The sequence below is a fragment of the Diplotaxodon limnothrissa genome, linkage group LG15, assembly GCF_057381915.1.
Source record: "Diplotaxodon limnothrissa isolate DT_005_m linkage group LG15, D_limnothrissa_male_GT1.1, whole genome shotgun sequence".
Taxonomy (NCBI): Eukaryota; Metazoa; Chordata; class Actinopteri; order Cichliformes; family Cichlidae; genus Diplotaxodon; species Diplotaxodon limnothrissa.
The window spans coordinates 26,905,117-27,029,645 of NC_140610.1; the positions used below are offsets into that span (position 1 = coordinate 26,905,117).

The 124,529-nt window shown below is 43.6% G+C and overlaps 5 protein-coding genes and 1 pseudogene across 5 annotated transcripts in view; 5 read left to right on the forward strand and 1 right to left on the reverse strand.

Moving 5' to 3' along the window:
• The window catches only part of tiam2b (TIAM Rac1 associated GEF 2b), a 17,423-nt gene extending 17,108 nt beyond the window's left edge, over nucleotides 1-315 (forward strand). Inside the window, exon 22 of the mRNA XM_085372651.1 lies at nucleotides 1-315. This exon is cut by the window's left edge and continues 824 nt beyond it. The gene's annotated coding sequence lies outside the window, so the exon portion shown is untranslated.
• Nucleotides 316-9,054: 8,739 nt separating this feature from the next.
• LOC146617652 (claudin-20-like) lies at nucleotides 9,055-9,873 on the forward strand. Its single transcript, XM_085372683.1, has one exon. The coding sequence runs from the start codon at nucleotides 9,055-9,057 to the stop codon at nucleotides 9,871-9,873; it is 819 nt and encodes a 272-aa protein (XP_085228809.1).
• Nucleotides 9,874-43,262: 33,389 nt separating this feature from the next.
• LOC146617653 (interferon-induced protein 44-like) lies at nucleotides 43,263-47,796 on the forward strand (annotated as a pseudogene).
• A 6,801-nt stretch (nucleotides 47,797-54,597) lies between these two features.
• arid1b (AT-rich interactive domain 1B) lies at nucleotides 54,598-95,259 on the forward strand. The gene is made up of 23 exons (XM_085372650.1): nucleotides 54,598-55,611; nucleotides 60,311-60,502; nucleotides 67,139-67,288; nucleotides 69,203-69,316; nucleotides 75,799-76,039; nucleotides 76,123-76,206; nucleotides 76,396-76,551; nucleotides 76,627-76,966; nucleotides 77,288-77,470; nucleotides 77,900-78,054; nucleotides 78,136-78,242; nucleotides 80,655-80,792; nucleotides 81,498-81,707; nucleotides 81,876-82,095; nucleotides 89,034-89,169; nucleotides 89,537-89,712; nucleotides 90,018-90,165; nucleotides 90,612-90,728; nucleotides 90,917-90,998; nucleotides 91,101-91,854; nucleotides 91,972-92,102; nucleotides 92,185-92,827; nucleotides 93,324-95,259. The coding sequence occupies exons 1-23, from the start codon at nucleotides 54,598-54,600 to the stop codon at nucleotides 94,352-94,354; spliced, it is 6,522 nt and encodes a 2,173-aa protein (XP_085228776.1). The 3' UTR covers nucleotides 94,355-95,259.
• A 132-nt stretch (nucleotides 95,260-95,391) lies between these two features.
• On the reverse strand, nucleotides 95,392-102,811 carry tmem242 (transmembrane protein 242). The gene is made up of 4 exons (XM_085372684.1): nucleotides 102,730-102,811; nucleotides 99,244-99,344; nucleotides 96,949-97,086; nucleotides 95,392-96,431 (listed from the first exon to the last, which is right to left on the reverse strand). The coding sequence occupies exons 1-4, from the start codon at nucleotides 102,803-102,805 to the stop codon at nucleotides 96,324-96,326; spliced, it is 423 nt and encodes a 140-aa protein (XP_085228810.1). The 5' UTR covers nucleotides 102,806-102,811; the 3' UTR covers nucleotides 95,392-96,323.
• A 2,591-nt stretch (nucleotides 102,812-105,402) lies between these two features.
• On the forward strand, nucleotides 105,403-120,217 carry zdhhc14 (zDHHC palmitoyltransferase 14). The gene is made up of 9 exons (XM_085372672.1): nucleotides 105,403-105,674; nucleotides 110,374-110,534; nucleotides 112,874-113,017; nucleotides 113,141-113,278; nucleotides 114,998-115,046; nucleotides 115,977-116,079; nucleotides 116,155-116,264; nucleotides 119,147-119,255; nucleotides 119,774-120,217. Exons 1-9 carry the CDS (start codon nucleotides 105,403-105,405, stop codon nucleotides 120,215-120,217), a joined length of 1,530 nt encoding a protein of 509 aa, XP_085228798.1.
• The last annotated feature ends 4,312 nt before the right edge of the window (nucleotides 120,218-124,529 follow it).

A 124,529-nucleotide genomic window follows, 5' to 3' on the forward strand; every position in this document is an offset into this window, starting at 1 on the left:
TCCAACACTTGAACTGTTCTCAGTGAGACAATGAGATAGCAGGACATCTGTCCAGCCCTCTGATTGGCTGCGAGATTCATGACACTGAAACCTTCAACAAATAAAAAAGGTCTGGAGGTGGATTGATAACAAATTTTTGTACAAGAGGAAGTCATATCAGCCAATCTGGGATTTTTTTTACTGATCTCTCTGATTCAGCATTAAAAGCTCACCAGTGATTTAATGGTAACAAAAATAAACAGCAGTCGAACGTCACCGGAAAGTGAGAGAAAAGAGTCTGACAATAAAGTCCAAGAAAAATGTAAATTTAAAGAAAACGTGTAACACTTTGAAACATCAGTTCATGCAAGTTCTTAAATTCCTAAAATTCATTTTTAATTTATGAATTTTTTTTGTTTGTTTGTTTTTAGTCTCAAAAAGAAATTTGATTTGTTTATATTTAAAAATAAGATTTTATTCTCATAAAATTACAGGTTGATCTCTCAGAAATGTGACCTCTTTCCACAAAAGTGCACCTTTATTTTTTTAAATATCAATATCATTACCTGTTAACCTTTAAAATTACCGTTATTTATGCAAAAAAAAAAACCAAAAAACATTTGGCAAGCAGTTTTTAGTTTTTTCATTTAAAATTTTTTTTGAGTGTTTTTTTTTTCTTTCTGAATTTTTTTTAATTTTACATTTTCTTTAAATAAATTACTTCAGCTTTGAAATAATACGTTTATGTTGCCCTCACAGTAAAACTTTATTCTATCAACATCTTTAAATATAGCTTTCTCTAAAAAACAATTTTATCTTCAAACTACTGAAATTCCTGCATGAAATTCAGCCTGAAAAGTGTCTTTTTCTTTACACGAGTTTATAATAATCTGTCTTTTAAAATGTAAATTTATACCAAATTTTTCAACTTTATTCTCAGTCTTTTTTCTCTAACAGAGGCTCTGAAACTGTAGACCCATCTCAGGCATCTCGCTAACACAGCTCACAAACCTCAAAGAACAAACAGAATCATTTGTCTCAGAGACAAACTGCAGACCTCACAAAACTTTCCAGAAACTGGAGAGTTCTTTCTAAAAATTCCTCGAGAGAACATGGTGCTCAGTTCTTTTCACTTAACCAAGCGTCTCTCTGAAGGGTCCAACCAGCTCAGTTTCATCTTGTTCGCTAATGATGGACCAAACCGAATGTTGGACTTGCTGCCTGAACTCGGCGACAGCTGTCAAACTCTTGTGTTGTAAATATTCTTGTGTGCAGCACTCATTTTGAACTTTTCTGTCTAACAGAGAAACTTTCTTGACAAAAGCAGTTTCTGGAAAAATCTGGAGCTGCTGGATCAAAGCCTTCAGTCGAGTTTTTATATTTATATATTTGTAATGTTTTGTTGACCAAGCACTAGAGAGACACCAGTGTTTTTATTTTATATTTGTGTTTTATATTTTCTAAAATGTTAAAGTATTTGGTAATTTATTTTCTTAAATATTTGTTCAAGGCAAATAAATGAAAAAAATATTTAATTAAAGATTTTTGACCTGAAATGCTCCTCCTATTGCTGTTTATTCAGTCTCTGAACAGAAAACTTCAAGGCCTTGTGACCAGCTGAAACCCCCCTGGCAACCACTGGTTGCTAGTGGGTGGTTAGCTGCGGCTAGCCGTGGTTTGCATAGAAGACGCTGACTTTTCTCAAAACTCGCCCCAGCTGCTCACTGAGTAGTTGTAAAGCTGTCAGGGAAAAAACAGAAAAGATTCACTGAAGTGGATTTGTGATGCTGCAGAGCTCTGTCTGTGCACTGCTGAGTAAAGCTGAGGTCCCTGTGCTCTCTGCAGGTCTCATTATTAATGTAAAGAGATAATAAAATCTTATTCTTTCAGAATTTGTATGTGTCTTGGGCAGCTATCCTCCCCTTGCCTCCAGTTCTCCACTTTGCGCTCTACCCTCCAACATTAAAACACCGACACCTTGTGCAGCGGTCCACGAGCTACAGACACTCTACAGGCATACCTAACCCAGCAGACTCTCGTTGTTCTTGTCATGAAGTCGTGTTTGTTTCATGAACATTATCATTTCCTGTGATGATACTCAGATTTCCTCCTTTCACTCATTTCAGTCTGACTTCACCTTCAGGGGAACAGGACGCTCAGCTCACTTTTGGATCTATAAATTAAAATTTAAAAAGCAGTGAAGGTAAAAACTGAGTGTGTGTGTATGGTGTGTGTTGTCTCTTCAGCTCTTGTTGCCAGAGTAACCGCTGTAGAAAGGAGGAAGAAAATTGGCACATTTATCATAAATTTACAGCTTTTTAAAACCTTTTAAAAACTCTGCATCTATTTGGAGACTGAACAGCTTGCCTCACCAAATGACATAATTTCAGACCTTTGAAGGCTTTAAACACTCATCGCTCAGTTCACCTAATGGTCACTGAGGAGCTGAAAGCTGGTCATGTGAGGATATTTCAGGCTCCGGTTGCCTAGGTGAACTTCTAACGTGTTTATTCACAGGTCGTATGTCAATCAACAGTGTTTTTCACTCTTATTGGACGTCTCTTGAGTCGCTCCCCGTAAAGTTCATCACTAGCTGGGTTTTGACTATCTAAGAGGGAGATAACTTGTGGTGGTGGCATTCTGTTTCAGCCCTACACTTGAAATCAGAGAGCTCTTTAAAACAACCTGTTTATTCAGAAATATAGTGTGATAAATATATATATGCACAACTTTGTAGTATCTAGAATAAAAGCATTTCTACCAGTAAAAGAGGAGAGACTGTGCAGCTGAACACACGCAGCGCTCCCTGTCCTTTGTTTTTTTTAATTTATTTATCATATAATCATATAATCCTATCATTATTTTTATTATTTTTTTTATCAGTAATATAAAAAAATCCTCCTGCACAGTTACTGTCACGTCAGGCAAAGAGCATCGGCAGGAACATTTAGACCTGATGTTTCCATCTGCAGCACAGAGACAGAGTCAGGCTTCTGTTAATTACATTTAAGACTTTTAATCCCGACTGAGGAACCTCTGAAGACCTGCAGAGACCCTGAAAGAGCTGGGGGCCTGATGAAGCCCCGGAGTTTTTAACTTCACTCTCGGCTTTCATAGTCAGTGTGAGCGGCAGGACATTTAAACACACATACAGGACAGGAACTCACAGGGTTTTAGCTTAAACTCTCACCATCCATTCGGAAAGCTTGAATACTTTGATGTCAGAAGCTGTAAGAAACTGCTGGTGGTGGGAGGGCTCTGTATTTGTTCCCTTGAATTTGAGACATTTTTACATACAAAAACCTCTGAGCTTTTTATATTTCTACTCCTTGGATCTTGTTTGATTCCCTTTTCGTGTCCAGCCTGTCCCAGTTTCATCTCCGTGCTTTGTTACCCTTTTCGTCTCCCCAGTTTTGTCCCCGTGTCATTCTGCTCTCTGTGTTTTTGTGGTTTTCCTGTCTTGGCTATGTCTTTCGTCCTGGTATTCATCTCTTTCCTGCGATCGTCAATCTGTGTTTCATCCTTTTATGCCCTTCTAGTTACATCGTGTTCAACTGTGCTCCCAGGGGTGTCTACTCTGTCCTAATGTTCTCGTGTCTATATATTATCTGCATCTATATACATCTCCTGCATCTGGTCTTTGTTGTGTCCTCTCTCAGTGTATTTTCTCAGTGACTGTTTTTGCTTTTGTTTTCTTTACCTTTCTGCATAAAAATAAATCAGTGATTATTCTATCTGTGAATCCTGCATCAGTTTCATTTGCCCCGTATCTTCGCATTCAGGGGTTAAAATAGCCTTCACAATAACTACAGTTATGTGCAGAGTAATCTCTAGTGGGATGAGGTTGAGACGTTTTATTGATTGAATCAATAAGAGGAGGTAGGAGGAGGTCGGGGTGGATGAAGGGTTCACAGCCATCGTGCACCATGTTTGCTCAACTGAAAAAGAGATGCCAGAAAAAGAAAAGAACCAGAAAACATTTTCATAATGGTTCAGACAGTTTAACCATCAAGATATTAATTATTGACCCAGCACGGTGGCACAGAGGTTAGCACTGTTGCCGCACAGCAAGAAGGTCCTGAGTTCAATTCCACATCAGGCTGGGGTCTTTCTGAGTGTGAATGGTTGTCTGTCCCTGTGTGTTAGCCCTGCAACAGACTGGTGACCTGTCCAGGGTGTACCCCGCTTTTTGCCCTATGACAGCTGGGATAGGCTCTAGTGCCCCCCGCGACCCTGAAAAGGATGGATGGATGAAAAATCTTCAAATCTTGTGAGCCAAAAAATCTACATCAGCCTTATAATTTCTACTTATTTAAGCTATCTGTCTTTGACTTAAATGTTTAACTTCCTGTAATACCATTAATTTTGCTTTGGGATAAATATTTACTGATATTTCACCAACAACACAGAACTACTGTGACATGGAAGAAAAAACATCTATTAGCATGTTTAGGCTGACTTTAAAGCAGAGCATTTCTAATTAAACTGAAATGAAGCTACTTTAATAATTTTTATGATGAAGGTCAGTGTAACACACACACACACACACACACACATACACAGAGAGAGAGAGAGAGAGCGAGAGTCGTGTTTTAATATCCTTGTCAGGACATCTAATTGAAATAATAATAATAATAATAACTTTATTTATAAAGTGCTTTCAAATAAAGTGCTGAACAGCAATCTGACGATAAATAAGACAAATTTTTAAAAAAATACAGTTAAAACCCAAACAACAGTTCGCCCTATGACAGCTGGGATAGGCTCCAGCGCCCCCCGCGACCCTGAAAAGGATAAGCGGAAGCGAATGGATGGATGGATGGACAGTTAAAACCTGATAAAACAAAAGAGAATAGCAATTAAAACTTTAGCCATAGAATTAAGTCACGAAATAATGCTTTCCCCAGCCGCTAACCATCAAAAATGAATGCTTAACCCTAACCCTCAGCCTAAACCTGACCATAACCTGACTGTAACCTTGACATTAAACCACATTTTGAGTGTCAAATATGCCTTCAGGATTTTGGTCCCCATAAGGTCTGTTGGTTCCCACAAGTACAGTAAACTTCTAATTTTTAGTCCCCACAAAGATATTAATACACATCCACACTCACACACGCTCACACACACTCTCAGGCTGTGTGTGTTGAGCATAGATAAAGCACTTCATTTATATCCCCCGCTGGTTGCTGACTGATGGCTGATGGAGCCTGGGGTGGGGGTGGGGGGGTTGTTTCTGCCAGATGGTTTGATTCAGCTCCAAACTATTATCACTGTGACTGAGGGGTCAAAGGTCAAACTGTCTACTTTAATGTGAAGCTAATTTCAGCTGTGTTGGGTGAAAGAATGAGGAATTGCACGGCTCTGTGGATACTGAGGAGGAGTCAGAGGAAATCCTTCCACTCTTCTTCATTCTTCCTCCTCATCGAGTCGGCTCACATCAGCAGAGTGTGAAGCAAAGATATCCACCCACACTGCTGAGCTCACACAGATTTATCACGTTTCTCCATCAGAGAAACAAACCACTGAGAAATCAGAAAGATGTTCCTGAATGAAAACGGCAGAATGAAAACGCTCATTTATTTATTTAGATTCATTCCCAAGTGATTACTGGCAACATTTTTATTTAGGCTGCTTTATGCCATAAATACACACTGATTCAGTGTGTGTTTTCATACAGAAACCAGTACATTAATTTTAAAAATATAACACAAGTAATTTACAAAATGTAAATTACAGGTGCATGAAAAGAAAAATCAATTAAATTTTATATAAAGTCGGTAACCATCCAGGTCGTCACAGTCTTGTCTCATCACAGAGGCCTCTTTGGTTAGCGTGGATTCCCGGGTGTTTCACCCCCGCTGGGTGGGGGACATCCCCACGGAGGTGGTCCTGAAGATCGTTGACCAACGAATCATCACAAGGTGTGAAAATTTTAACAATAATCTTGATTATGATAAATGCAAACAGATTTTTTTAAGTTAAACAAGCAACTGTAAAACCAAATTTAAACTCTCCCCATCCAAACAAGTCATAGAGACAAAATGATCTTTAAATAAAATAAAATAAAATAAAAATAATTTAAAATAGCGAAAATGCTTCTTTTTAATTAAAACAAAAGAATTTACAAAAAGCTGCACAAAGAAAACAATATATAAATAAAATGAAAAAATGTGAGAATTATTAAATGTAAAATACAAAAGATAAAAATAAAATTAATTTCTTTATTTTTGTCTTTAGACAAGTAGAAAAGACAGAAAACAAAGCTGCTCGCCAGTAATCAGACTTCCTGAACAACAGCAGAAAAACACAGCATTAAAAGAAAAACCTTAAAGGACAGAAAAGCAGCTTCTCAGTTTGTCCTCTGCAGCGTTCAGACATTCAGGCCCGCGGGCGGCCACTCAACCCTCCAGAGACCCGCCTCTAATAGCCCGCTGCCTGGTTTCACATCGCTGAGCAACACGGCAAGCGGCTGGATGTTAAAACAGGCTGTTCAGCATGTGCACGAACACAGAACAAGAGACCCAAACACTGCAGGAGGCTCGAAACACTTGATGTAAAGGAGCAGAACACTCTGAGGATCAAACAGCTCAAATAAATGATCACGAAAACACCAAACAGCTTCTATAATATGAGGATGTACAAGTAACGGGACAAAATGAAAGACACAAACATGGCCTCTCACAATTATCTGAACATTTATAGATCAGTCAGAGATCTGGGACGACACGCACAGACGTTCATTAATAAATTGGACTGTTGGGAAATCTGGCGGTGCATTCAAGGACACTCCCACATCTAAGATTTAATGTCATAAAATGCAGGAAATAACCAAATCGTTACCGACAACAGCCCATAGAAAAGCATGACAGTGTTTCTGATTCAGTCAAACATGAATCACAGAATAAAAAGCGTTTCCCACTCAGGACAATAAACACCGCCACAGAGAAAAGACAGCTCAGCGCTGCAGTGCTACATTTATTATTATTGTTGTTATTATTAGTAGTAGTAGTATTAGTAGTAGTATTATGTCACATGAAAGGAGTCGGCCTTCATCTGTTACTTTTGTAATATGACCTTAACCTGCATCAGTTTTACTGACATCATTTGTTTATTAGCATCTCGCCTCTGTCTGTTTTATATTTTGAATATTTTAATATTTTATTTTAAAGTTTCACACTCTCCTTTATAAAACACATGATTTATGTATGATATAAAATTATTAAGTTATTTTTTTTAACAGGGCAAATTAAGTATATAATAAATATAAATAAATCTGAAATTATGGAAATACAATAAATATTATTGTATTTATTCACTCTGCAACTCTGTGCAGAGTGAATAAATATTTTTACACGAGTTCCTTAAACAGACGTTTACAAAAAGAGATTAAATTGTTCTTTTATCACTTTATTAAAATGATTCAGTAGATTTAGTTCTTTTCCAACCACAATTAGATCCCCAAAAAACCTGCATAGAAAAATGAACATATTGTGTTAATGTCACCAAATATTAAATATTCAACACGGAAAGCCTGAGTAGGCGAGGTCACCTGTGTCACCTGCCGTCGTCGGTGATGATGTCACAGCGGCTCGTGTTCCGAAGGCCGGATTTGGGCCAGGGAGCAGAAATGTGCCCACATCAATGCCGCAGCACCTCGCCGTGTGACCATGGTGATGACATCACCTCTGCGGTTCTCTGGTGGGAAACGCAATCGACTCTATTGTGTTTTTATCCATTTCTACTGTTTCTGTATCAACAGAACAACATTAATTACGCGGTGATGATGGCGGCAGTGACGCTAGTGTGTCTTTAAACTTGTGTTTTCCCACCGGCTGCAGAAACCCGACATATGTTTACAGGAAGCCGGTCGTGTCTGTGCAGGTCTGAGCTGATAAAGCCAGACTGAGGATTATGGTAATAACAGGCTGCCACCGACTGACTGACTATAGAACGGGTGGGCGGGCTGCAGACTCTTATCAGCGTGTTGCAGTGGGCGATTCTTCACGTGGTCACGTGACGGGCGACACCTCGGCTCACAATGCAGCCCCATAAAGAGAAACTGCTCCACGGTTTTATCTCCAAACCAGAGAAAATGACTCAACGCCGCAGCGTGATTGTTTTAAAAATGTGGCATGTTCAAAAGCGAGGACTCAGACATCACATGTGATCGCTGATAATCAGTAATTACATTTTCCTCCGTGGTTATTGTCAGCTTCAGAGGGGGTGCTGTGTTTTTTCAAAAGCCTGCGAAAGTCCCAAAAAAAACAAACTGAGACAAAAATGTAAAGAAAAGAAAGTGAAGCAAACATTTTGAGGTAAAAATCAGATTTCGTGCAGTCAGAGGAGAATATTTCAGCGGCGTTGTGGAGCTGACGCACCCCGCCATCAACTCATCAGATAAGAACGCCGCTCTGCAGCTCCTTCGGCCGAGCCAGTGACCTTCAGGTGATGGAGGCGGAAACACATTTCCTGGAGCAGACTTTTTTCAGAAGGACAGTTTCTTCTGTTCACAGTGAGATTGCGGAGAGGACGCCTTGTGTTTCCTTTCAGGACGCAGAATGGGATGAAACTGTATGTACAGTTGCCAAGGAGACAGCAGGCAGAGGGGTAGTTAGAGGCTGTTCACCAACACGCCCTCTGTTTTCATTCACGCCGCTTCCCTGCTTCATCTCCAGCAGTCACTTGAGGAGACGCTGGCAGAGCCCGGCACAGGTGAACTTTTCAGAGGAGTACTCCTGTTCGTGGTCCGGTGCTTACTCCATCCAGGAGACAACTTCACTCCAGCAGAGTTCCGAGTTTCTGCTCTGTGTCTTTGCAGAGGGAGCGCTGCTGCAGCTTTAAAGGGACATAATTGAGTGTCAGTGATCACCACATCAGCTAATGCAGGCAATCATCGAGCTCGACCCCCAAACAGAGACACAGATTCCCATCAGCAGCCTCAGCTGTGTGCCCGTCACGCTCCCACGCTCACTTCAATTCTCATTTCTCTTCTGGTTGCAGCTCGCTGGAGCCTGAGCTGAGGAATTATCTGCTGTCAGGACCTGCCCGGGACAGAAGTAGGGGGGGTGAGCCATGCTGTCCGCCGCTATTCAGATCCTGGCGTTCGCCCTGGCACTCCTGGGCGTCCTCGGTGCTGTCGTGGCCACCCTGATGCCCAACTGGAAGGTGAGCATCAACGTGTGGACCAGCATCATGACCCCGATATCGCAGATGCAGGGTCTGTGGATGGATTGCGTGTGGTACAGCTCCGGCATCTTCAGCTGTACCGTAAAGAACTCGGTGCTGTCGCTGCCGCCGCACCTGCAGGCCGCGCGGACTGGCATGGTCCTGTCCTGCGTAGTGGCGCTGTTCGGACTCTGTCTCGCCACTTTGGGGCTCAAATGTACTCGCTGGGGGGGCAGCCACAGAGCAAAGGGGCACACAGCCATCGCTGCGGGGGGCTGCTTCATCCTGGCCAGCCTCCTCTGCCTCGTACCCGCGTCCTGGTTCACCAACGAAGTCATCACTGCCTTCCTGACCACAGACCTACCGGACAGCAGTAAATATCAGCCCGGCGGAGCTCTGTGCGTCACGTTCATCTCTGCTGGATTCCTCCTGGCCGGGGGGGTCATTTTTTGTTTGTCGTGTCCCGGAAAGAGAACGAGGCGACCGGATTGCGCTTCCCCCGCCGACCCCGACAGATTCACGCTGCACCCAGATGAGCGGAGGAGGCGGGGGCTGCAAGTAGAACGCAATCAGCCGAAAAACAGAAAGAAGACGGTCCAGCTGCAGGTAGACAGCGTGAAGCTGGAGAAACCCACGCCGCGCAAGAGACAGGAGCATCACTCGTCTCCATCCAAACTCCCTCAAACAGACATCAAGGACAGCTACAGCCTGCAGGAGTACGTCTGAAGCTCACGGCTGTACTGAAACGTGGAGCTGAAGCTGAGGCGCTCTGGCTCGTTTGGAGGGGGAGGTGTGTGTACATGGGAAAATTACCAAATGTTGGAAATTACAGATTGTGGGTTGAGTCGAAAGTCTCAGCAGCAGAGAGAAAAAATCTGCAGACTGTAAATCCTTTAAAAACTGCCTGCCACAGCTTTCTGATACCAAAGGCCTAAAGGCAAAAATACTGAACCTGCTGACTATGAGAAAAGAAAAAAAAAACAGACATTCAAGCTGTGACTGAAATGGAAAAGCCATCATTTGACTTTATTTTCCAGCTGCAGCTGCAGTCTGCCTTCATACACTCAGCCATGCACTAACAGGGCCGGCCCAAAGCTTTCTGGGGCCGTGACAGGACTTTAAAAGCCAAACCCCCCACCACACACACACCAAACGCTGCATTACACTTCAGAAAGAAATGTTGGCCATACATTTTAATAATACTGTGTAGATGATGTTTATGTGATGTTCAGATACATCATCGGATTGTGAATCTAAAATTTTAAAATAATGTCAAAAAGTTGAAAAAAAACCCTGTTTGTTTGAATCAGCACATCCAGCTGAGGCTGTTAGTTTGGCAGATTTAAACTAAAGCCTGACCTCAGAGTGAGGCTCAAAGTCACCCGTCACTTCATACTGTGAAGTCTAAGTCGTTCATTTTGCTGTACATATCACACAAAGTGATAATTATTGGTGATCAAACTTAAGAACCATCAACATCAAAATGACATATTTTTCCCCCTGTGGTGCTGCATGTTCCTAAAAAACAGAAATAAATCAAAAGATCACACTAACAGTTCAGGATCATCTTATTTTAAAACATGCAGCCGATCAAAAAAAGCTTTAAGCAGTTTCATCACCACAGCAACAGCTCCGCCTGCTTGTCACTGTTTGTTCAGTGTGAATGAAACACGCCGAGTGCTTTCAGATCCATGACATCCACATTTAAAAAACAAGAGTAAGAACAGGATTGGATCATCTGCAGCTAGTTTTCAGTAATATCCAGTAAACAGGCTGATTCCAAATCAGCTGTTTGTTATCACAGAAAAAACACTTTGACAAGTCCAAGTGATTCTATCAGTGTTTTTATAATTACTGAGAAAGTAATCACTAGGTTTCTCAAAGGGCTGAACTTTTAGTCACAGAATATTAAAACTGTGGAACATATGAAGGGAATTTTAAAACACCTTAAAACGTCTAAAAACAGCCGAACAAACTTGATGAATTTTGCTACTTTGTATATTTTTGAGGTCCTCGAAGTTCAAACCCAGAAAATCTGTAATTTAATTTAATGTAACTCATTTTATCCACTTCACTCATTTTTACTTGGTTACACAGACACTTCCTCCATGTATATCATGGCATGAAATGCAGCAACAATATTCATTTTAATATTTTGTCAGTAGCATTCTTGCTCATCACTGTGTGTGATAATTGCTTCATACCAGCTGCTAAGCTAATTATGCTAATAAAGCTGACTGTAGCTGTTTTGCTAGATAACAGCACAGCCGTGAACCACAATGAAATCTGCCACAGAACGTTAGCAGCATTAGCAATATTAGCAACAGTCGACTCGCCTAACAAGAAATTAGCAAATAACAGCATGTTAGCTAATGTCACCCATAAAACTTTATTAGAATTCAATGATAAAGTGAATAAAGTGACTAAAAGTCATTGAATGGCATCTTCCATGAGTCTGGTTCTGATTTTGATGGACAATGATTTTTGTTTTGTTTAGTTCCTTCTCTTTTTTCTTCTTTAACACAAGGAGATGGTGAGTTTAAAAAAAATGTATGTCATAGCTCACCCTGCTCATGGTCCATCATAGTTCACAGATTATTGTCTGTAACATCACAAACATCACCTTTGGCACAATTTCTGAAAAGACCCATTAACTGATAACTGTGTGCAAGTTTCATTAAAATCATATCAAAACTGTAGAAGACGTAGGAATCGCTGTGAGTTCTCACTGGTCCTTCGGCCAGATGAGCTAAAGAACAATTTTAAAAACTATGTGGTGAGAATAAAATTATTAAACAAAAGTTTATTTTAAAAAACTGTTGCCTAAGTAATATTTTATTTTAGTTTATTTGTATTTTCCATCTAATTATTTGAGACTTTTGAGTTGATTTAATCTGTAATGCACAAAAAAAGCTGCCTTACTTCATGAGAAATATCCTGTGATTCACAGCAAATCTTTCTGGGAGGATTAGCGACACCAGTAAAATAAAGTGTTAAGCACTGCTATAATATCAGTGTCCAAAAAGAAGAAAATCAGGTGCATAGTTCCATCTGGTCATGTGCCCCCTGCTGGTCAGAGGCTGTGGTTTCAGATTGAGTTCATGCTGTCAGTGATTCAGTTGCTGTTTAAAGTTAGTGAACGGTGCTGTTGAACAGATTGTGCCTGAAGCAATAAAAACAATGACGAGCTTCTTGATTTCAGTGTGTTTGTAGATTTAAAGTCCAAATCCAAAGCATCTACCCAAAAACATCCACTCCACATTTTCCTGATGTTTTGGGGGGAGGTGAGAGGTGCACAGCAGCATGGAGAGAGGTAATGATGCTCTTTGCTTTCCCATTATCCTCTCACCACGGATGGATGCACACAGCACACAGACCCCCTCCACAGCATCCCGTGTCAGCTGAATGAGAAAGACATGAAGTCATTTTCTGGATGTAAATTAAACCCTGATGGAGACTGGAAGCTCCGCAGTCTCATGTGCATTTGGTGGGCGAAGTGTCCTTTAACCTGAGTGAGGTGTCAGTCACATGATCACCCATCAAGGAAAAGAGCACTGAGCTGAACGCCCATGGTGTCGATTTGTCTGCAGAAGCATTTCAGTGTCAAACCCTTGAGGAACAAGTTCATAAAGAAAACATTACACATTCATGAAAAGATCAGAACCCAGCAAACAAAGGCTGAAACAGCAGCGCTTCTCCCTCAGTGCAATCACATTACAACCATATCTGAAAAATGTGGTTGGCTTAGTTAGTGAGGATGATTTGACCTTTAGATAAAGGACAAATATGTGTAAATCCTTAATGTACAGTTCCTGCACTACTAGAACTTGGATAAAACACAACACAAGTCACACCAGGATACTTACTGCTGTATAACTGTAGAGAAAGAGTATACATTTTATTCATTATTTTGAACATGTCAAAGATTTTCAGTTCTCAGTACACCATACAGAACAATAACCAACCTGGGAGTGAGGTGTGTTTCTACCACACTGTTAGCATTTCTCTGCACAAAGTACACCAATCTGGGTTATTTTCCGCTTCAGTATCTTCGATATACTATTGCTATGTGATGTATTACTATTACTGAAGGCTGCATTACAGCCTACTAGCTGCAATTAATGATGTACAGTTCTGAAAGCAGAAAAAAAACATACTACTGATGCAGAAATCGTTTTCTATACGAGATCACTGCAAAAAGTGCAGCCTTACTAATGGCCACCGTACTGTTACTCATTTTATATTAAGATTTAAAAAACTGCAGAACTGCACATGATTATTTGCAGGTTGTTAATCCTATCCATCAAGTCTAATAGTCCGCAGTCTATGAACTAACCTCAACTAACGTCAGCTAATAAAGTTAGCTCGGTGGCGAGTAGCCTTCAGCAATACTAATAAATCACGCAGCAATAATACATTTATGTAGCTGTAAAAAGCGTGACTATATAAGTAATCCAAAGTATTCAGAGTACGTTACTCACATTGAGTAACATAACGGAATACGTTACAAACTAAATTTTGGGTCATGTATTCTGTAATCTGTAGTGGAATACATTTTAAAAGCAACCTTCCCAACAGTGTCAATGACCTGAAGAGAGCTGGGGCCACAGTAAGGTTATTGGTTTTTAAATCTTTAAATGGTCTGGCTCCTGTGTACTTATCTGACTTGCTGAAGCCACATGTTCCTCCTCGCTCGCTCCGTTCAGCTGAGCAGCTGCTGCTGTCGGTCCCTAAGTCGCGGCTGAAATGCAGAGGAGAACGTGCCTTTTCAATTGCGGCTCCGATGCTCTGGAATAACCTTTCCCTCTAAATTAGACAAGCGTCATCAGTGCAGGTCTTTAAATCCAGATTGAAAACCTATTTTTATTCCCTGGCTTTTAACTCTGTAGGAAACTGACACCTTCTTATTTATTTTATTGTATGTAATGATTTTATGGTATTTTTAATTTGGTTGTTGTTTTGATCTGTGTTGTTCAGCACTTTGGTCTGCCTGGTGTGTTCTTAAAGTGCTATACAAATAAACGATGATGATGATGATGATGATGATATTAGTAACACACTACGTTATCATGGATTAAAATCCGGCAGCGCTTGAAAGGTCCCCCTTCTTAAGCCAACACATGTCCAGTCCTGTCTAAAGTTTGCCAGAGACCATCTGCATGATCCAGTACAGGATTGGGAGAATGTCATGTGGTCAGATGAGACCAAAATAGAAGTCTTTGGTATAAACATTGAAGATGAAACATGGCTGGATCTTCCAGTATGACAATGATCCACACCGCCTATAGGGAACGAAAGAGTGGCTACATAAAAAGCATTTCAAGGTTCTGGAGAGGCCTAGCCAGTCTCTAGACCTCAATCCAATAGAGAATCTGTGGAGGGAGTTGAAAGTCTGTGTTGCCCAGTGACAGCTCAAAACATCACAGCTCTTGACCAGATCTGCATGAAAGAATGGGTCAAAATACTAGCTATGGTGTGTGTAAACCTGGTGAAGCAATTTTACATTACATATTGAGGTGAACTGTTATTGACCAAATACTTATTTTCTGCACCATTATACAAATAAATTCTTTAAAAATCATACAATGTGATATCCTTGTCATGGTCCTGGGTCTACGACGCTGTGTTTTGAGTTTTATGCTGTTATTGATCTTTGATTTCATCATAAGTTTTCACTGCTAGTCTCTTGGTTTTGGTTTTTAGTATTTCTAACTCCCTAGTTCTTTAGTATATCGTGATTTCTAGTTTTCAGGTTTTGTTTATGTGCCTTCCCTGTGTTCTGTGTTATGTCTACTCTGTGCCTTCCTGTCCCACGTTTCAGATCTCTGTGTTCTCTGTGTCTTCTTTGTCATCCTTGCCTCAGTGTTTGTGTGTTTCTTGTTTTAATTTGAAAGTCCAGGTCCTATGTCAGTGTATTCTGTTTTGCATCCTCCCTGTCTCGTCACGTCTAATTAGATCCGAGCTGTTTTTCCCTCCTGTGTCCCATTCCCTGGTTACTCCCTTGTGTATTTGAGCCCTGTGTTTTCCTTGCTCTTTTTCGTTTTGTACCCTCTCCGTTCTGTTTTTACCTCTGTGTTTTTGGTAGCTTTCTAAATCTCTGTTCACAGTTTTGTTTTCTAGTTTCCCCAGTTTTATAGTTAGTGCTTTGTGTTTTAAGTTTCTAGTTTTAGTTTCATGTTCGAGTTTTTGCCAGCAAATAAAGCTGCCACTTTGAGTATAATTTTTGCCATCTGAGAGTCCTGCATTTGGGTTCTTGCTCCTGCCCGCGGGAAACTACATGACAATCCTGGATTTCTTTTTTACTTTCTGTCTCTCACAGTTGAAGTGAACCTACGCTGAAAATTACAGACCTCTGGGACAACTTGTACAATCGGTGGCTGCCAAATGCTTTTTTTGCCCCACTGTATAGAAATCTATTTAAAAACTTGTTTCGAGTTAAATATATTGTTAGTTATTTGGCAAATATTAGACTGAATTGATGTTTTTACACCCAAATTTGTGTCAGCACATTGGACTTACTGAATATTCAGAAAATAATTAAGCCTTTTAATATGCAACATCAAATATTTATTTCAATAGCTGTTATTCACATATGCACTACGCACTGCTCAGTTTGTCACTTATAGTCTGTATCGTTTCTTAATACTTTCGTTAATACTTTCTGTAACTTGTGTTTTCTTACTTTTTATTTATTGGAGCTGAGGATCACAAGTTCGATTCCCGCTTGGGGTGTCTGTATCCAGTAAGGGTCCTAAGGCTAGACCCCCCCCCATGCTAAGTGAGCCTACCACTGGCTACCAAGTGTTCTCTTCAAACAGGACACCTGAAAAACAAAAAATGTCATATTTAACGATATGTTCACACTTAATAATATCCAGAGTACCTTTTAGTTAGAATCACTGCCTTGTGGTAGTTTTGCCTCAGCCAAATGGTTAAGGTGTGGTTTACATCCATGTCTGTCCACTTATGGTACAGTATACAGTAGTCAGTTATAGCCAAACACCTTTGATTACTGAATTACATTCACTTCATTAATGAAGTGAATGTAATTCACATTTGTGTGAACATTTGTCCGAGATTAACTCTTTGGGCTCTTTACCTTACAATATAACATACTTGAGTCAAAATTTGTTGACTGTTTAAGTGGTGCTACATGAATAAAACTAAACAGATCTAAAGAAGATGTTCCTGAACTTTGGGTTTATTCGAACAGGACGGATGGATAACCACAGGACTTTTCCCCATATGATAACTAAAACACAAAATAAATTAAGACAGATCACTGTTCCAAACTTAAAGACAAAAGAGCATTTACTGGACTTGTTTTGTCAGTGAGGAGCAAAGTACAATTAAAAGTGCTTGTTCTGATGAAAAGTTAAACTGTAAACAGCAGCGTAGTGAATAAGGATCTGTGTCCTCGAATCCTCAGCAGTGACACTTAAACATCATAGTTCAAAATCCTTAATGCACACCTTTTCTCTCCACTGTGTTCAAATGCTCTTACCGGTTTAAGTAGAGGAAAAAGTCTGACATATTTCATGACCATTAAATGTTAGACAAGGCTCTGAAGACGAGGTTACAAACAAAAACCTCTGCTTGTGCGCACACACCCTAAATCACAACAAATAAGACAATAGTAAGACAAATTACTACAAAGTGACACGAGAGGCTGGAGAAGAGCAAGCATAAAGTGACACGTTGTGAGTGCACAATTTCTCTTGTTACCACTCTTCATATACCAGTGTGACAAAGTCCTGAATGCAGCCTGCATGTTATAGTGTAAATAAAATACACTCAGCTTTTCCTTGGATTTTCAGAGTTGCTCAGTTCATACAGGAACTGCAGCAGTCGGGGTTAACGTGTCGCTGTGTTGCTCCTCCATCTCAGCCATTGAGACTAGTCGCAATTTATTCTGAGGAAAAAAAGAGAAACAACAAGACATTTTTACCTTGAACATAAACAACATAAACAAAAGAAGGATTAGGGCTGTGCGATATGATGATATATATCAGATGACGATATAAAAATGTCTATCATTTCATATTATATGCTATTGTTTTTATTTTATGGTGTTGCAAAATATAACGATATTTTTTTCATGGTTTTGATGGTCACTGTAGTTGCTATATTATTTCTTAAAGTTCTCTCCTTCTCTTACGCGTACTTTCATTACCAACAATGGCGGTAAAACCATTGTGTGGCTCCGCTGTCCGCTTGTTTATTTTCCACATAAACCTTTCACAATAAAGCTCAAGTTTCTGTTGACACTTTTTAAAATAAACTGAAATGATATACATTATTCTCAAACATAAAATTTCAGAATATGCATCAAACAAATGACCTCAAATAAAAACATCAAGTAACTATAAATGGCGCTTGCAGTCACCACGCTGATGAAGGCACAGAGAATACCAGCATGGCCAGCAAGGATGAGGCAGAACCAGCTAGCTCCAAACAAGAAGGACCAGTCAAAACAAATCGAGGACCTTATTGCTAAACGAGGGGCTATCTCTGTAGCATGGACATGGTTTGTGTCATGGTCCCTGTGCCTCACCAGCTGATTCTGTATTAGGCAACATGTTTTCTCTCTCTCTCTCTCTCTCTCTCTCTCTCTCTCTCTCTCTCTCTCTCTCTCTCTCTCGATGCTCATTATGGGCTCCCGCCCCTGGCCCACGCACCTGCTGCCGATCGGGATAATCACAAGGCCGATTTAAGACAGCAGCACTGTGTCACTCGTCGCTGGATCGTTGAGTTATCAGCGTCAGTCGCTCAGTAGATTGTAAATAAGGATCTGTGAGTTCGTTCCGTCTGTTCGCCTCTAACTATAATCTCTGTGTACAGATCTATCCCGGACCTTTCCCTGCCTGCCTGTCATCCCGTGGATGAGTGAGTGGATGGTGTTTCCCCAGTGTGGGGAGTGAAGAGAGAGAGCCTTTGGAGGACGTCAGATTCCCGTCTTTTCCCTCACATACCCCGGAACCCTGGACCCCCCTCCCCTCCCTCCAGCACTTTGTAAATAGCATCACCTGGTGTCGTTGTGTAAATAAAATCTGTAAATCCTGTAAGGAGTCCCGGTCTGCGCCTGAGTCCGTTAACTGAAACCTGACAGAACGATCCAGCCATCATGGACTCAGCAGGTCGGGACCCAGCCGCTCAGGACCCTGTTGCTCAGGCACTCATCGCTCAGGGAGCTGCTCTGGCTCGACATGAGCAAATGCTCGAGCGGCTCCACCACGAAATGGCGGCGCTTACGCAGGCGGTCGCTCGCTTAACACCTCTGGAGAGTGATCCCCGGCCGGCGGCTCCCGCCCCCCAGGAGCCTGCGCCTGCCGCTGCGAGCACACCTCCGGCACCTCTGCCACCCTCGGACGGACCCCTGCCCACGCCGGAACCTTTTACGGGTGAGTCGGACAAGTGTGCTGGTTTTCTGGCTCAATGTACTCTTGTGTTCCGTGAGCAGCGGCGCTTCCATAACAACGACGGTGCCAAAATAACCTTTTTTGTCCAGTTGCTGCGGGACCGGGCTTTAAAGTGGGCTCAGGTCGTGCTTATGCTGATTTCCTGTCTAAATTCCAGACCGTGTTCAATAAAGGCTCAGGCGCTGAAGTCGCCGCGCTTCGTCTGCTGAACTACAAACAAGGGAAGCGGAGCATGTCTGACTATTCTATTGATTTTTGGATTTTGGCTGAAGAGACAGGCTGGGGCCCGGAGGCCTTACGGAGTGCACTGCTCAATAATGTTCGTGAAGAGGTGAAAGATGAACTCATTATGCGAGATCTCCCCCACTCTCTCACCGAGTTAATGGCTTTATGTATTAAGGTGGCTGACCGGCTGCGAGCTCGTCGTCTGCCGCGGCACTACAATTCCCAGGAGGCCACGGGGCAGTGGAGGGCTGGCTCCACCTCGGAGCCCAGCTCTTCCCGGCAGGCAGAGAGCACAGACGGCGGAGAGCAACCCATGCAGATTGGAGGCTCGCATCTCTCCGCCGCGGAACGCCAGCGCCGTATCTCTGCCGGTGAGTGCCTCTATTGTGGCCACAAGGGACATGTGGTCGCCTCTTGCCCATCTCGAGCAAAAGGTCGCGCCCACCAGTGACGGTAGGAGTGCTGGTGGGCGGTCTCAGCCAAGACAAATCTCCTCCACGGTTAATGCTGTCTGCCCAGCTCACCAAAGGTCATGCTCTCTCCGTTTTGATAGATTCAGGGGCGGAACAGAATTTTATTGACTCTGAGTTAGCAGACCGCCTTCAGCTAGGGCAGGAACCTCTTCCCCACACTTTGCATGTCACTGCTTTGTCCAGCCAGCGCCTACCTGACATTACTCACGTCACTGAGCCCGTTATTCTTACTCTGTCTGGCAACCATACTGAGGAAATATGTTTTTTTGTGTTTAAGGCCACTCGGACGCCCCTCGTTCTCGGGCACCCCTGGCTTCGTCAACACAACCCGTGCATTAATTGGCTTACGGGACGCATTACGGGGTGGGGAGAGGAATGCCATATGACCTGCCTTAAATCCGCCTCACACACCAGCCTCCCTCGCCAAGTCGACCGCGCCCTCCGATTTGTCCGGAGTGCCCCCTGTTTATCATGATCTCGCCGAAGTGTTTCGCAAGGACCGGGCCCAGTCGTTGCCTCCTCACCGACTGTACGATTGCGCTATCGACTTACTCCCTGGCGCGCCATTGCCTACTAGCCGTCTCTACAGCATCTCTCTACCGGAGCGAGAGGCTATGGAGTCATACATCTCAGAGTCCCTCGCCGCCGGCTTGATCCGCGCATCCTCATCGCCCGTAGCAGCAGGGTTTTTCTTCGTCGAGAAAAAAGACAAGTCTCTCCGCCCGTGCATCGACTACCGTGGATTAAATAACATAACCATCAAAAACAAATATCCACTCCCACTTCTGACCTCTGCTTTTGAGCTGCTCCAGGGGGCGACAGTTTTCAGCAAATTGGACTTGAGGAGCGCATATCACTTAGTTCGGATCCGAGAGGGCGACGAGTGGAAGACCGCCTTCAATACTCACCTTGGACACTTTGAATACTTGGTTATGCCGTTCGGCCTCTCTAATGCTCCTGCAGTTTTTCAAGCACTCGTTAATGATGTTTTGAGGGATTTCATCAACAGGTTCGTCTTCGTCTACCTCGACGACATCCTGATCTTCTCCAAATCACTGTCAGAGCATGAGACCCACGTCAGACAGGTCCTGCAACGCCTGCTGGAAAATCGGTTGTTCGTAAAAGGTGAGAAATGTGTCTTCCACGTGTCCACAGTTGCCTTCTTAGGCTACGTCATCGAGCAGGGAGACCTACGTCCTGACCCAGCTAAGGTGAAAGCCGTGGTGGAGTGGCCTGAACCCCCCAACCGACGGCAGCTGCAGCGGTTCCTCGGCTTCGCTAACTTCTATAGGAGGTTCATCCGGGACTATAGCAAGGTAGCTCTGCCTTTAACACAATTGACCTCTCCCAAGGTTCCTTTTCAGTGGAACGATGCTGCCCAATCAGCCTTCCTGGAGCTGAAAGAGCGATTCGCCTCAGCACCCATTCTGGTCCAGCCCGACCTAACCCTGCAGTTTGTGGTGGAGGTGGACGCATCTGACACGGGAGTAGGAGCGGTCCTCTCGCAACAGAGGGATGGTAAGCTCCACCCGTGTGCCTTTTTCTCCCGTCGTCTCACCCCCGCAGAACGCAACTACGACATTGGCGATCGGGAACTTCTTGCCATCAAGCTCGCCTTGGAGGAGTGGAGGCACTGGCTGGAGGGCACTGCCCAACCGTTCATCGTTTGGACAGACCATAGGAATCTGGCATATCTGCAAACCGCAAAGAGGCTTAACGCCAGACAAGCAAGGTGGGCTCTGTTTTTTACACGGTTCCACTTTTCAATCACTTACAGGCCAGGATCCCGCAACGTCAAGCCGGACGCCCTGTCTCGACAGTTCTCCACCTCCGAAGACCCGGCGGACCCTGCTCCCATCCTCCCGGCCACCTGTGTGGTGGGGGCTGTCTCCTGGGAGATCGAGTCGGCCATTCGCGAGGCTCAGAGAGCCGAACCGGATCCAGGAGGCGGCCCTGCGGGGCGCCTGTTCGTTCCCCAACCTGTCAGGTCTCAGGTATTACAATGGGCACACACAGCCCGTTTCTCCTGTCACCCAGGAATACACCGCACAATTACTTTCCTGCAGCGCTACTTTTGGTGGCCCACCCTGAGCCGGGACGCCAAAGAATACGTCTCCGCGTGTACAACCTGCGCTCGAAACAAGACCCCAAACCAGCCACCCTCGGGTCCGCTTCATCCCTTACCCACGCCTACCAGACCATGGTCCCATGTTTCTCTGGATTTTGTGACCGGCCTCCCGCCATCTGCAGGTAATACGGTCATACTCACGATCATTGACCGCTTTTCTAAGGCGGCTCACTTTGTTGCTCTGCCCAAGCTGCCTACAGCATTGGAGACTGCTCGCCTGCTCACCACCCATGTCTTTCGCCTGCACGGCATTCCAGATGACATCGTGTCTGACCGGGGTCCTCAATTCACGTCCCGTGTGTGGAGGGAGTTCTGCACCTCATTGGGATCTAAGGTCAGTCTCTCCTCTGGTTATCATCCGCAGAGCAATGGCCAGTCCGAACGGGCGAACCAGGAGTTGGAGGCGGCCCTGCGCTGCGTCGTCTCTTCCAACCAGGCCGTCTGGAGCGAGGAACTGCCCTGGATCGAGTACGCCCACAACAGCATGACCTCCTCCGCCACGGGCCGGTCCCCTTTCGAAGCTTCTCTGGGGTTCCAGCCACCTCTTTTTCCCTCCATCGAAGGCGAACACTCTGTGCCATCCGTCCGGGCGCATCTGCGTAGGTGTCGTCGGGTGTGGAAGGCCACCCGGGCTGCGTTGTTACGCACCAAGGACCGCAACAAACGCTTCGCTGACCGCCGCCGGTCCTCCGCTCCCGCCTATACTGTTGGGCAGAAGGTATGGCTTTCCACACGCTTCGTTCCCATCCGGGCGGAATCCAGGAAGCTCTCTCCTGCCTATATCGGCCCGTTCGAGATCTCGGCTTTGGTTAACCCTGTGTCTGTTAAGCTCAAGCTGCCTCGCAACATGAAGATACACGATGTCTTCCATGTGTCTCAGGTTAAACCTCTCCGGTCCAGTCCTCTGTGCCCGCCTTCCCGGCCCCCTCCTCCTCCCCGGCTCGTGGACGGTCTGCCGGCTTACTCGATCACCCGTATCATGGATTCTCGGCGGCGGGGGCGTGGCTTCCAGTACCTGGTGGATTGGGAGGGCTATGGCTTGGAGGAGCGGTCCTGGGTCCCTCGGGCGGCCATCCTGGACCGGCGCCTGCTGCAGGCGTTCCATCGTCTGCATCCGGATAAGCCTGGTGGGTCGCCGGGGGGCTCCCGTTGAGGGGGGGGGTACTGTCATGGTCCCTGTGCCTCACCAGCTGATTCTGTATTAGGCAACATGTTTTCTCTCTCTCTCTCTCTCTCTCTCTCTCTCTCTCTCTCTCTCTCGATGCTCATTATGGGCTCCCGCCCCTGGCCCACGCACCTGCTGCCGATCGGGATAATCACAAGGCCGATTTAAGACAGCAGCACTGTGTCACTCGTCGCTGGATCGTTGAGTTATCAGCGTCAGTCGCTCAGTAGATTGTAAATAAGGATCTGTGAGTTCGTTCCGTCTGTTCGCCTCTAACTATAATCTCTGTGTACAGATCTATCCCGGACCTTTCCCTGCCTGCCTGTCATCCCGTGGACGAGTGAGTGGATGGTGTTTCCCCAGTGTGGGGAGTGAAGAGAGAGAGCCTTTGGAGGACGTCAGATTCCCGTCTTTTCCCTCACATACCCCGGAACCCTGGACCCCCCTCCCCTCCCTCCAGCACTTTGTAAATAGCATCACCTGGTGTCGTTGTGTAAATAAAATCTGTAAATCCTGTAAGGAGTCCCGGTCTGCGCCTGAGTCCGTTAACTGAAACCTGACAGTTTGGTTATGAAAAGTCTGACACAGCCCAGAAAACTGTACTATGCAAATTATGCCACAAACTAGGGCTGGGCTATATCATACCATTCACGGTAATACCGGTGTAATTTTGGGCAACGATAGGAAAATGAAATATCGCGATAGAATATGGGTAAAACGCGCATGCGCAGTGCCTATGTTTACATACGCACATGGCGGCGACGCAGAATGAGAAGAGCGAAAGCAGATCGTTAAATGAAACGGATGAACCAGAATTGCTTTGTAAAAATGCTGCAACTTCAGTGGTGTGGAACTGGTTTAGCTTTCGTCCGTCAGATACACAACAAAGCACTATTTTTGGTAGAGCATGCTAGCGGGCCGTCGTTATTACCGTGTTTTTTGGAAATACGGCACACTTAAAATCAATCCTTTGATTTTTCTGAAAATCAACAGTGCCCCTTTTAATCCAATGGGCCTTATGTATGAATTCTGGTTGTGTTTACTGACCTTGAAATGATTTTATGTCATACACGGCACTCGAAAGGCTGTCAAATGTTTTAGTACGACTTTGCCAAGCTACGAACCCGCACTGCTTGATGGATTGTCGGAGCATTACGGCTATCGTAGGCAGGAGCCTTGTGGAGTGATACGTACTGTGCTTCAACATAATATTACCATATTGTGTGTGTATAACGTCTTTTTAAGTTTTGTGAATATTATACATGGTTATGCTGAGGATATGTCGGCCAATTTCCACTGGAAATTCCTTTTGGTTAAACTGTCAGCAAGGAATTTGCATTTGCACTGTTACATTTTTATATAACTTTAATGCACATAAAAAACAGCTGCTTGTTTAAGTGAAAATACATTGATGGGGTTTTTGCACTAATAAAGTTGTGGAGTTGTAAAGTATTTTGTCTAGTGTCGTTATCGCAAATTTTCAAATGTATATCGTGATAAATATTTTTGGTCATATCGCCCTGCTCTACCACAAACTGGTCCCCACCACCACTCAAACATGACAAACCTCTTTAACCACCTACAGAAGAATCACATGAAAAAGTTTCAAGAGAGTTTATGAATGAAAAGCAAAAAAGAGCTGTCAGGTGCTCAAAATAATACTTAGACTCAAATGTTAGAACAGGCTTTTCCTCGCAGCACGCTGTGTAATAAATACTCAGAAAGAAAATGGCGGCTGTTTAAACTCATGTCTAAAAATCTATAGTTTCACGCATCGGTCAAAACACTCGACCCCAAGTACACATCGCCCAACTGAAAACACTTCACATAAGTCGAGTTACCCGAGAATCACAGAATTTACAGAAAATGCACTATTTTGTGACATATATCGTTATCAGGAGAGATATGTCTTATATTGGGATATGAGATTTTGGTCATATCACACAGCCCTACAAAGGATTATAATTCACGTAGAGTTGCATACACATAGCAGCATTCTGTTGCAACAAAAGCAGTTTATAATCAAAGTGACATACATACCTTGAAAAACTAAATCAACCACAACATTAAACTCACCTTGTTTCTGTGGAGAAGGTGATCAGGGTTTTTCTTCATTTCCTGAGACCAGCTGCTCTGGATCATCACCAACTTTTATCTTCATCTTTTTTTTCCACTCGGGGAAGTCTTTCCTTTTCTTGGCCATTGCTCTGCACTGGAAAACCAAAGTGTGTGATCAAAGGTGAAATAAGGGATATTTTTCCACTGCAGGATTTAGAGTGCTTCAAGTAGTGATAGCTGTTGATCCATTTCTCAAATAATCTCTAAGGATCTGAATTTTTAAGAAAGATTCAAATATCTCTGCTTATATTTGGCTAAAAGCTTGATACAGACATAACAGTTTATAATATGTCAGCATCCCCCACAAGACATATAAAGCCCCTGCACACCAGCACTGCGCTTACAGTATGCTTCAATCAAGATATAGTGATAGTGATTATTGATTTATTTTTGAATTCTTTAGTAATAATTATTAGTATTTAATCACATTAGCACAGTGGGGTGACAAAAATATTCCACATACAGGGAGTGCAGAATTATTAGGCAAATGAGAATTTTGTCCACATCATCCTCTTCATGCATATTGTCTTACTCCAAGCTGTATAGGCTCGAAAGCCTACTACCAATTGAGCATATTAGGTGATGTGCATCTCTGTAATGAGAAGGGGTGTGGTCTAATGACATCAACACCCTATATCAGGTGTGCATAATTATTAGGCAACGTCCTTTCCTTTGGCAAAATGGGTCAAAAGAAGGACTTGACAGGCTCAGAAAAGTCAAAAATAGTGAGATCTCTTGCAGAGGGATGCAGCAGTCTCAAAATTGCAAAGCTTCTGAAGCGTGATTATCGAACAATCAAGCGTTTCATTCAAAATAGTCAACAGGGTCGCAAGAAGCGTGTGGAAAAACCAAGGCGCAAAATAACTGCCCATGAACTGAGAAAAGTCAAGCGTGCAGCTGCCAAGATGCCACTTGCCACCAGTTTGGCCATATTTCAGAGCTGCAACATCACTGGAGTGCCCAAAAGCACAAGGTGTGCAATACTCAGAGACATGGCCAAGGTAAGAAAGGCTGAAAGACGACCACCACTGAACAAGACACACAAGCTGAAACGTCAAGACTGGGCCAAGAAATATCTCAAGACTGGTTTTTCTAAGGTTTTATGGACTGATGAAATGAGAGTGAGTCTTGATGGGCCAGATGGATGGGCCCGTGGCTGGATCGGTAAAGGGCAGAGAGCTCCAGTCCGACTCAGACGCCAGCAAGGTGGAGGTGGAGTACTGGTTTGGGCTGGTATCATCAAAGATGAGCTTGTGGGGCCTTTTCGGGTTGAGGTTGGAGTCAAGCTCAACTCCAAGTCCTACTGCCAGTTTCTGGAAGACACCTTCTTCAAGCAGTGGTACAGGAAGAAGTCTGCATCCTTCAAGAAAAACATGATTTTCATGCAGGACAATGCTCCATCACACGCGTCCAAGTACTCCACAGCGTGGCTGGCAAGAAAGGGTATAAAAGAAGAAAAACTAATGACATGGCCACCTTGTTCACCTGATCTGAACCCCATTGAGAACCTGTGGTCCATCATCAAATGTGAGATTTACAAGGAGGGAAAACAGTACACCTCTCTGAACAGTGTCTGGGAGGCTGTGGTTGCTGCTGCACTCAATGTTGATGGTGACCAGATCAAAACACTGACAGAATCCATGGATGGCAGGCTTTTGAGTGTCCTTGCAAAGAAAGGTGGCTATATTGGTCGCTGATTTGTTTTTGTTTTGTTTTTGAATGTCAGAAATGTATATTTGTGAATGTGGAGATGTTATATTGGTGTCACTGGTAAAAAATAAATAATTGAAATGGGTATATATTTGTTTTTGTTAAGTTGCCTAATAATTATGCACAGTAATAGTCACCTGCACACACAGATATCCCCCTAAAATAGCTAAAACTAAAAACTACTTCCAAAAACATTCAGCTTTGATATTAATGAGTTTTTTGGGTTCATTGAGAACATGGTTGTTGTTCAATAATAAAATTATTCCTCAAAAATACAACTTGCCTAATAATTCTGCACTCCCTGTACTAGAAATGCTGCTGAGTAAAAACACAGTTAGGCCTACAGGGAAAATGTGTCTGTCTGCAAATATTAACTAAACATCTATGTGCTACAAAACAGACATAATTGTAAATGTGCTGAGGTGAAACTATACTTTCAATAATATTACCACTACAGTCTGTTAACCACCAAAATAATCTATGCTGGTCAGCTAGCTAAAAGTCTTTACTTTAGCAGCCCAAATCAGGCTAACATTAGCATTTGCTAGCGTCAGCCAGGAAGGTCTGAGGCTAAAACTAGGGTTAGTGTAACTTTGCCTGAAACCCTTTAAAGTGTACAGTAGAGCCAACTGTAAAACACAGGTATTGATATAGTACTTATTAGAGTCCTAGAATAATTTCTTCCTCTCTATACAGATTAGAAGAACCATGAAGTTCTCACTTTTCCCAGTTATCTACATCGCTGACTTTTGCTAATTAGCTAGTTAGCAGTCACAGCTGTGTAATACCCAGAGAGACACAGACAGCTAACTATAATATTTATGAAAACTGGTTCAGCCACTGAAGGGCAAAACTGGTGGTATCACAGTAAAAATTATTTTAACATTAACTAAAATGGAAAGCTTAAGTCATGTTAAACCTAAATAACGATTATTTAAAAAATGAGTCAGCAAAATATTCCTGACCAGTTAACAAATAAATTAACAATTCTTTCTAAATAAAAATGCGGAGTCTTTTGAAAAACATTATTTTAATAAAAGAAACATGAGTTTTAATACTTTCCACAGAAATTTGAAGGCAGTTTCTCCAACTCCAGAGTCCAAAATCCAGATGAAGCCTGAAAGAAGTCTAATGGCTGCTGTTACTTTTCCCTCCTTTTCGGGTTCTTTTCTGAAGCCAGACCCAACTTAACAGAAAAGCTCCTGTTAGAGAGATATGATTTTATCCATGAAAGTGCCAAGCTGGAAATTCCTACACAATGCTGAAGTCGAGAGTTCAGCAGGTCATGATCCACTGTGTCAAATGCAGCAGTCATATCCAATAAAACAAGCACTACATGTTTACCACAGTCAGCTGCTAACAAAATGTCGTTCATAACTTACTGAGAGCTGTCTCTGTGCTGTGAAATGACTTAAAGCTGGACTGAAAAGTTTCAGAAATTTGAAAATCATTTAGATAGTCCATCAGCCGAGTGTGAACAATATTTTCCAGGATCTTACTCAGAAAAGGAAGCTTAGAGATGGGTCTGAAGTTTGTCATAATTGAAAGGATGGAAAACTGCATGCTTTAACACACTTGGTATTTGACCTGACAAGAGGCTGTTCAGAATACCAGAGAACCACACGGCTTAGTGTTTGACACAAGCTTCTCAACTTCAGTGAGAGCAATTGGTTGGAAAGAAATAAGCAAACTTGAACAAGGAACATGCACAGCCAGATCAACAGAAAATAATGTATAAGGTGTCATGGTCTGGGTGAGTGCTGGGCCTTCCCACAGGGCCGGCATTTCCACCCCTGGCTGCACCTGAGTGTAATTGGAATTGCCAGCCTCTTAAGACCAGCGCTCAGACTCACACCTTGCCAGATCGTCTACAAACCTTTGTCAGTCAGGGCTTCCACAGTTTCATCTGTTCATAATTGTTTCATGTGTTTCCTGACGTTTGTGCTTTCTCCACTCTCAGAGGGCCTCCGGACATTGCCAAGCCGCTGCCGTAATTTGTTTGGATTTCAGCACTGGCCTGCTCACAGTTTCTCCGTGCCCACCTGCCTGCCTCCCTGCCCAGCGCTCAGGATTACCATCTCCCCTCACCCGGACCACCTCCCCCCTAAGCTTTGCCTCCGCCTGCGCATGAGTAAGACTGTTTACTTTCACTGCGAGTGTTTTTAGACCAGCTTGTCATGTCCTGCATCTAACACCTGTTCTCCCCACTTTCAGTGACTCGCTTTTCTTTGAAAGCTCCTTTGACAAAGAGTTTAGATAGTTTTTCAGCTCTCAGTGATGCCACAGTGATGCCACAGTGATCGTGTGATTTATGGACCTGCAGCGGAGTTTGAGCCCAGACACGGCTAGTGATGTCAGACTTAAAGACTGGATAATGAGTGATATGAACATATTTATTACTTACCGACATGAAAATGTCTGGAGCACACCAACAGATATTTGGAGATGGAAGAGAACTGGATATCGTCTCACAGCTGCTATCCAGCTGAAGCTGCCTCATGTTGCTTCCAGGTGGAGAAAGAATGAAAAGATAAACCATTTTCAATCTTATTCCCTTGCCGGTCGTGCGATCTAACTTTACAACCGACCGCACAGCAAGTACGAACCATAGCTGGTGTTATCCGTGTACTTTCGCTCCTCTTTCGGTAGTAGTGATGGGTCGGTTGCGAACGAAATGGCTCTTAGAGCCGGATCTATGGGCAGAAATCTGTGCCATCAGAAACTGAATTTGAATAAGTTAAATTCGTATTTGAATTGCTCGGATTGAATCTGAATTGTAACTTCAATAAATGCTTTTACAAACTGAATATGAATTAATTAAATTTATTGGTTTGAAAATGATCATCACTAAATTGAAATTGAATTTTATATTTTGAAAATGAATTCATTTGCTTTGAAACTGTATTTTGACCTTTAAAATTTTAGCTCTCGAATAATTTCAGATTCACTTTTCACCATTCAGTTTCAGTTCTGCAATTCAATTTCAGTTCCAAAGTTCAGTTTTTTGGGACTTGCATCCGGTTCCGGTTCTAGAGTAGTCGAGCGCTGATTAATAGAACTACGTTTTACTAGCGGACCGAAAGTGTTACTGACGGGAATCTACAGCATCTTGAGCTGAATTAAGACTTCAGAAGTCATTCGTCATGTCGAATGACCAGCGGATAAACTCTCAGGTTGGTAATAAATGTATTACATGTATAAGAACAAGCGTCATGTTAACAAATGATAGCCATACAGTAACTTTTATGCTTATTGTAGCTGTTAGCTATAAACGCTAATTTAGCGGAGCTTGCCCTGGATTCAGCTTTGACAAACAAATACAATCGACTGTTTCTAGTAGAATTCCAAAGTTGTCATCTTGTACCCTCTCAGAGCCCTGTATGCTTGCAGAGACCCCTACAGTAGGGAAACATGCAAAACAGTGTCCAAACCTTTGTATTTTAGCTTTATTTATGTCTTACACAGCATCCCAACTCTTTAGCTAACTTAATAACTTTAGCTAAAGTGAATAGTTAGTCTAATTCATTAGTGCAGCATTACTGTATCACCTCTGTTTGAAGTGATATGATATGATATACAACTATCACTGAAACAGCAAACTTTGTAAAACAAACAAACAAAACAAACAACACTTCTCATTCTCTAAACGTTTGGCCACAGCTGTAGATTACACTATCAGTGCTTGTTCACTCTTGACAATAATTATATTAAATAATTATTAAATAATTACATTTCTAAATTCTCTTTGTGCATTTACAGGTAAACGATATCTAATATTTTATCTAAATGACTGCTTTGTCTTTGAAAAGGTGAAGAGCCTGAGGCCGGTGACAGTCCAGTTCTACTCTAAGTACATCCTCACAGGACAAGGCCACATTCCTGTCCTGCCAGAAGAGAAGAGAAACTTCAGAGTCTTCATGCAGTTCAACCACACCTGTCATATTCCATATGACAGGGTCTCAAACTCCAGTCCTCGAGGGCCGGTGTCATGCAACTTTTCCATGTGTCCCTGGTGCAACACACCTGAATACAATTAGTAGGTCATTAGCAAGAGTATAGAACTTGACTGCATGCTGAGGTGGCAAACCCTAACCCTACTCAAGTAAATTTAAGTAAATGTATGTATTTGGAAACATATCCTTCTAAAAAAAACTTTTATTGCACCATGTTCATTCACTCATGAGCTGCTGTAACATGAATCAAATGGCTGAATTGCTAACTCAGCATGCAGTCAAGTTGTATAGTCTTGCTAATGACCTACTAGGTGTGTTGCAACAGGGACACGTGGAAAAGTTGCAGGACAGCAGCCCTCGAGGATTGGAGTTTGAGACCCCTGCTGTATGGTGTTCATGCAGTTTTCTACCCCACAGTTACAGCATGTCTGACTGCCTGTTCAGCATATGCAAAAATATATGATGAGTTTAAGCATGTGATGACAAAGGCCCACTGTCAGGGGAGGTGATGTAGGTATAGAGCATGTGAGAGTGGTTAAGTTAATGTCTCTTGTCTAGATGAAGGCATAAGAGGGATCAATGGCAAGGCGTAGAGATTCACTATCTTCAGTCTTCAGTGGACGCTCCATTTCTGGCACAAAACACCTGTAAAAAATGTTCGATTTAGGAGGTGACCCGACAACTTCAGCCTGTCAAACATAGCAATGGAGTAGTACGTAAAAAAAAAAACCCCAATTAAGCATGCACTCAGTACCCTAAGAATTATTATGGTAGTTAAACACAGTGATAGTCACATATCACTTCAAACAGAGGTGATCCAGTAATGCTGCACTAGTGAATTACACTAACTATTCACTTTAGCTAAAGTTATTAAGTTAGCTAAAGAGTTAGGATGCTGTGTACATGTACAAACTCCAAAACACGTACAAAAGACAACAGAAGTGCTCCAGGATGCTAGGGTTGAGCTTTTGTTACCTAGTGGCTACACAAGCCAGCAAGTACCAAGGACCGGATTTGGTGTGTGGTAATAACAGGTAAATGAACTTTTTTTTTTTTTAATTATTTGACTATATATGAATGCTTGTGTATAAATACACAAACAATTCACATATGCTTTCATGCTTTCAATTGTGTAATTTAAGTGATCTAGGTAGCTCTGTTTTGGGAGTTCAGCTCATGCTAGAAATGTGTTTTGGAGTTTGTACGTGCTTTTTGGAGTTTGTACGTGTTTTGTCTCTAGGGGCCACTGCATATATTTATATATAAACATATATAAATAAAAACCCTTTTTTTTTTACATTAGTAATTCCTTTTGTGCATAATTTTATATTATTGTTAATAATAAATTAATTAAAGCAACAAAACAACCTGAAGATCCGGTTCGGAGCCGAAAGAGCCGGCTCTTTTTAGTGAGCCGAACCGAAAGAGCCGGTTCTCTAAAAAGAGCTGGAAATCCCATCGCTATTCAATAGCGCTTTGTTCGGCCCAGAAACATGGCGCCTCAACCAAAAATCCTGGCCATGCCCCCTCTTGTGACATTACTCTCCAAAAGCCCTATTAGGTTAATCGTTTTGTCACTTCCGGTATTTGAGACAATCCCTTTCCGTCAAGGATTTTTAATTTGTTGCGCTTTTTTAATTTGTTGTGGATTTTTAATTTGTTGCGGTTCTTTAATTTGTTGTGGATTTTTAATTTGTTGCAGATTTTTAATTTGTTGTGGATTTTTAATTTGTTGTGGTTTTTTAATTTGTTGCAGATTTTTAATTTGTTGTGGATTTTTAATTTGTTGTGGTTTTTTAATTTGTTGCAGTTTTTTAATTTGTTGCAGTTTTTTAATTTTTGCGGTTTTTTAATTTGTTGTGGATTTTTAATTTGTTGTGGTTTTTTAATTTGTTGCAGATTTTTAATTTGTTGTGGATTTTTAATTTGTTGTGGTTTTTTAATTTGTTGCAGTTTTTTAATTTGTTGCAGTTTTTTAATTTTTGCGGTTTTTTAATTTGTTGTGGATTTTTAATTTGTTGCGGATTTTTAATTTGTTGTGTTTTTTTAATTTGTTGCGGATTTTTAATTTGTTGCAGATTTTTAATTTGTTGCGCTTTGCACTTCCAAGCCACCGTAACTTACACCAGACCCTTGTGGTTTCTAAATGTGTATAGCACAGTGGAAGGAGCAGGGGTGTCATGGTCCTGAGTCTGAGGACTCAGTGTTTTGTGTTTCCTTATGCTTTTGTTCATTCCGAGTGTGTATTCTGTTGTGATTTTGCCATTTGTTAGGTTTCTGTTCTTTGCCTGCCTGCTCCCACTTCTCTGTGTTCCCTCTGTCTGTCCATGGTGTTATTGTGTCTGCTCATGAGTCTGCCTGTCAAGTTCAGTGTCCTGTCTGGTTCTCTGTGTCTGTTAGTTTCCTGTTTTATTCTGAAAGTTCATGTCTCATGTCAGTGTGTTCAGTTTTACCTCTCCCCTGTCTCGTTAGCCTAATTGCTCCCAGCTGTGTCTCCCTCCTGTGGCCCATTCCCTGATTACTCCCCGTGTATTTAAGCCCTGTGTTTTCCTGTGCTCTCTGTTGCGTTGTCTGTTTAGTTCCATGTCAGTGTGCATTATTCTGTTACCCGGTATTCATTCTGCGTCTCTCTGCCATCTCTCTTTGTGCATTTTGCGCCTCCTCCCGTGAGTGTCTGGTTTAAGTTTTGTTCTTTAGTTTTCCCAGTTTAGGTTTGTTTACTCCCCGCTCTGCTCTTCCTGTTTTGTCACCTTCTCACCGCTGTAAATAAACACTCACTCGCACCCCAGCCAGTACCTGCATTTTGGATCCTTTTTTCAATACACCACACAACTGCCCCCAGCCGTGACAAGGGGAGGACATGGAGGAAGGCTGTTTTAGTGTGGGAAATGAAATTTGGGTTTAGGAAACTGGGAAGAAAAAACGACTGCCTTACGTGGAGAATTGAAAAGTGTCTGGACCACTGCGAAGAGGAGAGGTACACAAAAATTACACAAACAGAAAAATGCATTAATCCTACTAACACAAACACACATGCAATGAAGCTCATGAAGATCAAACAGTATTTTTAAGCATGCATTTCTGTTACCATCATCTTGTCCGGTTCACTTAGTAGGTTAAGAAGCAGGGACGTGCAGAGAGGTTTAAAGGGGCGGGTGCTCAAAGTTAAAAAGGGGCACATTGAACCATGCTGAATAACAACAACACACATTCATCAAGAATCTAATATGGGAAGGGCAGGGCTGTGTTGATCTGAGACTGTAGACATTAAAAAGTCCACAGGAGAGATGGTAGCTGATTAAACAAGTGTCATGAGATAATAACAAAATGCAAAGATTGGTGACAGCGCTTGGAACCATAAGGCAACGAAAAACTGTGAGAAATAATTCAGGCTCTGCCTGTGAATCACTCTTTGCTTCTCTTCTTCCTTCCTTCCCATCATTTCATATATCACTCTCCACTTGCTGTCTACCTGAGAACAAGGCACAACTTGCTATTGCAATAAACTATAATCTAATTATCCACACCTAACAACTCTTGCACTTAATCTATAATCAAATGATGACAGAAAAATGTTATAGCACTGCCTTTAGTAGCCTCACACAGCTCCTACTGTTTCCTCCTCATGTCCTTACAAGCCATGTCTGCACAATGTTATATCATGAGTACTATTTTTTTAAATCCAGCTAAATAAAACACACACATGCACACACAGTGACATTTTAGACCTTCTTCAGAATACTGTATATACTATGGGCATCCTTACATTATTATTTATTACTAGAGCTACAATAATAAAGCAATGAGGAGGGGGAAGTAATAAATATGAAATAATGTATTTATGATGATTCCATTTGTTTCACTATCCACTCTGTGCAGGGCAAAGCTTATTACATTTTTAAACTGTAGAGATACAATAATTTTACTGCTGTAAAATCCAACTTTTGTCTTATTTAAAATATAAATCTAATATAATCTGCTTCTTAATGTATGTTCTTTAAAATACAGCGTGTGTTTTTTAATATATTATAATTATAATTATTATTATGTGGACATGCATATTAGATCGTTTTTTAGTGAAATATAATCCCTCCAGAAAGGCAGGAAATGCCCAGAAACTTACTTTAAAACTAAATATGTTCCCTAAAACGGTGACAGAGCTACAGACCCATGACAGCCTTACACAGGTAGCCAGCAGCTATGACCAGCACTACTTGTGCAGTTAATAAAAGGACAGGTAATGTTTGTCGCGCTGTTGCACACACAGCACGCTCGTTTGTTTCAGTTCGTCAGTTGCAACAAGACAACTTACCAACGTGTACGTAATAAGCTAATACTCCTGAGTGCTACACACTACAGTGTACGCTGTACACCTACTTACTGGTTTTGTCGCATCAGTCTGTGTCTCTGAGTTAACTTGTGTTTCTCCTACAGCTCCGGACCGCAAAAAATGCGCGTGCTCTTTGTGAGCTCGTTCCCGGCTCGTAACCAGCGCGTTCTGCCGTCGAGGGCGATCATTGGTTAAATGTGATCATGTGACTGATGCAAGCCAGATCCTTTTATTTAGCAAAACTGTGATTAATAGTTAAATATTATTGTTGAGGGGCACAGACAGGACTCCGCACGCACACACACATAAAATAAATAAATAAATAAATAAAAAAATTTTAAAAGTTGCCTCAACAAAAGGGCACTTTGGGCACTCATCAGGAAAGGGGCGGGTGCTCAAGCCCCTCTAGCCCCCCCCCTCTGCACGTCCCTGTTAAGAAGTGATACATAGACTAGTGAACTAGTATTGTTTTTGGGGAAGGATGATTGAATCATAGCAGGGGTGAACAGAATGTTGCAGGGGGGTCAGAAGAGTGGAGACTAATAGATTATTGAGTTTCTTGTTTCTGATGTGTGAGGGAGGTCTCATCATGGCACACATCTGGGTACATGGGAAGAAACTCATCATCTAGTAGAATATTGCTGTTGTGTGAGGTGTGTGACTGGTGGATGAACGTTTTGGGGATTTACTTGGCTGATGCATTTTCTTTTGGTACCACTTTGAACCTGCCAATTAGTTTTGTTTTGATCTATCATTCTAAGAGAGTATGCTTAGACAACTTCTAAAAAGAGGCCTTCATATTTTTTGATTTTAACAGTGCACTGAGATCTTTTTTGTTTGGCAATTTTCTCTTTTTCAAGCAGGCCTGCAAGATCGGAATCAAAAGCGCTACACAACATGTTGAACAATCGCAAGTGAGCTTCTCCAAAATTAAAATGGGCTTGGGAGAAAGCCACTTATTTGGGACAATCAGGAAACAAGTCCCTGTCAAAAAGGATTCAGCGAGGTAATCCAGTCTAAATTCTTTTTGTTTTCTTTTTTGAAATGGCGTCATTGCTGGCAGTAGAAACTTATTGCGTCACAAGAGGTTCTACTGTCAGCAAATAAAAAATGGGGACTGACTGGACTGACAAATGCTTGACTGACTTGACACCAGTATGCAAGATTGCACCTCCACCTAGACAGTGACAAAAGGGTGGATGTATGTATGTTTCTTTTTACTGGTGCAGAAAGGTGACAGCAACAGGTTGCATGGGCTTTTGGGCTGTGCTGACTTAACCTTTTAAATGCCACTTTCTGTGTCTTTGTGAATTTACCAGCGGTGTGTTATTATGACCTTTTATTGTTTACAATGCAAATGTCACTGTGAGAAAGTGTGCATACAGATGCGCTGCGCTAACATCTACATCACTTTTTCCACAGCAGAGGGTTAATCGTGGGATCTAATCGCATGATTTACAGCAGGACACACTGCTGGCTAATGTTTTTTTTCTTATGACAGGGTTACAGGGCTTGGAGTGAAGCTACTCCAGGGGAAAAGCTCTGGGAATTTTTAAGAAACAATGCACAACTTTATTGTTCATGTCTAATTGACATAAGCTGACATAGGGCAAAAGAGGGTTTTCCGGGGAAGCTTTCATTTTTAAATTGCAGAGACCGTGACATGAGGGATCTGGAAGGATTGAGTGAAGTGCAGATGCAGGAGAGAAGGCTTCAAGAGGACCAGTGAGAAGCAGGGACCATCTCCAGGACAACTGACAAACGACAGTGGGCTGCACCACTGGGCTTCCAGGAGATTGTCATGAGATTGTGAACAGCAAAATCTTAAAATAAAGTGAAAGAGATTCGGTGTTGACGTTGAGGAAGACAACTAAGGTGTACGACGTGCTCGTCCGCGGCGTTGGAGCAGAAACTGAGGGATGAAGAAGAGCAGGCCAAGCTCCAAAAGAGACACCGCAAAGGGAGATCAGAGTTGGAATTATGACTCTGTAAATGGCACAGACACCAGGAGCCATGACCGTGACTGGGAATGACCACCTAATGCTGTTTCACTTTGCCATGAAAAGTACTTTGACACTCTGGAGAAGGCCTTTCCTCTGTATCATTGTTGTTGCCATTTGCATGTGAGAGCTTAGATTGTGGGGAAGATTAAAGATGAACAAAGGGTGGTGAGAGAACAGTGAAGTGAGGATACACAGTGTGAAACTCCTTTAAGTGTACAATAATGTTGATGTGATATACAGAATGTCAGGAAAGAAATTCTGGTATTAATGTGATTCTTTGATTTAAGAATCAAAGGGTGGGACTGTATAGGAATTTCTTTTACTTATGTATTAATCACATTATTTTTTTGTAAAATGCCTTCGTGCCACTGGATTTTAACATGTCTCACACTCATACAGTAAGACAAATGGTGGGGGTCTAGTAGGGAAGTTGGGGGAAGCAGACAACTCCACAGGAAGAATCTTTTGTCTCTTTAGGACTCTGATAGGTAGCAAGGGAGTGTGAACCTTAAGGTGTGAAACAGCTGTGTACTGCCTTTTGTTCCTGGAGAAGGTATTTAACTGAGAGCCATGCTAGGCTCAGGGAGACTCTGCTGACCGTCTGTCCCACGGTCATGCAGGGACTTCATCAAGCTTGGTTGTCTGTTGTCTTTGTGTGTTTTGATTAAAGAATGTTAGCTACCGCTCACCGCTCGTCTGCAGGCTTTATTTAAATGGAAAACTTCCACAACAGGCAAAAAAAGCTTTTTGCAAAAAAAACAAGATTTAGAGCAGAAGTTTTTTGCACTGCATTTTAAAATGAAAACATATTGCATTTATTTACAATTAAAGACACACAGAGCAGGAAGTGTGTTACTGTTTTACATCCACAGACACACAAGAAAAGAAGCAGGCAACATGAGGTCAAGTTATGGCAATTTTATTAGTGTATTTCAGTACATGTATTTAGATTAGAGTTTTTAAAAAACAAACAAACATCCCAAGAAGGATGGGGTGAAAGAAAGGTGGAGAGAGGGGAAGAAACTATTGATGTCCTCAAACTCGATGCTGCTGGGTCAGTTCTTTCTCAGCAGTCTGCTCCAGAATCCCCTCCTGTCCTCGGCTTTCTTTTCTTTTTCTTTTGCCTTCAGTTCTTTTAAGGTTTTGTTGAGTTGCTCTTTGGCATTTTTAAATTTTTCTTTCAGCTGCTGTTTGGCCAGTTTCACTTTCTGTTTGAGGAGCTCTTTTTGTGCTTTCGTATTTCTTTAAGTGCGTCTTTGCAGTCTTTCTTGGTCACCGCAGAGCCGGTCATTTCTTTCTTGAATACCTTCACCTCAATTTTCTCTTCTGCAAGTTCTTCTTGCACTTTCATCAGTTCCTTCTTCATGTTTTGAGTGTAACTCTTTGTATCTTCCATTTCTTTCTTTGCTTCCTGTATTTTCATTTTCTCTTCCTCCAACACTTTTTGAGCTTCCAACAATTCTTTCTTCATATTTTCAATCTCATTTTCTGCCTCATGTTTACGTTTTTTCTCCTCTTCAAGTTGTTGCTTTACATGCAGTAATTCCTTCCTTAGTATTTCGGCTTCAGCCATTACATTTGCAGCTTCTTGTGTTGCCAACTGCATTTTCCTTCTTTCCTCTTCAAAAGCTTCCTGCACCTCCTGTAATTCCTGTATCACATTTCCTGCCTCCTTCTTTGCAGTTTGATATTTATTTTTGGCTTCTTGTGCTGTGGTTTTCTGTTCCTCCAATGCTTTTTGAGCTTCCAACAGTTCTTTCTTCATGTTTTCATTCTTGTTTTCTGCCTGTTGTTTTCCCATTTTCTCTCCTTTAAGTTTTAGACCCACATGCAGTAATTCCTGCAATACTACTTCAGTTTCAAACTGTGAATTTTTAGCTTCTCCTCTTGATTTTTCTGCCTCTTCTTTAAATTTGACATTTTCAGCCTGTATCATTTGAAATTCTTCTTGCATGTTAATCAGCTGTACTGTATTGTATGGTGAAGCACTCGCCGATCCTCTTCTCGATCTCCCTTGATTCATTTTGGCCTTTTAAACAAAGGCACCAACGTATTGTAGAGGAGTGAAGTGAAGTTTTCGATGTTTTTTCGTCAACTGTCGTTTGTCCTGCACAGAGATGCTGCTGTAGATGTGTCTCTAGCTGTGTCTGAATACAATGAAAAATGCTATAACTAAGTGCTTGTGTTGCACAGTTCTACTAAACATTCCATTTCATGCATGCTCCGCCCACATGGTCAGGTGCTGCATCACCAAAAGCTGCTCCCGTTGCCTAGCAATAACAGCTGTTTACTTTTTGGGGTCTGGTTCATTATTTGATAAAGAAAACATGTCCAAGTATTGGGTGCTGAGGCTCAGCGCATATTCTAGCCTGCTGTGTGGGTGGGCAGCTAGAAATCACTGGTGGGCAACATGAGTGAGGAGAAAACTGGAGCAGCCAAGCAGGGAGCTGCAGGTTGCTGGTTTGAGTCTCTGTTCAGATGCTGGTGTCTCCTCTCTCTGAGATGTCTGCAAACAGTCCCAGATAAAACAATAAGGATAATAAACAAACACGTGACTAAAATAACAATTATGACTCTGATGTGTTTCATGTGTAGCAGGATGGCCTTTATACAGCAGTCGCTGCAAGCATCCACATCGCCACACTTACTTTTCTTTAAGCAGGCGTGCTGGGCTCCTCCTAAGGAAAGTTTGAAACTTCATTTCCTTCATGCTGGTGAACTTTTTACCAAATATTTTCATCAAAGCTTCTCCATCACTGACAGGGATTGTTTGGATCTTCACACTCATCTCCACCAACCCTAAAAAATGAGTCTCACTTTGCTCATGCGGGGGTGTCTCCATATTCCACAAAAGTCTATGCAAACATGTAACAGTATCCCATATTCATATAAATATTATTGATATTATAACAAAAGCTGTCACCAACACAATTGTCCCAAGTGCTTTTTTTAAATGGGATTTTCAACTAGAGGATTTCCCTATAGCTTCATGTTTTTTAATATTTTGTACACAATAACAGAATAATTTCAGAAAAACACAAAATGACTGGTGTCAATATTATTTGCCCCACAAAAAAGGTCGAATATAAAAAAAATATTGCAAATATTGCACAGTTGAAAAAAAAGAAAGCACTACAGCTCAGTTGTTCCCGCCCTCCTTTGTCCTCCTGTTTCCCCTCCCTCTCCCCTCCAACGAGGAGTTTGATGGCGTGTGAGACAAAGGGGTTTTTAAGCCTGTTGGTTCTTGTCTTTGGGAGAAGCAACCTGTCGCTGAACAGGCTCCTCTGATTATTTACCACCGTGTGCAGAGGATGCCCAGCATTGTCTATAATGTCCAGCAGTTTCTTTAATGTCCTTTTCTCTGCCACTGTCACCAAAGTGTCCAGCTTCATGCCGACCACAGAGCCAGCCTTCCTGATTCGTTTTTCCAGCCTGGATGAGTCCTTCTGTGCTGTGCTGCTCCTGAGGAAGTACAGTCTGCTTTGGGATCAATGTTAGTTTTGAAATTGGTTTATAACTGCTAAGCAGAGAAGCGTCAAGTTTAAGGGGTTTTAACAGTGGGTGAATGACAGCATTCTTATAATAATCAGGGACCTGACCAGAAACCAATGAAACATTGATAATTGTAAGCACACAGGGACCAATAGACTGAAGGACATTTTTAAACAAAGATCCAGGTAAAATATCAAGAGGGCAGGAGGATGATTTCATCGAATCAACTAATTTGACCAGCCCAGGTAAAGCACTGTTAAAAAACTTCCTAAAATAACAGGCCTAAGTGAATTTGGAGCAGACAACAGGTACACAGAAGGAGAGATATTGTTCCTCACATTGCTAACTTTTTCAACAAAGACAGAAAAAGAGTTTTCACAATCTTCATTTGATGAAATTGGGACAGCAGATTGAGCAGGAGCAACAATATCACTAATGGTGTCAAATAGTACCTTGGGGTTACCTCTGCTCTTTGAGACTAGGTCTGAGAAATAGGCAGCCCTCACATCTCGAACTGAAGTGTTAAAAGAAACTAAAAGGTCCTTTAAATGAAAGAGATGAACATATAAACGAGTTTTCCTCCACAAATGCTCAACTTTACAACAGGAACGCTTTAAACAACAAATGCTGTCATTTATCCAGGGGGACATCTGTGAAACAGGAGCTAGTCTGGTTTTGACAGGACCAACATTGTCTAAGATAGAAAGACAATGATTATTAAAAAAAATGTTAATAGATCAACATCATTAAAGAAAGGTAAAGCAAAATTAAAAACATCAGAAAATTTAGCAGCAATAGAGGAATTTAGGATGCGAGAGCTAACCACATATCGAACAGGAGATAGGGACAGATGTAAAGACAAGTTAAAAAGAATACAACAATGGTCCGAAATAAAAATGTCCTCAGAACTAATAAAATCAATGGTTAAACCTAAGGTAAAAGCAAGGTCCAGTGTGTGTCCTTTGGTGTGTGTGTGGGGCCAGACACATGCTGTGTAAAATGAAAAGAATCCATGACCTCTGTGAAAGAGGTCAGAGTCATCATCACTGTGTATATTAAAATCCCCGACTACAGCTTCAAGATGGAGGATAAAAAGTCACTGAACTGTTTAAAAGTTGACCATTTAGGCCAGGTGGATGATACATTACAGCACACTAAATCTTTATTTCCAATTTTAACCAGCTGTAATTCAAACGATGAAAAATGTTCGACCATTACTGAGCAACAGTGAAACCGGCTTTCAAACACCGCAGCGAGACCTCCTCCTCGGCCGGACATCCAAGGCTGACTGATGAAGGAGTACCCACCTGGGCAAAGTTCAATGAGGGATGAGTAGTCACCATCGCGCTGTCCCAAAAATGTACCACTGGTGACGTCTGATGAAGATCCATACACCGGCAGCGGAGGATGGAAAATGCCGTCGCAGGAGGATAAGGTATCCAGACCATCCATAGAGGATCGAATAGATTGGAGCATCAGGCGATCATAGACTAAGGGAGCCAACACATCAGTGACAAAAAAGGAGAACAGAAAGGCCGAAACAAAACTGCACTAGAGCAGAGCAAGACAAACTGCAGCCGGCAGCGGCAAAGCCAAACACAGGCGCCATCATACCGGAAGCTGTTAAACTCTAACCATCTGGTACACTAGCTGCACAGTCGCTCAGAGGAAAGCACTCCAGAGGGTCATTAACACTGCCTAAAGGATCATTGGGTGCCCTCTCCCCACGCTGGAAGATCTACACAGTAACCGCTGTCTTAAAAAAGCCCAGAACATTATAAAAGATACCTCACATCCTGCCCACTCCCTATTTGAACTGTTGGCCTCTGGCAGATGGTACAGAGCACTCAGTGTAAGGACAAATAGACTCAAACACAGCTTTTACCCAACTGCAATAACATGTCTTAATGCTGCTACAAAATAATGGTCATCACGCTGCTCTTGAAATGATCTATGCACTGGCTGAGGTATGTGTGTGTGAATGTATGTGAACGTCTGTTTATACTGTTAGTGAAATGAATGAGGTGTATGATGTCTTTGTGCATGTGGGCTCAGGCCATTGTCTAGGTATATTATTCTTATTAGCACTTTAAAATGTTTATTTTTGATTTTAATACAACTTTTTATTTTATGGATGATGCACTAATCGGAAACCACTTTCAATTTCGTTGTACCTGTGACAATGCCAATAAAGACATTCTATTCTATTCTGTAGCACCCTCAAGGACTGACGTAGGCAAGATGTAGAGTAATAAAACAAGGTTTATTCTGGTCTTGACAACCAATGAGAACTGCTAACGGAAGAAAATAATAACATCGAAATGCATTCTTGTACTTTGTGTCAATCAATAAAAAAGTTATTAATCACAGAAAAAAAAACATTTAAAGTACACAAACCTTGTGAGCGGACATCCAGGAGGGGTTAAATAGTCCTTTATGGCCTTAGTATCTTATTCTCTATCTTCTTCCTTACGTGTTTCTTCTGTTAATCTAATTTTGAATATTACTTTCTCCATGTGTGGAGCTAACCGAGAGCTGCAGCATACATACACCATTGCTATGTCCCAATTCATTGTTTTCCTCTTTACATTCTTTTAATGCAACAGTGATCTAAACTCTAAGTACTAGAAAACCTAACTAGAAGCTGAATCTGTTAACTAAGAGTTCAAAACAAGAACAAGGCACAGAGTCAAACTCTTACTGGAGTCAAGATTAACACGGAAAAAAACCTTAATACCTCAAACACTACTAAAAAAGAAAAAAGACTGTTTATCAATCTGTGCCACAAAGAGTTAAGGCAGAAGGGGGTGTGAAAGGTGTACCTAATAAAGTGTCCAGTGATTTTATAGGTACAGTTTCAAAATCTTGTTTCATAAGAAAGAAAAGTGAAAGTTAAAAGAGCTTTAGGATGTGGTGACTGTAACTTCACACTTTGGTATTTGGGCTGCAGACTGTCTACATCTCAGTGAGGGGGGAGAGATCAGCACAGCAAAGGTACGCTCCTTCAGATGTCTGTTTGCTGTTGGTCATTTATTTTGATTTAAGGCAAACATTAAATAATTCCTTTAAATCTAAAAATAAATGCTTTATGTTCCAGTTATGGGAGGATTGTTTTCAAGAGCTCCTCCAGTAAAATGTAAGTTTGGTCAGAGCTGCTATTTTCCATCCAGTGAACATCAGTTATTGTCCAATGATGTCATTCTTTCTTTAACATCTGTTGTCAGCGCTTGATGCACCATGGAGGAAGCACTTTAACTGGGGGTAAGCATTTACAGGCCTCTGAGAAACATTTGTTATTGTTGATTATCACTTCCTGTTTCAGCCCATCACTTGTTCAGTGTCCAGAATGTGATGTAATGTTTTGTTGTCTCCTCTGAGCAGAAATAAAGAGGACGATCTACAGTATGTGAACAGCTACAAGCCTCAGACTAAAGAACAGCAGCTCAGGATTCTTCTACAAGGCCCAGTTGGAGCTGGAAAGTCCAGTTTCATCAACTCTGTTAAAAGTGTCCTACAGAACAGAGCATGCAGACAGGTCTCCTGTCCGAAGCACCTCCCATTCATCTTGCACAAAAAAGGTATGAAGCATGATTGTGGTGATAAGACTGAGTAAGAAATTGTTCTTTTTTTCCATTGTTTAAAAGTCTGTACGGAGTTTTAAAAAAAAATTGATGTTGCTGTCAGCGATGGCTCATTCAATAAAAAAGTAGTCAGTGCTTCCCACTTTACTCTCTCATAGTCAGCTGATTTCTTAAGAAGAATTCCAGAATAAATCAGATGAAGTGGTAGAGATTTCCCCAGGAATAGGTAGTGGTGACTGGAGTGAACATGGGTGATGAGGAGGTGCTGAGTAGGTTGAGTGTTATGGAGAGAAATGGCTGTGGTGAGTCTGTACATCAAAAAGAGGGAGGAGCACTGGGTGATGTTCAGTACTGTGCAAAAGTTTTAGGCAGGTGAGGAAAAAATGCTGTAAACAAAGAATGCTTTCAAAAATGGAAGTGTTAATCATTTATATTCATCAATCAATGATTGAAACGTTTTTTCACAAAACTTGTTTTGATGTTTCACTTCAGCTTTAGTTGTGTATAATAACCTAGGTCAGATAATTCCATTAAAAAATGTTCCAAAACGAAGTAAATGAATATATTTTGTTTTTATTGCATATTGTAAACCAAAATGATTTTTAAAAAATGAGATGAGAGATAGCTGTCATTTGTCAGTTGCAGGTCTTTTGCCCACAACCGAGATGACAGACCTTGCCGACCGTACATACAATACAAACATCACATTGGGGAGACAGGTCAGGCTAGGTAGCGAGGAAAAAAACATTGAAATGTGTAACACAGAAGGATAATGCAGGAATGCACAGGTATCAACAGACCATAACACAATAAACACAGACAGCAACATGGGAAAGAGTTCCAGTGTGTACATCTGATCTGGGACCGCTGCAATCTTTCGACTGCGCCTCCAGCTGACCCGATGTCCACATCAGAGGGGAGGTAAGCGTTGGAGGTGGCGTTGGATCCGGGGTAGGGAGGGTGATGCGTCAGTGAGTGCTTATCAGTATCAGTATATGTATGTGTGTGCGTGTCCATAGTTCAGCTGAGACAGTGTCCTTCGCCCCGCCAGGCTAAGTAAACAGTCTTCCAGCCAACCCAGGTGGCCTTGTAGGGAATGGGAAGGAACAGACTCAACACAGTCGTTATCAGGGAGTTTTTGTTCGGCTCCAGCCTTGAGCCCACAGCTGGCGCCGAAGGGGTAGCCGCATTATGATGGTAATTTTTCTTTTGTGACAACTCATGAGAATTTCAAAGCTGTTCTTTAACACTCCGACACTGGTCTCTCAATCTCCCGTTGGAGAACCGCGAGCTTCCCGATGATGGTATCAAACTTGCTGGTGTTTTCATTCTTTTGCCCAAACAGCCGAATCTGAGAACTCACAACTGCAGTGAGCTGTTCTGCAATGTAATCCAACTTTCGCTCAAGGCTGTTATTTTGAGCAGGCCTCTCCTTGATCTATCCCAATATATGTTCAGAGGTGTTATTCTGAGTATTTACGGCAGCTGTAAGCGTCTCCAAGGTCTTAACCATGCTGCTTTCGAGCCCGTTCTCAGAAGTCGCGCCTCGTCCCATCGTTTCAATCCCAGTGGGCAGCCTTGGGGGGTTTTGAACAGCCGGTTCCGCTTTCTTAATTCTCCGATAAGTCAGGGCCAAGCCAGCTCAGATCAGCAAGAACCCTGTTATCATGGTTCCGAATAGGTAGATATCTTCAGCGTCCTCGATCGACAGTCCCGCCAGGCACACGACCCTCCATTCCTGCCACCCGTCCATCGTGTATCCGGCAGGGAAAGTCCCTCCAGGGCACTCGGGCTCTCCCGAGCCCAGACTTCTCGTTGAGAAAAGGGTGTCAATAGCATTCAGAGACCAGTTGATCAAATCCATAATTCTCTTTAGGTTTTAGAAACAGACTGTGAGAGAGTGTTCCAGGGAAAGTAATACAAAAAACACGAGACTAGACAAGGACATAAGCAGGGAAGATAAGGGAGAGGAGAAAAAGTGTGTCTGCCTCCTCCGAGAGCCAAAGAGAAAGAATGTAAAAAAGGCACCCAGCAACTGCACGAACACATGCAGAGGTCCATTTCTGGGACTCCTTTAGCTGAGGTGAACTTACAGGACATTGTTGGTAATGTTTTTGTTGCAGTCATGATGAAAATAAGACTTACAGGTCAGCACTACTCCACACTCAATGACTCTGATATTCTGGTCCACAGTATAAAGCCTTCAAGATCCAAAAGGGAGACTCAAACTGCTATTACCCTTTTGTCTTGAATGACATGGCGGGACTGAACGCCAGCAGCAGAAAAATCAGACAGTTGCATGTGAAGGACGTCAAACGGGCCCTGAAGGGACACATCAAAGAAGGTTACAGGGTACAGTTGCTGTATTTCTGATATTGAGTTTAAAGAATTCATTCATTTGGTCACACATCGATACATTCAGTTTGTTTTTCAGTTCAATCCTGAACGTAAACTGTCCAAAGATGACCCACACTACAACAGCAGTCCTTCAGACAGCGACAAAGTGCACATTCTGGTTTTTGTCGTTGATGCCAGCACTATACCTAACATGAAGCAAGAGGACATGGAGGTAATCGAGGACATCAGAGATGAAGCAGATGAAATGGGTAAGAGCACCTTAAACAGAATCAGGATTATCAGTGTTTTTAGTGACACCAGTGGAAGTGAAGTGATCTGCAGTCATTGAGCAACCCTGTGTTTGCTCTCAGCTCACGCTCACTCTGAGTGAAACTTCAGGTAAAACAGTGATGAGACCTCCAGGAGAGCTCATCCCTGTTTGAATGTCATGCTGCACTAACACGGATCTAATCCTATGTTCTGCATGTCAGAGATAGAAATTAGAAGTAAATTTATAAAACATTCAATTCAATTTTATTTATACAACGCCAATTCACAACAACAGTCGCCTCAAGGCACTTTATATTGTAAGGTAGAACTCACAATAATACATACTGAGAAAAAGCCCAACAATCATATGACCTCCTATGAGCAACAGTGGGAAGGAAAAACTCTCTTTTAGCAGGAAAAAACCTCCAGCAGAACAAGGCTCAGGAAGCGGCGGCCATCTGCTGTGACCGGTTAGGGTGAGAGAAGGAAGACAGGACAAAATCATGCTGTGGAAGAGAGCCAGAGATTAATAACAGGTATTCATGGGTCATGAGCTGAGCTTTCCTCTCTGGCCCTACATGAGAAATTCATTGTCACGAATTCCAGGATGAAAATGGATTCTGCTCTGACACTCGACGTTCGTGAAAGCACAGCAGGAATATTCTGGTTTTTTTCAGTTGAGGCAGCTGTGAAAAATCATCTTCTGTCCACCATGTGACCTCGAAACATTAATACATGCTTTTATAACCATCTTGATTACTGCAATGAGCTTTTTATCGGGTTCAGCCAGGCCTCCACTCAGTCCTCAGTCCAGTTTCAGCCTCATTTCACTGGCTTCCAGTTTGTTTCCAAATCCATTTTAAGATCCTTTTATTTATCTTTAATGGTTGTGGCCCATTTCACCTACTGCACCCGTACGTCCCGCCTCGCTCTCTCAGATCAGCAGACCAGATGCTTTTACTCTTTCACTCAGAGGTCACAGGGCTTTCACAGTCTCCACTGCACGTCAGGCAGCTCCTGTACTCGCTGTTGTAAAAACATCATTTAAACACACGTTTTTTTCTCGACCCATATTTATGTTTTGTGTTTCCTCAGAGGTCCCACAAATAGTCCTTTTCACCAAAGTTGATGAGGCCTGTCCGAAGATCAGCAGAGATATCAGGAACGTCTACAAAAGCGTATCTCTAAAGGAAAAGGTGGATTAGTTTAAGTATTTCAGTGCAAGCTTTGGTTTGGTCCAATCTCTCACTTCTAAACTAAAGTGTTGTGATTTTCATATGTAGATTACTAAGTTCAGCGCAGACACGGGGATCAACATTGTCTACATCTATCCAGTGAAGAACATCCACTCAGAATCTGACCTGAAGGATGGCGCTGATGTTCTAATTCTGCACGCCCTCAGACGCATCATCGAAAGAGGACATGACTTTCTCAACAAATCCTAAATCCAGATGTTCTCAGTTTACTGAGTTTATTTCTAGTTTCTTATTCTTTCTAAGCTTTTTAGCCCCACCTTTTCTCTTTCACACACTAACCTCTTTCAATAAGGTGCATGAGCACACAGGAAAGGTAGGGCAGGGGCCAGTTAAGCTAAGAGATTTGATTGGTCAATCCAGTGTCAGTAATGAAGATGCTGTTAGTGCCAGGAGCAGTCACAGTTCTGCATGAAATGATGACTCGGACAGAGCTGAGAGCCAAACTCAAATCATTTTTATTCTTTTTTTTATATTGAACTTTTTGATCCCAGCTTTTAGTTATATATGACATTAGTATTCAGTGTATGTGTGGTGTCTAAAACATGTTTCCTCTGCTCTGATGAGTAAACACAACTTAATGAAATGAACACCTTAGTGTTAAATTTGATAGAAAAATGTTTGTATGTTTAACATTATTGATCCATTAATAAAGCTGCAACAAGCTGATAAAAAACGACTCCTTTTTGTAAAGGTCATTTCTGAGTTCATTTCATGTCTTCATTGGAAAGTGAAGATAGAGCGAGAAACGTGTTACGACCTTAATTTGGAGGAACAGAAAGTAATATTTTTTTTTAAAATGGGCCTCACAAAAACTGCAGCTCTGAGAAGTTCTGAACAGAGATGTTCTGATGAAGTTACAGACACTGATGGAGGACAGAGACTGAATGACTCATCTGCAGTTCTCAGCTCAGTCAGACTTTAACAGCACAGGAAGTTGGAAGCAAGCAGGTTTACATTTTTCACTCTTCACCGAGAGAAGCTTCACAATTTAGACATTAGAAACTCTCACAGTCACTGTTGTGTCAACAGTGCACTCCAGCACTGACCTGTATGTATATATGTGCCTGTGGAGGGGTCCAGTCATGTGTAAGTGAACATGTGAAACTGTCAAGCTGTTTGCTGTTGTGAACTCAAACACCACACCTGTGTTTCAGGAATGAAAGCTGCTGACATGAAGCTGTGTCTGCTGAGCTGGTTTTATCATTGTTCTTGCTGAACTGTTACCAGCTCACAAAAACGAAACCAAGAACACAGGAAACAGGAAAGAGTACACACCCTGTGCATCCTGTGGTTACACAGCTTTAGCTTTCTCTACTTCTCTGTTCAAAGACAAACTGTCTCATGCATGTGTTAGAAATGATTAGAAGGTTTGCCTTTAAAGCTCATCTGGGTCTGCAGCATCACAGCAGCTGAGCCTTAAACCTAAAAGTGTTTTGTTTTTTTTGTTTTTTTTTTGCTTTTGTCTTCAGGACCCCTCAGAGAAAACTTCTTCACTTCACACATTTATGGTCTCACTTTTATGTGAAGTCATTCTATGTAATGCATTTCTTTGTTGTCATTCATAATATTTTTCCTCATTGAATCATCTGCCTACATCTCCCCCTATACCAGCATCCTCCTTCATCACATCCATAGATCTCCTCTGACGTCTTCCTCCTTTCCTCCCTCCTCTGCACATGTCCAAACCATATGAGCCTCTCTGACTGTCTCACTGTTCTCATGCATGTCCTGCACCACCCTCACATATTTGCTCATGCTGTACCACAGTTCCTGTTAGTTGGTGCTCATGTTCAGAGGCAGGGTCTGAAAAAATTGAAAATCATGTAAAAGATTCCAGAATAATTTTCTCTTGAACAGAATATCTCTTTATTGTCATTGTACAAGTACAACAAAACTGTGGGTGCCCCACGCCAACTGTGCCACCAACCGATGTAGGCAATGTTTCACAAGAACTTTGAATAATCAGCAGGTCGTGAGTTTGATCTTAGTGTGCTGCTAAAGAGCTCCAGCAGAGGGCAGCATGCTTTTACTTTCTGCTCTTTCCTTTTGGTGCTGCTGGATTTCAGGATTTCATCCCAAAAGATTCATCCGTGATGGACCAAAACCCGCTCCAGACCCTGATGAGCTTAATACAAGAATAACAGACAAACATAAAGTCTGAACCTTCCGAAATCTTTAGAGTCGTTCTGATTCTCAGGGGAAAAAGAATAAAGAACAAAACGCCTTCAGCCAATGTGTTTGAGCATTAAGGTCAAACAAGAAACCTGAAGACTGACTCTTGTCTGCAGAGACTGGACTGCAAAAACAGATTTAGGTCTACATTCAAAAATTGGTCCTTTTGAATTAGATCTTTGCAAAAAATAATTCAATTTACATCAACATAACTGAATATAATCTTACATTACAGGGTCAACGTTGGCATATTTAACATGAACATAAAGCTACGACTAGGGATGGGTACCGGTGTCCGGTGCCATGATGGCACCGGTTCTGACATAAACGGTAGTAACCAGACCGAAAAGCAGCGCACATTTCGGTGCTTTATTTCGGTGCTTTTTTTTTCCTGAGCTGTGATACACTTCTAGCCAATCATTTTACGTTTCCCAGGATAGTAGGCGGGGCCAAGTACGTACGTTCAGTTAGAGCAGAGCTACAGATTAAAAATGTCCAAGGCGAAGCGGTCAAAAGTCTGGCTGTACTTCACAGCAAAAGATGCAAACTCAGCAGCAACAAGTGCTTTAAGCTGATACTGTGATATTGTCAAAGGAGGTAACACCTCAAATCCGATGAAACACCTGGCGACGCATAGCGTTTTTTTTTAAAAGCCGAGAAATGCGCCGTATTTGATAGCTTGCTGCGAGACCTCACACTGTGCACGTTGGGTGGGTTGCCAGTTATCGGACCGGAGCAACATCCCCCAAAAACCCGAAGAATAGAGTCCTGGCCCCTAGCCCTGCCAGTGTAGCAGAAATGATGACGGATGATGATGCAGCAGAAGCCGTTCTTCTCTGCGTGAGTCGCTTAATGTTGTCCGTGTGTAATTTACGTTGAGTAGGCTAACCACGTTATTACATTAATGCATGTAAGGTGAACTAGCAAACATCATCATAGCTACATGCGGCTGTCCTCTTGTTTGATGGCAGATACTCCCTTCACCCTGGCCAAAAAGGCTAAAATGACCAAAGAAAAAGTGGGAAACAGCTGAACATGAGAGGATTTTGGACAAAGTTTGTGTTTTTTTTCCATTGTTTAAGCACTGCTTCCAGCCAAGAGTGATACCATATATGCCCCATAGCTGCAGAAAAGGCTAACATTGTTATCTTTTTACAAAAAAAAAACAAAACAGCTGAACATGAGAGGTTTTTGGACAAAGTTTGTGTTCTCCATTCTTTAAGCACCGGTTTGAGCACCGTTTAAGCACCGGCACCGTTTCAAAAGTACCGATTTGGCACCGGTATCGGATAAAACCTAAACGATACCCATCCCTAGCTATGACCAATAAATTGAAATCTGGTTTAACACAGCTGTGTGTTATTAGATGTGTTTCCAGCCTGTTACAGTGAATCATCATCACAAGACAAAGTCTTTATGCGGAGCTAAGGTCAGTAACTGAAGCATGTGAGCATAACCTGTTTATGTCCACAAAACCTTTAATATTCATTAAATGTGATACATTAAACTGGACCGGCTTCACTCACTCTCAGGTTGAACTTGAGGTGACATCATTAAATGTCTTCTGATGTTTTTTATAAAGTGAAAGAATGAAAATCATCACTTAAATATTTGCTAACTGTCTTTAAAAGTAACCTAATCAATCAATCGACCAGTGGAAATGCAGATTAATAATTACTGATGTGTGCTGTGTTGTATCTAACCTGTGCATGTGTTGGTTAATGTATGTCTAGCCTGTGTGTTGGTTGTTGTATGTCTAGCCTGTGTGTGTTATGGTAAATGGTAAATGGCCTGTATTTATATAGCGCTTTACTAGTCCCTAAGGACCCCAAAGCGCTTTACATATCCAGTCATCCACCCATTCACACACACATTCACACACTGGTGATGGCAAGCTACATTGTAGCCACAGCTGCCCTGGGGCGCACTGACAGAGGCGAGGCTGCCGGACACTGGCGCCACCGGGCCCTCTGACCTGGTTGTTGTATCTCTAACCTGAGTGTGTTTTGGTTGTTGTATCTCTTGTGTGTGTGTGTGTGTGTGTGTGTGTGTGTGTGTGTGTGTGTGTGTGTCGGTTGTTGTATCTCTTGTCTGTGTGTGTGTCGGTTGTTGTATCTCTAACCTGAGTGTGTGATGGTTATGTTTTCAGGTTGTTGTCAGTTTGATTCTGGGTGTTGTGTTTCCAGCAGCAGAGCAGAGCGCTGGTTTCCATCACAGCGTTCCTGAGAGCTGCTGCTGCTTTTTGACCCAGTTTCTCTGCTTTACTTGACTGGGCTGCTCCCAGTGCTGTGGTGGAAGGTCCCTGATGGACCTCCTTCATGCTCGCATTTCTGCACGCTGAGGTGGAGACGTCCTCTGAGGCAGATGTTTCATTGAGGGCAGAGCAGCAGCTGTGCATGGGAAACCTTCATGTGGATGATTTCTTCTCTTCTCTGAGGCGCACACTTCAGATAGTTTCACTAAAAGGAAGCTGCAACAGCACAAACACGATCCAGAGCTCCAGTTCAGCTAGGTGAAGGTTAGCAGACAGCTAGTTAGTACCGGCGCCTGCGTCACCATCCAGGTTAAGGAGGCCACGCCCCCTATTAACACAAACTTTAAGCCTCAATTCAGTTTAAATGGGTGACTTATAAAAACATCCTCCCCCGTACAGGTAAAGGTGGAAATGGTCTACAGAGACCAAAAAATCAGTAAAAATGTATCAGGATGTAAACATGTTTGTTTCTGCTGTTAGCTTTACCATGGGGACTGACTCACTGCTGCCCCTGTTGGACACCAGAGGAACTGCAGGTTTGGCCCTAAAGGTGAATAATAAAAACTTAATCTCCAAACAGAATAATCCAGAGCTGGACTCGTATACACAGACTTTTTTATTGAAATAAATAAATGAATATAATACATAAATACATAAATATATTTACTCCTTTTAAATATTTAAACATGTAAACGATGCTTCTTTCTCATTGGTGCTCTTTTTACTAATATCCTCTGGTCATTAAAATAAAGAAGGTTTAACTCTGCTGCTCGTCTGAAGAGTACAGTGCAGTGAGGAAATGTGCACACAGGTCTGAGTTCAACTGGGATTTCAGGAGGGTGAAATGGTCCCTGTTTATCAGGCGGTGAAGTTTAAGAGCATGGAGAGAGCAGGACGCTGAGCATGATGTGGAGCTGTGAGAGTATTTTTAGTTTTGACAATAAAAGGGTCACCATAGCGTCTTCTCTCAGTCCCAGCCTTCACATTATTTTAATACAGCTGAAAAAACTAAAATGAGAGAAAAACCCTGCAAAAAGGATCCTAAGAAGGTTTTGAGCCATCAGTCAGACTCTTTCCTGGAGGGATGAACACCAAGCTTTTCTCACTTGGTGTTTTCATGGTTTTGAGATCGGCTAAAATCTCAGACTGGGTGAGATTGGCTGATTGTGAAGGCCTCTTATTCGCTTCATCCTCATCTTCATCAGCCTCAGTGAGGACTCATGGACGGAGAGGCCGCTGTGATCTGGTGACCCTCAGTGACTCGTTGCTCTAAGAGGACAAATAGACCCAAAACACGGCAGCAACTTGAACCCACAGACCCCCCACACCCCCAACCTTACAGCGCAGTGGTTCTCAAACTGTGAAGCAGGTCTCACTGATGGGACAGAACTACAGCAGGTGGATGATGAGGGTAAAAATATGGAGAGAACTTGATAAAATCTGAAATTTGTGGGGAAAATGAGTCATCTGATTCAATTGTGTTGGCCTTCAATTCACTAAAATTAAACTTGGATTCTTCTATACTGCAGCAGTGGGGGACGTAGATGGACTGCATTTACTAGAGTCAGAGGTTTTTCCTTTCAATTGTCAAATGTTGATGTTCTGCTGCTTGTTCGTATTTAATGTCCAGCAAAAAGAAGAACCTTAAATCTTTAGTTTCAGTATATAAGCTGAAAAATCGGACCCATTTTGTTTGTCGTTAGTCAGAAGGTGAGGTGATGTTTGAAGATCAGTGATGTTTGTGTTTTATTTGATTCTAAATAATAGAACGTAAACTCACATGTAAGCTGTTTCTGTGCACACGGCTTTCAGATAATTATTCTCAGCTTTCGTGTTTCTTGTTGCTGATTTAACACCAAGATGATTTCCTCTCGTTGTTTCTGTCTGGTGAAGATTCAGGATGATTATGTTTTTGTTTTGTTTTTCTATTTGGGGAAATAAACTGCTTATTTCTACTGACCAACCCTCAGACTGTAAAAAAGATCATTTGTGCTCATGTTTCAAGCTTTGCACAGAGATATGTTTCTAAATAATTTTAAGCACTCGGGAACATCTCAGCTCTTTCTGTGGCTGCAAACAGGAAGGATGAGGAGCACGGTCATAAGATTAGTCACAAAACATGAAAAAGTGACTCCAACTCATCTGGTTATCAGACTTTTTTAAAGGAAAAAAAATGTCCTGGCATCAGCCCTCCACCTCCTCACAGAGAAGAAGAACCGCTGCAGCTGCTGATGGATGGCTCAGGTATTTCGGGGGTGAAAAGGTAAAAACACCAATCAGTGTTGCAGGCTTATCTGACCGGGGTTATTAGAGAGGTCATGGGAGGTGTGAGACCTGAAGAGTGGGTTTTTGGGCTTTTTATTATTATGAGAAATTTCTGCCACTGACCGCCCTCTTTCCACCTGTGGCCTTGCAGGTGGCATCAGCCCCCTGAGATGAGGAGAAGTGAAAGACTGGGATGAGTGATGTCAGTGGAGAACCTGGAGGGGGATACGAGATCGGAGAGGGGGGGGACAAAAGGCCAGGCCGGCCGTGCCTCTGCTGCGGTGAGCAGGGAGACGGGGATGTTCAGTGGGCATCCAGTGAAAACGTTAGGTATCTGTGGTGCCACCGGTGGTGCTGGACCCCAGCCTCCTCCTCCTTCATCTTCATCATCGTCATCATCATTCTCCTCATTCCACCAAACACCTCCGTCGTTCAGCCAGCTTGTCCAGCAGCTCCACTTCCAACTGCAAACACACCACAACACAAACAACAACAACACCATCAGCACCATCAGCAGCAGCGTCCAGCAGCATGGATGCACAGCAAACATCCTGCAGGAGGGGAGCAGCCGAGCACAGGAGCTGAATCAAAGGGAGGAGGAGGAGGAGCGGATGGATGCCAGGCTGGGATCAGCCACCAGCAGCACCGACAACAACCCTCCTCCGACTGGGACCAGCTCCGAGTTTAATCATTATTATGGGAATGGAAGAGGAGGGCCTAGCTTCGATCAACATGGCGGACAACAAAGCCCAGGGACTGGGGTAAGAGCGGCGCGCTCCGTACTCAGCACCATGGATCAGGTCCACAACTCCCACGAAGGCTACAGCAACAACAGCCCCTACAACCACTACCCGAACTACCGGCCCGGGTACGGGAACAGTGGATACGGTGGCATGATGAGCCCGTCACGCCAGGGGAACAACCTGCTGGGCCCCGGCAGTGGCGGCGCAGGCTCGACCGCTGCTAATCACAGCAAGGCGGTGATGACTGCTAGCAGCTCCCCGGCTGGAGGCGGCGGCGGGTTTCAGCGGTTTCCCGGACAGGGTCAGCAGCAGCAGCAGCCACAACAGCAGCACCCGTCAGGGGCTACACCAACTTTGAACCAGTTATTAACTTCTCCGAGTCCGATGATGCGGGGTTATGGAGGTGGATATCCAGATTACAATAATCCCGCACAGCAACAGCCGAGCATGGGGCTGGCTAAAGACATGGGCTCCCAGTACGGCTCCGGGGCTCACGGCTGGGGAGGACAGCAGAGAAATCACCCGACCATGAGCCCAGGGAATCCCGGGCAGGGTGGCGGCAGGGCTCAGGTGAATAACAGCTTATTAACACCGTTTATAACCTGACTAATGACAGGTGGACATCGCACCACCGGTAACCTGCTAGCTGCTAACAGCCGCGATGCTAACCCAAATAGCTAACGGCAGCTAGCTGCTAAGCTAGGTGTGTGTTTTTCTTTTTTTTAATTTTCACTGCAGACAGATTCATTAATTAAGCACCGCACCCACGTGAGTCGTTTAGGACTCTAAAGCAAACAAATTGTATTGTGTGATTACTTGCTTTTATAAATGACAAGCATTGGCGACTGTTCGTGATGACAGAAGCTGGGGAAGTTTTCGATTGTGTCCAAGGTGACTTCGCTTTTAGCCCGCTAGGCTAAGCTATCATTAGCATATAGCTGTCGTTAACGGCAAAGGCCTTCGTGTGTGAAAGTAGGCAGCTTGCTGATTTTATAAGAGGTCGAATTTGTTATAAATATATATATAAAAATGTAAACTGGGTGGTTGTAATCAGTTTTATTGTTACACTTGAAAAGATCGCGGTTTAAATGGTGACAGGGTTGACGGTTGACAGCTCCGCTCAAATCTGACAGTTCGCGTATGCTAATGATGTGTTTTGAGGGGTCACCGGTAAATAAAGCTCTTTCCTCGGATTTTATCTGTTTCTCTACCCCGCCGGGAGAAGACAGTGTGGCGGGGACTCGGGTCTAATCAGGTGACGCTTCCTCCTGCAACAGCGGCCACTTCAGCTTCTGATTCCGGCCACAACTTTCTTGGCAGGCAGCCTATTAATAGCCCCATCTCCGCTCGGGAGCCCTGACCTTCACTCATGCAGATTAGCCATGTGCCCATCACCACCGGCACAACACTGGGGCTAACACACTGGCTGACCCGCCGCTGCAGCCCGGCCTGCAGGAGGCCTCAACCCCGGTCATCCCTACTCCATGTCAGTGTCACTTTACCTGGACCGGCGGTGCACTGTAGAAGCTCGTCAGAGTCACGGTTTAACTGCAGTTAATAGACTCACAAGATCTTTTTTTTTTTAAATGATTTCTTTATGGAATAATCGACAGGTTATTATTTCGAATTATTAGCAGGTCTTTAAAATAGCAGAAAACAATGGAAATGCCGGTCTGCAGGTGATTAAGTCACCATTGAATAATGGAATTATGATCCCTTAATTTATTTTCAGGATCATTTGACTGGATGCAAACAAGGAATTTTTCAGCTACTCAATAAATCAGCTTCTGTTTTAATAAAATGTGTTTTTAGTGAATAATTATCATTCACTAACCATCCGTTACCTCCTCCGAATGGGGACAAGAACACAGTTATTTGTTAGAAACGATGAACCATGCACAATTTTTTTTTTTTTCACAGGTAGAAATCTTTGTCAGCAAACTGTCTGCTCCTGTGTCTGAGATCAGGTTCAATTAGCTAAACTTGTGTGTTGGCTTATTGGAAAATATGATGCAATACGTGCTTACATGAAGAAACTCTAACTTGCAGGCAGATGGGAGAGCACAGCTCAGTGTACAGGATGACACGAGGCAACAAGACTGATTCCTCTTTAAATTTGTTTCAGTTTTAATTCCACGTGTTGATGCCCTGAACAGAAATGAGGATTTGTGTAATCACACTGTGTTACACAAAAAAGAAAGAATGAATTCGTTGCACCCACAAAGACTGAACAAAGAGGGCCAGGTTATTTAGTGAACCGGAATAAAATCTATCTGGGTTTTTTGCTTCTCAGTTGGTGTACTGGACTTTCATATGGCAGTCAGCACAATCCTCTCCTCTCATTTGTTGTCTCAAAAGGGCCGAGGTTCATATATCGTATTATAACTAAACTTAAAACTAGTACTAGGTGGCAGTCAGCATTTTAATTAGCAGAATAAAAATTTTAAAAGTTGTGAAATTACTGTTACAGCAGCTCAATAAACCCAACTAAAAGGAGGTGAAATATGAAATGAATGCAGATGTTGTGTGTTTGTCCTCGTCTACGGGACTCTGAGTCAGCTGAGGACAAACTCTAAACATTTTCACTCTGTAAACCTCCCGAAACTTATATAAAAACTGAAATCAGAATAAATACTAAGGAAAATAGAAACTGTAATATCTCTGCTGTGGATCGGCCAGCTCTGCTTTGTCGTTTCTATCCGCCTCCTCACTGCCGGCCTCGGCCTGTGTGGACGCTCCTTGTGGAGCATGATTTTATGATTTTGTTTTCTAGTTGAAATAAAGACTTTTAGGGCAGCGCCTCAGAGCCTGCACGTTTCATACACGAGTTTATTCCTGTAGTCGAGCTAATGTGTTGGTTTATGGAGCTGGTGATCGGATGACTGACATGCAGGAGTCACACACACGTTGGCTGTGTTTTCAGATATTAAAGTTTAAAATAGTTTAATTGTTGGGTCTTCTGTTAGTAACGGAGAACACCAAATAAAACCAATAAAATTGGTTCGGTAATACCGGTAATAACAACAGCCCGCTTGTATGCTGTACCAAAAAATGTGCTTTGGTGTGAATCTGATGGACAAAAGCCAAACCAGTTCCACATCACTGAAGTTGCACCATTTTTACAAACCATTTCTGGTTCATCTGTTTCATTCAACGATCCGCTTTCGCCCTTCTCATTCTCCGTTGCCGCCATGCTTTTTCCGCCATGTGTGTATGAAAACAAAAGTGCTGCGCATGCGCGTTTTACCCATATCCTATCGCGATTTTTCATTTTCTTATCATTACCTAACATTATACCGGTATTACCATGAACAGTATGATATGGCCCGGGCCCAGTAAGAAGGATGGAACGTTGATGGTGTTGTAGGTTATAAGCTTGTGAGTGAGAAGGCTGCAGTTTGTCCCTTATTATGTTTGCTTTGTTCTCGGCATCGTAGACTCCAAAAACTGTTTGGTTAGCTTTAGAAAAGGTGGTTTGGGTTAAAACGCGCCTCTGCAGTATTAACCCTGCGTGTTAATGATGCTGATCTATAGTGTTTAAATGTGACGTCAGTGGGTACATGATGAAGTGGAAGTGAGGGACTCGACATTTATCGACATAAACCCGATAAATCATAATGACTGCGTGTTTCTGTGAGATGCTGATGGCTCAGATGAAACGGCAGAATTTGATGTTCTGGGAGTAAAATTGGGCTGTTTGACTGGAAAAAGGTGCAGGCTCGATGTGATGCAGTTTTGTATGTTTAATAGAAAAAAAACAGTAGAAAATTGCGATTCCTGACAAACCTCCTGAGATTAAAGCAGTTCTGTACCACACCACATGGTGGCACTACTGTGGCCTATCTCTGGGTCATATTATTCATTATATTAAACATGCCTGTGGTCTGCAGGGTATTTGAGTTAATGTGATTTGTACTGAGCAATGTTATCTTACTTGAGCGCCACCTTGTGGTAAAACACGCTGACTATCAGCCGTTTTATTTTCGTAGTCTCTTTTTGACTTGATTTGGCCACACCCACCCGTTTGTTAGCCAGTCCCAATCTACGATATATGAAATGAAACTTGTGTTCAGTGATTTTATTTGCTGGTTTTTGATGATTAAAATTTATAATGGCTAACCGCCACCATATTGGATCAAATGCAACAGAGGAGGATGAAGCACCCCATTGAGTTTTAATCTTTTTCCTGCTTTTTCCAACAATTCCCATCAGCCTCCATTACAAGAAATCAGCCAGTAAAACACTAAATATTACAAATGTTGCGTTGACCACAGGTTTGTCCAAATAAAACACACGTTCTGCAGTTTGGGCCAGGGTCGTGAATCGTGATGATAGCAGTACTCAGGAAAATGGATCGGCTGCTTCTGACGTGGCCTCGTCGCAGCAGCTTCCTGTCCTCCTGTTTTCATCCGGTCTGTGGATCCTCTGCCTGACTTGAAGCAGCTGTGTGGGCTTGGCAGCGCTCCAGCCTGAGGTTTCTCTTTATTTACTCTGCTCAGCTGACTGCTGTGTAGTGAGAGGAGATTAAAGGACAGGATTAAAAGTCTGCATCAGTTTGTTTTAAGCGTAAACTCCGTCAGCGGTTTCTATTTTTAGCTGCCGGAGCGGCGGTGAAACATCTGTTCTCTCTGAGTCACTCCTCTCACCTACTATTATTATGTCAGTGTGTCAAATACAGAGTGAGTGTGAATATTAAAGTGTACCCAGGCGTGACTGTTGACTCCGGCTTAAAGTGGCCTCGCAGGCCTTCAGCATGCCGCAGATGAGGGTTCACTCTCAGAGACACACCTGACCCCCTCACACCTGAGCACATGCCATGAACCTCAGTGAAAACAGACAAACCATATCAGTGGGTAAGTTACTAGGATAATGTGTGGTGTGTTATCTGCAGCAGGTGGCAGTAGGCCAAGCCCCGAAGCAGACACACAGAGTGGAGCTTATATATAAAGATATTTAACTTTCCATCGGTCCATCAGTGTGAGCGTGCTCAGTCAGACGGATGGATATATAGATGGATATTGATGGATATAGAAGACTGAGCTAATGGTGGAAGAAAACTGATGAACGGACAGTTTGGATTTCTCATAGTGGAAACAAACAGAAAGATGCAGTACCTCCTCAGTCTTACTAATATGAATGTTGATGATGTCATTGCTCTGTAGTCATCAGAGGGTTTGTCACACTGATGAATCAGAGTCACGTGTTGTGTCTTTAAACATGGTGTTAAGTTCATGGCGTCACTAATTATCCACCGTGTTCTCCTCCTCAGGTGTCGCCCATGGACCCGATGGCGATGAAGCGTTCTCAACTATACGGGATGAGCAACAACCCATACTCCCAGCAACAGGGGGCGCCGTACCCTGGACAGCCCTACGGCTCCCCTACCCCCCACAGATACCCAATGGGGATGTCCAGCAGGGGGCAGGTGGGAATGGGAGGGATGCAGTATCCTCAGCAGCAGGTAGGAGGCGCTCAGATGTGTCTTTAAGGTTCCATTTGGACGAATTAATGTAAAATAATTCTTTAGTTTAATTTAACTTGTAGTTCTGGGTGGGATTTCAAACTCTGCAGTTACAGGATCTGACGTCAATAAAACTGAACATCCATAAATCTGATCATAAATCAGACACCTGAAAGTCTTCAGCTTTACTTTTTTTATTGTCACAGTAAATAAGTGATGCTTATCAGTAATTTACAGGCTTTCATTTCTTTCTGTGGCTGCACTGGCCAGTTAGAAGCAGTTTAGTTGTATAACAGCATCAAGACCATCTTCAGATAATGAAAAATAGAAATCTACAATTTCCCTGAAATTACTGGAAAGGTGATAAAAATACATTTAAGATGGGATTTAAAATTTAAATGATTTGATGAGTTTATGCAGAGTTTAACTGGTTCCTTAAATCCACCCAGGATGCTTGGTTGACCTACGGCGCTGAAAGGATCCTGAGCTGCACACTGTGGGAGAATTTGTATAGACAAAAGTTCCCAATTAAAAACCTTCATGTTGGGGTGAAACCTGCCAGTTATCTGACTCCACCCTCCTTCCTGATCTCCCACCTGCCTGAAGTTAAGCGGGTAATGCAGACGTCTGTCTCTGCAGCATCTCGACATGGAGGAGCAGGAGCTCTCCTCTGAGCTCCTAAGCCTGCCTCTGTGGAGGAGCTCGTGTTTGTGACCTCACTCTTTCAGTCATTATAACTCTCATGACTTTATGTGATGTTGGAAAACTGTTAAATCTGAGTGCGAGGCAGCCCAATGTGGTGGGTGGTGGTGTTCGTCTGGGGTTGGTTACTGTAGGTGATAAAATAGACCTGATCAGTGCCCAAATCAGTGCTTTCATTGTGGCTGCAGAGCGGTGAGACATGTTTGCAGAGCAGCATCAGGCTGATATGTAAAACTCTGATTTCTGTAGAGATCAGGTTGCTTTACTACAGGCCAGAGGACCCGAGAGCTTCCTGTAACTCTCCACATTAGGATACACGTGTGAAGCATTAACCAGATACTCATTAACATGCAGACTGTTGGCTCGTTAATGTCCTCCCAGGATGACTAATGAGAACATCTCCTGTGAGTTTGCCGTCCCTGCTCCTGCTCTGCTGGTCTTCAGCAGCCTCTGAGCTGGTTTATGGAAACTAAGGCCTTCGTTCCCTTGGTGCTGATTCATCTGCAGCGTCACCGTTTTGTCACTGTGGACAAGGCCTCTGTTGATGCAGTCAGACCGCACGGCTTCTGCCGGGCCGGTCCGGGTCAGGCTATTTCTGGTACACCCTGGGCTCAGGCTATTTTTAGACTCCAGTTTGGGTCTGACGCTGCAGCTCAGAGCAGACTGGATCCTTTGGTGGGTAAACACCGCCGAATGCCACAGAGAGCAACAGACGGCGAAGCTTCTTCTCAGCGAACGAATCAGGAGGTAGAATAAATCTGTCTGTCCCAGTGATGATGGGTTAATAATAATCAGCCATCGCTGAATTCATCCACACATACTGTGGATTTTAAAGCTTTCAGAGAAGAATAAAGAACTAAAACACTCAGCAAGTGTTTATCTGTACATGTCAGGTCCTAACACTTGCAGTGAGTCCATGTGAGCTCTGTAGTTTTCTGGTATTTGATAAGGAGATAAAAAGTCCCAGTCAACAGAAGAGTTTTTAGAAAAGTAGCTTTGTTAGACTGACAGTGATTCAGTCTTCACCCAGAAGATGAGGAACTTTTAATTTGAAAAGTTACAACGGGAAGTTGTTTCAGTCTTTGATGAAGATTGGAGCTGCTGTGTAGTCATGTGTGAACTTTATTTTTTCTGACATTAAAGTTGAAAATTTGAAACTGTGGCTGTGAGCAGGACAAGGAGGAGTGTAGCCTGGCTGAACCTGCTGCTGTGAGCCACAGAACCTTTCTTCAGGTTTCATCACTGTTGGGCCTGAATCTAATTCTGAGGACAGTAAGAGTCTGAAATTGTCCTCCGTGGTTCAGCTGTTGGAAGTCTGCACCTGTTTGTGCTGGTTTGAATCTTCTAGCAGGCGGAGAAGGTGGAAACATCTTGTGGTTCGGCCTCTGCGCTGTTGTCAGGCCGTTGAGCTCCGATCTGAACCTGTGTGTTCTCGAGTTGGGTTTCTCTTCCTTATAAGATATATGTTCAGCTTCAGTCAGTGAATTTTCAGTTCAGGCTTCGTCTCACCTTTCTGTTACAAGCTCTAAGAACCTGATTGGTTTCAGAGCTGTGAGGAAGGCACCTGCAGGTGTTTCTCCCTCCGACTCTCGGGCTGGACGGTGTCATTATTGTTGCAGATGGTTTAAGCCTGAGGGATTTTGTGTCACCGCTGTTGTGTCTGATTACGCAGAGAGAGAGAGTAATGAGTTTCATGGGAGCGCAAGGCCCAAGTGGCCCCGGGACTATTATTCTCTGATTCCACACAAAATTTGACCCTTGGCTTCCCTGTCTGAGCGCCGCAGACTCAACCTGGTTTCAGGAGGTTACCGAGTTACTGTTAGAGCATGAACTCCGACTGTAATCTCTGTTTCAGTGAAGCTGCAGTATTGACGGACATGCTGGTGAGGAAATGCTCTCGATCAAACAATGTGCTGGAGGTGAGGTCGCTTAAAGGCCCGTCCAGGCTTTCAGAGTCCACGTGCAGCCTGAAGTCTGTCTGAGTCTTCCTGATATTTATGCAGACATTGCCGGCTTTCTGTCCCACTTTAGTGCTCTCGAGCAGGGCGGTTAATCCCGCAGCTGCAGCTCAATTAATCGAATTTTAATCACGATTACGATCTGGGCTTTCAACGATCATTAAAAATGACTGAGCCGATTATTAGCCCCTCCCTCATTTATCCGCGACACCTTAAAGGCCGGTCCATGAAAATATTGTCGGGCATAAACCGGTCCGTGGCGCAAAAAAGGGTGGAGACCGCTGATTAAGAGGACCCGAGGGAAGCTCGGAAAGCTAAGCAGAAGTTATTTGGAGAGTGACTGCCGTTGGTTGAAAAGAGTTAAAAAAAAAAAAAAACTTCAGTGGTGTTGCACACCATTTTATATTTTTTTTTTAAAGTCATTGTTAACCCTTTAAAGCCGGTCAAAGCAGCACGCTCCGTTTTGCGTAACTATTTTTAAATCCCTGTAGAACCTGAACCGTGTAAGCTAGCGCAATAATTTGTTTTGCATATGAAACCAGAGGAGTTGTACTTACATCTGATGCCATCAGCTTGTCCTCGGTCAGGGTTTCCTTCCACATAAAGCTTTGCAAAAACTGCATAAAAAGCGCTTGCAGGAACAAAAACATATTATTCCAGAAACACGCTTTGCCGATCTGATCAGCTGTTCGTAACACTTCCCACAGTGAAATGATGCACATGCTGTTTTCTTTGCAAATTTGCATCATAGGATTGTTTTTTGTTTTTCCTGCAGTATATAAAAATTGCTGTATCTCCAAAATAAAACTATGAAGACACTCAAAATAAATTTCCTGTGGTGGGAAACTATTTTTTGCAACTTTATTGTATTTAAAGTTTTGAGGGATAAACCTCTTAAACTTCTCCAAGTAGAAATATATGTAAACAAAACAAAAGCGATTTTCAATTTTTTTGGTAGTTTATTGCACTTTTTTGCAATTTATGTAGTTACTATGCACTTAATGCATACATATTATTAAAATATGGGCTATAACAGTTGTATTGATGTATAGCAACTTGAAATGCTCCCACAAATGGCACTACAGCATGTAAAAAAAAAATATAAGCTCTGGTGGACTTGGTTCTATGGTAGGTCTTAAAGGGTTAAATAAATATCGTCAAATAATCGTGATCTCAATTTCAGTGAAAATAATCGTGATTATCATTTTTGCCATAATCGAGCAGCCCTATTTTGCGGCATCTGCGTCGAGCCAGATAACAATCTGAGAGAGAAGCTGTGTGGATGAGTTTCAACACATCTGATTTTAAAGCAGGTTTTTAAGGTGGTATGAATTTTAATGAGGAGGAGTACGATGGTTGGTTTGGTATTAAGATTAGAGCAGGGCGATATGACCAAAAATATTTATCACGATATACATTTGAAAATCTGCGATAACGATATAACTGACGATATAATTGACACTAGACAAAACACTTTACAACTCCTCAACTTTATTAGTGCAAAAAAAAAACCATCAATGTATTTTCACTTAAACAAGCAGCTGTTTTTTATGTGCATTAAAGTTATATAAAAATTTAACAGTGCAAATGCAAATTCCTTGCTGACAGTTTAACCAAAAGGCATTTTCATTGGAAACTGGCCGACATATCCTCAGCATAACCATGTATAATATCCACAAAACTTAAAAAGAGGTTATACACACACAATACGGTAATATTATGTTGAAGCACAGTACGTATCACTCCACAAGGCTCCTGCCTACGATAGCCGTAATTCTCCGACAATCCATCAAGCAGTCCGGGTTCGTAGCGTAGCAAAGTCGTACTAAAACATTTGACAGATTTTTGAGCGCCGTGTATGACATAAAATCGTTTCGAGGTCAGTAAACACAACCAGAATTCATACATAAGGCCCATTGGATTATAAGGGGCACTGTTGATTTTCAGAAAAATCAAAGGATTGATTTTAAGTGTGCTGTATTTTCCAAAAAACACGGTAATAACGACGGCCGCCAACCCGCTAGCATGCTCTACCAAAAATAGTGCTTTGTTGTGTATCTGACGGATGAAAGCCAAACCAGTTCCACACCACTGAAATTGCAGAATTTTTACAAAGCAATTCTGGTTCATCCGTTTCATTTAACGATCTACTTTCGCTCTTCTCATTCTGCGTCGCCGCCATGTGCGTATGTAAACAAAGGCAGTGCGCATGCGCGTTTTACCCATATTCTATCGCGATATTTCATTTTCTTATCGTTGCCCAACATTACACCGGTATTACCGTGAACGGTATGATGTAGCCCAGCCCTAATTAAGATGATCAGTTTGAATCAGTGAATTTATGTCTTTTCATCTGCCTCCTCCTCTTCTTCACTCTGCGTATCTGGAAGCAGACAGATCAGGTCTAAGAGGAGGAATGTGTTAAAGATCGGAAATGTGGCTCATACTGACGGTCATCATGTGGTTCTCCTGTGATGCTGCAAAACACGAGGTCAGGGGTCAGAAGTCTATGACCGGAGGAAGCTTCCTCCAGTATGAGAACAGATCTGATCTACAGAGGAAGTCTGAGATATTCAGGAAATTAAATTTAGAGGTCGCTTTCCAGGAAAAGGGCGGTGTGTGATTCCTGAGCGGCTTCACTGTAGAGCAGAACAGATTATTATTATCATTAGAGGAACAGAGATGCTTTTGTTTGGCTTTTAATTGACTCTTTAGCTAAAGCAGTGAAGGCTGGGGGCGTCTTGAGGAGGCTGCACAAGAGTTAAACTGAGAGTGTCTGTGAGGAAGAGCCACTGAAGGAAGTGTTCAGACTCTGTGCTTAAGTCTGAGTCTCAGTACTGCTTCTATAATATAAGTTTATGCATAAGTACTGATTATGCAGAAACATATTTGATATTATTATTATTATAATTATGATTAATTAATATGTATATGCGTTTCATAACTTCTGTACAGCTGAGCAGCTGCATCTATAGTAACACAGGATCGTGTGTTTTAAATTTTATATTTTAACTTTATATGAAGTAACTACTGTTCAGCAACCTCTTGGTAACCTTCGGTTGCTAGGGAAAAATCTGTCCTCCCCAGGTGGTTGCTGGCTGTTGCCGGGTTAAGCTGCTCACACAGACGGTGCTGTGCTAAAAACGTCCTGATGATTGCTCTGGTCGCTCAGAGCTTGTAAGAAGACACTGACTTGTCTGCAAACACTCACTAAACATGACGAAACACTGAAACACAAACTAGAAACACAACAAATCGGCCTTTTCCATATAAACTGTAGGAAACTGCAGCAGTCTGTACTCACAAGTGCAGTGCTGTATACCTGTTGGCAGCTAATGTCACCTAGCAACAGTTCTCCAATATTTAGCAATCAGTCACCAACCGGTTGCAGAATTTTTATTTTTCCAGAGTTAGTAAAATCACTGTGTGATCGAAGCAGTCACCAAGTGATTCTACTTTAGAAACATGACCAGGTAGAAACGCAGCCTGACTGCTCATCGGCGTGTTACCCGATGAGTTTGGGCTCTGGCTGCTGGACTGGGTTCTGCATACACTGCGTAGCATAATGCTGATGTTTCTGTCCTGGATGCAGTTCCCACTTTACTGTCCGCTCTGGTCCTTTTGTTCAATAAAATAGAAGTAAAATGTCGACATCCATGCTGCATACTGCATGGATGCATGGATTTAATGCAGGTGATGATTTTTCACAAAATAAAGAGTCATTCAACTTTAAAGCAGTGCTGATGCTTACTGTAACAGTACAAAGGAAAGACGTGATTTGTTGCTAAAGAATACAAATTGTAAATTTGAGTTTGTTTTATTTCTTTGCACTCTTCATGTTTCTGACCTGGAGTCTTTCTGTCTGTTTAGCCTGTGGAAATCTATCGGCCATTCAAAGCCGTAACCTTGTGTTTGTGGTGTTAACAAGGTAGTATCGATTGGCCTTGTGTCTCTGATGTCTGTGGTCTCTTCTCAGATGGGCTCTCAGTACAGCCAGCAGCAGCAACAGCAGAACATGAGCGGTTACTGCCAGCCGGGCCAGCCGCCGTACTTCAGCCCGCCACAGCAGCAACCCGCCGCCCCCAGTCAGCCACCGTACATGCAGCCCCGCCCACTGCCACAGCAGGTAGGACTGGGATTACAAACCTAAACTTTATTTTGTCTTTCTGATTTCACTGTTAATTCACTCAAATTCCTGCACATCTTTTCACAATAAGAGCCTTTTATAGGAGTAAAGGGAAGGGAATGAACCTCTTGACAATTCTTATTGTGAAAAATAAGAAAGAGGCTTCAACATATAACCAGAAATCAGAAGATAAGAAAACGAAAAGTTGTATGATAATGCTGTCAAATATAAAAGAAGTTGTGATGCTGCTGTGGATGTGTGGCTGTCTTCTGTGTGGATGTTTCGGAGGGGAAATGGCTCGAGGCCTCCAGAGAGCTTTAAGCTGCCAGACTCTCCAAGCCTCACAAGTTCAAAACATCTCAGAATGGCTCCTGAAATGCCTTCAGCTAGCAAGCTCCACTTACTTTTGTTTCTGTAGCACTTAAAAAAGACATGAAGTGTTCTACAGAAGTCAAAAAACAGTATCCAAACTGGAATTAAGCAGGAAAAAACTAAAAGAGCACAGACATTAGAAGTAATAGATAAATTTAATAGAAAGAAATTCCATCCATCCATTTCCTCCAGGCCACGGGATAGCACGTTAGTGAGACTTTAGCACGCCATTCCAGAGACCTGATCTGTCCACTGGGGTCTGCTCATAGCTGGGTGGGATTAAACAGCGACGAGGTAAATCCTCATCAGCTTCTATTGTGAAATTTTCCCATGAAGGAAGCATCGAGCTGAGCTTCGGTTCTCTGAAAAGACCAGATTAACTTTAGTATTTAGTTTGTATTTGCTGATAATGACAATCCTTTCTGTCCTGTTTCTGTCCTAAAGTGTTACTTCATTTGGTCTTTCTCCACAAACATGGCTGTCTTTGTCTTCAGAGGATCGTGTTACACAAGGTTTTGTGAAGACATGAAACAGAGAGAGAGAGAGAGAGAGAGAGAGAGCATCTCCTCGAGTCTGTTTTTTATCTGATCACTTCAACCATGTCAGACGTTCATGGTGTTTAAAAGGAGTTGGCTGCAGGCAATGGGGAAACCCCGACCTCCAGCTGCTGTTTTATCATCTTCATCTTCCTCAAGAAGGCAGCTGAGACTCTGACCTGCAGCAGGCAGCAGGAGCCGCACTTTGAGACTCCCAGCAGCTACCACAGCTCCACCTGCAGCCGAGAGATGTCCAGGACTTCTCTGAGATCTGCTACAAGTGCATTGTGGGATGTCTTTCATTTTTTCTGAATGGGTTGTTGCGTCTGGCTCATTCAGGACACGTCAGAGAAGGGAGACCCGCTCAGCTTGGGTTTTCACCAAGTCCATTTATTAATTATAAGTTAAAAAAGGAGAACAGAAGAAAACTTGGTGCTAACCTTTATCCAGACTTCATGTAGAGACGACTACAGCTCAATCAAACCAAATGAGCAATTGTAAATTGACACAAATTGGTGCGATTGGGTCTTTTAGGAAACCAACATATTACTGTGGCCAGTGTCCATGTTTACCACTTAACTAGGCCTATGCAACACATCTATAATGAAAAATCCAACTAAACAAAATCAGCAAATGTGAAGAACAACCACTTTTATGCACCGAGGAAGACGTAATGTCCCGGCCAATATGATGCTTCAACCGCACGATCAACACAAAAATGCCACCGATGGGGCTTCAGACAGGATTTAGATAGAAAACATTATCCCATGTACTTCATCTGCCTCACGCCTGAGGCCATATCTAAAGTCACCATCAACCCAACAGAGCACACAGAGGAAACCTGCAGGCTCCACACAGAAAGACCTGAGCTGTACAAAGAAGACAAAACTAAAATTCAGCTGCCCGAAACACAGCTAACTTTCAGCGACTTTGTTTTTTGTTTTTGTTTTTTTTTGCCGTTCGTTCCTGTAAGATTTAAATGCTTTGTCTGTCTGTCACCCTGCAGGAGGTGCCGCAGGAAGCTTACGGGGGCCGGGGCCAGTCTGCCGCTATGACTCCTGGGAAACCAAACCACGAGGAGATGAGTCTGAGTCAACAGGAGAGGCCGTCCAGTCTGCCAGTGAGTTCGAACACACAGCTGCTCTCTGCTGGTCAGGCACAAAGACCCCCAACCCTACACACGCACGCACGCACAAAGTTCATCACCAACAACAAGCCAGAGTTTCCATTAGCAATGGACGATATAACCTCAGAATATTATCACAATATTCCACAGAAGGTTGTGATAATATTTCAGATGATATTGGAAAAAAGCAGCTCACAGGCAGGAGGATTTACTATTGCGAATGAAACAAGGACATTTTCCATCCTTCTGTCCCAGTGAGCAGCTGTCTCTGGGTCAAAGAGTGGATCAGTAACTGTAATAGTCCAGCGCTGCAGCGGTGCTCGGTGGGTCACTCATTACTAGCTGCTAGCATCTCCTACTCCTTGTTGCAATAGGCAACATAACAATATGATGTCACTATGTCATTAATATCATAATATGATACTTTAATAATAGCAATAAAAATTAATACCAGTATTATTACGGATGCTCTGAATGGTTCCCATCACTGTTTGGTCAAACCATGCCAGAGTTCAAAGAGTAGAGTGATGGTCGTGGTCACCCTGGGTCATAAATCAGACTCACCTGAAATTTATCCTGTGGGGCTGACACACTGATCCTCAGTCAGTACCACATCTACACCACAGAGTTCTTGTCCTGGTCTTTGACTGATGGCGGATCTGAAGGACAGCAGGATTCAGCCTAAAAAGCCGTTTAGTTTTTATGTTAATGTCATGGTCCTGGGCCATGTGGGCCCAGTATTCTTAGTTCCTTGTATTTTTTTATTTCGTTCCTTATTTAGGCCATGTTTTCTGAGTTGCCCTGTTGTGTTGTTCCCTAAGTGTTTTCCCTTCATGGCTTTTACCCCCTGTGTGCCCCTCTGTGTATCTGTGAGCCCTCGTCTCTCCTTATGTTTTATTCCATGTTTCCCCTGCCCATTATGTCTAAGTTCTCCCCGTGCTCTCTCTCCCCCCTGTGTGCCCTCTATGTATTTATGAGCCCTCGTCTCCCTTTGTGGTTGTTTCATGTTTCCCCAGCCCGTTATGTCTGTGTTTCCCCGTGCTCTCTCTCCTCCTGTCTGAACCTCTGTGCCTGTACATGTCATGTTCAGTTCACCCCGCCCTGTCTCGTTATGATTATCAGTGTCACCTGTGTTCCCCGTGTGTGCCCACTTTCCTCGTTTACCCTCTGTGTATTTCTGTCTGAGTCTCCCTCTGTTCGGCGTCGCGTTCTCCCTCATGTTGTGTGTAATTCTCCCCGTGGTTCGGTTCCTTGTACAGTTCATGCTTTAGTTTTCCCAGTTTTAGTTTATTTTGTATTGCTTCCCGTGGCCAGCAATAAAGCTGTGTTTTTTGAGTTTATCCCCGTGTCTGTGAATCTGCATCTTGGGTCCTTCCCCTGCCTGCCACACAACGGATCATGACAGTTAAAGCTTCCTCGAACTCCTGCTGCAGAATAAACCAAACCCAACCTGAGGAGTTTTCTATCAAACAGGCACGTACCTGTATGGACGGGCAGTTTCTTAATCTGCCTGCACCACTTCTTAAAAAAACTGATGAACCATCTGTGCCTCACTACACACAGACAGACTCTGTGTTCAGTTAACTAATAATTAACTAATATTAATGCTTTTGGCTATAATAATCGAGTAGTGATGATCGGATATGGTGACAGACCTGCATCAGACTTGGTTTTTATATATAAAATATTATTATTGTAATAAAATAAATATTAATGATAATAATAAATGTTTAGTTTGAATGCAGTTCTAAGGCTGTGTTCTGTTGATCTGTGGAAAGTTCTGTTCATGAGGTTTGGAGGCCGAGGTCAGACAGTTTTCCTCCTGGTGGGTCCGCTTTCTTCAGTCCCGACTTCTTGTCCTGTTCTGATTCCGCAGGCTCTGTTTTAGCAGAATAAGAGCTGTTTGTTGTCAGGCTCATAGCTCGTGATTCAGCCTGCGTGACATATTGAACACGTTTCATGCCCCCCCACTGTCCGCAGGCCGGCCTTGTTGTCGATAATGACGCCGTCCTCTTTTCTCTGAGTTGAAGCTCGCAGGTTTCACGCTCTGAGCGCCTGAGGCCCCCCGCCGCCTCAGCCTGTGTCGCTGCACCACTCAGAAACACACGACTGAAATAATGATGGCGACCTGCGACGGCTCTCGCAGGGAATCGCCATTTACATTTGAAATAGGTTTAACCCCGAAAAGACTCAGCCCATTAGCAAGCCAGCACGTCTGCTGCTGGATGAGCACGAGTCAGTTCAGACTGATTTTATTCACCACATTTCACTTCAGGCTGAATCCTGAGTTACTACAGAGGTTAGCTGCAAAACCAGTGGATGCAGAAGCAAGAAGATTGTAATCAAGAATACACACCATAGAAAATCAGGAAGATGATGATTAAAAAAACAGCAGAGACCATAAAAGAATAAAAGTGTATGAAGCAGAAACACATATCTGAGTGTTTGAGGAGGATGACGTGACAGCCAGTAGAGCAGGGCGATATGACCAAAAATATTTATCACGATATACATTTGAAAATTTGCAATAACGATATAACTGACGATATAATTGACACTAGACAAAATACTTTACAACTCCACAGCTTTATTAGTGCAAAAAAAAAAATCAATGTATTTTCACTTAAACAAGCAGCTGTTTTATGTGAATTAAAGTTATATAAAAATGTAACAGTGCAAATGCAAATTCCTTGCTGACAGTTTAACCAAAAGGCATTTTCATTGAAAACTGGCCGACATATCCTCAGCATAACCATGTATAATATCCACAAAACTTAAAAAGAGGTTATACACACACAATACGGTAATATTATGTTGAAGCGCAGTACGTATCACTCCTCGAGGCTCCTGCCTACGATAGCCGTAATTCTCCGACAATCCATCAAGTGGTGCGGCTTCGTAGCTTAGCAAAGTTGTACTAAAACATTTGACAGATTTTCGAGCGCCGTGTACCACATAAAATCGTTTCGAGGTCAGTAAACACAACCAGAATTCATACATAAGGCCCATTGGATTATAAGGGGCACTGTTGATTTTCAGAAAAATCAAAGGATTGATTTTAAGTGTGCTGTATTTTCCCAAAAACACGGTAATAATGACGGCCCGCTAGCATGCTCTACCAAAAATAGTGCTTTGTTGTGTATCTGACGGACGAAAGCTAAACCAGTTCCACACCATTGAAGTTGCAGCATTTTTACAAACCAATTCTGGTTCATCCGTTTCATTTAACGATTTGCTTTCGCCGCCATGCTTTTTCCGCCATGTGCGTATGAAAACAAAGGCGCTGCGCATGCGCGTTTTACCCATATTCTATCGCGATATTTCATTCTTCTATTGTTGCCCAAAATTATACCGGTATTACCGTGAACAGTATGATATGGCCCAGCCCTAACAGCCAGGGCTAATTTTCATTTATATTTCTAAACTTTTTGGTCGCTGTAGTTGTTGGCTCTGCGTGTTTCTCCTGTTTGTACAGAGACGTGTGATCTCGCCGTTGGACAAACTTTACCCAAATGAAAGAAACGATTTCACCTGTTTGTGAGGGTTTAGGGTTGTTACCTTCTCACAGTGCCCAGGTGTATTAAAGGTTTTCAATTTAACCATCATCACCACCTCTGTCTGCAGTATAAACAGAGAGATCTCAGTGGTCATGGGAACTTAAAACCCAGATTATAAATCCATCTAATCATATTATAATAATAAAAAGTTGGCGCTCAAATTTCTCTCACACAGACGTCACCATGAGAGAATCTAGAACAATGGCACAGCTCATCATCTTTAATTAAACTCATTATGAAACATCAGTGAGGCCAGAATGGAGCCTTGAGGAACACCAATGTGTGACTTTCAGTTCACGTCACACCTTCATCCCACTCGATGATTTCAGTCTGTTAATTTCCCCACCTTCAGCTGCAGCTCTGCTTCAACCTCTCCACCCATCTCCATCACTGCCTTCGCCTCTTTCCTTCACGCTCGCTTGTCCTCCTTCCCTTCCTTTTCTCTCCTTCTCCTCTCTGTCTCTGTTGCTGTGCCTCATCACCCCTCTCTCGCTGTTTTCCTCTTTATCTTCTGGAGCCTCCTTTTGAAGTCGTGCTGCTGATGCAGTTGCCATGGCGACTACTGGTGGAAAGATGAAGGCTCTGTTGCAGGAGGAGAAAATCAGCAGAAATCAGCTGCACCCGAAGGCCTCGCAGATTCTTTAATAAGTTGACTTCAGTTCAGAGTTGGCGATGTTCAGTCCCAATGTTTCAGTGACAAAAATCCAAAATGTGTTTGTTTTTTGCTGACGGTTGCTCATTTTTCCGTGTCTGCTCAGTCTGAAATGAAGAAAAGAACGCTTGACGCCTGTAAATGGGTTTGACCTAGCAGCGAACAAGGACACGCTTCCCTAATTCTCGGAAAGACATACGTGACAGAAACACTGACAGAGAAGAAGAGACGGGTCCACGTCTACAGATTTGTTTCTGCCAGATAGCTTCACAGTTTTTAATCTTTTTTGTCGTTCAAACTCACGAACTGGTCCCTTTCTGTTTTAAAATGTTTAAACTTTTGAGTAGGACTGGGTGATTAATCCGATTTATTATCAACAATAAAAACATAACTTGCAATCATCAATAAGTACTTAGATTTAAAAATGAAACGTGAGCTGCTCTAAAATTGATCCCCATAGATCAATCAGATGATTGGAGCGCACCTCTGCACTTTTCCATGTTTGACTCTTTCTGTTCTGGTGTGTGATCACATGACGCCAGCGGTGTTCATCGCTGTTTAATGGAGAACCTGTTTCAGGGAGGTGCTGTCTGTTAGAGGAGGAGGAGGAAGAGGGCTCGCTCCTGTTGGAGAAACAAAGAGAAGCGTGTTGTTCTCTCTGCAGGAAAACTCCGAATGAGCGATGAGGTCGGAAAATTCTCTTCATCCAATCAGAGCCTGCGAGGCTTTAATGAAACAGGGTAATTACGGCCATAAATCACCGACCTGCAGCACGTCGCTCCGTGGCGGCTCCTTCACCTCCGCTTGCTCCTCCCTGTTCTTTCTCTCAGCCGCTCGGTGCTCTGCTTTTATTTCTGTTACTGATGTGTTTCTGCTTTAAAGTCCAGTCCTCTGTTTACTCTACGGACTCAGCCTCTCCTGATAAATTACATTTTCCACAAAGAACTCACATTTTTCCTCCAAGAACAAACAAAAACAGCCAGGCTGAATTTGAAACTGTGGAGATGTGGAGCACAGACAGTGGAGGAGTTGGCGTAGCCTTCATGTTTTAAGAAAAACTTAATGAAAGTCTGAAAACAGCAGAGCTGTGAGGCCAGATTGCATTTAAGACAACACAGTTCACCTGCTTTTAGCTGGCATGATTCGTGCTGATGGCAGCAAAGGTTTGTAATAAGAGACTGGGACTAATAATAAATCCTTATAAGAAGAAAAACCTTAAAATAGGTGTTCTACGACTATCCAGAGAGCATAGCAGGCTTTGGGACACATCCAAAGGTGCTTTCTCAGGTGAGGGTGTCCAGTGTTAATGACACCTGTCCGCTGAGCCCCAAATGACTCTTTCGGTGGACTGAAATGAGGAGACTCGGCAGGTTTCAACTGGGGTGTAACGTTCCTTCATTGGTGTGCACATGAACCCTCGTTTTTACAGATGACAATCAGACTCACAGATGCAGCCATTTGAATCTTTCCTCAGTGCTGTGTTTGGCTGTAGGTTCATGTTCAGCCTTTTTGATTTTTCCTCTTTTTAGTCAGCCAAAAAAAACTTTAATTCTTGGCGAGTAGTTCCTCCTTGTAGTTTTTGCAATTTTGTACACTAACGAGTGAATATTCAGGTTTTTTCCACCTCTGTACATGACTTACAGTCAGCTCTTGTTAATCAAAAACAGATGAAGCGCAGCTAGAAATCCATTTTCTCTGCACCAAGGTCCATGGTGACCTCTCTGTTCGAGGTTTGCTGTGACGTTCGCTCCTTCAGAAGCTGCAGACTCAGAGCAGTTTCCACTCAGCTCTGCTGCTTTGAGGTTAATGTGCTACAGCTGGGACGTTTCCACCTCCTTGCCTTATTATGGCGTCTGCTGAAGGAGGCGTTTACGAGCCGGCACCAAAGAGCGGTCAATGATCCTCCTGTGAGGGTGTTACTGATGTCATTTACCAAGCAGCAGCGGCTGTAACGATTCACCAGAAGACGAGTAAGAAATAAAACAGAAAGCTAAAGTCCAACGTGCATCAGAACAGCTGCTAGTTGTGGTTGGTTCACTCAGTTCAGGTACATATGAGTTTCTGTTAGTTTACTGTGTGGCAGGTTTTGTCGGAAAAGACTAAACTATGATCATAAATCACAGAAGTCAGCTGAGGTTGTGTCTTCAGTTTAAAGCACTCGGCCGTTTTCTGTCCTTAGAAGTCACTTGAGTTGATGCAAACAGGTAACAAGTGTGAAAAATGTCCAACAGGTGTTTTATCATCTGCTGCTCTGTGCTGTCTTTCAGGACCTCTCCGGCTCCATCGATGATTTGCCCACTGGCACAGAGGCGGTGGTGAGTTCGGGGGGATCGGGCTCCGGCAGTGCTCAGGGCGACCAGGGGACTCCAGCCCGTTCTCCATTCTCCCCGCACGTCTCCCCTCGCCTCCCTCCGCCACCTCGCACCGGACCCTCCCCCTCCCCGTCCCCCGCTGCCTCTGGCAGCCAATCGCGATCCGGACCTCTTTCCCCCGCCACCAGCGGACCAGGTGGGAGCACAGTTATGAGTGTTATCACAAGGTCCTGTGATGCGTTTGATGTTCCTGTGGAGTAACAACTCTGTTTGTTTCAGGCTCTCAGATGCCCCCTCAGGTCTCAGGTCCTGGTCCAGATGTTGGTCCCCATTCCTCCCAGTCTGCCATGACTCAGGACAGAGGTACAAGTCACCAGTACAACTGAGTTATTGTAGATTAACCAATCATTTTAAATCTTTGTATGTGAGCGTCTGAGGTTAAATGAGGTTTAAGGTTCATGGTTTCTGAGTTTTTACAGTCTGTCATGTTAGCTAAGCTACTGCTAGGCTAACCCTGTCCCTTCCCCCCACCACCTTTATCTTCATCTCCAGGTTTCCCACCCACCATGCAGCGCAGCACCTCTGGGTCTCAGTTTGGGCCCCAGCAGTCCTCTTCGTCAATGACCCCTCACCCAGGGCCGGGGGGGCCGATGCACCACAGCTCCTACCAGCAGGCCGGCCACTCCTATGGGCAGTACGGCCCTCCAGGTTGGTTAAATCACAAAAACACTTTGTTTTCTAACTTCTCACTGCATCTCTGATAACTTGTCTGGTCCTACTCAGGTAACTACCCGCGGCCCCCACATTATGGCGGGCCGGGCCTGGGCGCGGGCTCCAGCCTGGCCAACAGCCTGGGCTTGAACGCCAGCAGTCCCATGCACGGCCAGGGCCCGTCCACCCCAGCGGGCCGTGGTCCTGGCCCCGGGCCCGGTGTGGGTGGGCGGCCTTACCCTGCAGGAGGAGGCACATTGGCCCCGACCTCACCTAGCATGCCGCAGGCCACCGGGCAGGGCATGGGGCCCCCGGGACCCAACACCAGCTGTAAGCCACCTGAGGTTGTCCCAACCACCGGACCCGGTGCCAACTCATCATCAGCACCGTCTACAGCAGCCAATCAGAGCAGGTGAGTTGACCCACCGAGCTTTAGCTACAGTTCGGTGAGGTGGCCTGGTCCTCACAATCATCAGCAGCTTTTAAATATAAATCTGTGAAATGATGCTGTTAGTTCTTAATTCATCCTAACTTTTCTTATTGAGGGGTTAAAAACTAGAGTCAGTTTAAATCTGCTCAAACCTCCCAGTGTGTCCATGGAAAACTCCCAGAGGACGAAGCCGGCGCTCCTGTGGAGCCGACTGAATTGTGATGAAGCTTGTTTTTGATTTTTGGGCTCAGACTGATGAACGTTTGTTCCTTCTCTCCCTCCATCCTCCTTTCATTTTTCCAGACCTCCCTTCGCTCGCTCACCCATCTACCACAGCCCATCCTGGCACACCGGTCGACCTGCCCTCTCTCCCACCCTCCACCCCTCCCACCCTCTTACCCACCCTCATCAGCACCACTCCCAGCAGCTCAGTGCCAGTGCTCAGCCCCAGCAGCCTGCTGTGCAGGCCCCCTCTGAGCATTATGGGTAGGTTTGTTAGCAGACAGCTGTGAGGGTCTGCTATAGCTCACAGAGGGTTAATGACACGTTTTACTAACTACTTCTTCTGTGGTTCTGCTGGCTGCTGCTGCTGCTGTTTTATACCCACAGCTGAAGCTAACAGTCACAACATGTTTCAACTTTGATTCAAGCTCTCTTAAAAACATCATGTTCTTCTTCTACAATGCTTAAATGGTACCAGCGCCACCTGCTATTTATCCCACCAAGCAAATTTCTAATATAACAACAGCAGTTTTAAACTGGACACTGGATTAATATTTGTTCTGGATGGAAACCTGCTTGGGTCAGTGCTCTGACCTGCTAAGCCCTCAGCTCTGCTTCTTTGGCTCCTCTAACAACACAGTTCCAGCCTGTTCCACGCCTTTGTAATGGTCATTTATCCTTTTTCCTCTCCAGGCAGGGCAGCTACCCGGGCATGACACCGCTGGGTGCAATGGGCCCTGGAGGTCCAGGAGGCCACGCAGGTCCTGGAGGTCCTTACAGTCAACAGCCAGGGAGTAACTCTGGGAGGATGACGCCACAGGGACCCCCCTACAGTGCCCCACCATCAGGTAGGAACGCAGACCTGAGCACCTGTCAGAGACTGGTTGGACGTTGCGGAGGTTATGAATTCTGATCTCTTGGTCTTTCAGGCCCCGTGATGATGCCAGCTGAAGGGATGGGTCCTCACGCAGATGCCAAGCAAAGGGTGGAGCTGAGCAAAGAGGGTGTTGGTCCTGTAGGAGAGCCCAAACCCAAGGTTTCTCTCTTTGGATTTTTTTTTCCCAACAATATCTTTATTATTTTTTACATTTTAATGACTTACAAACAGTCAGACAGCAAAAAGAAAACAAAAAAGTAATCAGATTTGTCACTCCGTTAAAGGCCTAAATTTATCATTATCCCAAATCAAATGTCATTGCCCTCAGTCCTCGTCCTCCTCAGATAATACAAATCCTTCTACAAAATTCACAAATGGTCTCCACACCTTCTCAAAACCATCCAATTTCCTTTTCAGTATACATGTTATCCGCTCCAATGGCAAAGCCACCATCATTTGTTTTTTCCACTGTGTGATACTCGGTTTCCTTGTTCTTTTCCCATTTTAGTGCGATTAATCTTTTTGCTTGTAACAAACCCCTCTTTGGCTTTTTACTAACCAATTACAGCAGCTGCTTGGTCATGGTTCTGGCTTTCAATTCAATTCAATGTCTTTATTGTCCCACAAGGGGAAATTAGTTTAGTTTAGCAGCTGGAGGATAAAAATAAACAGAACAATACTATAAAATAATAATAACAATAATAATGACAGAAAGTTCAAGGACAATTATTTGCCATTAAGGAGACAAGACGCAGTAGGGATAAAAGAGAGCTTTCTTCTCTGAGCACGCTCAGACAGATGCACGAGCGCCCAGTCTAACGTGAGAGCAGCTTAGCCTCTTCGTAACTGAAGTTCTTCTGATTTTACCACAGTTTAAGTCGGAAGTTTATTTGATGATGTCATTAAATTGCACCTGCCGCAGGTCCGATGCTAGCAAGTTAACTGCTGTTTTTTACACTGATGTGATTAAAACGGAAATAATCCACAGAGAATTTGTAAAAAGTGATAAACCCGTCTGAGCGTGTCGGGGACGGCAGGTCTGTGGGCGGTTCCTGTAGGAAGTGATCCAATGAACTGCTGAACCATCAGTGCCTTAAGCCCCACCCAGTGCTGATGGTTGGCTCCTTGTGGACTCTAACATACTTACCAACCTGTCACCTGACAGTCAGCGGTATCCTTTAAAGAGTTTACCTTGAGAATGGTTATTTCACTGCATCTCTGAGGCTCTCTGTCGGTCTGTATGTGTGGACGGCCTTTAAGGCTTACTGCCGTGAAGGTGAAGGCTGTGTGGCAGCAGATGCTGAGCTGACGCTAACGTGCAAACGGGATCTATTTGTGTTTGTGAGAATGAAGCTGGGGGTAGGAGAGCGATTCCCCCAAGTTTCACCCTTCCTCTCAGGCAGTTCTCTTCATCATGGCTGACAGCACTGATCAGTTTACTCCTAGCAGCATGCCACTCATTACACCTGAACCCGTCTTTGCTTCATCAGCTGGTTTGGAAGAGTAACAGAAACCCAAAATAACCAACACGAGGCGGAGAGCGGCGCTCTCTTTTCTCTTGTCTGTTTCTTCTTGTTTTCCTCACTCGGCTTAGCAGCTGCAGAGTTTCTCCTCCTCCTCACTGCTCTCTCTGACTCTCTTCACCTCGTTATCTAACAGCGAAGTGTCGGCCTTGATCACATCCGCTGCCGAGCTGTTTGTGGCAGTCGGGGTTACGCGAGGCGGTTCAGGTGATGAGCGGAGGCTGCTTTGTTTGCAGGAGAGTCTCAGCTTGGCTTCCTCATTAGACGCCGCCGCTGCTAATTTTTCCCAGTTTGCGTTTCATGCGGAAGCGGTTTGACACTCCACAAGTTAGGTGATGTTTTTTATGTCAACTGTCAGAGAAACTTCAAAATAGATGTGAGAAAACGAGGAAAGTGAAGCGAGTCGTCTGTTCTTGTTCCCTCGATAACGAGAGGAAACCCGATCGGCGTAAACCGTCACCACCTACAGGAGACGGCTTCATCAGCGTGAGCATTTATTGAATCTGTGTTGAGTGACATTTTATACAGGACGGGTTTTATGCTTGATGAGCACTGACAGGTGGAGAGAGCTGCTAAAAGTCACATTTCACTGAAATGAGAACATACAGGATGATGACAAGAGATGCCGGAACAACTCTGCTTACAAACGTGCTGCTTTTTTTGTGCGTTTCCCTGATTTGTCCTTGAGGGCCACCGTACCAGGCTATGTGGTTAGTTTAATAAAGGCTTCACATCCAGAGCAGCACATACCAAAAACCAAGGAGAACCAACCACACAAGTGTGTGTCTTCACTCCTTTCCTGTCGTCTCTAACAAAGACAGACACACACACACACACACACACACTCTTCCGTGTTCGCTGTAATTAACCAGAGAGCAGCGGCTGGTTCTCTGCATTTAACCAGCTGTTGGCAGACATGTTGTTTCTGCTGTCGGCTAACTGCAGGTGCTCCAACCTAGACTGCTGCCGGCTGTGAGAATGAAAACCTGAGGAAGAAACAACTCCTTCTGATATGTGTGTGTGTGTGTATGTTTGTGTTGTATCAAAGGACTACAGCTCACAGTGTGTGTCCCAGCCCCCCACCCCCTGCCCCATGTCCCCCAGCTCGGCCAGCCTGTCGTCCTGTCACGGCGAGGACAGCGATGGCATCAGCAGCCCCGCCTGGCTCAGGACGCCGAGCAGCCCGGTAAGCAGCGCAACGCACAAACACAACAACAGTTTGCACTAATTACATCGACACTTCCTGCTGCTCGTGGATGAAAAACCTCTGACTCCGGATCCCGTCACTTGCAGACGGTTTTTTTCAGACACAAACCGCATGAGATGAATCCGCGTGGTTCAGATGTTATTTTGTGTCCATTTCTTTATCATTCATTGAGTTCATTTGCTTAATTTCATGAAATGTAGCATGTGAGCAGCAAAAGAAACAGACCTGAGGGGTGGGGCAGTTGGTAGTTATATTAAAAGTCACAGAAGATCGTTCTGTGGTTAACGTTCACTTCTGAACGGGCTGCAGGTGATGTCACAGTCATGCAGGCGTCCACCTCATCTGAACTTCCTGTTTTTTTACCTGTTTCTGGAGATCTGAGATTTTCGTAGGATGAAGCAGCAAAAAGCTGAGGGTTGAGGTGCTTCTCCCTCCACGCCAGCGACTGCTGCCATGTTGACCTCTTGAACTCTGATTCGGAGTTTCTGGTGGATGTTTATTAGTAACGTGGACAGATCTGTCTGAGTGGTTTTAAAGTGCCGCTCATGACTGACGTGCTGCAAACTGTCACCTGTAGACAGGTGTGGGTGTGTCGGTCTTATTTAGAGGTTCCTTTGCAGCTCTGACATGTTGGCTCCGCCTCTGTGATATGGAAAGCTGAAGGTGCTGTCTGTGTCTCTGCAGAAGCCCAGCGTGGCCACCATGACCAACGAGAAGATCACCCGGCTGTACGAGATGGGCTCTGAGCCAGAGAGGAAGCTGTGGGTGGACCGATACCTGTCTTTCATGGACGAGAGGGGCACGCCTGTCCCAAACCTGCCCGCCGTCGGGAAGAAGCCACTAGACCTCTGCAGGCTGTACCTGGCTGTCCGTGACATTGGAGGACTGGCCATGGTGAGGCAGCACTGATCCTCTCTCTGTCTCTGTTTCCTCTTCTTCCTCCTTCAGGGTTCAGCTAATGCCTCATTCATTAGGTCGTGGAGCTCGATCGGTAAATAAATTTGGTTGTGCGTTCCTGCCATCTGCTTGTCTCTGAATCCGTGTTCCCGTTGTGGCTCTCAGGTGAATAAGAATAAGAAGTGGAGGGAGCTGTCATCCCTGCTAAACGTGGGGACGTCCAGCAGCTCAGCCAGCTCGCTGAAGAAGCAGTACATCCAGTACCTGTTCGCCTATGAGTGCAAGATGGAGCGTGGCGAGGAGCCACCACCCGAGGCCGCAGGGCCCGCCGGAGACGCCAAGAAACCTCCGTCACTCCAGGCCAAGATCCAGCCGCCCTCCCCGGGTAAGACAGATCTTCTGACACCGGAGAGGTTCACACTCAGCTTTGTGTCTGTTTCCAGCTGAAAGTGTAAAAATCAGAAACGAGAGTGAGACTGTGAGAAAGGAGGTGTTACTGATGCTGCTGTAGGGATCACACACACACACACACACAGCCAATTATGTAACACACACTGCGAGCTGTCAGGCAGGCTGGAGGAGAGTGTGAATGTAAACATCAGTGACCTCATACTGACCTAATTTCCCACGATGCCGGTCTTGCTCTCTCTTCACTGCAGAGTTGTCTCTTTGTCTTTGTCCTCTCAGTTTCCTTCTTTATCCTTGGTTTCACAGACACACCAACACCAAAGAAACACTGTAGACTGATGAGAGCGCTCTGAAAACATTTCGAACATCTTAAATTTAACTGTCAAATCACAGAATGATAAATAAATGATATTAGAGTAAGTGAATATTTTGCAGTTAAAATGTGATTCATTCCTCTCCTGTCGTTTGCTGGGGAAGTTTGCCTGGGACCCGAGCCCCATGGCTCGAAAGCAGTTTGCTCACTCTGTGTCTGTCATCCATTTTCCGTTTTGCTGGTGACAGCTACGTCTGCTCATCGATCAAGGGTATTCCCAACTCTGGAGTCGCCGCCCTGCCCAGCAGGTCCACGGGTTTAATTCAAGTACCGCTGCAGTCAGCTGTAGATTCTGCAGATAAACCGTCATCAATTCGGTTCGCCCTGCTAAACGTTCACTCTATAGTAGAGATGGCACGTACCACTTTTTTATGTCCGATACCGATATCATAAATTTGGATATCTGCCGATACCGATATGAATCCGATATAGTGTTTTTTAATCAACAAAACTGTTTTTTAAATATCTTGCTGCATTTTGTATAAGTTCATACTCAAGTTTAAAACAACAACTACACTAAAGCTATTCTGTTATACCTGTATGCAAAAAAAAATATTTCATAGTTCAGCAATACTGATCAATCTAATAAACTTAAACCTACACCATCCTCCCTATTCTGGTATTTTAAAGAGTACTTAGCATAAATATTAAGCAACCTAACTAATAGGGTTCCAACTCCCAGCAACAACAAAAATAAATAAATAAAAAATAGGGAACCACCCCTCACGCTCCACCTCATGATGCTTAATCGACGTAATCAACCTTAATTTGATGCAGTGTGAAAAAAAATGCACAGAAATCAATTATTTTTCAAGAAATATTAAATAGATTCAACATCTTTCTTCAACAAAATTGCAGACTGCACAGATGGTACCTTCCCAAAGGAAAAAGTACTATAGCTTACTAGGGTATATATATTAGACTTAATAGTTACTATATACAGTAATTGACTTCTATTCATTTTACATCAAATTAAAACTTTGGGTGTCAGATAATTATTTATTAAAAGCTAGACATTTTAAATGAGAATAAGAAAGAAAAGTATGTCTTTGTGCCCCCTTTTCCCTGTTCATGCCCTATCGGCCCCCCTGGCTAAACTTTGCTAGATCCGCCCCTGCACAGTTACCAGCGTCAGCTACGTAGAAAAAGATCCTCGAGTAGAAAGTAATATTAAATACATTCTAACAATAGCTGATCAAGCTTAAACGTGCTGCTGTTGTTCAGCCGCTGGTTTCCTCTTTCTGGTGCAAAATGGGCCAAAAGCAAACTAGAGACACGGACTCGCGACAGAAAAGCCGATCAGCTGATCGTTAAGCAGTTTCATGATTGAAGTAGCAGCAGGAGAGGCAGTCGCTTGTTAAGCTTAACGCAGGAATGCTTTACAAACATTCAGAGATGGACTTACACACTTGCTTTACTCCTCTCGGGATAACTTTGTCGGAGATGAAATGCCGGGTTGCTAGCGAAGCTCCAAATGCTATCCAGACCACCGACAGGTCCAGCATGCCACAGCCGCTCTATCACGTGATGCATACTGCTCCGACGTGCTAACGTTCTGAGGTGAGTTATGGCGTGTTGCAAGTTTTGTGAGGTGCTTTCGTGATATTTAATGGATCGGATTACATTTTTTATTTTTCTCCGATATCCGATCCAGTAATTTAGGTCAGTATCGGACCGATACCGATACGTAATATCGGATCGGTCCATCTCTACTCTATAGCAAACAAATCATTTATTCTAAATGATCTTTTTATTAAAGAGTCTAGATTTTATGTGTCTGACTGAGACGTGGCAGCAAAATAAGGATTATGTCCACTTGAATGAAATCTGCCCGTCTGGCTGTTCTGTCATTGGAACTCCGCGTCGTTTAGGACGTGGTGGAGGACTTGCTGCTGTTTACCAGGACAGACTCATATGCAAACTGATGACCTCGGACTTCTTTTCTTCATTTGAGTCACAGATGATGAAGGTCGGTTCTCTGAAAACCTTTTACTGTATTTTAATCTATCGACCTCCTGGACCTGCTGGGGTCTTTCTAACTGAATTTAACGACCTTCTGACATCGATCATTAAACTGGAGAAGGTTGTAATATTGGGAGACTTAAACCTTCATATTGATGACGCTTCCTGTAACACTGTTGCTGAGCTCATCACTATCACTGAGTCTGTTAACTTTAAGCAGCATGTTTCTGGCCCCACACATACAAAGGGCCACACTCTTGATCTTGTTTTCTCCCTGGGTTTAAATATACATGATGTATGTGTGGAAGATGTCCATGTGAGTGACCATAGTTGTATATTCTTTAATTTGTCATTTTACGTGGATCCTTCACCTCCTAAATTGATGATCCAAAGGCGGATTATAAACCAGGATGCTGCTAGAAGGTTTTCTGCCATGTTTGTCCCTCGCATGGCTCAAAATGATATGGATTCACTTATTTTGTCTTTTAATAATCAATGTAAATCTATTTTAGATACGGTGGCACCTCTGAAACTAAATGTTGTCCATTCTTCAAATTTCTGTCCTTGGATAAATGAAAATATTCGAAATTTTAGGAGATATTGTTGCAAATTAGAACGTTTATGGAAGGCTTCCAAGCTTGAGGTCCATAGGGTACATCTCAAGGAATCAATTTTCTCACTTAACGACATGATAAAAAATGCCAGAACGGAATATTTTGCTAATCTAAAAGCTTCAAAAAAGAAAAATCCCAGAGTATTGTTTGATACAATTAAAAACATTGTCTCTCCTGATATTCCTCATGTACCAGTCTATACTAAATCTGATTGTAATGACTTTTTAAACTATTTTGTTAATAAGGTCGCTGCTGTCAGGTCTAATATTTCTCCATCATCCTCTCAGTATCACACTGACACGTTGCTTACCTCTGATACCTGGTCCTCTTTTACCCCTGTTACCTTACAGGACATCAGTGCTCTGCTTGGTTGAATGAAACTGACTTCAAGCCACCTTGATGTACTTCCTCCATCATTTTTCATTAGTGTGTTTGACTCTATTGGCCCCTGTATTCTGGAAATAATTTTTTTTTTTTTTTTTTTTTTTGCCTGTCCCGTTTGGCTCTTTTGCCATCAGAATTGTTGTCTAAAGGCAAAGAAAGATGCCCAACAGATTTACTTAACCAAATTGACCATCCCAGCCTTGCCATAATGGTCCATTTGATTCACCTTTTATTGTTTATTTTATTTTCACTTGCTGAATACGGGACAGACTTGACTGGAGGAAAGAAGGGGAGAAAGAAAGAGGGAAAGAAAAACAGCTGAGAAGAGGGACGGGGGAGAAGGGCAAAAAACAACAGAATGGGCAGAAAGAAAAAAAGAAAAGAAAAGAAAATGCATATATCGATCACCTGGATCACCTGTTGAGAAAGAAAAAAGAAAACAAGCAGAAGAGAACAAGAGTAATAGAATAAACAACATCACAATGATATATGGGAATATGACAGTAAATACTAAATATTAAACATTATTGTGCAGCACATAAGATCAACAGAACACAGTGTGCTTTGAGGTAGGAGCCAAAAAGGGTGTAGTTTGTGGGTGTGATCACCCGTGTGTACACCTGTGAGCATGGACGCGCTTGTTTTTTTAAAGGTTCCTTCATGTAATGATCTGCTAGAGGGTGTGGGGGGGCCACAGCCCCGTCCTCCAGGGCATGAAGCAGGTATGGAGGAGATCAAAACTCCAGACATCCAGAGGCCCCCAGAACACAAGAGACCAAGGAAGACCAACAGAGGGGCAGCCGCGCCACTGTCCCAGAAAGAGCTGAGGAGAGTCCCAGATGAGGGCTCACTCAGCAGCCGCGGAGCAGAAGCCAGGGGGGGTTGCAGTGATGCGCCCGTGAGCTCCGCCGGCAGCCAGCCGTGCCTGAGTGACCGAGCCCCAGGCCGAGAGGCCGGGGGCACCCCACCTCCGAAGTGGCCCGAGCGAGCCCCAGGCTCCAGGCCCCGATAAGCGGCCGCAAGGAGTGAGCCGGTGTGTACCTGGACGCCCATCCCCAGACACAAAGAACCACCAACGCACCGATGTCTGAGGGAGTCCGCCACTGGCAGGGGAAGTGGTGGGGGGGGAGATAGACCTCCAAACCTTGGAGGGCCTGAGATGTCCCCAGAGAGGTGGCGTCTGACACCCAACCTGACATATAGACACAGACATACAGGCACACACAGACACAAACATCCATTCCCACCCTCATGCTCTCATATGCACTTACTCCACACTCAACCAACGTGGAGACAGACATAAAGAGACGCTGTACACACGATCACACTCCCCAAGCGTACTCTACGAACCGGGTCTAGGTACCCTTGACCCTGGAGGGGGGAACTGCACCCAGACCGTGTTACCCTTTTCCCTGCGGTGGGGAGAGGCAGACCGCCCCGACTCCGCAGCAGCAGGGAGGCCCCACACTCCAGACCGCAGTCGGACGGCCAACTCCTCCTAGCCCCCCCGCTCCAGCAGGTCGCAGAGAATGGGGGTGAGAGAAGACTCCAAACCTCCCTCCACCCGCTCATTGTAGTGTTGATGCATGTGTGTTCTAAGGTGCATTTAAAACCCAGGAGGGCATGGAGCTACCTGCCAGAGAGCAGCAGGTAAGCGCATAGTCCCTCCTGCTAGCCCTCAATGTCTACATGTATTTAAAATTGAGAGGTGGGCAACGACGCCAGGGGTGAGGTGTACACCCTGATGGTCTTTTGGAGTCCGTGTAGCGTTCCCACCCCCAAGATCCTATATGTATGTGTAATGAGAGTGTGAGTAATGTGAATGTCTAAGTTGTGGGATAAAATTGAGGCAGAGGCAGCCAGAAGGGGACGGGGGGGGTAGCCTCCTCTGCACCCTGGTGACATACCCCTACTCCAAGGCCCTGCATGTGTGGGTGGTTGTGGTGGAGCGGGAAGAGGGAGGCTGCTGGAGATGGGGAGGGAAGGAAGGGAGGGGCAAGTGACCCCTCCCTGGGGCCAGCTCCCCTGCTGACCCCAGTAGGCACCCCCATACTCCGCAACCCGCCAGGGAAAGGGGGCCCAGGCCAACCAGGACCCAAGCCCCCGAGGCCCGGCCAGGGCCCCAGCCCAGAGACGGAGAAATAATTAATACTTCTCTTTATACTGGCTCAGTTCCCAGCTATTTTAAACAAGCTATTGTTGAACCAATATTAAAGAAACCAAATTTGGACCCATCTCTTCCAAGCAGTTACAGGCCGATATCAAAATTATCATTGGTGTCAAAGATCTTGGAAAAAACAGTTGCAGAACAACTTAACAACTTTTTGGAAAAGAACAATGTTCTGGACATTTTCCAGTCTGGTGTCTAGTGACATTCTGATGGCAGCAGACTCTGGAGAGTACACTGTTCTGGTTATGTTGGATCTCAGCTCTGCTTTTGATACTGTTGATCACAGCATCATGATAAATAGGCTGAAGGACTTGTTTGGGATTACTGGTGTTGTTTTAAAATGGTTTATGTCGTATCTATCTGAGAGATCCTTTACTGTCTGTATAAATCATGTGCTGTCGGAAACATCAGTTCTGTCTTCTGGGGTACCTCAAGGATCTGTTTTAGGTCCTATTCTCTTTTTGCTGTATATACTCCCTCTAGGCCACATTATCAGACGTTACAATAATATTTCTTATCATCTCTATGCTGATGACATTCAGTTGTACTGTTCTTTCAAAGCTTCTGAGTTGTATAAATTGTCTTGTTTAAATAATTGTCTGTCAGAAATCAAACAATGGTTAAATGACAATTTCCTTCAGTTAAATGCAGATAAAACAGAAACCTTGATTATTGCACCTGATCACATGCTCTCAGAAATTAGGCAGCATATCAGTTTTTTAGACCCTTCATTTCAGTCGAGTCTCAGAAACTTAGGTGTTATATTTGACAGTTCAATGTCTCTTGAGAAACACTCTAAACAACTTGCCCGGAACTGTTTTTATCATCTAAGAAACATTTCTAAACTCAGGCTACTGGTGTCAAAGGCAGAACTTGAGATGATTCTTCATGCTTTTATCTCTTCTCGTTTGGATTATTGTAACGGTCTTTTTACGTGTCTCAGCAAATCAGCTCTGGATCGCCTTCAGTCTGTACAGAATGCAGCGGCAAGACTTTTAACTGGTACAAACAAGAGGTCACACATTACTCCAGTTTTGGCTTCTCTTCATTGGTTGCCTGTAAATTTTAGGGTTCATTTTAAAATTTTAGTTGTAACTTTTAGAGCTCTGCACAGTGAAACCCGTGCACTGATTTATCACAGAGTGGTGAAGGTCACAGCTATCGGCCGCATCACTTATCAAATCAATCAAATGTTTGGTTTGTAAAATGAGGTTTGAGTCGACTTTATTTATTTTGTCTTACAAGACGCAAACAAACCTAAAATGTTCCTATAAACTGTTTGAAAATATAAAATTCAGTGATTTGTAGGTCAGCCAATTGATTAGACAGCAGCTGATGAAGAAGGCGTGTCTGAGCTCTGGTGTGCGGTGTGATGTCACATGATTATGTAACTCTGGTCTGTGTCTCTGCAGCGAACTCGGGCTCTCTGCAGGGTCCAAACACCCCTCAGTCCAGCAGCAGCTCCCTGACCGATGCCCCCGGAGACCTGAAGCCCCTGACCCCCGCCTCCACCCCGCAGAGCCACATGGCCCCCCAGCCTGGAAACAGGTAGGGGCAGAGCTTCAGTGTTAAACACACCTGAGCAAACTGCACATGAAGAACATGAAGAAGCCACAACAGAGTGGAACTTAAAGGTTTTCGTTCGCATCACGATTGCACAGCTGCAACTGTGATGCCTCCGAATTACACATCAGGCTCAGTCTGTTGGTGCAGTAACCTCACAGGCGCCATGTTATTGGTCACATGATGTCACTAAAAAGGCTCCAGAAGGACCAGCTCAGGTGAAGCTAGCAGACAGCTAGCAGTTACAGCTGCCTCTGTTACCATCCATCTGCAGGTTTTATGCTGCGTGTGGAGGTAATGATGTGAACCCGAACACTTTCATGTGACTCTCATGTCTGTGTTTTATGTTTAGGAGCGTGGGAGGAGTCAGTGTGCAGGACCCATTCTCTGAGGGTAGCGATCCAGCCTTCCACAGCAAACGAGGCCTGGGACCCGGCGGTGCTCCCTACCAGCAGGGAGGTGGTCCAGGAGACCCTATGAGGATGCAGTATGATGCCAACAAAGACCCTTATGGAGGAGTGAGGAAGGGTGAGGAGGGAAGAACTGAGGAGGACGTGTTTGTTTGAGAACCAGGAACACTGATAACACTTTGTGTTTTCAAGAAGCAGTAATCCATGCAGTTCTACTGTATTTAGTCCACTGCTTCCCCCTGGTGGTTGAAGCTTGAACTTTCAGTCTGACTGCAGTCTGACTGCAGGAGCTGCTGCAGATTACATCACATTATCGTACATCACCACCGAGCCAGTTTCACATCAGGGTTCATAGTTTAACACATAGCTCAGGATCAGTGTGTCTTTCTGGGGTTCACAGCAGGTTTTTGATTCTGCCGTCAGGTCCGGGTCCCGGCGAGGCCTTCAGTCCCGGTCAGATGCCCAGCGGTGGAGCCATGCAGGACATGTACCACCGTGGGCCACCCTCTGGACCGCTGGCAGGGATGGGCCCCAGACCCCAGTACTCCTACAGCCCCGGCTATGAGCGCAGGTGAGATTCTGCTCAAGATTTAAAGAAGCGTTAGCCCCACACAGATGTGAGTCTGTCTGAACTCAGCCACTGTATTCCCACCAGTTAGACTAAAAAAATGTCTTTCGTGTTTCACAGGAGTCCAGTTTTTCTGAATGTATTTAAAATCTATGAATGAAAAAGTGCACATAACTGTGAGTGATTCAGTTTTGCCCTGCAGCAGCACGTCTGCTGTTTGTACACACACAGTTTGGTTTCTTTTTGTTTGTATTAAAAAGTTTAGCCGTGTAACTGTTTATCATCATGGCACTGTCAACTCTATGAACCAATTATTAAAAATGTTTTAGAAGAAGAAATAATCTCAAAGTGCAAACAAGGCTTTAAAAAAGTCTTAGGTGACAACTTTAAACACGGGAAACCAGCTGAAGTGTCTCTACTGCAGGAGTTCACCTGTTTGTTTCCCACAGGCCGGAACATGCGATGGGCCCTGAGGGAGGCATGGCGCCCCCCGGAGGCCAGAACAGCATGGGTCCGTCTGCAAACGAAGCCAGCATGTTTCCCACCAACAGATTCCCCCACCAGAGGTGAGAGCGTGGATGTAACCAGCCCTCAATTATAGAGCTTTCATGTGATGTCATCTTTGTCATTTGTGTGACACTGTCTGTTCACGGGAGATTTGCTCCAAATATCAGATCATAGTCTAAACCCGGCCAAGTTTAAACAGTTTAACATGATTATGTGATCATTTAAGTTTCCTGTGTTGGCTCTTCAGGCACGGCCATGACGGTTATGGGCAGCAGTATCCTCACGGCATGGCCTACAGTTCCCATCAGTCCCTGTACCCTCAGCAGCAGGTAAGCGCCTCCTAAACGAGTCCCGATTGGTGTGATAAATCACGTCACTGAGGGGTCTGGGGGTACTTCAGGTCTGGATTCATTTCTGGTGTTTGTCTGCAGGGATACAAGCGTCCAATGGAGGGGATGTACCCGCCAGCGAAGCGTCACGAGGGCGAGGCGTTCGGCGTGCAGCAGTATGGCTCTCAGCAGCCCGACATGTTCCCCGTCTATGGGGGAGGAGGTGGGGGCTACATGGGCCCTGAGCGCCGGCCCATCCAGGGCCAGTACCCGTATCCTTACAGTCGCGACCGCCAGGGCCCCCCGCAGCACAGCATGATGAGCTCAGGGCCGGCGGCGGTGTCTGGGGGGTCCGGGGAAGTGCCGCAGGCCAACATGTGGCACCCCAGGACAGATATGGGCTATACGTACAGCCGGCAGGGTCAGGGACCCGCCTATCGAGGGGATGACCAGGAGAGCAGGGCTCCACAGGACGACCAGTGGGCCCCCGGTCACCCGAGCCAGCGCCAGACTCCATACCCCCCCCACTCTTCAGCCGCCAGCGCCACCTCCATTCCTCCTCTGCCCTCCAGACAGCCTCCCGCTTCTTTCCAGGCCACACCCACCATCCCCAACCACGTGACTCGCTCTCATAGCCCCTCCACATTTCCCCGGCCCATGGGGAGCTCGCTGTCACCCAACAGCGCACCCTACCTTCCCTCCATGAAGAAACCACCAGTGCTAGGAGCGCCGCAGGGACCGCTGACCTCTCAAACCGTCTCACTCATCAACAGGGAGGTCAGTTTCCCCCATGGCTCTGTGGAGGCCACGCCCCCCAAACTGAAACCACGGCGACGGCTGACCGCTAAGGACACAGGTGCGGCACACACACAGAGACACACACATCAGAGGGAGTTGTTTCTTCTTCAGGTTTTCATTCAGCCGGCAGGCAGCCGGGGTCAGCTGACACTCACTCTGTGCTGTTATTGGTCAGGAACCCCAGAGGCGTGGCGGGTGATGATGTCACTGAAGTCTGGCTTGTTAGCAGAGAGCACATGGGCATTGGACACCATCAACATCCTGCTGTACGATGACAGCACCGTCGGCTCCTTTAGCCTCCCGCAGGTCAGAGCCTCATCTTCCTCACTGCTCATCGTCCGTGTGTCTGATGTCTGTCAGTCTGACCTTTCTCCTCTTCCTCCTGCAGCTGCCGGGCTTCCTGGAGCTCATTGTGGAGTTTTACCGCCGCTGCCTGATCCAGATCTTCGGCATCCTCAAGGAATATGAAGTGGGAACTGTGAGGCAGGGTTCCCTGCTGGGGCCCCTCCCTGAGGAGGAGGTGACAGAGGAGCTGCTAGCCGCTGCGTCAGAATCCAACGGCCAGACAGCGTTGGAGCAGAAGATTCAGAGGTGGTCAGCTGAGCAGGCGGAGGACATGCCGCCACCGCTGCTCATGCCTTCTGAGGAGGAGGTGAAAGAACCTGTGGTCAAAGAAGAAGCACAGGTGAAGGAGGAGGAGCACATGGAGGAAGCAGAGGCCCGCCTCCAGCAGGCCAGCAAGTACGACAAGCTGCCAATCAGGGTTGAGACCGGCGATGGGTGGGAGGAGGTGGAGGAGCGCTGGGCCAAGTTGAACCGACCCAATGGCTTCATCAGCGGCCTCCTCCACTGGAAGGCCGGAGGAGGAGACTCCACCACTCACATCCTGACACACTTCGAGTCCCGCACAGGAGACTTTGTCCCTCTGCACCCACCCGAGTGGGAAGAGAATGCAGAGGGACAAGAGGGTGAAACAGGCAAGGAAGAGCTGGGCGGAGGAGAAGAGCAAAACCAGCCAGACGGAGGAGAAGGTAAGACCTGAAGAGAGGAGATATGGACATTTATCAATATTATCACCAATAAAATGATTCAAGTGATTATTGATTGTCAGACTTTAAAGGAAACTTTTTATCACCTTAATCCTGAAACTGTGCATCCTCTAACTTTCTTACATTTTGCAATTTTACATCTACAATAAATAAAAAATACATAAAATTATATAATTTAGTGACGGAGGAATAAAGTTACATTAAATACAAATTTTACATTTCTAAAAAATTTTATGTCACAGTATTTAAATTTTTTTAATTTTTCTTTAATTGCAAAATTTTAGTACTTAACATCATGAAGTTATGACTTGTTTCTCAATTTTAATTTGATGGAACATTATGTTTTGACATTTATAAATTTACATTTTTTGCAATTTAAAAAAAAAATTCAATTAATTTTTAAAAATCTACAATTTGTTCCACCACTAGGTGTCTCTGTTGCCCCTTTAATCTCACTCTGCTCTCTTTGTCCGCTCAGAGGTCAGAGGTCAGGATTCACAAGCTCAGAGTCCCATCAGCCAGCTGGAGGATGAGCCTCGCTGCTGGGATGAGGCCCCGCTGTCCACCGCTGAGCCGTGGCAGGACGCACTGGCCAAACGCTGCGTCTGCATCTCCAACATCGTGCGCGGCCTCTCCTTTGTGCCCGGGAACGACGCCATGCTATCACGGCATCCTGGGCTGGTGCTGATCCTGGGCCGGCTTGTGCTGCTGCACCACCGCCACCCCCGCAGGAAACGGACTCCGCCCACCTACCAGCGGGAGGAGGAGCAAGGTCTGGCGTGCAGCCGGGACGAGTGGTGGTGGGACTGCCTGGCGGCGCTTAGGGAGAACACACTGGTGACGCTGGCCAACATCTCGGGCCAGCTGGATCTGTCGCTGTACCCAGAGAGCATCTGCCTGCCTATCCTGGACGGGCTACTGCACTGGATCGTGTGCCCATCTGCCGAGGCGCAGGACCCGTTCTCCACGATGGGCGGCTTCTCGTCACTCACGCCACAGAGACTCGTGTTGGAGTGTTTGTGCAAGCTGAGCATTAAGGACTGCAACGTGGACCTGCTGCTCGCCACGCCGCCCTTTATTCGCCAGCAGAAGCTCTTCTCCACACTGGTGCGTTTGGTGGGCGAAAGGAAGAGTCAGGTGTGCCGGGAGATGGCAGTGGCTGTGCTGTCCAACCTTGCGCAGGGCGACCCCACGGCGGCAAGGGCGGTTGCCCAACAAAAAGGCAGTGTGGGCACACTCATTGGCTTCCTGGAGGACTGTGTGGCTATGGCCCAGTACCAGCAGAACCCGCACAGCCTGCTGCACACTGCTGTGCCGCCAGAGCCGCCCAGCATCAACATGATGTGCCGCGCCGCCAAAGCATTGCTGGCCATGGCACGGGTAGAGGAGAACCGGACGGAGTTTGTTCTATATGAGAGCCGGCTGCTCGACATCTCACTGTCATCCGCACTCAACTCCTCTGTGGCGGCCATCATGTGTGAAGTACTGTTTAAAATCGGCCACTCATGACACAAACACCACCACGGAGCGTGCTCAATAGCACTGTAAGCAGCTCCGCCCGTGTGACAAACTGGCTCCTATTATATTTTTATTTAAGAACAGAAAAGAAATGTTTTTACATACAAATGAATATATATAGAATCTATAAAGCTCCGACTCCATCTGCAAATGTTTGTTTGGAATTTTTAAGTAATTTTAATACAAAATATTTAATACTTGTATTTTTAATTTTCTAATTGTTTCGTTGGTTTCTTGTTTTGTTTGAACCAAAGTGTGACGGTGGCTCGGGTTCCGGCTCTCTTCAATGTTTTTTTTTAAACATTTGTGGTTGTTCCTTTCTGTTTGCAAGGCTGTTTGGGGGGGCGGGGTTATTTAAATAGTGTTGTAGATAGGTCTTTTTTGTTTTTTCTCACGTGGTATGACAGAGGAAATACTGATGTTCAGTCACGTACTTTGTTCTGGTGCAATATGTTTGCTTGGGCGTTTTTTTTTTAATGTGAATTATTTGACCATCTGCCGTTTGACCATCAGTATTTTTGCCGAACCACAGCAGTATCAGCCAATGGGTTTTTAAGAACTTTGTTTTGTCCACCAATCAGATCCCTCCACCGTCATCCTCCTCCTGTAAATAGTTGATGTGCATTGAGCTCCAGAAGATGGCGTCCCGACTCTCTATGAATTTATAATCACAACTCTGAACATTCGAGTTTCTGTATTTAAGGACAAAAAAACTCATCTTCAGGATGTTTCATGGGGTCTGATCTGACAGGGTGTGTTTGATTTGAGAGACTGTATGTACAGGAGGTACGGGGGTCAGTTGGGGCAGGGCAGGCAGAACTGTACTTATATCATGTTGCTGACATCAAAACAGTTATAAGAAATGTAAAGAGAGAGGAAAAAAAGAAAATCTCTACATCCAGAACGTCTCCTGTTTGATTTGACAGATGCTGTTTCTTCAGTATGAGATCTTTATATGTTCCACGACATGTTAAAGAATAAATGTACATGAACTCTGGTTGAGCACTGTGAGCGCAGTTCTGAGCTTGTTTACTTTGGCCTTAATTTGGTGCTGACTTTCATGTAGGACCTAAAAGAACCACATTACACCAGTACATCTGATAGATTTTAGTTTGTTGAACAAGGAGCCACAAAAGTTAGCTGTGGAGTTCCCCTTGGCTCTGTGCTGGGACCTCTACTTTTATTAGAAAAACAGATATCCATGGCTACGCAGACGTTATAAATTCATACAGCAGCTGAGAATGCAGCATGTACAAACTGTATACTGGAGTACCAGCATGACGAAGAAACAGATAACTTGGATGTGATGAAGCTGCTGCTGTCAGATACATGCTGTGTATGCTAAGCTAACCTTAGCGTGCTGATTGACGCTGTCAACATCCTGAGTACTTTGAATAGAAATTAGTTGAGGCATCAGAGCGATACATAAAGAAAAAGGTGCAAAGAGCACATTTCATTAGTGATTTCTGTTGTAAAAGAATAACTGCCTGCAGCTGCTCAATATTAACTGCATTTATCTTTTCCTTAAATATTTCAACTCCACTGAACGTTTTCTCAACCTCTTATTCCTGATTTTGATCCTTTCACACAGTATTTTCAGAAATGTTCTACCTTCTTTACATTCATCTCACAGCTTTGAACACTGCCAGCAGCAAAAAAAACACAAAGAAAGCAGCAACTCAGAATGAAATTATAGAATCACATTCAGAGAAAAATATCATTTCCATGGTCTTTACTAGAACTGCTTCCATCGGTGGGGAAAACTAATCAGAACTCAGTCTGTTCGTCTTACAGCTGATCCATTATCGACAAGCTGGAACCAAATTAGAACCAAACTGGGATCAAAGTGGTTCGTAGGTTCATTCGGCTCCTCCACTGCTTCCAGAAAAAAACAAAAAGCTGCCAAGTGTCTGAGAAACGCCGGCGTACACGTTCGATTTCACCCCACTGATGATTTGAGTCACTTCGACTTGAAGACTGCATCCCAGTCCAGAGGTTCAGATCCAGCTATGTCGCTCTTTGGGATGGACGGGAAGAAGGACTGCATCTTCTGTCTGAACTCTGGGAGCTGAAACATTATACCAACAAAAAAGAAAAAACAGATAAAGACAAGAATGAGAACTTTTCATATTCTTTCAGTAAATTGAATATTTGATAACATTAAAATGTGCAATTATTTTATTTTTCTAAATAATTTAATTTTACAACTTGATTTTTCTTTATTAAGAAAGTTTTAATTAGTTTAGTTTTACGAAGTCTAACTTTCTCATCTACATCAACTACTCTCTCTTTAGACCTTTTTTTTTACTTTAACAACTAAAATTCGTTCTCAGAATTTTAGTTCAACACTTTCTTCTGAAAATGTTTCAAACATTATGTCCAAATTGTAATTTTATTGGTAGGATTGTAGAAATTATTCATAAATAAATTGCCTTTATTTCACAAAATTTATTTTTCTTCCTCTCAGAGACTATAATCCTTAAAGAAAAGTTCAGGTAAAGAGGTGATAAAATCCTGACTGAATAAAGCTCATTATTTATGAAATAAACATAAAAGTCAGCACTGAGCCATTTGCAGGTACATACGCTGTGAACGCCGAGGACTTTCCACACGCTGAAGCCGAGCAGGCCTACTCCACACCAGGCGAACAGCGAGCCCCACCCCAGAGCTCTGAGGGCCAGAGATGCGCCGCTCTCCGGGACTGCCGCCGTCGCTGTGACGCCCTGAACAGGAAACAAGCAGGGAAAAAATCTGACATCAGGTTTTACAGCTGCATTTGGTCTTACGGGAATTCTCCAAAAGTTGATTCTGTTCATCTGGACGTAGCGTTTTCAGTGGGAGAAACGTTTCCCCGTTTCTTACGGGAATTATTTCTCCCAGAAGCTGTGAAATTACTTTTACAGCCAAAAACATGAGGGAATTCAACAAATAGCTGAAACGGACGTTAAAGTGTCAGCTGCATGTCCGGTTGGTGGAGCAGAGTGAGGTCATCCTCTCTGTCACATGATGGAGGAATCTGAACTGTGCTGAACCAAACTGGAACAATTCCAACAAACATGAACCCCTTCCAGCAGCTCACAGATAAATATCACAGAATCACAGAAATGTTTTTGCAGCATGTCCTGGACTGCGTCAGCTCTCGGTCTGTGCCGTCCCTCCACATCACTTCCTGCTGCATCCTGAAGCCCGGTTCGATCACATGTGGTCCGAGCGTGGCAATCTCTCTCGTTTTAACGCATCAGCTCCCGGTGCTCCCTCTCGCCGAGCTCATCCGCTTCACACCTCATGATGATCGCTTGGACGGCTCCAGCTCTAAAAGAAAAACATCTCTGTAGCTCCTCGAGGCTAACTGGCCTAGCAGTAGGAGTGGCAGCACGATCTCCTCGTTAAGCTTCTCTGGGGCCAAGAGTGCAATGTAAAGCAAAAAAAAAACTATAGTAGATCTGTAAAACCTGTCTTTATAGAAAAATAAGTAACTTTCACCCTCAGAGTGAGCAAAAAAAATCCAAGAGCTGCTGCTGAAGGTCGCCAATCAGACAAACCTGAAGGGTTCTCGAAAACTAACTTCAGCTCTTCACTCAGGTGTTTTGGTGACTCATGGCTAACAGGTGCTTGAAGCTCTGAGTGACATCAGGTTAACTTCTTCAGTGTGAAAATGACCCATACAATCGCCATGAACTGCAATAGTGTTACACCTTTATCTCGTTTTAATGGATGCTCCAGTGCTCGGGTTCTCCAATTCTTCAACAGTTTGGTGCTGGTGGCCATTATTTCCTCAGAAGGAAATCTGAGGAAAAAATAAAAGCTCATCTGTGCAAGATGTTCTCTACACACCTCCATCACCTCCCTGAAGGATTTACAACCTCCATGTTTGAGGACAGGAAGCACAGCTGACGTCTTTCCTTTTCAGCTGAAACGGAGTAAAAGCTGCACTTTAATGACCTCAACCCTCTAATCAGATTTTACATTTCCTAACTGAAGCTCAGCCTGAGGCTTCGATTCAGAGACGACCACAAAGACGAGTCTGTGACTGAAATAGATCCGTCTGTGCTTCCACGCCAAATTTATCTCACATGTGCGTCAGCATTAATCGGATCCCGCCAGTCGCCAATAACTCAAACAGCTGTGGCCGCCACGCGCCAGGACTTCACGGAAAGTCTATTTTCAGGTCGAGATGAGTCAGGAGGGAAGGCGGACGTCATCGCAGATGTGCGGACAGCCATCGATTGTCTTCAGGAGGCTGAGGCCGTAAACAAGCTGCTGTTAGCATCGGTAGCTTCTCACGCAAGCACCGCTGAAACCTCCGAATGGATGGGAAAAGGACCGGAAGTAGTGTGTGCCATCCATCAGATCCTCAGTCCAGCTACATTTTCAAGTTAAAATATCCACAATTTTTAAGTTTCCAAAGACTGATGATTAGCCTCAGCTCAATAAAATTATAAATACTGCCGGCGCTGCCTCCAAGTAGACACACCTACGGCATTAATTTCAAAATCCTGCATCATCGTATCGCATTCACAACATTTTAGGGAAACTTGACGTCTGACCTTGAGGTCGATGTCGAGGTCACTGAGATTTGAAATTTAGTAGGTAACAATTTGAAGAATCTACGTCGCCTCGTTTTTCACAAACTTTGGTGTCCACGCCGCCCGCCCGCCGGGTGACAACGTTACTCCTTCTACCTTTTAACAAGTGAAAAATATGGAGATTCTCTGTGAGGTTCTGCAGTTAGAACGTTTTCCTGCTGTTTCTCAGAGGATTTATAGATGTTTATTAGTGATGACAATCTACAAATGTGTGCTTCATGAATGAGTTTCTGACTGAGTTATGATTCTGAGAGAGAAACAAACACCTGCACTGTGAGCTCAGGTTAAGTTTACCTTGTTGAACCACTCCGGACTTTTCTTCTTGGCGAGCGCCAATGTGGAGCCGAATCCTGCGATCATCCCTGCGGACGCCACCGTAGTCAGAAATGCTGCACCTGCACACAGGAAGTGATCTCACTCAGGTGAGAAATCGCCACAAGTTCACAACCACTCCATTAAAGCAGACACAGGACATGCTTCTACATGTAGCTTCTCAAATGTAAACAGCAAAAAACCTTTAGGAGGAAGAGTTAGAGTGGCTAACAGGTGCCACTCTGAAGTTTCACCTTACAGTCTGAATCTTTTTGCACAGCTGCTGATGTACAGGGTGGGTCATTTATATGGATACATCGTAATAAAATGGGAATGGTTGGTGATATTAAAGTCCTGTTTGTGGCACATTAGTATATGTGAGGGGGCAAACTCCTCAAGATGGGTGGTGACCATGGTGGCCATTTGGAAGTCGGCCACCTTGGATACAACTTTTGTTTTTTTCAATAGGAAGAGGGCCATGTGACACATCAAACTTATTGGTAATGTCACAAGAAAAACAATGGTGTGCTTGGTTTCAACGTAACTTTATTCTTTCATGAGTTATTTACAAGTTTCTGACCACTTATAAAATGTGTTCAGTGTGCTGCCCATTGTGTTGGATTGTCAGTGCAACCCTCTTCTCCCACTCTTCACACACTGATAGCAACACCGCAGGAGAAATGCCAGCACAGCCATCCAGTATCCGTAGTTTCAGGTGCTGCACATCTCGTATCTTCACACCATAGACAATTGCCTTCAGATGACCCCAAAGATAAAAGTCTAAGGGGGTCAGATCGGGAGACCTTGGGGGCCATTCAACTGGCTCACGACGACCAATCCACTTTCCAGGAAACTGTTCATCTAGGAATGCTCGGACCTGGCACCCATAATGTGGTGGTGCACCATCTTGCTGGAAAAACTCAGGGAACGTGCCAGCTTCAGTGCATAAAGAGGGAAAAACATCATCATGTAGCAATTTCAAATATCCAGTGGCCTTGAGGTTTCTATTGATGAAGAATGGACCCACTATTGTTGTACCCCATATACCACACCAAACCATCACTTTTGCTGTTCCAACAGTCTTGGAGGGATCCATCCAATGTGGGTTAGTGTCAGACCAATAGTGGTGGTTTTGTTTGTTAACTTCACCATTCACATAAAAGTTTGCCTCATCACTGAACAAAATCTTCTGCGTGAACTGAGGGTCCTGTTCCAATTTTTGTTTTGCCCATTCTGCAAATTCTGTGCGCCGATCTGGGTCATCCTCGCTGAGATGCTGCAGTAGATGGAGTTTGTAAGGGTGCCATTTGTGAGTAGCTAATATCTGCCAAAGGGATTTTCGACTAATGCTACTCTCCAGTGACATGCGGCGAGTGCTACGCTGTGGGCTCTTGCTGAGTGAAGCTAACTGTAGCATGGGAGATGGGTGGTCTCGTAGGGTGTCTTGCATTGAAATCTGCTGCAATGACTCGGTTACTGCGTTCACCAGATATCAACACAATTTCGATCTGCTCCTCACGTGTTAACCTCTTCGACATGTCAATGGCTGTGAACAAAGAGAAACTTGTAAATAACTCATGAAAGAATAAAGTTACGTTGAAACCAAGCACACCATTGTTTTTCTTGTGACATTACCAATAAGTTTGATGTGTCACATGGCCCTCTTCCTATTGAAAAAACAAAAGTTGTATCCAAGATGGCCGACTTCTAAATGGCCACCATGGTCACCACCCATCTTGAGGAGTTTGCCCCCTCACATATACTAATGTGCCACAAACAGGACTTTAATATCACCAACCATTCCCATGTTATTACGGTGTATCCATATAAATGGCCCACCTTGTATTTCCGAAATCACAAGAACCTTAAATAGAACAGAGTTTGAATCGTGTTGGGTCTGTGTTTCCACAAACCCCGCTAATTCTAGACTTATTCATCATGAAGAAAACAAGAGTCGATCGATCGATTATTTGCGCAAGGGAGGCCTCGTCTGTGTCCACCACGAAAATGACCCCCAGATCTGACCTCCTCCTGCTACCTTTTATTGAGAGACCGTTCACACAAAACACGTCAGAACAAAGCCACGCCCACATGGTCCTAAGACAAGGCATTTGTATGCATATGTGTGTGAACTTCTGTAAGAATGTGTGTGTGTGCGTGTGTGTGTGTGTGTGTTATGTGAGAATGTGTGTGTGTGTGTGTTATGTGAGAATGTGTGTGTGTCAGACCTCCTGCTGACCAAAGGGTCGTAAACCCAGGAAGCCTACATCAAAAGAAACAGATCTTTCAGATAGGATGTATCTACAATTAAACTTTCCCCAGCACAGAGTGGTTGGAGAGGTGGTCAGGAGGTCAGGATCAAAGGAATGGCTTTGATCCTACTGCTTGAACTAAGACTGTAAAAATTTAAGAAACACAATGGCAACATTCAACAATTAGACTTAATAAATCGAGTCTGGTGGAAACACAGAGGCTTAATGTGTAGACCTGAGATGTGAGATGACCGAGGTTCCATTTCAGTGTCAGTGTTCTGAACTGTAAAAAGGAGCTTTGGCAGGTTTACTTAAATAAATGAAAAATTTAAAATAACTGTCAAGGGAGCTTGCAAAGAAAAGCGTCTGGACTTCTTTAAGTTGCTTGAAGACGTTTCACCTCTCATCCGAGAAGCTTCTTCAGTCCAGACGCCTTTCTTTACAAGCTCCTTTGACTACGATGACCTGGATGACTGAGAACCTTCACAGACTTAAAATAACTGTTTGTTCCAAAGAAAATTCATTAAACAGCCTGAGTAAAATAACTTTATAACATTTCTCAAATGCTCCTTTATAAAGACAACCCTTAAAATGCAATAGTTCTGAACTGAGTCTGGCGTCGTCTAGAAAAAGATATTATTTGCAGGAACACACGAGTCTCTGTCCTCGATGCTGGCGTTCCTGAAAACTGATGTTTTTTGAATGAGGTCTGGTGGCTTGCTGTGAATTCAAAACAACGACAACAATCCCTATCACATTTGTTCTGTGCAGAACTCTCAAAGCAAGTTCTTTATTTCTACAATTTTTAATTACAAGTACTAAAACACCAAAACTCGTGATACCCGAAGTTACTTTTCGATTAGACATTAAAATAATTTGACTTGAATTTGAGAACAAGTGTCTGATCTGCTGAAAGGGACTGAAGACGAAAATAATTTAGTAACTACATCAGAAATAACCAATCAACTCGACTTTTTTGTTTAGCGGAACTGAGCAGAAAACATTTAAGCTTCAGGAAAAAATGCTTTATCTTGTGTTTCTATGCGGCGGAATCCTTTAACAGCGAATCAAATCTGAAAATGTCCGATTTTTCAGCGGAGTCTGGCGCAGCAGCTCGACATTGTCGTGGCCTCGAACAGAAAAACATACAGCAGAAACCTACGAACACCTCCTGCCAGCGTGGACAGCAGTCCGGTCAGGTGACCCCCTCAGGTACCTTTTAACACCTGCAGTTTGGCCTCTTCATCTCGTTCTGCTCCCGCGGTCACATCCAGGTCTTCCTCAGCTGTCATGTTGCTTCGGTCCGTTTCCGTAAAACGTCCGAGCAGAAACAAAGCAGCTAGGAACACAAGTGTGTTTATGTTAAAGGAGAACACAGAATAAACTTAAATGTACAAATAGTACAACAGCTTTATTTTATGATTTTTTAGTTTTTTTTTAGTTTTTTTTTCACAGAGCAAAGAACCACAGAGACGGAATCCCGAACCAAAGATCGTCTATTGTTAAAAAAGATTCGATGTCGGGCTCATACAGGAAGTCTCACTCCCAAACATTTTAAAGGACACAAAAAGGAATCTGTAGTCCGGATATGATTCTGATACAGCGACCACAATCCTGAGACTGTGCAACACCTCTTCTGGATCTGTTCATACGCTAGAACATTTTGGAAAGACTTCAGTAGATTCATTGCTGGACATCTCTATAAAGACTTTACTGTGAAATGAGAAAATGTTGTATTTTGTTTCTTTTGAAGGCAAAAAAAGAAGATGTTTACTTTATAATAAACTTGTTAGTTATCTTAGCTAAATTTTATTTTCACAAATGCAAATACAGTAACAAAAAGCCTAATTTTAAACATTACTATAATGATGTTTTATGTTACATAAAATTGATTAGTGGATCACTTAACAAAAAGGCTATGAAAACTATTACTATTTGTAGTAATTACCAATTATTTGAATGTTTGTAATTCTTTGTATTACACCCCCTGGTATATGTTAATTTTGTTCTGGTTGTACACATGTTCTGTATACTATTTCTTAATAAAGTTTAATATTTAAAAGAAAATGTGCACGTTAGCATATGCTACTTCCGGTGCGGAAACTCCTGTGGGGAGCTTTGTTTCCGGTGTCCTATTCGTGCCCTGTTTACGGTCCAAAACAAGTTAAGCAAATGAATGAATCAAGCGGCAATTTACATTTCTATAGATGTCTCGGGCATTTACCCAATATATCTGTAAATGATGTTCATCGACTTGTCGATATTTTCCCCCCGCGCCTCAGAGCAAAAGAGAAAAGGGATTCAAATGTTATATTTCTCAGCTGTCCCTCGTTTATCACGGGTGTTATGTTCTAAAAATAACCAGCGATAGGTGAAATCAAGTAGCCAATTTTATTTTTTGTGGTGCAAAACGTTTCGTCCTTATCGTGAGCATACAGTACTGCACTTCAGAGTCACACTGCTAGCGATCGATGCAGCGATTCTGTACTGTACAGGAGAGACGTCACGGAGGAGATTGTCTGCAGCAATCGGGACGCAGGACACAATGTGATGTAAAAAAAAAAAAAGCATGCAAACTTGCACTGAAAATTCTGCGAAACAGTGAGGTGAAAGGTGAACCGCGTTATAGCGGGGGACCGCTGTAATTTTGAAGGTAAGTCACAAAATACCCTTTGTAAATACTAATGTATAGAAACCGTTACCAGCAATCATTCATTTTTTGTGTGGCTTTTTTCACGGTTTGTTAACATGCTGTGTAGGTGTGTACTTGACTAGCTGATCTCGACATAACGGGAAACATCTGGTTTGACTATTCTTCACCTGTAGTTTGAATGCTGAACATTTGCCTGTTTAAATCATAAGACCAGTCACTATACAGAGATGTGCTTCTGAATGTGGACGATGTGTCTTCTGCATGTAGTGATGCAGTTCTGCTTGTGTTGAGTGATGTAAACAACTAATCGATCTAAATGCTTTAAACGTTAAAATTGATCATTAGATATTTTATGACACAACACTGGTGAGTGTTCCCACCTTCTGCTCTTTGTAACTTAACACGATCTTTCCGTTTTCAAATTTTTTTGAACATGATTTTGGAGTATATCTTCGCAGTAGCGATTGACCGCAAAGTAAAGCTACCGGAAATGTACAACCCCACATCCGGTCTCAAACCAGGAAGTTAGCATTTTCTCGTGCACAGGGTCTATTAAGCGACCACTTTCAGTTACTTTCAGAAATCGCGAACCCGGAAATACGAATGATACTCATAGAAACTCACCAGTCAGCGTTTAAGTAACATGAAAGACAAAGCCCAGAGAGTACAGTAGAACAATGATTAATTATTATTAATTATCGAGGGCTCGCTAAATCCTCTGCTTTGTCTGTGAGGTGAACCTCCTCCGTGTTTATTCTCCTGTCAGAGTGGATCACCACCTCAGTGGAGGATCTGTGCAGCTCTGCGGAGGATCGGGATGCTCTCCATGTCCTCCTCCTGCTGCTGCTCCTCTTCCTCCTCCTCCTCGCAGACTCAGACCATTCAACACCCTGGATCCTCTCCCGTCCTCAGACCCGGACCCGCGTCCTTAACCCGGGATTTAAACCTGGACTGCAGCCTGTGAGGGGCAGATCAGGGTGCGAGGCGGGGGAGCTGGGGGAGCTTCTTGGACGTGGATCCAGCGCGCGTGCGTCTGACCACGAGTTCGTGTTTGTTTATAAAATAACGCGAAACAAAAAACGTGTTTCTCCTTTTAAGATGACGGATCCGTTGTCTTTTTTCCGACTCCTTATTAAAAGATTCACGCGGAGACCCTGAACGCGGCACCGGCAGCGCGCGTACACCTCCGGTTTATGTTTCAGTCTTTTGTACCTGCGCGCTCACCTGTGTGGACGCATGTCTCAGATCCAGCACGCGGCTCTGGACCAGCAGGGCCGGTACAACCAGATCTGCACCCGTGGCGGCAGCTGCCCGCCCCCCGCAGACGGTTCCGAGCCGGCCCACTGCCCCGGCCACAGGAGCCGGAGTCCCCGCAAGAAGTGGCAGGTGTTCCCAGGCAGGAACAGGTTCTACTGCGACGGCAGGATCATGATGGCCCGGCAGACCGGGGTCTTCTACCTGACCCTGGTCCTCATCCTGCTCACCTGCGGCCTCTTCTTTACCTTTGAGTGAGTAACAGCAGCTTATAGTCTAACGTGTAAAGGTTTGAAGGTGACCTTTGACCCCAGCTGAAGGCCCCTGTGAGGTCACAGAAATAAAAAGGCCCTAAAATAAAACTTCAAATATCCGGTTAAGAGTTTCAGGGAGGATTATATTTTGTTCCTGAATGACTAAAAAGAACTAAAATAAACAGATCAGAGTCATCAATCTGGGATTAAATTCACATTTTCTAAGTTAATTTCAGCACTTCCTAATAATTTTAATAATTTAATGTTCTGTTTTCAATAATTTCACCAAAGTAGTTCGGAAAGATTAAAGTCTAATGTATCGTTGTGGGAGGAATGTTCTTTTATTTTGAAGCCATCATTCTGGTGCTTTTATTTTGGAGTTTTTGTCCAGCTTGGTGAAGAAGAGCAGCAGTTTTGTCTCTGAGCTCAGGTGTGTTTACCTAGATCAGGCTGAAGTCATCTTCAGTTTCTTCCTGATGTTAGAACTCATGAAAGCTAAAAGGAGACACCGAATCCTACTGACTGTTAATCTGAAAACACTGAAAAGGGCTTAGAGTCTTTCACTCTTTGACTCTTTGATGCTTTGGGTCTTTGCCCTGTGTGTCTGATTTTGTTGGGTTTTGTGTAAAAACAGTGAACAGTTTCAGGTTCAGCTTCAGCTCATAATAAATTATTTTTTAGTAGAAAATGAGAGTCAAACTAAATGAAGCGGTGCTGTAATAAATCCTCCTTCAGGTTAGTTCCTTGGTTCATGCAGAGCTAATTATCCCGGGTTTTACCTCCGACCTGATTTAATAACAGTGTGAATAAAAAAGAAAAGAAAGTAGCCCTCAGGGACGTCTGGAGGGTTAATTTTATTTTATTTTTCTTCCTCCCACATTCCTCTTGGTGACTTCCCTTCAACAGCATCCCCGTGCTTCCCGTTTCCACGGTAACTGTCTCCTGCAGCTCATGTCACTACGGTAACAGCAGGAGATGGAATGGGGGTGGGAGGTGGGGGGGTTGTAAACCTGAGACGTCTCTGACGCCTCCGCCAAAGACTCAAAGTACCAGCGAAGAAAGAAAAAGCTTGGTGAGAGTAACATGAATTTAAAAACATATAAACCTAAAGAAGTCTGCAAACCAGATTCAAGGCTGATAGGCAGTATAGATACGCATGCACTGATACCTTACCATATAAAGTACACCGAGACTAAATTTCCTAAATGATCTGAAATGTAAAAAGTGAAGAAAAAAACAAATTATTTTTGGGGCTCTTCTACAGGGAGTGCAGAATTATTAGGCAAATGAGTATTTTGTCCACATCATCCTCTTCATGCATGTTGTCTTACTCCAAGCTGTATAGGCTCGAAAGCCTACTACCAATTAAGCATATTAGGTGATGTGCATCTCTGTAATGAGAAGGGGTGTGGTCTAATGACATCAACACCCTATATCAGGTGTGCATAATTATTAGGCAACATCCTTTCCTTTGGCAAAAAGAAGGACTTGACAGGCTCAGAAAAGTCAAAAATAGTGAGATATCTTGCCAAGGGATGCAGCAGTCTCAAAATTGCAAAGCTTCTGAAGCGTGATCATCGAACAATCAAGCGTTTCATTCAAAATAGTCAACAGGGTCGCAAGAAGCGTGTGGAAAAACCAAGGCGCCACATAACTGCCCATGAACTGAGAAAAGTCAAGCGTGCAGCTGCCAAGATGCCACTTGCCACCAGTTTGGCCATATTTCAGAGCTGCAACATCACTGGAGTGCCCAAAAGCACAAGGTGTGCAATACTCAGAGACATGGCCAAGGTAAGAAAGGCTGAAAGACGACCACCACTGAACAAGACACACAAGCTGAAACGTCAAGACTGGGCCAAGAAATATCTCAAGACTGGTTTTTCTAAGGTTTTATGGACTGATGAAATGAGAGTGAGTCTTGATGGGCCAGATGGATGGGCCCGTGGCTGGATTGGTAAAGGGCAGAGAGCTCCAGTCCGACTCAGACGCCAGCAAGGTGGAGGTGGAGTACTGGTTTGGGCTGGTATCGTCAAAGATGAGCTTGTGGGGCCTTTTCGGGTTAAGGTTGGAGTCAAGCTCAACTCCCAGTCCTACTGCCAGTTTCTGGAAGACACCTTCTTCAAGCAGTGGTACAGGAAGAAGTCTGCATCCTTCAAGAAAAACATGAGTTTCATGCAGGACAATGCTCCATCACACGCGTCCAAGTACTCCACAGCGTGGCTGGCAAGAAAGGGTATAAAAGAAGAAAAACTAATGACATGGCCTCCTTGTTCACCTGATCTGAACCCCATTGAGAACCTGTGGTCCATCATCAAATGTGAGATTTACAAGGAGGGAAAACAGTACACCTCTCTGAACAGTGTCTGGGAGGCTGTGGTTGCTGCTGCACGCAATGTTGATGGTGAACAGATCAAAACACTGACAGAATCCATGGATGGCAGGCTTTTGAGTGTCCTTGCAAAGAAAGGTGGCTATATTGGTCGCTGATTTGTTTTTGAATGTCAGAAATGTATATTTGTGAATGTGGAGATGTTATATTGGTGTCACTGGTAAAAATAAATAATTGAAATGGGTATATATTTGTTTTTTGTTAAGTTGCCTAATAATTATGCACAGTAATAGTCACCTGCACACACAGATATCCCCCTAAAATAGCTAAAACTAAAAACTACTTCCAAAAACATTCAGCTTTGATATTAATGAGTTTTTTGGGTTCATTGAGAACATGGTTGTTGTTCAATAATAAAATTATTCCTCAAAAATACAACTTGCCTAATAATTCTCCACTGCCTGTAGACTAGATTCTCTTTATAATCCTTTATTTTAAACATGAACCCTCAGCCCCCAGTCTGTAACCCAATGAGTAAAATATATGTAATAAATCATTCATGTCACTTTTGTTCACTGTGTTTGGTTCAGTACTAAAGTACATATACTAGTGTTAAAAATACTGCAGTAAAAGTTGAAGTACTGATTCAACTTCTTTACTCGAGTAAAAGTAAAAAGTACTGGCTCTGAAATGTACTTAGAGTAAGAAAAAAAGCAGCTCTTTGGAAGGCGTTTCTGTTTTTGGAAAAAGCTAACAGCTTTGTGTTATAATAATGTACTAATAAAATAGTATCAGTAGATGGGAATACAAACTTTACTTTAACTTGTGATGCTAATTACACTCAGCTTAAATCTGCAGAAAAGAAAAGTAAAATAGAGATATTTATGTTTTCTAGTGCCTCCACTGTAGAGGGGGACTTTACCTCTAAACAGGAAAATGTGTACATTCATGGGTTAAAGTGGATTCAGCAGGTGGGGTGTGTGTGTGTGTGTGTGTGTGTGTGTGTGTGTGTGTGTGTGTGTGTGTGTGTGTGTGTGTGTGTGTGTGTGCGTGTGTTTTTGTAGTGTACAGGCTGTGATCACCTGACCTGCTTCTCTTTGTGGATGTACACACCAGAATTCAAACAGATGTGAGCAGATGTTTCCTGAGTTGTCCTACTCTGACAGTACACTGTTTGTACTGTCTTTATATTAGACACTATACAACCATCATCAACTGAAATTCATATGAATCTCTGCTACACTTGATATAAGCTAACGGTGACCATGAAACCATGCACCAGTCACACACTGTTCTTTACTGTAAATCCACCACAGTGCAGCAAACTAACCTGATTTTCATGCAGCCTTTAAATAACACAGTCTGCCTCAGTTTGTCACATGTCACATGTACAGATTTAAAAACACGAGGACTTACATGTGAGCTGTAAATGAGCAGTCCTTCCCTTTAAATCTAAGCGCTCTTCTTCCTCTCCTGTCCTGTCTTTCTTATCTTTCTCCATCTCTGAGTGAAGCTCTCTTTCTTTTCTCTCCCTGTAAAATACAGCAGCTGGATCTTTACCTAGCAACACACTGTGTCAGATTACCTGACACCTAAAAAAACGTTACTCCCTTTTTTTTTTCACCTATTTAAGAATAAATCAATCATCAGAATAATGTAGATTACATCCATGACTGATTCTAATAGTTGCAAAGTTTCTTGTTGTGCTGTGGTGTTGCAGAGTACAGGGACTGTTTGTATAAAAAAGGAAAATTAGTTTTTCCTCCAGTTCATCCTTCAGAACTTTATTCTTCTCCACCAGGAAGAAGCTTCGTCCCCAGCTGTAGAAACTCTTACATCAGTTTAGAGGAAAACTGTCTCATGGGATCCATTTTTGGGCTACAGCCCATTTCTTCTATCTCCTCACCAGCTAGCCTCAGTTAGTTAGCTTAAACTGCTAACAGACTATAACAAAAGCACCGAGTCTCTGTAGTAACTGAGAAGCTTCAGCAGAGCAGCATATGTTGTTTTTATCAATATATTTGAAACATTTATTAAACACTTTATTGGACAAAATAAGAGTATCTTTCCTCCCTTCCAGTATCACAGTGTACTGATTCATGTCATGATCCATGTCACCAGACTGTGGCCAAAACAAAATCCAGCTGATACCCACATTTACCTTCCTGAATGACCCAGAAGCCCCAATTCCACAGAGTCTGTGAAATACTAATGGCACGACCATTTTCACTCAATTTAAAAAACACCAGAAATGTGATTTAAAACCGTTTCTGTCCTCGAAGCTAAAAAACGAAGAAGAGACAGAAAAGCCTCCTGAAGTGTCCTGAAGAACTCACATTTGTTCTCATGTTTCTCTCCGTGTTTCCTCAGCTGTCCTTTCCTGGCGTCCAACCTGACCCCGGCCATCCCGGCGGTCGGCGGCGTTCTCTTCATCTTCGTGATGGGGATGCTGTTCAGGGCAAGTTTCAGCGACCCCGGCATTTTACCCCGAGCGACACCAGACGAGGCCGCCGACCTTGAGCGACAGATTGGTGAGCAAAGAGCGACGGGCGTTACGAGACGTTAGAAACATGGTCGTTATATGTTCATGTTCCTCTGCAACACTCACAAGTCTGATTTAATAAACATTTAACAGTTTCTGACAGAAAAAACAGAATTCATACAAAAACTGTAGATTTGTTTAAAGTTTGCTAACAGGTTTTTCCTGAACCTTTCCCAGCATAAAGTTACAGGAAAGAAAAAATGTTAAAGATTATAAGAAGACAAATTAATGGATGAAAATCTGAAAGAAATTTTCTGTAAAAGACACAAAAAAAAATTTGTATTAAAATATTTTTAGAAAGTGACCTTGATGCAGAGGTTTAGTTGCTGCTCGCTCGCTTTCTCACATGTTTCTGTGAAGATCAATCAGAAACATTCGATAAGTTTTACAGTTTATGGTAACTTAATGAGGCATACGTGAACAGTCTGTATTTTCAGTCCTCATCTTTGTTACTTGTGCAGTCCTCTGTGGTGTGCAGCCTCTGGGCCAAATCCTGATTGATGGAGATCCCGCCTCATCATTAAAAGGACTGATCACAGACTCTCGATAGGATTAAAATCTGGGCATTTTACTGGCTGTGAATCCAAACTGCTGATTTGATGATCTCCTCTCAGTGATGTCTTTGGCCGATTCTCAGACTATCACCAGACGGCTCCTGGATGATGGAACGAGCTGGTGTTTGAGGACATTTTTAGTTTGGTTCATCCATAAAAAAGCTGGTGAGCTGAAAACAAAATAAAAGTCGGCACCCTTTCAAAGTAAAATGCTTGGATTAGATAAAGGTGAATGTGCCGAGTCACTTCATCACAGTTCTCATGATTATAATGAGAACTTCACAGGTTCAGCGTCTGTCAGAGGAAAGAAGAAGAAATCAGACTCACTAATTATCTGAGTCACTGCAGGTCTGTGTGTGTGTGTGTGTGTGTGTGTGTGTGTGTGTGTGTGTGTGTGTGTGTGTGTGTGTGTGCGCGCTCAGTCACATGTCTCCACTCTCGTCTCTGTCTCAGGCGTTTCCACAGAAACTGAAGCTCTTGTATATTTTTAGAAGCCTTTTATTAAATTTTCTGGGTTGATTTATTTACTTTTTTCCTTCATGCTGGATCCAGAATCTGCTGCCGGTCAGCATGCCGCCGCTGTGCTCGCAGAACGACCAAACTTAGGCATCGCCTGCAAAACTCGCTCAGCTCAGTGTGTGAGAAATATGAGAGAAGGATGGAAATAGAAAGAGAGGTCAGGAGTGTTTTCTGTGACGCACAACTTAAAACAACATCCTAACATCATTTTTCAGGAAAAAAACCAAAGGTGAAGTCTTTAAAATTTTACAATATGAAAAATAAAAAGGTGAATTTAACAACTGTTTACAGAGACGGCGTTGATCTTTAAACCCTTTTAGACACTTTTAGCTCCTGGTTTTTGGTTTTCTGGCACATTTACAGGAACATCACAGAAAATCATTTAAAAAACACTTAAAGGCATTTCATAATTTTGTATAATTTTATGTGTGTGTTGCTGCACAGCTGTCTTTGTGGAGACTTGTGTTCAGTCTCTATGAGGACATTTCTGGAAGGCAGGGATATTTTTTGGAAAGTCAGAATTATTTTTTAACTTTTGCTTTATGGAGAAAGACAGTTGCATAGTCAAAAGTGGGCCCATTTCTGAGAGGAACATGTTTGTTTTTGTTTTTTTGCATAAAATGGGGCCATTTTCTTCGAAATTCCCAGGCAGGGCCACAGGCTGGTCCCAGTGAGGGTTGCTTCAGGAAAGCCATTCAGCATAAAATCTTTGCCAAATCAAACATGTGCGTCATCAGTAAGAGCGACCACTGCTGCCCAGTTAGGACACTGGTTTGGAAAACGAGGGCATTAAGTGAGATCCTCACTTTGGGACAGACTTTTAACAGTCTGTTTGAAGGCTCCCACACTCGTTTCTGTCGCACACTGTTCAGGTCCTGTTAACAAAGCACCAAATCACAGCAGCAGTCGTCTCAAAGTGTTTTATATTGAAGGTAAAGGCCCTACAATATACAGAGGAAAGCCCCACGATCAGACGACTCCCTTTGAGCGAGCACTTGGTGACAGTGGGAAGGAAAAACTTCCATTAAGGTCTCGGGAAGGTATTAAACTAATGAGAATCCCCACAAAGGCCCAAATACATTCCTGTGTGAGTGAAATCAGCTGATTTTATCTTAGAAAGAAGAACAAAACTCCAGATTTACTGAAAAAGAAAATAAAAATAATTCTGTTCTGAATCTGAAAGGTCAGGGCGAAATGTCACGGGCTGCCTCTCTGTACGGGGTCGTCACATTACCCATCTGCTGCGCGCTTTCAGACTCTGCAGGATGCTCCAGGCCGCCTCCTCGGACCCGAGAGGTTCTCATCAACGGGCAGGCGGTCAAGCTGAAATACTGCTTCACCTGCAAGATCTTCAGGCCGCCCCGAACATCGCACTGCAGCCTGTGCGACAACTGTGTGGGTCAGTGCGTGTCTCCCTGTGTGTCACAGCCTTAGCTCAGTGCTAAAGCTGCTGGCTGTGCTGCTTGATTCCAGCTTTAAATTAAACATGAGATCAGACTTTCTGATGATTTTCCTCCCACAGAGCGCTTCGACCATCACTGTCCGTGGGTGGGGAACTGCGTCGGGCGGAGGAATTATCGCTTTTTCTACCTGTTTATCCTCTCCCTGTCCCTCCTCACTGTCTTCATCTTCGCCTTCGTCATCACACACGTCATCCTCAGTGAGTAACGGCACCGCCCCCGCACACATTTTCCTCTGTGGTCTCTACATCGACCGTAGTTCTGTTAGTTAGGTTAATGTTCTGCAGAGATTCGTGCATGTTTGCGCTCAGACGACATAAAAACTTTATTTATAGAAGCTCCTCTGATACTTTTTGGCAGGAAGTAAAAACTGAGAAAATATTTCAAAGAAAAAAGGAGAAGAAGCAGAAACGTGGACGAAATAAAGACTCTGATCAAACCAAAGCAAAGTTCTTTTTAGAGACGATCCTGGTGACCAAGTGAAACCGAAGAAAACCATCAGACAGGAAAGTAATCATCATTCTCCACAGTAAATAAAATAAAATATCTGGGCACACGGTTTTGTTGTTGTGCTGACGATGACAGGATATGCAGAGCTATCAGGAAGTGTTCAGGAAGAGGTCAGTTGACCAGCGAGCGCTGTGTCTCTGCAACGGTTTCTAATCTGTGTAATGTAACTCACCCATCAGTGACCTTCAGCCCCACCCACTGTCCTGTGATTGACAGGCTGATCAATGCGAGTCAGACAGACTGGGCCAGTTTTTTATGCTCAGAAAGCTGCAGATCAAAGTCCTGTTGGAAGAAACTCACCAGCTGATTTAAACGTTTCCTCACTTTGACCCAAAGGTCGTTCTTCTCTTTGCCGTCTCTGTTTCTGGCTCGTATAGACTCAAACAGTCTGAATAGGTTCAGTCGTCTCATCATAGGTTCATTCTCGTTGGTCCCTCTTGTCTCAATCCGGGTCCTCAGGTTAGTGCCAGTCTTTGTTTGGTCGTGACTTTGATTCTGGCCTTGCAGGAGTTCTCGGACTTGTTTCAGTGTTGTGGGTCTCGTGTTGGTTTTGTGAGTCTTTAAATTAAGATTAGTCCAGATCTTAATTGTGATTTTCCTTGTTTGAATCTTGCCTGGTGGTCTTTTTGCTGTGGGTGTTTCTCAGGCTAAGCTTCATCCCTGTTTGACGACAAAGATGTTTGATTGTGAAACCATGTTTGTGGAATTCTCTTCTTTCCTGTTTTTGTGGAAATCCACATAAACTGGTTGCTGCCTGGGAGGAACTGTAGCACAGATCATTGACTTTGTGTTTCTGGATCTAAAAGCGCCTGCTGATTTCTCTCTGTCTCTGACCTAATTTTGCACTTAGGCTGCGGATGTTTTTTTCCTGCCCTGCAGGTCCAAACCGTCAGGAACCCGAAGCCTCGAGCTGCCGCCGTCTGAAACTAATGACTGGCAGACTGGCTGAGATGAAGACGCAGCTTCCTCTGAGGGCTGCGCCGCTGGTTTTCTGTTTTTGGCTGTTGTGACTTTGATATAAATGCAGGGAGCTGTGACATCAGCCATCTGTTTTCAGCAGTTTACATCTTTAAGATGACGACCGAATAAGCAGTTGTTGCCTATCCTCACTGACGCACCCAAACATAAATGCACTATACACAGGAAAACAGAGGGTTGGTTGACACCAAGGCAGAGGAAGATCCGCAGCAGCAACTGAGCCCAGAAATGTATTCATGTGGACGTAGAAAATAAAGACACGTAGATGTTTCTACCTGGTCACATTGAAACAGAGCATTCAGTCGGGCTCTGTTTCAGGGCTCTTTAATGATTGGATGCTGTAATGTTCTTTATAATGAGAGCAAGACTGTAGGCAGTGAGGACTGAACACTTCAGCCCAGATGATGGTTTTCTCTCTCTGTGTTCTGCAGGATCGAACCAGACGGGTTTCCTGGGCGCGCTCAAAGACAGCCCAGCCAGATATCCTTCCCCATGGACAGTTTCAGCTCCTTTTTATTCTGAAAACAACTTTCAATTGTTCACATGCAAAATATTCCTCCTTCTTCTTTTACTCCATCTTGGTGCAGCCCTTCAGACCATCCTCTGTCTGAAACAAGCTGTTGTAGCTCCTCCCCCTGACAGCCCACTCTCTACTAGCCTCTGGAAGCCTGTTGAGGGGCAGCACTCGGTGCTTTTCCATTGTAAGTGTGTAAGGAGCTGATGGAGGACACATTCAGATATTTTCATAGAAAAATAAAAACAGGTTCCATTTGAAGACTGTGAACTTAAACATGCCTCGTATTACAGGAAGGTTTGGACGCACTCGTACTCTTTAGTCATTTTACATTTTCCATAAATGATTGCAAGCATTTAGTTTTGGTTCTGTAATATCAGCACAGTCATGGCCACGTTCACCTCCTCAAGCATCTACAGTCTGATTCATTTGGTGCGCAGCCATAAAGACACCAGCCGGTCCTCCATCACTGACGTGCATTACATTTAACATCAGGTTAGTTTGTGTTTCTTACAGTAATTGTTCTTCCGGCTTCTCAGTTGTGATTTTTCCAGTTTTGTTGGAGAAATAAAGAGTAGAGTCTGCCTGCAGCCGCCACAGAAAATCAAACCCGGGCGTTAATTACCCCTCATACGGCTTCCTTCCAAAATCAATCCGTCTGTTGCTGTCACCATCAGCTGTGACCACTGGTCAATATGTCCCACAATGTACTGCCAAGGTCAAATTCGCTGACCCTGTCACACCAGAAACAGTAAATCTTCTGTTTCTGCCATTTTCAGTTTTTACTGCAAATAAAATCACTTCAGTTCGTTAATGCAGACGCACAGAAATCCTCCCGTAGCTCCACTTTATCCCCCATCCAAAGACCCGAGTCAGTCCTTGACCCTGCTCTGCACCGTCCTGGAGGTGGTGGTGTGTTTCTTCTCCATTTGGTCCATTGTCGGCCTGTCAGGCTTCCACACCTACCTGATCAGCTCCAACCAGACCACCAACGAGGATGTGAGTATACCTGAGGTTCGAGGACCTAAACGTGAAAAGGGCCTGCAATGTTTCTGATACTCTTGTCTGGTCCAGATTAAAGGGTCCTGGTCCACCAAACGAGGGAAGGATAACTACAACCCGTACAGCTACGGGAACATCCTGACCAACTGCTGTGCTGCCCTCTGTGGACCTCTACCTCCCAGGTCAGTAACCAGCTCTAAAAACAGGACTAGACTCTGTGCTTATAATCAGGACTAAAACCAGGAATACAGAGAGTTATGTGCAGGGCTAAAGGAGATTAAATGAAGAATTGAGAGTAGGAGTAACTCTGGGCTGCTCTGAGGTGAAACTGATCAAAGTCTGAAATCCAGCATGAGCTCTGCACTGATCACTGAAGGTGTTACTAAAATCAGGACCGACTGATAGTTTTCAGGAATACATGAAATGAAGAAGGGATTAAATAGATCAGGATTATAAAAGACTTAAGTGCACTGACATTAGTCCTAAAACAGGGCTCAAATTTAGACTACAGTTAGGACTAAAAACAGGATTAACATTTGAACTAAAATCAGCACTGAAACCATGACTAAATTAAGCACCAAGCTTAGAACTAAAGTCAGGACTAAAGAGAGTTCTTCAGGACTTTACTTTGAGCTAAAATTGGGAATAAAAAATCTGGAGTACTTTGCATTGTATTTAGAAATGACCTGTAATCACTGTAATCTGTGCTTAAAGCTGAACTGAGGTCAGGATTGAAATGACTTCAGTAATAAACAAACAGCCGTGTTGTTGGATTCGATGGCTGGAGCTTTGCAGCCTCAGTTGTTTGTTCCTGGAAGTCGGAGCTCCAAGAAACAAACAAGCTTTTCTTTCTTGGTTTACGCCTGAAAACTTTGCCTTGCTGCTCCTGCTGAAGCTGCTGATGTTTCGCTCTGCCGGTCTCTGAACATAAAGGTGCTTCAGGCGGTCTCTCTTCTTCCCCCTCCTCTCCGCAGACGCCAAGTTTCTGTGTTTAACGAGGACAGTCTTCAGCTGAGACCTTGCACAGAGTAATTACAGCCCTCACGGCTTCCCGTCTCTCAGCTGACTGTCGGCTCGTCTTCTGCACAGAATTAATCAAAAGAACGATCAGAGCGGCCGAGCGATGGCTCTCCTTCATCGTTACCGCCTCCTCGCCGCTTCCATGAGCTCCTATGTTTCCATCCCACCTGCCGTATATCATCATTACAGCGGGAGACCTGGGCTGGGACTCTGCGACACGCTGCTGATACTTTTTATCGGTTTGTCAAAGCAGCTGATCGATGACGTCTTGCTCAGCACAAAGTTAAGCTTTGGTTTCTAACTAAGCGCAGGAACAGACACAGACCGCATCCCAGTGCTTTTAATTATCTGATATATATACTGCATACTCGCCTTCTTTTATTCTCTGTGCTGTTGATCATTTCACCTCTGGTCAATGAGCTTCTATTGACTTCAGGGCTAACATCAGGTCTGTCTGCTGTGAATTTAAAGCTAAACAATCAAAAAACAGGATTAAGAGATTAAATAATCTGAACAGAATCAAACTGATTCCGGACTAAAGTTGGAACTAAAAGTAGAAATCATTTAACATTAGCTCAGGACTGCATTCATCACTGAAGCTAAAGCCAAACAGAATAAACTAATCAGGGTTACAGTCAGGAATGCTAGTACCTGACTTCAGCACTTAGCAGGACTAAGATCTGATTTGTGGTCTAAATGAAATAAATGAACCGGTGAAATCAGGACTAAGTCAGGCCTGCAGAGCACTCTTCAGAGAATTTTTGCAGTAAGCCCCAAAAGACACGACGGTTAGCACTAAAATCACTCATCCTTTGAACAGGATTGCATTAATATCCTAATTCAGGACTAATCCATACAGAGAGCAGCAAACAGTTAGTCCAACACAGAATTAGATAAAAGAAAAAAATTAAGCCGAGCAGCAGAAAGTATCTGTGTGCAGCTTGAGTGATCAGATCCCTGCAATGTGCACGGACTGTAAATTTCATTCTTCAGGAGCTCTCAAAGGAAACGTTGATCGGCCGGCCAGAAGCTTTTCTTGTCTCTCAGTCGCTCTGTGATCCGGCTGCTTTTAAAAAAATGACTGTTTGTTTTTGCAAATGAAATTTCTCTTTTTGTTGTCGTTAATCTTTGTGAATGTTTTTGAAATTATCTCCAGGAAAAATGTTTTGTAATATTTTCACATTTTTTCAGGTTTTTCAGGTTTGATCGTTGATCCGGCTCACTGAAGGACGCCTCTTATTTACTAAACATCATTTATTGAATGAATCCAACTGAAAAGAGTCTCGAGTGTTTTAAACAGTCAGTGAAGAATGTTGTGTAGAGAAGTGTTGGTGTTTGCAGCCCGGTGCCTCTGTGGAGATTCAGTTAAAGAGAAAACTGTGAAAAGAAAACAGTGACGAAGGGTTTTCCTCTGTGTCCGTGTTGTTTCGTCCTCTGAGGTCACAGACGGAGGAGACGAGGCTCTGATGATGCGTCCAGACGGGTCAGCAGGAGCTCTCTGACGAGGCACCAGCTTTAATATTAATATTAATAATGATGATGATGTGTAACAGCGAGCTGCCTCTGGGAGGATATGCAAGGAGGATTTTCAAAGTAAAAGGATGATGAGCATATGGAGCCTCATTATACAGTCTGCTTGTTTACTCATGGCTGGCTGCTCGCAGCGTTTGAACATGTCGACTCCACCTGCTTACAGGGCGACAGGTGGCGGCGTCCATCTGCATGCTCACAAACACAAAAACACACGTTTCAGGTCAAACTCACTTTTCCTGCAGCCACAGACTGATTTATTTAGCTGAATCTCCCAGATCGAGGTCGCCTGGATGATGTTGGACCGGGTGTTTGACCCAACGTCTCTCAACTTCATGTTCTAGCCTAGGCTCCCCCACCCCCCCAGAGACAGGATATTACTTGATCCTGAAGCCAGTTTTGGCCCCCAGGAGGGCGGGGATGTGCGTTTCTGGCCAGGCTGAACTGATCCCCTGGTCTCTTTACTGGTTTTGATTTCCTCAGAATGTGATTGTTTGTGATTCTTCTTTATCAGTCTGATTGACAGGAGAGGTCTGATCCAGTCCGGCACGCCGCAGACCGTCTCCCAGTCCAATGGCACCAGCAACAGCAGCTATGCCTCCACTCAGCTCCACAGCAACATGGTAGGTGAAGGACGCCGTCATACTGCCCGTTACTGATGCGTCACAGAGAAAAATCATCATAAGGATCTGAAACGCACGTATTCAAAACTGTTTGAATGTAGATTTTTGTTTTTCTTTACGTTTCTTGGGTGTAGAAAAGAAGCTAAAGCTGTTTGGCTGGTGTAACATAAAACAAACTGATAATAAAAGGTTAAAGGGGATAAAAATAAGTAAAAAACAGTAAAATGTGACTTTATTTTAATTATTTTAATTATTATACAGCACATGTTAAACTTCCAAAATTGATCAGAATGAACTGATCAGAATGACGTAAACATCGAAAGAGTAAAAACCTCTGATTGTTCATTTAAAGATGGCCTGGCTTAAAGCTGCATTCTTTCTTGGGTCCAGCAGGGGGCTCAGCCCTGATGATGCGCTGGTTTCGGTCTTTTCACTCATCCTGGAAACTTGAGCAGCTTTTGTGGCCATTCAGGTGAATGTGTTGTAAATAAAGTTTTATGGTGTTGAATGTCTCTCAGTGTGATCAGGATCAGTGCATCCAGAGCACTAAGTTTGTGCTGCAGGCTGCCACCACGCCTCTGCTGCACAGCGACCCCGTCGTGCTGGCCCCGCTGCCAGGTAAGACCACCACTCTGGGGGGCCCCTGCGCCTACCTGGCCCCTGCCCAGCCGTCCCTGCCATCCTGCGGAGGCGATGTCCTGACGCTGAGGGACGCCGCTGTCGACTCCCGCTGTCACCACCACCTGCACCTCCATCACCACCATCACCACCACCACTTTGTGAGTCCGGAGGAGACGCCATGTGCCACGCCACAGGGTGCCCTGCCCTGCCCCGCCCACCTGCACCTCCACCACCAACCCCACCCTGCCATCCCCTCCCCCATTGCCCTGTACGACCCTGCCAGTCAGGACGCTCTACACGAGGACTCGGTCAGGGGGCTAGTGAAGCTCAGCTCCGTCTGAATGTGACGTCCGTTGGACAGATTTTTACTGTCTATGTTAAAAAAACTAAACAAATAAAACAAACTGTTTCCAAATCGTGATGATAAAAACGAACACACCTCAGTAAAACATCTGATCACAAACTCAGCTGATGGGCTGGTGTCTCGGGTGAAGATTGTCCTCAGAGCAAAGACTTGTCTCCAGACGCCAGAGAAACGCTGACACTTTCTCCCTTTTAGACTTTTTGTCTTTGACGCTTCTCGATTTCACATTTTTTGTGACTTTGTTTGGCAGCTTTTAGAAAGTCCACCTGTTCTGCCCCGTTTGTCCTGTATTAAATATTACTTTAGTAAACTCAAGACACTTTCGCACAAAAGCACCTTTTCTGTTTGGACTTCTGTCTGAGGACCAAAGCTGGACTTGGTCCTCGTCCACTTTCCGTTCGTGTTTCATCCTTCGACCAACCTTCATTCTTTGAATTCCTGCTAAAAACGTTGAATCCAGAATAAGCTACTTCAATGCCAAACGTTCAGCTGCAGCAGCAGCAGGACCAAAACTACAAACTCTGACTTTTTATTTTATTACATATAATAAATAATATTTGATTGTTTTTTGGTTCTGATGGTAACTGGTTGGTGTTCTGAGACCAGCATTTGCCTCAGCCAATCAATGTTTGTGATACAATGTCAACAAATAAAAAACAAAAAGCCAATTCAAAGATCAGTTTGAGCTGCATGATGATATTCAAATGTCTTCATGTCATCATGTTTCTGAGTCAGAGGAAAACTGAAGGTTTAGTGTTTGGTTTAAATGATGGACGAATCCATCATGCGTGTTTTTCCTGAGTACACATTCATGCGTTAGGATGCCCAGATGCACCACAGCAACATGGAGTCTTCATGTAGGCGTCTGTGTGCTGCATGGATGAGTTAACAAATTCCATTAACCTCCAATTAAAAGCTATACTCAGATGTAGGGATGGGTATCGTTTAGGTTTTATCCGATACCGGTGCCAAACCGGTACTTTTGAAACGGTGCCGGTGCTCAAACGGTGCTCAAACCGGTACTTAAAGAATGGAGAACACAAAATTGGTCCAAAAACCTCTCATGTTCAGCTGTTTATTTTGTAAAAAGATAACAATGTTAGCCTTTTCTGCAGCTATAGGGCACATATGGCATCACTCTTGGCTGGAAGCAGTGCTTAAATAATGGAAAAAACACAAACTTTGTCCAAAAACCTCTCATGTTTAACTGTTTCCCACTTTTTCTTTGGTCATTTTAGCCTTTTTAGCCAGGGTGAAGGGAGTATCTGCCATCAAACAAGAAGACAGCCACGTAACTACGACGGTGTTTGCTAGTTCACCTTACATGCATTAATGTAATAATGTGGTTAGCCTACTCAACGTAAATTACACACAGACAACATTAAGCTACTCATGCAGAGAAGAACGCTGCTGCCATCATCATCCGTCATCATTTCTGCTACACTGGCAGGGCTAGGGGCCAGGACTCTCCTCTTCGTGTTTTTGGGGGATGTTGCTAACTCAGGGTCCGATAACAGGCACCACACCCGCAGTAGATGCGCTCGGTGTGAGGTCTCGCAGCAAGCTATCAAATACGGCGCATTTTTCGGCTTTTAAAAAAAAACCGCTATGCGTCGCCAGGTGTTTCATCGGATTTGAGGTGTTACCTCCTTTGACAGTATCACAGTATCACCTTAAAGCACTTGTTGCAGGCTGCTGAGTTTGCATCTTTTGCTGTGAAGTACAGCCAGACTTTTGACCGCTTCGCTTTGGGCATTTTTAATCTGTAGCTCTGCTCTAAAAGAACGTACGTACCTGGACCCGCCTACTATCCTCGGAAACGTAAAATGATTGGCTAGAATTCAAAGTGTATCACAGCTCAGGAAAAAAAAGCACCGAAATAAAGCACCGAAATGTGCACTGCTTTTCGGTCTGGTTACTACCGTTTATGACAGAACTGGTGCCATCATGGCACCGGATACCGGTACCATCCCTACTCAGATGTTTATCACATGACAAGTAAATGGTACAAATGAACGAGCTAAGAAGCCACAAAGACGATCCTCAGCAGCTTTTTATAACAGGGGTGTTGTCATGAACACTGACTGGCTGAGGCAGATGTTGTCCTACCATATAGATGTTTATTTCTGAGGATAAGAAATTTCTGGAAAACTTGTGCAGATCTGAGTGGAGGGAAGCAACAACACTGCCAGACGTTCAGCCGAGGATTGCAGGTGCTTTTTGGATATCCCTGCGTTTAAAGTTGCTTCGTTTTTAGGCGAATAAATGGCCAGTATGACTTTATATGTTGTGTTGAAGAGATGTAAACTCAAGCTGAACGCTAGCTGGGCCGGGTGTTAACGTAATACCAGCTCTTACCACATGATGGTGCAGTCCCTGAGGGAAACCTTTAATTAACCTAGTAAGTCGTTAAGAACAATTTTATTTAAAATGACGACCAAAGTAAAAGGTCAAGTCTGTGAGAAAATGGGGATACAGCTAAAAACACACCTGCTGGTAAAACGCTGCCCCCTGGTGGTGAAAGCTTTTGGGGATAATGACAAAAAGCACCTTTAAATCATTGGGAAAACTTTGCTTGTGGTGTGGAGTGACAACGAACCAAACCTGTCTTTTATTCATACAACATAAACCACCCAATAAAACAAGTTTACACTCAGTTCATTTTCACACTTTTCCAAAGCTGTAGAACCAAAATAATCACCAAATGGTCCTATAATAAAATCATCAAATGAATTTAAAATCACATACACATAAAAAAAAAGCCAGACTCTCAGTGTTGGACCTCCTCCTGACCTCCTCATACACGCTGACCATGATGTGGAGCCATCTCTCCATCATACCTGTCCCTCTGATCTTCATACCTCAGCCTTTCCTCCTGTTCCCCTACGTTAAGAACGGCTTCCTGACAGGCGTCCTTCCACTGAGATCATTTCTGAAGAGGCTTCGGTGAGCAGTGGATGATCAGCTGAAGGTTCAGATCATTTCTCGGGTCCTGTTTCAGGTCTTTTTTTTTTTTTCCTGTTTCAGTAGTTTTTAAGGTCAGGACTTTCAGATACTGTTTATCAGTTATGCACAATCTTGCACTTAAGTCGTCATCATCCATCACTAATTAAAAAGCAACAAGAGAACAGATCTGATAAAGGACTTGTGCAAAAATATCAATCACAAAAGCGTGACAACTTCTCTGACTGATCTCAGTCTACCAGGTGAGGGTGCTCTTTATTCTACAAAACAGATGATTAAAGATACGTTTTTGGACAATGAGAAACAGTTTTTAAACTTTGCCTCTGTTCACCTCCATAGTCGATTTTAAATAAAACTAAAATGATGCAATGAAAATGAAGACAGCTTTAAATTAAGGGGTTTAACAAAAGTATTACATTAGCTATTTTGGAATTTTAGCCATTTTTATTCATGGTCCCCATTTTCAGAACTTTCCATAAAAGTAATTGAACAGTTGGTTGGTGAGGACACCTTCAGAGTCTTCATCAGCAGGGGGAGAAATGGACTCACTGATGATCGCCATGTTGGGTGGCCCTCACAGACTTTGTGATGTTCTCACTCTCCTTTGAGAAAGTTTTTTTGTTTCATGTTCAGATCTTATTTCAGGACAAAATGTATATCACTGTTGTGTTAGAACAGCGGTCCCCAACCCCCGGGCCTCGGACCGGTACCGGTCCGTGAGTCGTTTGGTACCGTGCCGCGAGAGTTGAGGCTCAGGTGTGAAATGTATGGTTTTCAGGGTTTTTGTCGGTTTTCAGCGTTATTTTGTTATCGTTTTTATCGTTTACTCGGTTTTCCTGGGTCTTTCCACGTGTGTTATGAATAAATCGTTTATTCAGTACCGGTACTAGTTTTATTTTGTTGTATTTATCCGCAACACCTTAAAGGCCGGTCCGTGAAAATAATGTTGGGCATAAATCAGTCCGTGGCGCAAAAAAGGTTGGGGACTGCTGTGTTAGAAGACAAATCCAGATAACTGTAGATTATTTATTGGCTGGAATCAAACAGTTTGAAGAATAGCTAATGTTTTATTGATTTCTTTAGAAAGAAAACTGTTTGAAAAACATCATCTCACTATTAAATTTATACGCAATAAGATGACATCAATGTTTGTTAGTTGTGTTGTTAGTTGTAATGTGTCTTGTCAGTTTATTACATTCTTCCTAATATACAGTGTTTCGCTAACATGGTTCCAAGATTCTGTCAGTGTTTCTGTGACTGTCTGGCTGCTTTCCATCCTACTGAACATATGAAGGAAATATAGATGACTGACTGTATAGCAGCAG

Coding starts and splice junctions, on each gene's coding strand:
- LOC146617652 (XM_085372683.1), top strand. CDS start 9,055: ATGCTGTCCGCCGCTATTCAGATCCTGGCGTTCGCCCTGGCACTCCTG.
- arid1b (XM_085372650.1), top strand. CDS start 54,598: ATGTTCAGTGGGCATCCAGTGAAAACGTTAGGTATCTGTGGTGCCACC. Junction 76,552..76,626: donor TGGGCAGTACGGCCCTCCAG/GTTGGTTAAATC, acceptor GGTCCTACTCAG/GTAACTACCCGCGGCCCCCA. Junction 76,967..77,287: donor ACAGCAGCCAATCAGAGCAG/GTGAGTTGACCC, acceptor TCATTTTTCCAG/ACCTCCCTTCGCTCGCTCAC.
- tmem242 (XM_085372684.1), bottom strand. CDS start 102,805: ATGACAGCTGAGGAAGACCTGGATGTGACCGCGGGAGCAGAACGAGAT. Junction 99,345..102,729: donor CAAACTGCAGGTGTTAAAAG/GTACCTGAGGGG, acceptor TCCTGTGTGCAG/GTGCAGCATTTCTGACTACG. Junction 97,087..99,243: donor GTCCGGAGTGGTTCAACAAG/GTAAACTTAACC, acceptor TTTCCTGTTCAG/GGCGTCACAGCGACGGCGGC.
- zdhhc14 (XM_085372672.1), top strand. CDS start 105,403: ATGTCTCAGATCCAGCACGCGGCTCTGGACCAGCAGGGCCGGTACAAC. Junction 105,675..110,373: donor GGCCTCTTCTTTACCTTTGA/GTGAGTAACAGC, acceptor GTGTTTCCTCAG/CTGTCCTTTCCTGGCGTCCA. Junction 113,018..113,140: donor CCTGTGCGACAACTGTGTGG/GTCAGTGCGTGT, acceptor TTCCTCCCACAG/AGCGCTTCGACCATCACTGT.